At 32.6% G+C, this 144,179-nt stretch overlaps 8 protein-coding genes, 2 long non-coding RNA genes and 1 pseudogene across 16 annotated transcripts in view; 5 read left to right on the top strand and 6 right to left on the bottom strand.

The window, feature by feature from the left end:
* The first annotated feature begins 4,241 nt into the window (after nt 1-4,241).
* Nucleotides 4,242-5,828, top strand: LOC105637093 (large ribosomal subunit protein P2). The gene is made up of 4 exons (XM_012220495.4): nt 4,242-4,382; nt 4,493-4,582; nt 5,240-5,469; nt 5,582-5,828. Exons 2-4 carry the CDS (start codon nt 4,495-4,497, stop codon nt 5,606-5,608), a joined length of 345 nt encoding a protein of 114 aa, XP_012075885.1. The 5' UTR covers nt 4,242-4,382; nt 4,493-4,494; the 3' UTR covers nt 5,609-5,828.
* Nucleotides 5,829-27,245: 21,417 nt separating this feature from the next.
* LOC149498920 (uncharacterized) lies at nt 27,246-28,319 on the bottom strand (annotated as a pseudogene).
* Nucleotides 28,320-36,466: 8,147 nt separating this feature from the next.
* LOC105637092 (histidine-containing phosphotransfer protein 1) lies at nt 36,467-40,359 on the bottom strand. Of its 2 annotated transcripts, none has more exons than XM_012220494.4 (6): nt 40,176-40,359; nt 39,115-39,245; nt 38,943-39,011; nt 37,842-37,913; nt 36,881-36,953; nt 36,467-36,745 (listed from the first exon to the last, which is right to left on the bottom strand). In XM_012220494.4, exons 1-6 carry the CDS (start codon nt 40,233-40,235, stop codon nt 36,737-36,739), a joined length of 414 nt encoding a protein of 137 aa, XP_012075884.1. In that variant the 5' UTR covers nt 40,236-40,359; the 3' UTR covers nt 36,467-36,736. The 2 variants fall into 2 exon arrangements, with proteins under 2 accessions (XP_012075884.1, XP_012075883.1); XM_012220493.4 differs by having other exon boundaries at nt 36,467-36,720.
* Nucleotides 40,360-51,484: 11,125 nt separating this feature from the next.
* LOC149498919 (uncharacterized) lies at nt 51,485-53,982 on the bottom strand. Its single transcript, XR_016320906.1, has 3 exons — nt 53,310-53,982; nt 52,450-52,515; nt 51,485-51,737 (listed from the first exon to the last, which is right to left on the bottom strand). It is a non-coding gene; the product is annotated as an uncharacterized LOC149498919 (long non-coding RNA).
* Nucleotides 53,983-62,192: 8,210 nt separating this feature from the next.
* CYP71 (cyclophilin71) lies at nt 62,193-69,403 on the bottom strand. Of its 3 annotated transcripts, XM_012220490.3 has the most exons (14): nt 69,069-69,403; nt 68,587-68,672; nt 68,351-68,439; nt 67,742-67,981; nt 67,513-67,634; nt 66,613-66,688; nt 66,422-66,529; nt 66,156-66,332; nt 65,675-65,892; nt 64,854-64,986; nt 63,655-63,878; nt 63,026-63,179; nt 62,555-62,687; nt 62,193-62,428 (listed from the first exon to the last, which is right to left on the bottom strand). In XM_012220490.3, exons 1-13 carry the CDS (start codon nt 69,242-69,244, stop codon nt 62,604-62,606), a joined length of 1,887 nt encoding a protein of 628 aa, XP_012075880.1. In that variant the 5' UTR covers nt 69,245-69,403; the 3' UTR covers nt 62,193-62,428; nt 62,555-62,603. The 3 variants fall into 3 exon arrangements, with proteins under 3 accessions (XP_012075880.1, XP_012075879.1, XP_012075881.1); XM_012220489.4 differs by having other exon boundaries at nt 62,193-62,687; XM_012220491.4 differs by lacking the exon at nt 69,069-69,403 and having other exon boundaries at nt 62,193-62,687; nt 67,742-67,989; nt 68,587-68,627.
* A 15,361-nt stretch (nt 69,404-84,764) lies between these two features.
* LOC105637090 (Protein kinase superfamily protein) lies at nt 84,765-89,343 on the bottom strand. Its single transcript, XM_012220488.4, has 2 exons — nt 88,756-89,343; nt 84,765-85,619 (listed from the first exon to the last, which is right to left on the bottom strand). The coding sequence occupies exons 1-2, from the start codon at nt 89,289-89,291 to the stop codon at nt 84,824-84,826; spliced, it is 1,332 nt and encodes a 443-aa protein (XP_012075878.1). The 5' UTR covers nt 89,292-89,343; the 3' UTR covers nt 84,765-84,823.
* A 28,058-nt stretch (nt 89,344-117,401) lies between these two features.
* Nucleotides 117,402-119,496, top strand: LOC149498918 (uncharacterized). Its single transcript, XR_016318810.1, has 3 exons — nt 117,402-117,583; nt 117,714-117,798; nt 119,205-119,496. It is a non-coding gene; the product is annotated as an uncharacterized LOC149498918 (long non-coding RNA).
* A 1,455-nt stretch (nt 119,497-120,951) lies between these two features.
* Nucleotides 120,952-121,962, top strand: LOC149498917 (uncharacterized). The gene has a single exon (XM_089721301.1). It carries the CDS (start codon nt 120,952-120,954, stop codon nt 121,960-121,962), a length of 1,011 nt encoding a protein of 336 aa, XP_089577427.1.
* An 11,561-nt stretch (nt 121,963-133,523) lies between these two features.
* On the top strand, nt 133,524-138,201 carry LOC105637088 (serine/threonine-protein kinase D6PK). Of its 3 annotated transcripts, none has more exons than XM_012220487.4 (3): nt 133,524-133,879; nt 134,980-136,831; nt 137,164-138,201. In XM_012220487.4, exons 2-3 carry the CDS (start codon nt 135,159-135,161, stop codon nt 138,020-138,022), a joined length of 2,532 nt encoding a protein of 843 aa, XP_012075877.1. In that variant the 5' UTR covers nt 133,524-133,879; nt 134,980-135,158; the 3' UTR covers nt 138,023-138,201. The 3 variants fall into 3 exon arrangements, with proteins under 3 accessions (XP_012075877.1, XP_012075876.1, XP_012075875.1); XM_012220486.4 differs by having other exon boundaries at nt 134,973-136,831; XM_012220485.4 differs by having other exon boundaries at nt 134,950-136,831.
* A 180-nt stretch (nt 138,202-138,381) lies between these two features.
* On the top strand, nt 138,382-141,336 carry LOC105637087 (protein-tyrosine phosphatase). Of its 2 annotated transcripts, XM_037641129.2 has the most exons (5): nt 138,392-138,996; nt 139,430-139,565; nt 139,685-139,752; nt 139,843-139,929; nt 140,995-141,336. In XM_037641129.2, the coding sequence occupies exons 1-5, from the start codon at nt 138,595-138,597 to the stop codon at nt 141,073-141,075; spliced, it is 774 nt and encodes a 257-aa protein (XP_037497057.1). In that variant the 5' UTR covers nt 138,392-138,594; the 3' UTR covers nt 141,076-141,336. The 2 variants fall into 2 exon arrangements, with proteins under 2 accessions (XP_037497056.1, XP_037497057.1); XM_037641128.2 differs by having other exon boundaries at nt 138,382-138,996; nt 139,685-139,929.
* Nucleotides 141,337-141,976: 640 nt separating this feature from the next.
* Nucleotides 141,977-144,179, bottom strand: part of LOC105637086 (alkaline/neutral invertase E, chloroplastic) — a 5,367-nt gene continuing 3,164 nt past the window's right edge. Inside the window, exons 5-7 of the mRNA XM_012220483.4 lie at nt 143,280-143,773; nt 143,125-143,173; nt 141,977-142,567 (exon numbers count right to left, since the gene is read on the bottom strand). Of these exons, the coding sequence (XP_012075873.3) occupies nt 142,241-142,567; nt 143,125-143,173; nt 143,280-143,773 (870 nt within the window). The 3' untranslated portion in view covers nt 141,977-142,240. The remainder of the gene's footprint in view (nt 142,568-143,124; nt 143,174-143,279; nt 143,774-144,179) is intronic.

Here is a 144,179-nt window from a genome sequence, read left to right as displayed (position 1 = left end):
TTTTGATAGATATTCACTAATCAAGAGATCACTTTATTCATGATAGTATATAAAGTAAATGTCAAAATTATGCTTTCAATAATAAAATATTATAAAAGAATATAATCACAAAAAAATATAATAATTTTTAACGATAAATATCATTAAGGTAATTATACCATATGTATTGATATTTCTTTAATCCATATAGAAATCATGAATATATTTCTCGGGGTCTCGATTTGCTTGCTTCAAGCATTTTTTTTCAATATTTCATTGATATCATTATCCAATAATTTATATGGAGCTCCATATAATTTGATTGAATAAATTTCTTGAGAATTTAACTTTGTGTTTCAAGCAATTAAAATCCTTTAGGGATTTTCATATAGATATCTATATCGAGTTAGCATATAAATAGGCAGTCATTAATTCATTAGACGCATTTAAAGTTTTCATAAATTGTCAGACTAATCAAATATCAAATTATAATTGTATCCACCACATGAGGGTATTTATCGTTATAATCAAAGCTGGTTCTTTGCGAAAGAATGTGTGCAACAAATTTGCTTGATACCTCATTATCATATTTCAATTTTACACAAATACATATTTGTATTCTACTGGCTTGACATCTCTTTATGCCCATATTAAAATTTCAAAATTTACTTTTTAAGTAAATTTAAATGTCAGATGCGTTATTCTATTTTGGCTAATCAATTCTATGTCTATAGTCTCACTAGATTAGACTCAAGATCCTCATCTTTTTTCACAATTTCAAGCACCATATTGTATAAAAATTGTTGATTTTTTTTTATATCAGTTCCATATTTTTCTTGACATGGCATAATTTATAGAAATCTCATAATCGTTATTTATTTCAGATACCTGAGTTTCTTTGAGAAATTTATTAGTCATGTATAGGATTTCTGCTAGAATTTACTTTCTATAACTTGATCATCTTGAATATTTGCTCATTTTCTTTCATTTTATTTTTTTCTTTATCTTTGGAATCGATATTCCATGCTTCAAGCATGCCATAGATTCATTAGCATTGAGAGTTTGTCCTTCAGAGACTTCAACACTAATAGGAGCATTTGCAGCTACTATGTGAGATTGAGTTATCTCCTTTTGGATTAGTGAATATATCTGAAAACAAATTTGCAATATTTTACAAATAAATTATCCTTTAAACTCTTTTAACTCACACTGCCTTGAATAAGGATAAAAATATAATAATGATAATTCTTTTTCAATCAATTATTTTTTTAGCTGCTTGTTTTCTCTCCTAATGTCCATAACAATTAATAAATTTAGCATATATAAATTTCTTATTTGAAAGTTCTAAATATTTAATCATAAATCATACTTGATATATATTTTCAAACTCTTTTTGAGGACAAATCTTAGTGCACTGTGGTGGAGCAATTAGAACATATACCGCATATTTAAAATTTTCTTAATGGGTAATGTTTGGTTCCTGCTCCAAAAACCAATTATCAATGGGAGAACTTATAATAACTTATTAGCTTGATGCGAGTAAGTGCTATTAAATTTAATAGCATATCCCTCTGAAAAATAGGAAGATTCGTTCTCATAATAATTGTCTGGCAATTAATTGCAATAGTTTATAAATGATTCTACTAAATCATTTTTTAGCATAAATAAAAGCAACAACAGGTTGCCTAAATTATTTCAATTACCACATACCATAATCATTAAAGGCCGATGTGTAAATTCACCATCATTCTCAAGATAAATTATCTTAATAACATAATCTGAAAATTGTATTCTTAATCAAATTATTTGCGCAAATAATCATGCAAACTTCAGATTATATGTTAACAACAATCTTTGCAAACTTCAGGTTGCAAATCAATAATAATCATATAACTATATTTTGGATGCATTCATAAAATATCTAAATAATTCACATGATGGATTAATTGATCAATAATTTCACTTTATATATTTTAGAAAATGCAAGCAGTTCTTTTGAACTCTTCTTGGTGATTACTCAATAATTAATTTGCTTTGAGAATAAACTAAGCATAAAAAATTTATTAGCTAAAGAGACTTATAGTTTTTCAATAAATATCTATATAAGGATTTAAATTTTCTTCTCGCATCATTATTGATCGGGATGATCCGACTGATCATGCTAAATAATAAAGTACTTGGATTTGTAAACTTCTGGTTTTCAACTATATTTACTTCAATTATTATCGCTATATGATATCCATTTTAATAATATCTTTGGAATATTGTACTGTGCGTAAAATCCATTCCTCTAAGTAGTAATACTTGCTCTTCCGGAGTATTTAAAAATTCTTTTACTACCAAAGCTAAATTTATCTTTTAATATTTTGGCGTACAACAAGTACATAAGTAATATCTATATATGTTATATTATTTGTACCAATTCTGGTGGTAAAATTTATTCTTAATAATGTGGCCACCATAATTGCTAAGATCATTATTTCAATTGTGATCTTATTGATATTTTCAATGACAAGTATATTTTCGTCATTATTCATGCCCAATATCATATATTATTGCATATGTGGCCACTATAATTGCTAAGATCATTATTCCAATTAGATCTAATTCATTCCCTTAAATTGGGTGGATCTCATTATTTACATGTCCAGTATTATATGTTATTCTATTCACTTTATCAGGGAATGAAGCAAATCCAGTTGGGTGAGCTTCATGATATTTATTAAGAATTCTTTATTCTGCTCAATGATAAAAGGACATGAAATAAACTCAAAATATATCTTAAAATCTATTTTCTCGATATTGCTACTTCAAGAGCATATTCGAGGCATAAATATCATTAACAATTTTAGATTAACAGCTAACATAGGCTCCAAACATAATAACAATAATATTTTAATTATATTTAAAAGTAAATGAATCAATTCTCAAAATTTGTACCATATGGATAATATATGCCAATATATAATAATACTAAAATAAACCAGAAAACTAATATATATGCCATTATATAATAATATTATAATAAAATAATATCCTAAATACTTCAGGGATGCAAAAACATTAAACATTTGTGAATTTAAATATAGTTAAAAGCACAATCAGCTCATGTTCCCAATAATTACTTGGAATATTTTATATGCTCATACATTTTATAATTGAACTATTGTATAAGAAGGCTAAAAACTAAAAATTATCTTGCAAAAGTATATGAATACAGACGGAAAAATTAAATTAAATTAATTAATGGGTTCTTTTCTTAATAAGAGTATATTACATATTATAATCAAATAAAACAAAAAGTAACAATAAATATTAATATTATATATAAATAATTTGCGAAATATAATTATGCGTAGTAATAATAATAATAATAATATATCTTTTCTAAAAAAAAACAAAAATCCAAAATAACATATCAAATCATTTATGGCTAGATAATTTGGATTTTTACTTTCTAAATCCAAAATCAAAAAAATATTATAACGGCCTCCCTTAATTTAAAACAATAATAATATATGCACGTAAAAATCAAAATTTTTATTTTCTTCCGCCATAGATATATAAATTATTAATTAATTATAGTAATTGAATTTCAATCCGCCAATAAATTGTATGATTAAATAATTGTAGTTTTAAGAAAAGGATATATAGAGTTACCTTTTTAAACATGAATAAATTTGACTTATATTGATCTTTAACTTTGATCTCTGCAAACCATAAATTATCCATCCACTCTTTGCGATTGATAGAATAAAATCCAAGTGATAGAACAAATTCTTGTGATTTCATATTAACCCTGTTACTTTTTTCTTACTTTTTCTTACTTTTTAACAATACAATTTTTAAAATAGATGGAAGAACTATATAGTTTATCAGAGATAAATCTGGAGGATGACCTAAATATTTGACTAAACTAGTCGAAATATTAAATTAATTTTGTCAAACTTTAGTTACGGAATAGTAACTGTCCATAGGCTAAAAGTAAAAGAGGATATATGTAACCACACAATAAGCCTGTAACGTTTGGATTTTAGATGATCAGATCCATAAGGTCCAAATCAGACTTTGGGCTTATAGGGACCCATGATTGCAACACTATGGGCTTTCCTGATTAATTCGATGTCGTATTAGGTACATTAACCTATGACTAAAACTAGGCGATAAGATATCACCGCAACCAAACAAAAGCTCCTACAAAGCCAGGTCAGAATTGGAATAATAAAAATAAACGGACACGATTTGATCACGACTGCAAAAATCAAAACCAGAAACCCTAGCGATATATATTCCTTACATAGCTGGTCTTCAGTGTCTCTCTGGCATAAAACCCTAGCAGCAGCGTCGCTTGTTAACTCAAAAACAGCAGATCCTCCATTCTCTTTGCCGATCCATAATCAAAAGTATGCCTTTTCTCCTTCGATCGCTTGCTCTTTCACTCTCCTTTATCTGCATTTACATTGTATTATATAGTTATACTGATTTTGACTTGAATGATTTGTCGTTTTGGCAGCAATGAAGGTCATCGCTGCATATTTGCTCGCCGTTTTGGGAGGTAACACCTCACCCTCCGCCGAGGACCTGAAGGAAATCCTCGGATCCGGTATTGTGTTTTCTCCTTTCGATAGGTTTTTTTATCCGTTAGATTTATTAACTTTTGTAATTAAATTGATTAATCATGTTAATTTACGAGTGTAAGTGCCATATTCAAAATGAAATTACTTTCTGTTTGGCTTGTTGATATTAATTAGGACTTTGGCGTCTAACATAGTTTTACTGAAAACGGCATTAATGATGATATATATGTTATTTTAAATGGATTTTGTTGAAGTATGATGCTAAGCAATGGTTGTTATTTTGTCAGAATAATTTCTATAATGGTCTGTGTTCTTTTTGTGACCCTTATATGATATGATGGTTTTCAAATGTTTTTTTTTTCTTTTTGTACAGTTTCGAATTCCATGTTACTGCAATGTATGAATTCATGTATATTTTTAATTTCTTATAATTCATGCTGGTATTATTTATGGAAGGATTTTTGCATATACATGATACTAGATTTGGGTTATGGGTTTTTTGTTTGGTATGTTTAGTTTGTGAATTGAACCGAACAGTGCTTTATGAACTGGAAAAGAGTTCTCCTTTCCATGGTTTTAAAGTGGTTTTTTTTTTTTTACTCAAAGGGTAAAATGCATTTTGTTCTGTTATAATTTTCAGCACCAATTGAAAGTCCCATAACTTTTTCGTTTTGGAATTGCAGTTGGAGCTGATGCTGATGATGATAAGATTCAGTTATTGTTGTCCCAAGTTGAAGGAAAGGATATCACAGAATTGGTTGCAGCAGGAAGGGAGAAATTGGCATCTGTGCCTTCTGGTGGTGGTGTAGCTGTTGCTGCTGCTGCAGCACCTGCTGCTGGAGGTGGTGGTGCTGCTCCTGCTGCTGAGGCCAAAAAGGAGGAGAAGGTTGAGGAGAAAGAGGAGTCAGATGATGTAAGATTTTTTTAATTGTCAATTTGCTGTTATTTATTATATTTTGATACTTCTTTCTGTTATTATGTTTTATTGTTCATTTGGCGTTACTTGTACCTCAATTTTGCTGCAGGATATGGGTTTCAGCCTCTTCGACTAGGAGATCTATTTGCTGGTTCCATTTGTATCAAGGCTTTCTTTTATCTTCTAGTCTTTTAGTTAAAAAATTTACAAGTTTTTGGTCTGTAGTTGGTTATGATATTTAGAACTTGTTTGCGTTCTTGAATTTTGAGTTAGGTAATGGAGATTAAACCATTTCACATATAGTTGTTAATTTTGTGATTTGAGTTGTTGAATTGCTTATCCTTTTCTCTCGTGAATCTGGTTGCACATGTTACATCCTGTTACTAATGGATTTTTTTGCTTGATTATTCTGCTTTCATTATTTTTTACAATTTTGACTCGTGTTTGTTTAGAGAAAAATCTAGACAATCGCAGTGAAAGTAATTTAATCCAGTAGTTCTAAACACCCTTGAAATCTGAAATCTTCTTTGCTACAAAATATGGAAAAACTACGAAAATGTTTCCTTCTGATTTCAGAAGACGCTTGGGAATTATAGAACAGGCATATTTTTTATTATCTTTTTAGAAAAAGTTATACTTCGTACCCTTTTACAAAAAAAGAAACAAAAATTACTTCTCGTCTTTTTAAATTAGATGGTTAAAATTTTGTATTTTGAGTTAGTTATATTAGATTAGGTTAAATGTCATTGGATTACCTGATTTTACCTCCCAATTTCTAAGTCCTCATTCGAAACTTCCTCAAAATTCTGTTTATTTCAAATGTTTTGCGATTCCTTTCTCAAACTGATTGCTCCAAAAATTGCAAACGTAATTGATAAAAGAAAACAAGAACATTAAAATTGAAATCATTAAATTCTAAGTCTATGTTTGGATGTAATGCAATAAAAGATATAATGGAATGAAATTTAATTGACATTCTATTACTATATTTGGTAATGTATTTGAAAAATCTTATAGAATGTAATCGCCACTCCTCCACCATACCACCACAACCACCAACTGCCATTCTACCACCACCATCACCTATTGTTTACAGTTGCCTCACTTCACTACCATCTCAACTGCCATTCTACCACCAGCACCACCTATTGTTTACAAATGCCAAAAAATTCAAATAATTCACAAATATTATCAAACACAATCTAGTAATCAATGCACTATTCTCATACCTATAATGTCAAAATTATCAACACATCAAATATAACATATCAAATATTTGTTTGGGCACACTTAAGTTCGAGATGTCATTAAAAGAACCATCACTGGTAGATGAAGTCAAATATCTCTACTAAGTAATGCCTTCATAGATGCTTCTTTTTCTTCACTTGGAAATTGTCAAGAACATGTCGATTAGCTCACGATTGTACCTAATTTTCCGAGCAGCCTTATGTCTTTCAAACATACTGAGACCTGATAACTTTGTCAATGGACCATTGATGATTGATCTTTTTTCAGCATCTTCTAATGCTCGACTAAGCTTGTCAGTCGCTTTCTCGATCTCATTATCGATAATTGTTGCCGGGACAAAAAAGTTCAATAACAGATAAATATAAATAAAGTTTAGTCAATATAACTATATAATTTAAATAACTGCTAACTTTAAAAGTTATTTTTCTAATTCTGCGGGGAAGGAGACAAAGCTTTAACTGGGACAAAGAAGTATCTATTTCCTGAAAAGGTTAAACAAAAGAAATGTGAGTGTAATAATGAATAGTAATTATAGCATAACACAAACATTCATATGAAATACTTCCTAAAGTACTAAAATGAACATACAGCTGGTTAAGCATATGGCACAATGTCAGCATCCACAAGTAATTACACCTTCAGGTAATCAAGCAAGTGGAAATTGGTCAGTGGCATCACCGAAACTCCCGACAAGCCATCCTCACACATGGCCCATCCTCTCATGACATGTGCACCAGGGAGCTGATCCCCATACATGGCCGACCGGTCTAACCCTCACTTGACCAACTCTCTTATTTTTTTATACTCTCTTTTCTTTCCATACTAACAGGAGGCAACCTTGTGATTTTCCATATAATCCATATTATCAGATACACACGAGGGCGCCGATCTCCCCATACATGGCCGACGATCGAAGACCGCCCTCACAAACCCATGGTGAACCACTTCATCCTAATTCCACGCAAACAAGGCAAATATATGCACAACACAAATAATCGAACAATGCAATTAAATGCAAGCTTATTAAATAATTAAATACTATCATACAAGAGCGCAAATAGACATTCATATATCAACTCAACTGAATATAAGAGTATTAAATAATGATATAATATAATAGGTGTTAATTGAAAATAAATAAATAAATAAATAAAGACAAAGCTCTGTATAGTAATGAATTTATGTATCATGCCAATGGTAAATACTATTTATTATTATTTACTACACTAGATGGGAGAAGACTCAAGTTTCGATTCTAACTTTTCGAATCAGCTAACCAACTAGAGTGATTCTAATGAAATGAAATTGGAAGGAGAGGAAAGAATTAAATAAAGCATTCCCCTAAATAATAATAAAGGATTATCCTAAATAAATCTCATAACCTATTTACAAGTAAACTAATCTAGTTTCTGTCAAAATTTTGGCAGAACCTTCCCTAAAAATTGGATTAAACCACCTGCTTAAAACTACAATTCAATAATAAATTCTCAAAGCCCATCCATCGGGCAATTCACAATAACTAATCCCGTCCACCATAACCTTTATTCATTCATCTAAACATTTACTCAATTCATAATTAATACCAACTAACATCATATTCTTAGTTTATCAAAACGCTATATAATTACATTATCAAAATAAACAAACCACAAATAGTCCTTTTTCCTTTTATAATGAATAGCTTAGCTCATCCATATTTGAGCTACAAGTTAGTACATCTTTTACTAACAACTAAATTGTATTTTAATTAAGTACAGTAATTGCTTGTTCTTAGGTTTATAAATTATACTTGGAGGTATTAAGGTTCAAGGTTATATTTATATAGAACTAAAACTTTCTTAACTTTAACTCATGATAGTAATCAATTCTAGTTAAACGAAATTAACAATTATCTAATTAATTGCCCAAGTCTTTTTAAGGTCACGGTAACTGCTATTTCATCCATTTCTACAATTTTTCAGCTTAGAAGCCTATATACCAAATTTGTATTACTTCGCAATTTATTAACTATTCTTAGTTTATTAACTATGTTTCCACGTATATATAATTAAATAGCTAAACAATTCTACTTAGTTTTTGATTATTAGCTACCTTGTCACAGGTCAGTTAGGCAATACAAGAATAACTGAGTTCTGGACATTTTCGATTTTAAAAGTCTATACACAAAATATGTGCTAATGAACTATTTAATTATTAATCGAGGTCAGGTTGCAATTCTAATTGCATATTCAGAATCCACATGACAAATCCAACATTCTGCTTAACATTTCAAAGTCCTTCAATTGACTATTTATTCGAAATCAACTTAATCAACCAATAATTTTAAATTTGGAATTTATACCAAAAATAAGGAACTAGGTCTTAGAGCATACAAATAGAAAATCGGGCTACGATTCCACAATCCGCGCGAGAAGAAGATGATTCTGCCTCTAGGGCCTTGCCGGAGACTAGCCGGTCGGTCACCGGACCACCCCCGTGCTTGAAATTTCACGGGGAACTCTTCTCTGGTGTCGGTTTGTTGAGTTTGTAGCCCATTTGGTCGGAAGGAGCCCCAACAGCCGCTGCATCTCCATTGCTCATGGTGGTTTCATCGTCCCTGCTCCATCGTCGGAGTTAATAGAGGGAAATTGTTCAGTAGGCGGCTAGTTGTCGATTGAGACCATTCCCAGCACTTGAAGTCGACAGAATGATGAGATTTCACCGAAAAACTCCATCGCACGGTGACTTAACCTTCCAATCACGATCTCTCTCGATTAAGACCCTTATCATGTAAACTAAAGCCATAGAGAAGCTCGCTTTGATGAGGGGATCAAGATAGGGTGCTTGTTTACCGGATTCCGTGGCTGGTGGCTGGAAAATGAAAGAAAGGGAGGGGGAGGAGCTTTGGCCATCAGGGGGAAGGAGAATTGGGGTGGGATTTTTCTTTTTTGTATTTTTTGTAGGTTTTCTAGAATTTTCTCATTGGTTGATGGGGTTTGGGTCGATTCAAGTCTGGTTTGGCTGAAATCATGGTTTTAGCTTGGTTTTTCAATTGATTTATGGGTTTTTCAAAGGGTTTAGTTTTGTTTAGGATTTGGTTTAGCAAATATAGAATATATTTGCAATAAATTAGTTAAATAAATTCACAATACATTAATTTTATTATTTTTAAATTCAATAATGTCCTATAATATGATTGGTTAGAATTTATGATTAATTTTTAAATGAATAATTTTAAATTTATTATTTCAGTTGCATTAGAGTTTTTGTCACTAAACGAGACAATCTATGTGTGATATCAGACTGTCATATTGATATTAAAAAAGCAATGCAAAAAGATTGGTGGTTGCCTCCAGCAGCACATCATCACTACAACATACGCCATATTCTTAGCAGTTATAATATTAAATTCAAGAATTCTCAAATGAAAGAAGCTTTTGCAAAATGTTGGTAAGTTATTAAATTGGTGGTTTTGCACATATTTTTCTAATTTAACTCCTAGGTTTTTAAGTGCTCTTTCATTTTCTTTGTTCATTTATCTTGATGTTACCAGCCTATGAAAATCAAAAGAGAATGTTCTTCATTATAATGAAAGACATTCGTGAATTACATCGAGAGACAGCTGAATGGGCTGATAAGATTGAACAGGAGAAATGGACGCGTTCACACGATGGAGGGAAACGGTATGGCTCTATGACAACTAACACAATTTAGTCTGTGAATGGTATGCTTAAAGGTTTCAAGGCTCTACTTCTTGCAGCAATGGTGGATAAAATTTTCTACCAATGCATTCGGTATTTTGACACTAGACGTGTAACATCCCTTTCCGGTTCACCTGTAAACCCGAATGAACCGAACCGAGACGCTACAAGCTGGTTGAACCTATGTCCTTTCAGGTTGATATCCTTATGTATGCTGAATAATATATCATGCTGTTGCTTTTTACATTAGTAAAATATAGATATGTACTTAATATTTACAAGACATTATACTAGTTTCCAAAATGAATTGGGCCCAACCATGTGCACTGTACATGCCATGATAAGTATAGACAGAACCAAAATATCAAAATGAATAGCTACCCTGAAGACTGGGTCTTCCAAAGATGAACTGCAGCAGTTGTACGATGACTCTCTACGGTCCAGACCTAGAACCTGCGAGTTAAAACAAGTAACTCGCTGAGCAAATAAAGCTCAGTGGATATCTCAACTTAATAAGAAATAAATAAATAAACATGTAATCACACATATCAATATACTTTCATGATCTTCCCTGCTATTCATTATGCTGTATGAATTATGCACTTTTTTTTTAAACATCGTATAATTTAGAAATAACACAATTTTATAATTGTATGGCTCCATAAGGTTACAGTGAAACCTAAGTGATAAGAAGAACTGGATGAAACTGGGTGAATACTGTATGGCTGGGCTGCTATGACCCGTATATAAATCATATCCACTCAACGGCCTGTAGCCGGAGTACCAAACTGTATGGGGCGCAGATCTGTTATCCTATGTCGCGACATAGTCTTATCTACATGATTTCCACCTAACCTCAATAGAGCATATTATTTGTATTTCAATAATACAATAAACATATTAAATTATTCATAAAAGTCATAAACCAGACTGTTTACCTGTATGTTATCTTATTCTATATGTTTCTAACCTGTTTCATGCTTTTTTTTGTAGACAAATACAAGTACCAAACAATTGATAACTTGCATGTAAGGTAGAAACAATTGATAAATTGCCAGGGCAGCCTGTACATGTGTCACAAATTCTAGCATAACTCTTTCTAATTAAGTCCAATTCAGGTATTTATAAATTATATGGTTAGCTAACACATTAGGGTAAAAATATGTCTTCTATCACTTCCCTGAAATATGTGGGTAAAGGAGTCGAATATTGAGCTAAAGCAGCACCTTCCAGTCTACCCAGCTGTTGGTTTTCAGTTTGCACAATTTATACCATTTTGGTCATATCTCTCAATTTATAAGGCCAATTTAGGTGATTCTAAATTATATGGATAGATAACACATTAGGGTACAAATATGTCTTCTACCACCTCTCTGAAATACATTGGTAAAGTAGTCAAATATTGAGCTAAAACAGCACCTTCCAGTCTACCCAGCTGTTGGTTTTCAGTTTGCACAATTTATACCATTTTGGTCATATCTCTCAATTTATAAGGCCAATTTAGGTGATTCTAAATTATATGGTTAGCTAACACATTAGGGTACAAATATGTCTTCTACTACATCTCTGAAATATATTGCTAAAGTAGTCAAATATTGAGCTAAAGCAGCACCTTCCAGTCTACCCAGCTGTTGGTTTTCAGTTTGCACAGTTTATACCATTTTGGTCATATCTCTCAATTTATAAGGCCAATTTAGGTGATTACAAATTCTATGGTTAGCTAACACATTAGGGTACAAATATGACTTCCACCACATCTCTGAAATATATTGGTAAAGTAGTCAAATATTGAGCTAAAACAGCACCTTCCAGTCCGCCCAGATTTTGATTTCCAGCCTGCACAGTTTGTACTATTTTAGACATATCTTTCAATTTATAAGTCCATTTGAGGTGATTACAAAGCTCATAGACAGATAAAACATAAAGGAACAAATAACTCTTCTATACCACTTCCTAATTCCATCGGTACATAGGTTCAAATTTAGGTTGAAGTTACTGGTCAGTTTTCCAACAAACCTGTTTCAGCATGAATTCAATATCCAATGCATTTATTCAATGCATCCCATGCTTAATCAACATTTTCAAACCTATTACTCAACATTCAGCAACATATCTTATCACTATCATCATACTACACATATTCTCATGCAGAAAATTTGTTAAACTAAAAGATATATCAAACCTTCCACCAAAAGAGGTTTAACTCTTCTTCTTAGCTTCCTTTTGCTTCTACCTTTGAGTTCACCTCTCCTATACATAAGAACTCTTATGAATAATCTAAAATAGCACTAAAGTATGAAATTCAAGAAATTCTACTTACTTGGATAGAATAGAGGTTGACTTTAATGCTTGAATACCATTACAATTGATGAAGATAAAGATGAAGAAGGTGGAGAAAAGAAGATGAGTAAAGGAGATGCAGGAGATGAAGAAGGGAAAGTGAAATGGAAGTCTCGTGTAGGCTCCAAAAATATCATTGATTGTATATGTAAAATTACCAAATGGCACCTCAATTGTCAATAGGTTACAACTCAATACCTTAGCTTTATAGTTTAGTGCAAGTAAGTCCTAATCCTTATACTTTGATCTTTTTGTTTTATTCAAGTAAGTCCACTTTTTATCATTATTATAGTAAATCCCATACTACCCCACTCTGGACTCTAATGGCTCGAACAGGGTTTTGGTTTAGCTCGACTCAACTCAACTCTATGCAACGACTTGATATAGTAGGATGTCACAGTTCTCCCCTCCTAAATAAAAAAACTTCATCCCGAAGTTTACCTGTTTTGAACAAATGTGGATTCTGTTGTCGCATGGTTTCTTCAGATTCCCAAGTTGCTTCTTCTGTTTTATGATTCCTCCAAAGAACTTTTACCAATGCTATTTTCTTGTTTCGCAATTCTTTAATTTCTCTAGCTAGGATCTGAACTGGTTCTTCTTCATAAGTGAGATCTGGCTGAATCTCAATCTCTTCTACTGGTAACATGTGTGATGGGTCTGATCTATATTTCCTTAACATTGATACGTGAAAGACATTATGAATTCGATCTAAGGTTGAAGGTAATGCTAGGCGATAGCCTAATGGTCCTACACGTTCAACAATCTCGTATGGACCAATAAACCTAGGACTCAACTTACCCTTTCTTCCAAACCTGAGGATCTTTTTCCATGGTGAAACTTTTAGAAATACTTTATCACCGACCGTATATTCAATGTCCTTTCTCTTTAAATCAGCATAGGACTTTTGTCGATCACTTGCTTCTTTCAGTCGTTTTCTGATGATTTCCACTGTCTCTTTTGTTTCTCTAACCAATTCGGGACCCAAAATCTTCTTCTCTCTAAGTTCTGTCCAACACATAGGTGTCCTGCATTGTCTACCATACAACGCTTCATATGGTGCCATCTTAATGCTTGATTGATAGTTGTTATTGTAGGCAAATTCCATGAGATGTACATATCTGTCCCAGCTACCTTCAAATTCTATAACACATGATCTCATCATGTCTTCCAGGATTTGAATTACTCTTTCTGACTGGCCATTTGTCTGAGGATGAAATGCAGTGCTGAAATTCAGTTTTGTTCCTAATGCTTCCTGCAGTTTACCCTAGAACTTCGATGTAAACCTTGGATCGCGATCAGATATAATGGATGATGGAACTCCATGTAGTCGAACTATTTCTCTAACATAAATTTCTGCTAACTTGTCCAGAGAATAGTTCATCCTGACTGGTAGAAAGTGCACGAACTTGGTTAATCTGTCTACAATTACCCATACTGCATCATGCTTTTGCTGCGTTTGAGGTAATCCGGTAACAAAATTCATCGTGATCTGATCCCATTTCCATGTTGGCACTGTTATTGGATGAAGCAACCCAGCTGGCAATTGATGTTCTATTTTTACTTGTTGACATGTCAGACATCTTATTACAAAATTTCCAATGTCTTTCTTCATGCCCGGCCACCAATAACCTTTCTTCAAATCCTGATACATCTTAGTACTACTTAGATGCATTGTATATGGACTGTTGTGAGCTTCATGCAGAATCTTCTATCTGATCTCCCCTGTTTGTGGTACAACAACTCTGTCTTCATAAAACAATACTCCACTGCTATCCAATCTGAATTTCTTACCATGGTCTTCTTGTACTTGTTTAACCCATATTGCTATTTTCTTATCTTTCTTCTGTGCTTCTGCAACTTCCTGAACCCAAGATGGCTGTACTTGCATCTGTGCTAGAATAGCTCCATGCTGTTGCAACTTCATGCTGATTCTCATTGATCTCAAAGCATACACTGATTTTTGGCTAAGGGCATCAGCTACCACATTAGCTTTGCCCGGATGGTAATTAATGACATAATCATAATTAGCCAAAATTTGCATCCACTTCCGTTGTCTTGAATTCAAGTCTTTTTGTGTCAATAAATACTTTAAACTCTGATGATCTGTGTAAATGTAACACTTTTCACCGTACAGATAATGCCGCCATACTTTGAATGCTAGAACAATGGCTGCCAGTTCTAAATCATGGGTTGGATAATTCAATTCATGTGGCTTCAACTGTCTGGATACATAGGCCACCACTTTACTGTCTTGCATGAGTACACATCCTAACCCAGTATGAGAGGCATCACTGTAAATCTCAAATTCTTTACCTGACACTGGCTGGGTCAACACTGGTGCTTCAGTCAACTTTTTCTTCAAAGTGTCAAAACTCTGCTGACACCTATCATCCCATTGAAATATAACCTCTTTCTTCAACAATCTTGTTAATGATGATGCAATGATGGAGAATCCCTTTACAAACCTTCTGTAATAGCCGACTAAACCCAGAAAGCTTTGGACTTCTGTGACATTTCTGAGTGGTCTCCAATCAACAATAGCTTCAATCTTCTTAGGATCCACTCTGATATCCTCCTATGATATCACATGCCCTAAAAAAGAAACTTCTTCCAGCCAAAATTCACACTTACTGAGCTTAGCATACAGCTGTTTATCCCTCAGTGTCTGAAGTACAATCCGTAAATGTTTATCATGTTCAACCCTGTATCTGGAGTAGACCAAAATGTCGTCTATAAACACCACCATGAACTGATCCAAATAGGGATGAAACACGTGGTTCATGAGATCCATGAAAACTGCCGGTGCATTTGTGAGATCGAATGGCATTACTAAAAATTCATAATGACCATATCAGGTCCTGAAGGCAGTCTTGGCGATATCTTCTTCCTTTATCCGCAACTGATGGTATCCTGACCTGAGATCGATCTTAGAAAACACGCCTGCACCCTTTAGCTGATCAAACAAATCGTCGATTTGAGGCAATGGATACTTATTCTTGATTGTCAGCTTGTTCAGCTGTTTGTAGTCAATGCACAGTCTGAGTGATCCATCTTTCTTCTTTTCAAATAACACTGGTGCTCCCTAAGGTGATACACTAGGTCTGATGAAGCCTTTGTCCAATAATTCCTGTAGTTGAATCTTCAACTCTTTTAACTCTGCTGGTGCCCTTCTGTAAGGTGCAATTGATACTGGTGCTGCTCCAGGATAAACATCTATGGTAAACTCCACTTCTCTCCTTGGTGGTAACCCTGGTAACTCTTCTGGAAACACGTCTGGATAATCACACACTGTTGGTATGTCTTGTACTTTTGACTTTTCTTTCTCTGCTATCAGTGCACATACCAATTATGCTTCACAACCCTTCTGAATTAATCTCTTTGCTGGCATGGCTGATATCACATTACCCAGAAAATCGCGCCATTTCCCGACGACGGTAATCTCTTCCCCTACTGCTGTATATAATGTCACCCTTTTCTTTGCACAATCAACTATAGCCTAATGTCTGGATAGTCAATCCATACCCAGAATAACATCAAATTCTCTAAATGGTAATTCCATAAGGTCTCCTAGAAACTCCTTTCCATGAATAACAATTGGACATCCTTTGACCACTGTATGGGTTATTACTACATCTCCTAATGGATTAGTAACCAAAATACCCTGACTCACATGTTCAACTGCTAGCCCTTTAACCCATTGTTTCGGTATGCTGAGGTATGAATGTGATGATCCAGGATCAATTAAAGCATAAACTGTATGATCAAATAAAGAAACCTCACCAACTATGACATTTGGAGCTTCCTCATCTTCTTTAGCTCGCATGGCATAGACCCTGGCGGGAACTCTGGTATCAGGTCTGTCCACAGTCTCTGACTACTGTCTCTGCCCTCCGGAGATCTCACCCCTACCTCTGCCTACTATGAACAGTGTAGGAACTTTTGCCCTCTTAGGACAATCCTTCTTCTGATGGTCTGATGCTCCGCATATCCAGCATTTACCAGTCACCATCCAGCAATCTCCACCATGCCGTCTGCCACAATGCTCACAAGGTGGAAAAGTATAACTGGCTGACTCTGCACCTTTACCGGTGCCTCTACCAGCTCCTCTGCCTGAACCTCGACTACCACCGGCAGAATTAGCCACGACTGGTACCACTGGCGCATTAGCACCCCTAGCTGTGCCTTGGCTAAAAGGAGGCCTAGAACTAGTTGAAATACTAGCACCTCTGAATCGCTTGCTCTCTGACTAATATGTACTGGGTGCACTCTGAGTTTGGTCTCTCTTCTGCTGAGACCGCTGGCGTCTGATACGCTGACTGGCCTGAATTCGCTCTATCTCTTGAGCTGCCTCTACCAAAGCTGATAACTCTCTAAATCTGGAAGCTACCACTCCTATTTGAATCTCATCGTTCAGGCCTTCCTGAAACTTTTTACACCTCTCGGCCTCTGTAGCCACTATCTGGTCACCATACCTGCTAAGTCTGGTGAATTCTCTTTCATATTCTGCAACTGACATTCTGTTCTGCCTAATGTATAAGAATTCCTTTCTTCTAGCATCAAGGTAAGCCTCTGTGATGAACTTTTTCTTGAATTCATCCAAAAAGAATTGCCAGGTATGTGTTCTGTTGGTACTCTCTGCTGAACAATATGCCACCATGTGTATGCCTCATCTATCAGCAATGACGTAGCACAAATCAACTTATCCTCTGGTGTACACTGTAACTGCTCCAAGACTCTCAAAGTACCATCTAACCAATACTCAGCTATCTCTGGACTGTCATCCTTGCTAGCTCTGAATTCTTTTGCACCATATTTTCTAAGCTTCTCTAGTGGGGGCTTTCTTTCTCTGTCTACTACTACTGGTGCCTGAGGTATCACCCCTGCAATCTATCTAAAAGTATCTGCAAGTTGTCTTAACAGTACCTCCTGACCTGGTGCCACTGGAGCCTCACCCTCCACTGCCCTGGAGGCATGTGACTTGCTCTCACCTTCCTATGACATCCTCCTAAAAGAATAACAACTGCTTAGTTCATCAGGGTAGTCATGGCATGTACACGATAATGACATATGCATGTAAGCCTGAGGAAATCAACTATGCTCTGATACCAAAATTTGTAACATCCCTTCCCGGTTCACCCCGTAAACCCGAATGAACCGAACCGAGACGCTACAAACTGGTTGAACCTATGTCCTTTAAGGCTGATATCCTTATGTAAGCTGAATAATATATCATGCTGTTGCTTTTTACATTAGTAAAATATAGATATGTACTTAATATTTACAAGACATTATACTAGTTTCCAAAATGAAATGGGCCCAACCATGTGCCCTGTACATGCCATGATAAGTATAGACAGAACCAAAATATCAAAATGAATAGCTACCCTGAAGACTGAGTCTTCCAAAGATGAACTGCAGCAGTTGTACGATGACTCTCTACGGTCCAGACCTAGAACCTGCGAGTTAAAACAAGTAACTCGCTGAGCAAATAAAGCTCAGTGGATATCTCAACTTAATAAGAAATAAATAAATAAACATGTAATCACACATATCAATATACTTTCATGATCTTCCCTGCTATTCATTATGCTATATGAATTATGTACTTTTTTTTTAAACATCGTATAATTTAGAAATAACACAATTTCATAACTGTATGGCTCCATAAGGTTACAGTGAAACCTAAGTGATAAGAAGAACTGGATGAAACTGGGTGAATACTGTATGGCTGGGTTGCTATGACCCGTATATAAATCATATCCACTCAACGGCCTGTAACCGGAGTACCAAACTGTATGGGGCGCAGATCTGCTATCCTATGTCGTGACATAGTCTTATCTACGTGGTTTCCACCTAACCTCAGTGGAGCATATTATTTGTATTTCAATAATACAATAAACATATTAAATTATTCATAAAAGTCATAAACCAGACTGTTTACTTGTATGTTATCTTATTCTATATGTTTCTAACCTGTTTCATGCTTCTTTTTTTTTTTGTAGACAAATACAAGTACCAAACAATTGATAACTTGCATGTAAGGTAGAAACAATTGATAAATTGCCAGGGCAGCCTGTACATGTGTCACAAATTCTAGCATAACTCTTTCTACTTAAGTCCAATTTAGGTATTTCTAAATTCTTTGGTTAGCTAACACATTAGGATAAAAATATGTCTTCTATCACTTCCCTGAAATATGTGGGTAAAGGAGTCAAATATTGAGCTAAAGCAGCACCTTCCAATCTACCCAGCTGTTGGTTTTCAGTTTGCACAGTTTATACCATTTTGGTAATATCTCTCAATTTATAAGGCCAATTTAGGTGATTCAAATTCCATGGTTCGCTCACAAATTAGGGTACAAATATGTATTCTACCACCTCTCTGAAATATATTGGTAAAGTAGTCAAATATTGAGGTAAAGCAGTACCTTCCAGTCTACCCAGCTGTTGGTTTTCAGTTTGCACAGTTTATACCATTTTGGTCATATCTCTCAATTTATAAGGCCAACTTAGGTGATTCCAAATTCTATGGTTAGATAACACATTAGGGTACAAATATGTCTTCTACCACCTCTCTGAAATATATTAGTAAAGTAGTCAAATATTGAGCTAAAGCAGCACCTTCCAGTCCGCCTAGATTTTGATTTCCAGCCTGCACAGTTTGTACTAATTTGGGCATATCTTTCAATTTATAAGTCCAATTGAGGTGATTCCAAAGCTCATAGACAGATAAAACATAAAAGAACAAATAACGCTTCTATACCACTTCCTAATTCTATCGGCACACAGGTTCAAATTCAGGTTGAAGTTACTGGTCAGTTTTCCAACAAACCTGTTTCAGCATGAATTCAATATCCAATGCATTTATTCAATGCATCCCATGCTTAATCAACATCGTCAAACCTATTACTCAACATTCAGTAACATATCTTATCACTATCATCATACTACACATATTCTCATACAAGAAAATTTGTTAAACTAAAAGAGATATCAAACCTTCCACCAAAAGAGCTTTAACTCTTCTTCTTAGCTTCCTTTTGCTTCTACCTTTGAGTTCACCTCTCCTATACATAAGAACTCTTATGAATAATCTAAAATAGCACTAAAGTATGAAATTCAAGAAATTCTACTTACTTGGATAGAATAGAGGTTGACTTTAATGCTTGAATACCATTACAATTGATGAAGATAAAGATGAAGAAGGTGGAGAAAAGAAGATGAGTAAAGGAGATGAAGGAGATGAAGAAGGGAAAGTGAAATGGAAGTCTCGTGTAGGCTCCAAAAATATCATTGATTGTATGTGTAAAATTACCAAATGGCACCTCAATTGTCAATAGGTTACAACTCAATACCTAAGCTTTATTGTTTAGTGCAAGTAAGTCCTAATCCTTATACTTTGATCTTTTTGTTTTATTCAAATAAGTCCACTTTTTATCATTATTATAGTAAATCCCATACTACCCCACTCTGGACTCTAATGGCTCGAATCGGGTTTTGGTTTAGCCCGACTCAACTCGACTCTATGCAACGACTCGATATAGTAGGATGTCACAAGACGCTCTAATTTCATTCATCAACAGCAGAATGACTTTGTGTTCATCCATTATTGTGCAAAAATGCTAAAGAAAAATGGGATCACGTCAGGTGGCCATCGCGTTATTGCATTTAATAGCCATATAATGGAATTTGAAATTTGTACCAGAAAAAAGTAGGAAAGCAAGTCATTAAGCTTCAAGATGGGACATGTACGTGTGGCAAATTTTAAGAGATTAGGATTCCTAGTTCTCATGTAATAGCTGCATCCAACTCAAAAGCCATTGATTATACAGTTCGTGGATAAGTATTACACACTGGAGAATCTTTAAAATTCTATGAAGACATGTTTCATCCCCTCGAACATTTTGACTATTGGCCCGATGCAGATGGTAAGCCGCTTGTCCCGGACGTGTCACGAACACGGAACAAAGGTAGACCAAAATCATCTCGAATTCACAATGAGATGGATTGAAAAGTTACTAAGCTCAGTAGTACATCTAGAATCCATTAGATGTGGAAAATCTGGCCATAATAAACAAGCATGTTCAGATCTGATAGCCACTAATTGACTCTGATTTGGGTTGTCTTTTCGAGTCCAATATGTTATCTTTCTAATATCTAATATCTAATAGTAATGGAATGTGACTTTGATTTTACTTTTATGTATGTTTAATAAGAATATAAAATTTAAGAACCTAATAAAATATCATCATCAAACAGCATTTAAAAATGTCCATTAGTTATATATAATAAAGCATTGCCAAAGTACTTCAGATAGTGGTACACATATATAAAAAATATAAAGTCAATGGTGTCCCTCTTGTACCGCAAGTTGGATGCCTTCTTTGATTTTGTCTCCGTAATCGTGTAATCTGACCCCCCCAACTCCACGTTTGTGTTGTTCATGACCATGTGATTGAGGCTCAACAATTTATGGAGACTCATTTGTTGGAGCATGCGCATTAGATATGTCGATGTTCAAATTTGGAGTCTGATCTTGTGATTTAGATGATTGTAAAGATTCAGCATCTTGTTGTGTCGTAGTATGATCACTACTCTCACACTGTGTAAAAGGACTACGATCTGCTTGAATTTGGCCAAGGTCAGATTGATGTTGTGTAAAAACAAAGTCAAATGCACTTGATGCGAATGGAGCTTCATGTGTACTTGGATGATTCTGAGATTATATGCATGCAAATAGTGCAAAACTGACATTAATAGGAGTCTGTCACTGTGGCATGTTAGGCATATGTGTTGACCACGGGGCCTATTGACCTGAAAGAGTAGGCACAGAAATACCAGTCATATCAAATGAACTTGGATCGGAAAAGTGTTTGTTTGATTTTGGTTTGTATTCATTTGTTTTCTAGCAAATGATGATTGAAAAACATCATCAGTATATGTAGCAAAAGAATTAAATGCAACTGGGTGGGGAATGCGATCACATTCAATTGCATTTGGAATAGGACCCTCCTTTTGTTATGTAGCCCTAGAACATCGATGTCGCAGTCATGGCTGTGGTTCCTGAACTTCCCATTCATCCTGCATATCGCCTATTATCGGAGCAGGAGGTGCTGGTTGTGGTGGGGGCATCGTGGTGATCCGCCTTTCATCCTCTAATGCACAAAACATAGCATTTACTGAGTGTAGTACAGAAGTAATATTCTGCGGAGATAATGTCACAAATTTAATACGAGCATCATCTAATCCATTCTCTTGATAGTAGGCATACAAAAATAAATTCCAACAATTATCAAATCAATATTTTACTCATCAAGTACCTCTACAGTATAAAATTATATGTATTTGCATACTCACAACTGCTCCTAAGGTAGCTCCAGCATGCAAAATCCAACATCAGGCTACGCGATGATACCACTCCAAATAATGGGAATGATAGTGGATAATGCCACTCAACAATATGGAAACATAGTAGAGGGACTTGTGCTCTCCAAATACCACGACCATGTAGACAATATGCTGGGAGTGTTTCAAGAACTTCGTCAAAGTATGGTTCTCATCTTATCTGTAATTCAAAATAAGTATAAAATATTTTTTAATTACTAGTTTCAAGAATGGGACAATACATGACTTATAGTGAAAATAATGAGGTATCATACTGCTGAAATGATGTCCTATAAAATTGATATCTAATATGAATAAGCACGTGGGTAGTGACATCTATTATTTGACAAGCGTTGCTCCACCTGCTATAAAATAACAGAAGCAATATTTATATGACATTTTCATCTAAATAAAAGTTTCATTCAGTTTTAAATTACCTACTACCCAGCGAAGCATCAAGATCAGTGATAGTAGGAGCAATTGTTGTAAATCTCTCCCAGGCCCAAATTTGAAGAATAAATAAGGGATCGCTAATTACCGAGATTAAAGGATCAGTTGCATGACATAGCCCTATATAAATAGGCTAAGACTGCCCCACCTTAACTATAATTTTCTGCCCTGTCAAGATCGGCAAGTAAAGGCAAATAGATGAGGGAGACTCTTGTTGAAGTCTTATCACTTAATAAGGATCCACATATTAGTCTCATGATATATGCTCGTGCATGCCTCTAAAAAGTGATTAAGTCGGCATTGACAGGGACCTCATTGAATTGCTTCACTAGCCAAGACGTAGTAAGAAAAATACCCCTTAAATATTGACGTCTCGATTGCACTCCTAGTAATTCCTTGCACACATCTACCCACTCTAGGCGAGTATTAGCAATCACAGCATCACCATCAATAGGCAAACCTGTAAGTACGACAATATCTTGAAGTATGATGGTGCACTCTCCCTCAGGCATCATGAAGGTGTAAGTCTCTAGTCTCCATCTCTCGACAAGTGCAATGATCAGATGCTAATATAGTTGAAAGAAACTAAGTTGTGATACTCCATAAAATCCACTACAGTGCAAAATTGGAATTATGCATGCATCTACATCATTCGACAAGTGTAGAGTAGCCCCAAAACGTCTACACCGTAAAACTGGCAGATCAACATCTCCATACCATATAGCCTTAGATCTATGACGACGTTGGTGATGCAACAAACTAGTATCTTGTGGTCTAGGACTAATATAATCTCTTCTATAGTGTCCAGTTGCCATTATCTGCCCAAGTTGAAATAGAAATCGAACAGGCAATATATCAAATAAATATTGAAATGGAATTAACTTAATATAAATTCAAAATAATAATGAAAATAAATCGATTATTCTTTTAAGTTAATAATAAAAGTTATTATTATCTAATAGATATGCAACATACACCTAGTATATGTACATATATAGCATAATCTCAGTTTAACGTGATAAACAACAAGGTAAATACTTTTGGAATTCATCATCACTACTATCAAATGAAAAATCTAAAATATCCATTTCTTCAATTCTTTAGTTGAACTGCATCAAATACTTGGTTCTGAATGATATTCATCAAGTTGTGTTTGCATAATATTTATTTTAACTTTCAATTGTTCTTTCACCCTTGCAATCTTTGCTCTTGTAGGCTGGGGTAAAATAGCATAATGAACTTTTGAGATAGATATCTCATGGTACCGACAATATGCTTCTAGTTTACATTTAATTTTCCATAATCTACCCCATTCTGTTTCATCCGATATTGTACATGGGCCAAAGATTGCCTTATCGTTGCTATGAGGCCCACAAAAAATATGGTCTGCATTGGTTTGTATTATCCATGAATAATTTTTAACATTTGCGAATTCTCTTTTCCTTCCAAATCACATCATCTCATTTGGATCAACATATTTATCGATTGTCACAATTCTTGCTTGTCTTTCATTAGAGGTTTGTGCTATAGGATATTGTTCTACTATTGGATGAAAAAAATTCCCTGATTCAACTAAATTTATCAAGTTACAAATTTAGAAGTCCAACTTTTATTTAATATTTATTTATCTTCATCTTTATTAATTTAACAGTATGTACATTTATTATTTTAAAATATTATATTGTCTATAATACAAGCATATTAAATTGATATCAATTTAATAGAAATAAAATCAACATCTATTTAACAAATATTGTAAGTAAAGAATTGAGGTAATACTTTAAGTAGGTTTTTCTCAGCTTATACGATATTTACTCTGTGAAAGTGGTTCATTGCTGAAAATAATTAATATATTTTCATTTAGAACAATTATATTTTTAAATTGATAAATAGTAATAATAAGTTTATTAAAATTCATAAATCGATGTAAAATTCAAAACATTATAAAAATAAATTCTAAAATAAAAGTACTTAAACTATTAAATTTTAGTATGATTTTTTACATAACTAATAATAAGTTATATAACTGCCCACAAAATCTAATATACGTGATACCGTGCATGCCTTGCATTCTCACTTTTATAATAAGTGATTTGGGATATCGGTAAGTGTGCATAAACTTTTTGCCACAATTCATCATTATGTTCTTTTGTGCACTCATACAGAAACACAAATATAAATTTATCATATGTCTTCACATAGTCCCGATTTCAAATACTTTTGGCAAGTGAAAAGTACCACAAAGGGATTGTCATAATTATGGCATTCACTTTCTTCGCCTTGTTAATATCATAGCCGGTATTAATTATCTTTTGCAATATATCGTTAATGCTGATCACGTGCTCCTGCAAATTTCTAGATTTCGGATTTACTCTAAGTGCATATATTTTTTTAAATATTTCTTTGACTTTCTGCTTTGTATATTTTCCACTAAATACTCTCGGGTTGAGTATAGTTACAACCATATACCAACTATGCAAAATTAATGCTCAATATTAAATACTTATTTTTCTTATGTATATAATTGTTTTAGCAAAAAATTATATATAAAATACTCTTGTTATTCCAAAATAATATTGCACAGTACTATTTTATTTAAAAAATAAACAAGTCAAAAAGTTATAATGATTTTTAGTACATTTCATATAACAAATCAAATAAAATGTGAAATAATCAAAACAAATCATATTAAAATGTATATTTAACTGTATCAAGCATTACAACAAAGAAGTGAAGGCATTTAACTCTATGTCGTATTAAAGTAATAATCATATTAAAGTAATAAGCATAGATTTATTTTTTCAATTACCTCACTTTATGTCAAACTCAAATATTATGAATTGCCATTTTTAACAAGATTATGATGGGTAATTAATCCTTGAAAAAAAAATAAATACAACTTCCTCTTATACCTCCTCTTACACGTTTTTTAAATTAATACAAACTCCTCCAAAAAAATAAAAAATAAAATACTTTATTTATTTATTCATCAAAGTCATATTTTCACTTTTTTTATAAAATAATAGTCAACTAAGATGGGTAATTAATTCTCGAAAAAATAAAGCAAAATAACAAATTAAATTAAAATGAATTTGACATATAAATACAATTACTTATCTTCAAATAAGAGGATTACTTTTGCTTTTAATACTGAGTCTAAAATAAAATAAATACACAATATAATAAGAAAAAAAATTATATCTAAATATAATAAAATATTTACTCAACTAACAAATATGTAACAAAATATATTAACAAAAAAAAATTCAAACATTACCAAATCAAGAAGGAGAAGCACTTGCTTGACTATAAGCAAATGGGAGAAGCAATATTATTTCCTTTATATACACATATAACTACCACAAAGCTTCACGGACTCTAATAGCGGAATAGTAAGCATTCTCTTGCATTTATTACACATTTCTTTCTTTTAATACTTTACCCACAAACCTTCACGGATTCTAATAGTGAATAGTAAATATTCTCCTGCACTTCCTATACATTTCTTTCTTTTCATAATTTACTCTTACACCTATTACACCTAACACAAGAATATTTTCCTTTGCCGAAATAAACATCTCTTTCATATTGTTACACTAACAATGACACAATAGCAATTTTTTTTTTTTTTTGGCGTGAGAATCTCACCCATAAATTGTTACACTTATAGTGTAACAATTGAAACTTTGCATAAGAATCTTGTCAAAGAATATATTCCATTGTGACATTCAACTCAAAGAGAGAAGAAAGAGAATATTGGTCTGTAAAGCTGCTGGACAGAGTTAAAATAAATTAAAATTTATTGGTTTTGTAGCAAGCATAGTGTAACAATATATTTATTACAATATGACTGGAACACAAGCTTTTAAAATGTCAACAAAACACTATTCTGATATATATTTTTCACATAATACCATTTTTGGAATTAATTTTTTTCAGAACACCATTTTGGAAAAAATAAATATTGAAAGTTAATATGCTTTCAACACATGGTGTTTTTTATATCTTCACTGGCTTTCAAAGCGTTTGTAATTACGTATAAGGTGTTCAATGTTTGCAAAAATTAACTTTTGAGTTTTTTTTTTTTTTTTGAAAGTTCAGGTGAACTTATGCATTCGGGTATTTTATTGCTGCCGTTTTTGAATCAAGATCGATAATTAGCGCTAAAAGCCATTTAATTTCAGTTTGGGCTAAAATTTCGATAATTTGGTGAGCCTATGTACATTAGAGTTGGGCTTTCTCCAAAAAACTCCTTATTACAAAGGATACACGTAACCATCCAGTTCGAAATTCACAAAAGGAAAAAAAAAAAAAAAAAAAAGAGTGAGTTCATTTCTTTCATAAATTTTTTTATTATCAAGATTTAAAATTTGTAAACTCCTTTTTCTTTAAAATTTTTCGATATAAAGAGGAAAACGGAAAAAAAAAAAAAAAAAACTCTTTGACTATTTCAGATAGGGTAAAAAGTAGACTTTTATATGATGGACGTAGAAAGAGAATTTCAATAAACTCTATAAACTTTGGAAGTACCAAATTGTATGCGTGGGAAAGAAGCTACAAAATATTTCTCATAGATGTTTGATTATTGTTTTACATATAGAAAATGATACAATAAGTACTTGAGTTTCATGCAAAAAAAAAAAAAAAAAATTGTAAATCATTGTCTATATAAACATATACTTGCTTTATTACAAATAAAAACAGTGAAAACACTTCAGTAAAAATATAAGGAAGTAAGAAATTATTGTTATGCATCAAATTGATTCAATTATAAGCTTAATTACTAATGTTTTGGAGGTGGTGGGAATGTGTAATAATAGTATGGAGGGGGAGAGTGAGTTAGGGGTGGTGGAGATTTATAGTAATAGGGAGGAGGAGGTGAGGTTGGAGATGGAGACTTATAATAGTAAGGTGGTGGTGGTGGAGATGGTGGAGGTGGGGACTTATAATAGTATGGAGGAGGCGGGGAGTCCTTTGGAGGAGGAGGTGATGAGTAGTGATATGGAGGTGGTTGTGAAGGAAATGGTGAAAGTGGAGACTTATAATAGTAAGGAGGTGGTGGTGATGGGGATGGTGGAGGTGGGGACTTATAGTAGTAGGGAGGAGGTGAGAACGTTTTTGTAGGTGGAGGTGATGTATAGTGATATGGAGGTGGTGGAGAAGGAGATGGTGGAGGTGGAGACTTATAGTAGTAAGGAGGATGAGGGGACTGTTTTGGAGGTGGAGCTAATGTATAGTGATCTGGAGATAGTGGAGAGGGAGATGGAGACTTTTAGTAATATGGAGGAGGTGGGGACTTCTTTGGAGGAGGAGGTGGCGAATAATGATAAGGTGGTAGTGGAGGTCGGGACTTATAATAATATGGAGAAGGTGGAGACTTTTTTGGAGGAGGTGATGAGTAATGATACGTTGATGGTGGAGAAGGAGATGATGGAGGTGGAGACTTAAAATAGTAAGGAGGTGGCGGCGATGGAGATGGTGGAGGTGGGGACTTATAGTAGTATGCAGGAGGAGAAGACTTCTTTGGAGGGGGAGGTGAAGTATAATGATAAGGAGGTGGCGGTGAGAGTGATGGTAGAGTTGAAGGTGGTGACATGTAGTGATATGGAGATGGAGGAGATGAAGAAGGCGGTGGAGGAGAAGCATAAATATAAAACTTATCAGCCACCACACTGGTGGGTGCAAAGTAAAAACCTATTGCATGAATCATTAGAGACAAATGCCCCGGCCGTTTCCTGGTTCCCATCTTAACTAATAGTGTTTTTGTTTTACTTGGTGAAGTACATGATGGCAAAGCCCTTTATATAGTTGCTCTTCAATCATAATTGGTCATATCTATATTTGTTCTAGTGAGTATTACATCCTGGATTAGAGCATTAATTAAATCTAATTCCCAAATGTTTTTTTCGGAGTTATTATTGGTGGATTCCCACTATGTATCTCCATTTTCGTTTGTAAGAGAAAATGAAAATGTCAAGCTCTAGCTAGTTAGGTGGGAGATGCTCTTTCATGGTTTCTACTTCTATATTCAGTTTTCTAGCAGAGAAGATAAAAGATAAGTTATGTGAGAGAGAGAGAGATTTGAAGTCAAACACACAACATTGTCAATAATGGTTTGACATACCAATGAGCAATTTTAGAGAATTTCCAAGGATTGAATATATCTAAAGCCTATGATTTCTCCATACATATATAATGTTCTATGCAAAGAATATTAAATTATCTTATTTCTTTTCCATTTGAATTATAATATAGAAAACTTGAAATCATACAAGGGAGAAATAATCTTTTTTTTTTATCTAAATACTGAATAATCTATTGAATAAAAGCTGTACTCTAATTTTTATAATTTAATTATATTTCAATTTTTATCATATAATTATTCCTTGAAAAAAAATTAAATTAAACCGAACTATTTATAAAACTGAATCAAAATATCAAATTAAATCAATTTGATTCACTCAATTTTTCAGTTTTGATTTACTTTTTAAAATAAATCAATTTGATTTTTAAAGTGTTTTATTTTTTTGATTTTATATAATAAAAACCAAATTGAATATAAAAAAAAAATTCCTTTTTTCTGTTGAAAAGAAAATCAAACGGAATTTTTAAAGAGTGAATTTCAAAATTTAGCTATCACCGATAACAATTTCTTGTTTCCAATACTAAATATTAAAATATTTAAGAACAAGTAACAATCCCGTTGATTTATAAAATTAAAAACATGATTTTCAACTATCTATTTATTATATATAGAACAAAGATATAGCTCAAGTCAACAAAACATTTTGTTAAATGTTTTAGTTAGGAACAACTAAAATTTATTACATATCAATGATAAAAACCTTCAAACAAACCGAAAAAGAATTTTCAAACAGCTTTTTCCTCCCCTATTTTTTTGGTTTAAACTAACCTTTAAATTCTTGAAAATTCTTGATTTATTTTCTTGTTCGACCATTTAATTTACAAGTACAATAAAATCATAGCAATCTTTTTTTTTTAAAGCAAATAAGAGCATATATTTATATTAATTCTCAGAAATAAGAGTTGCAATACAATGGGGAGTCGAGTCCCATAGACGGAAACAAGGATGTAAACATGCCACACGAGCAAGAGCATGTGCAGGCTTGTTACCTTGCCTCCTAACCCAAACCAATTCACTAAATGGTATTTGAGACAGCAATTGTTTAATCTCTGCTAGCACTGGTGCCCAGTCGGAATAATAATCAAACCTGGTAGTTACAGCTTGAAACAGGCGCAAACAATCTGTTTCCACTAGAACCCTACTAATAGATCTCGTGAGCAACCAAGATAAAACCTCCCTAAGGCCGATGGCTTCAGCGATGTGAGGTTTTAATACTCCCGTAAAATGACCCGTGCAAGCTACCAAGAACTGTCCAGCTTCATTTCGGACAAGGCCAGCATACGATGAACGACCCTCAGTCATATGGACAGCTGCATCAACGTTACATTTGACAATCCCAGTCGGAGGAGGAGCCCATGTCGGAACTGAAGCCGACGATACAGAGGGATTGCTTCGTTCAATCTGCGCGTTCTGCCATTCTCTGAGAAAGCTGATAGCAGCCGTGACAATGTTGTAAGGAGCAATATTAGTTTGTTGCCATACTCGCCGATTTCTATCAAACCAGAGAAAGTAGCACAAGACACCGAATAACAAGCATTGGTCGTTACTGCGCCGATCAATAAACCCCAGTAAAGTATCATTAAAACTAGTGGTTGATCCATCCAACGGAATCCCTGTTAACGTCCAACACAGTCGAGCTTTCTCACAGTGGAATAGCACGTGCATTGTTGTCTCGATTTCACCGCAAAAAGGGCAATGATCATCGTCTGTAATCCGCTTGCCAAATAGTATAGATTTCGTTGGTAGAATATTTCGGCACGCTCGCCACAGCCAGTGCTTAACCTTCGGTGGGGAATCTAATTGCCATAATTTAGCCCAAATTGGTGAAGTTGCAGTTGCTTCAGGTTCCACAAAATTAGGCAGGACAAGCTTGTAGCCTGATTTAACAAGATATTCCCCTGAAGTAGAGAAGTTCCATATTAGTGTATCTGCCTGGGTAGCCCGAGTAAACGGGATAGATAGAACCTGTGACACCTCCTCTGGAAGGAACAGTCTGGCAATTAAATCCTCATTCCAACCATTAAGCATCCTTAGATTTCCAACTGACAGGTGCTCAGAGCCAGGGACAACAGGGCTACGTGGGTAGAAATCAGTATCATTTGGTAACCACGGGTCATGCCAAATGTTAACACTTGAACCGTTGCCAATTCTCCATCTATTCCCTTGTTTGAGAAGTGACTTAGCCGAGACCATGCTCCTCCATATAAGGCTGGGATTATGCCCTAGGGGCGCATCCAAAACATTCCCCCCCGGAAAATATTTTGCTTTGAGAACAGAACATAGAAGAGTATTTGGTTCGCAGACAAGTCGCCAAATCTGTTTGCCAACTAGGGCAATGTTAAAGGAATAGAGATGTCGGAAGCCAAGGCCGCCCATAGTCTTTCCCACGCACATTCGGTCCCAACAGAGCCAATTAATTCCTTTACCGCTCGGACCTTGTGTACCCCACCAAAAAGAGTTCATAATTCTTTGTAGTTCGTCACAGAGAGAAGTAAGGAGAAGGAAGGTACTCATGCAGTAGGATGGAATCGCCTGAGCTACAGTTTTAATCATTACTTCCTTTCCCGCCTTAGAGAGGAATCTGTGGCTCCATCGAGAAATGGTCTTTCTCAATCTATCTCGAAGAAAGGAGAAGACTGCCTTCTTGTTTCGTCCAACTAGGGAAGGAAGTCCTAGGTATCTGCCATGGTTTAAGGGTTGAGAAACTTGCAAAATATTGATAATCTGCTCTCTAACCGAGACTTCCACATTAGAACTGAAAAAAACCCCTGATTTTTGTAAGTTCACACCCTGTCCTGATGCTGCTTCATACTGTTTTAAGATATGTGCAACCGCTGTAGCTTCTTCTGCCTTAGCTTTAAAGAAGAACAGACTATCGTCAGCAAATAAAAGATGAGACAACCTCGGAGCAGCTCGACAAATACGACCCCCATGGAGTGATCCTACTGCCTCTGCATGCATAAGTAAAGTTGAAAGCCCCTCAGAACAAAGTAGGAACAAGTACGGGGATAGAGGGCACCCTTGTCTCAACCCACGAGATGGAGTAATAGGACCAACACTTTCACCATTAACAAGAACGTGATACCTGACCGACGTAACACACATCATAATCAGCTGAACGAATTCAGAACAAAACCCAAGTCTTGTCATTATAGCTTTTAAATAAGACCAGTCAACTCGATCATATGCCTTACTAATATCAATCTTGAGGGTTGCTGTTTGTTCTTGACTCCTCCCACGGCTTTTCATAGAATGTATTGTTTCAAAGGCAAGAATTACATTGTCTGTAATTAGCCTCCCAGGTACAAAAGCAGACTGAGATGGGGAGACAATTTTCTGCAGGACATGCTTCATCCGATTAGCTAATACCTTTGCCACAATCTTGTACAAGACATTACATAAGGAAATTGGCCGCAGCTCTTTCACAAATTCAGGTTTATCAGTTTTAGGAATTAGCACTATGGTGGTCTCATTCACCAGATTAGGAAAAGAGCCGTTTGCAATCCACCGTTTACAGCTAGTAATAACATCTGAACCCACAACTGACCAAAATTTCTGAAAGAAACACGGATTGAACCCATCAGGGCCAGGACTTTTGTCCGGGTGCATTTGAAATACCGCCGATCGAAACTCCTCATCAAGGAAAGGGGCCACAAGATTATCATTATCAGTTTCAGTGACCCGAGAATTAACATGCTCAAGAACAGGACTACACTGGATAGGTGTGGCCGTAAATAGTGTAGTAAAGTAGTCTAGGAACACAGTATGCATATCCCTCGGTTCTTCCTTCCAGTCACCTCTCGAGTCTCGGATACCTGGAAGATAGTTTAATTTTTTACGGGAGGAAGCAGAAGAGTGGAAGTACCTGGTATTTTTATCCCCATGAGCAAGCCAGAATATTTTTGATCGCTGTTTCCAGTACTGCTCTTCTTTAAGAAGCAAATCACCAAGCTGCTTTTGTATTAGAAGGTACTCCTCTGAGTTGTCACTCTGTTGGTGGATTCGAAAGCCATTAAGTTGGGTTTTAAGCATTTTAATATCTTTAAGGAACCTACTGCGTACGTCACGACCCCAAATTCGCAACCCAGCTCTGCAAGCTTGGAGTTTACCCATCACATCACCGTGGGCTCCTCGGGTCCAATTATGAATAACAGTCTCGTCAAGGTTAGGCTCCCCAATCCATGCATTTTCAAACCTGAAGCTAATTTTTCTTTTAGTCCTTAGGGCAGTGCCCAATAAAAGCAATAATGGAGAATGGTCCGATGTGCCACTAATCAAGTTGTGAACCGACGCATTTGGGAAAAAATAAGACCATGTATCTGAAGCCACCATACGGTCCAATCTTTCCTCAATTTTGTTACGTCCCCTACCAGATCGCCATGTAAACGGATACCCTATCATACCAAGATCGGAAACCCGACACACCTCCAGCGCTTCTCGAAATCCCTCAAGATTACGTAGCTCATAAGGGTGGCCCCCTATCTTCTCATCATCCGCAAGTAGATTATTAAAGTCACCCATAAGAAGCCAAGGAAGGTTGTGTTGGTTAGCTAGAGTTTTAAGGAGAGTCCAAGTGTCTGGCTTCCTATGATGTTCAGGGAACCCATATACACATGTCATTCGCCAAGTATGTGGTCCATAAGTTATTTGCATATCAATGTGATTTGGGGAGTAAGAATAAAAATCAACATTCAAATTATTATTCCAGAAGACAGCTAAACCACCACTTCGACCAAGACAATCAACTAAAAAAGAAGAGGAAAAACCACACTGCAAACTTAATTTTTTAACATAAGAGGAAGCTACTTTTGTCTCCATAAGGAAGCAGAACATGGGCTTATTTGCACGAACAAGATCCTTTAGAGCACTCACTGCCCGAGGGTTGCCCATCCCTCGGCAGTTCCAACATAGGAACGTCATGGCTCTCGGCGGCCCTGAGTACTAGGGCTCGCCGCTTTAACTGAGGTGCTAACTAAAGATGCTCCATCACTGCTGTGTATGTTTGGATCAATTTGCATGGCTGAAGTAGAAGGTGGTGAGGAATCAATACCGTTTTGGGTTTGAGTAGTTAGGGTTACCATGTGAAGAGTATCTGCATGTCTGGCCCGCTTGTTTCCTTCCACAGTATTTGAAATAGCATCTTCAAGAGCATTGGGATCCAACTCAGTTCTACTCAGATCCACCAATACAGCTTTGCCATGATCTTGTGTTCCTGTCATGTCTGAAGTCTTTGCTTGAGCCGTAGGTCTCGAATCCAGGAGATTTCCATGCTGGTCACGCAGCCACCGATTGTCATCGGAGCCCCATCCCAACTGTCTCATCGGAGCTCGTAGCCATGGCCCCCAACCACGCACAATCTCCTCCTCTGGTGTAGAAAAAAGGGACTCACACACCATTTCTGAATGCCCAAGATGGCCACAAATAAAGCATAGAGTTGTCAGCTTCTCATACATGAATTCAACCTGAAAGACATTCCCATCTTTATTCCTGAACTTCTTCCACCTCTTGAGGGGCTGACGAACATCCACTGTAGTCCTGATTCTCATATACCTCCGAGGCCCAACTGTATTGTTTGATTGGTCGTAGGATACATACCGGCCAATGAAGTTCCCAATCTGCATCCCAAAGTTCTCAGACACCATCCCAGTTGGGATCTTGTGAGCTTGCACCCAAAAGTCCACATGGTGCAATTCAACTGAACCTGGGTCCTGGCCTTGATCTACCTTTGCTATAAGTAGCAGGTTATTGTTGAACGTCCAGGGGCCCCCATTCAAAACTCTATTATAATCAATTTTATGAAAGAATTGGAATAGGAAGATCTTGGTATCAATCTCTGAGATGTTAACACCTCGGCCAGGCTGCCATATGCTAGCCAGAGTTGATTTCATGGCAGGAAAGTTGATCCGTCGGTCGGTAAGGAACCTCCCAACCAATGCCAATGGCGCATCAATCTGCGTAGCTTCAACTCGAGGAGCATCCTCGATGAAGTCTTCATCATCCACAAGAGAGAGATTTGCGAGACTGTGTGTGGTAGAAGAGAGAGTGTTGAGTGACATAATTGCGCTCATGCAAATGCAAGAAGATTAACATGCATAGCGCAAGAGTGTTTTAGAGGGGTATATTTATTTGAATTGAGTCAAAGGGACAAGTACAGTGCTCTCATCATTCAGTTTTTCTTTATGTATTTTAATTGACCGACACAAAAGAAGACGATTCTCAAAATGGGTCCACAAGAAAGACTAGTCATTACGGCCTGGACATAGTGCGTTGAAGCTTCTTCATCATTCCTTATTACACTTTTTTTTTTTTAATGATTGACAAAAAAAGAAGAGAGGAAAATCTCAATCTGGTCCCACCATGAAACTAGTCGTTGGGGCTCTCCATCATTCCTTGTATTTTTTTTTTTATTTTATTGAATGACAAAAACAAAAAAAGAAAAAAGAAGAGAGTAAAACCTCAGTCTGGTCCCACCATGAAACTAGTCGTTGGAGCGGAGCCCTATCCGGCGTTAATCGCGCTTCCTTATCATCGACCCCGGCGGCCTTCCGTTCCGGTTGGAGCTTGTCAGGAGGCGGCGTGAATGTGCACTTTCATAGTTTTTACTGTCTACACTAATGCAACTGCTAGACTCGGGCATATGTTGCTAATGTTAGTTACGTATTAACATTCAAACAACCAGCACAGGGGAGTTAAAAGACAATGAATTTAGTTTAAGAGAGTTGTGAGGTATAATGTCTGCTAAGAGAATGTCAAAAGCTGCAAGACGCATTAATAGAAAGGCAACAAGGTCATGTGAAGAAGAAGAAAGAAAGAAAGAGAAAGCTAAAAAAAGATTTGAATAAGCAAATATAAATCATAGCAATCTTATAAAAGCATTTAACCTAGATAACTCTATACACACTTTGCACAGGATGTGAGATCTCGAAATAACAGCCCTACCGAACACAGAAGATTTCCAAAACCCCGCGCTACGTGTTGTGGGGTCCCTCCAACACGTGGGATCCACATACATTTGAAAAAATAAAACACACGTTTTCTTTTGGAAGGAATCAAAGTTGGCAGTGAAAGTTATTCAAAGGTTGGCAATCAACCATGACATAAATGAAGAGCCGTATGTGACTCACACACTGCTCTCACATTACCTCTCCTATAAATAGGAGAGGATTTGCTTCATTTGATACACACACCAGAAATGAGAGAAACAAAATGTAGAGAGAGAGAGAGAGGTTATCTAGTTTTAAGAAGGATTTCCTAAAACTAGGGAGAGAAAAATAGTGAGGAAATTATTATGGGGTGTTTTTTGGAAAACACTTTGAGTGCCACTATTTTTGTATTGCTCTCTTTGTGTACCTACTATTTTTTTTAATAGTGAAAGAATGATTCGGAGTTTGTCCCGTGAACGTAGCCCTAAACAGTTGAGGGTGAATTACGTAAATTTTTGTGTGTCTCATTTCTACTTTTCCGCTGCGTTAATTTTCTCTTAATTGGTTGAAAGGGTCCAACACTACGTACCCCGAGGACCCAAAAGGAAGTTTTTCTACAACATATGATTTAGAACATATACACGTCTTTACAAAACATTCCTTCATAAAAACATAATAGTTTATGTGAAAACGCGCTAACTTATATAATATACACACACCTTAGAAAAACCAAATTATTAAACTTTATTGAAAAAAATAAAACATTAATGTATGCAAACAATGAGTCATTAACTGATTAACCAAGCCAGACCAACACCAAATCAATAATATAAAGCATAACTTATATTGAAAGTTCCAAACAGAAAACAGGAAACTGAAGCAGTCTTAAGACACAACACTAGCACCATGAGTTCTAGTGAACTCTTATTACAAGATAATAGCATGTTATTTTAACCAGGCTCAGATTTTCCATCGAAGCACCTGAACAGGCCGGAGCTAAACTAGCTACCTTATGATGCGAGGCCAGGGAAACTCCGGGATGCAATCCTGCTGTCATTAGCAAAGATGGCTGTCTCTATCTGCCCAGTCAAATGGTCACAAACACTAGAAGGATAATAAAACATGAGAAACTGAGAAAAAATTTTGTTTTCTTCAGTTGAGCTTGATCCTATTGGGGTTTTGGGCGATTGGTAATATTTTTTATTGGTCTAAAAAGCAAAATGATTAAAAATTAATTACCTCAACGATGTAGTTGAAGTTGTTCTTCAAAAGCTCATAGTGATCTTTCAGGCCGTAAAAGGCTTCAAGGCATCTAAAACAGCAACACAACACATAAAGGCAAATGTCATGGGAAATGAAAAAAGGGTACACTATTGTAAAAAATATATGAACATTTATTTCCATAAATCTAGATAAACTCAATAAACCTAATCTTAAACAACCAAATACTAACATATCAAAAATGGACATTGAAGGTTCTCTCTTACCTAAATATTTTCTCCTTTTAAGATTGTCAATCGAATTCGTGTTGTGACTCTATATAAGTCTAATATTGGCTACATATAATTATAATTCCAACTTGAAATTTCTTAGTATTGTCAATGCCTATTATAGAATGTATATTTTCACAATTTATGATATTAATATAGGTACTTTCCTATAAGCATAACATGCAATTACCCATTGACCAAGAATAAATTGAACGAGGTGAATGTACAGAAAAGTTTCCACTATGACTTGGACACACAACACCCAGATGGTCATAAAAATTGATATGCAGTCAAAGTTGCTATACATATCTTCAAACACATTCATGAAAACTAGATCGAAGAAGACGAGTATATTATTTAGTATTAACTGCAATTTATGCATTTAATAGATATAGCAAATTTGCAAACTACCCATCATACTAAGACTGATGAGAGATGACCATACTAATTAATCATTTAAGTCTTTTTGTGCACGGAAATTGAATCAAATTAGCTGAGACTACATCTAATTTATTTATGCATTCCAGTTCAATTTGAATAATGCTATAGCTATGAGTAATAACCTAGCTCTTAAGACTCCAGTAAAAATTTAGAATTCATATAATTTGCAACAAGTGAGAGAAGGAAGCATATAACTCCATTAAATATTATCCAAATACATTTGACTGCAGTCTCAATGAACAAACAAGAAAAAGAAGAACACTTCTTACCTGTCTTTATCTTTATCATCAGCAGCACATAGAAGTGCCTGACAAGCGAGGGACATCCCACTACCACCAATTCTGCAATTCCAATTGCAGACATTACTTTTAGGACCATTTTATAATTATTGAAATACCAAAATAGGGTAGGGAAGCATAAAAATGCCAGTTGCATATCATTCTTCATGCTGATATAAGAACATGGCCATCTCATAAAAATGCCAATGGCATAGTAGCCAGGGAGAGATTGTGGCCATTAGGAATATATCTTGGAGTTTATAATTAAGTTTTCCCTTCTTATTAAACCTATATGCTTTTATTGTTTTACTTTTAAGATCAATTGTAAATATGCTGATCTCTTTTAGCTTCTATTGGGAAGACATATTGGAGAACATAGCAATTAAGCACATTAAAAGTGTCTTCCATGGTAACAGTATATTTTGATGTATGCATAATGATTTCAACTAATCATCTAATTTAGGAAAACATCAAATTATTACGAGGAATGTTCAACTCATGTTGGGTACACCATAAATAAGAACACAAAAAAGATTCATTCGATAAATAAGAATAGATATGATTGCTATCCAAATATATACAGATGACGTTCCTAGCTCAAAACATTTATATCTAAATAAGGAATACTTAAAAAAAATGATCAATTTTCCATAGCTTCTAGCATAGCTTACGCGCCATAAGTAGTGTGAATATAAGTGTGCCCGTCTCTCTATAGTTTTCACTAATCTGAGCACGCGCCAAATGACTCGCGCGTAATTTATAACTATAAAATTCTTAAAAATGATCATTGTTTTCTAGTGTTTTAAACAATTACTTTGAACATCATTAATTCCATCCGATCATCTTGGATCGAACATGCGACAAAAAAAAGTAATTTTTTAGCCCTTTTTTTTTCCTAATGCTTTGATATTACATATAGCACATTGCCACATGCCACTCAAAAGAAATACCATCTAAAATGGATATTCTTTATATAGTAGATGCATTCAAGATTGTGAACATGCAGATCAAACTCATGCTTCTAAACATCTAAAATGGAAATTGCTTAATTAAGTTCAAGTAAACAGAATATTGGGGGAGTAAAGGGGTTACCTAGCGCTACTGCCAGTAAGATGGTGAGCAAAGCTACAGACTTGAGCATAGTCAATATCAGGTTGGCTCCTGATGAACATGGAAATTAGTCCACTTGATTTAACAATGGGAAACCAATAACATAAACTAAACAAGAAACTATAAAGATAAGGCATTAATAGTGAGTAATTACAATTGTCGGTCCAACTCTCCTATGAAGGATTCACTTTCATGCTGGAAAATGTATATCACTTGCACAATGAACCGTGGGTTTTCTCTGGTTCTTAAATCAAGGAGAAAATCGAAATTATTGCCTAGAATTCCCTGCAATGAGAGTACAAAATATATACATATATATAAGCACTCTCTTCTAACTGAACAAGATCAATGAGATTGCAAAAAAAAAAAAAAAAATTCCCACATGCAGAAAAAATTGAAAAACCTCTTACAATTTACATTTAGAAACAAAGGCAAAATGCAAGTATATATAAAGGGTTTTTTGCCCCTTCTGTTTGGATTCTTTTAGGGAATTATTATTATTATTATTATATTTTGGTCAATAAAGGTATGAGATGAACCAAAGCTCACTCTTATAGATACCATTTCTTTTGCTTTTAGGAAAAACTTCCAAGAACGGAACATAAAAAAATAAAAATAAAAATAAAAACTCAAAATTTATTACAGTAGGCAGAAACTAATTGAACTCTATTCAAAACTATGTTTTAAATTTTCCTTTTCTTTATCAAACAGTTCTTTACCCAAAAAAAAAAAAAAAAAAAAGTCTCCTAATTTCCCACCACCATCACAACATAAACAGAAGCTACAATATCAAATATCAGTAATGAATACACCGCATGATTGAAAAACCTTGCTTTGCAAAAAAAAAAGAGGGGGGGGGGGGGGGGGGGTGGGGGGTGAAGAAAATAATAAATAAAGAAAGAAAAAAAGTTATCAATTTTACATAGCTGAAAAACACCACATGAGATGAACAATAAATATATACACAATCACCAAGAAAGAAAGAAAAAGAAACAGAAAAATAATGAACATAAAGAAAAAAAAAAAAAAAAAAGCACGCAGATACAAGAAAGAAAACCAAGAGACCTGCATTTCAAAGAAACATCAATATACTTAAAAATTATGAACATCAAAAAGGATAAAACACGGACAGACCCACACACACACACACAAAAAAAAAAAAAAAAAAAACCCTATAAAAAAGAAAGGTGATTGTATTTATATTTGTCTGATCACCTTCTGTTTCAAGCTCGTTATAAGAATCTTCAGTTCTTGCCTGAGATCAAGACCCACCATTTTGTTCCTGAAAAGCAAGAAAGAGTGCGAGCTTTCGCCTCTATTCTAACACTCTCTCCTGCCAAACACTACCTCTATCTCTCTCTCTCTCTCTCTCTGTCTTCCTTGCAGTGTACATGTACATCTGAGATGGGAATATATATAGGAAAATTTTATGGGTTTCGTGTCTGAGACAGACAAGAAAGTGAAGAAACAGTTCGTCCTAAAATCATATCTGAACTGGCCGTGTCTGCTTGCTTTGGCAGTGAAATCTGCACTGACCTATACGTGGATATCTGTTTATTAGAGGAGTTACATTACACTTAAGAACAGGTATGAAACAGCAATTAATACTCGCCTTTAATTCACGCGCTTCTCCACGCTCCTTCCTTTTCTGCAAAATGTTCATTAACGGTTGGATTCATTCAGTGCATGCTTATCCTAAATGACTAGTATGGACATTAACTAATAGAGATAGAATTTCTAATTGGGACATACGAGTCGATCTACAGGAAATTATTTGCCTAGACTCAGTTTGTAGCCACATTTTATAGACTAAATTAATTACAATAAGAATTTTTAAAAGAGTGTTCTGTTTTTTTTTTTTTTTTAGTGTATAGTCAAAAATATTCTAAAAAAGCATCTCAAATTCGTATAATATAAAATAAAATTAATGAAGATTTTAGAAAAAAAAAAAAATAAATTAACAATTTGTAAATAACAAAAATTCATATAAATAAATTAAGAGAATTTTAAAAAAATAAAAATTAAATCATCTTAATTTAATAAATAAATCATCTTAACAATCTCCGTAAATGAATTAAAATTTCATCACAAAAATGTCAAATACATAAATATATAATTTAATTGTATAATTTTAATTTAATGCCATAACTTTATAACTTTAATCTAGTTGCACGTCAAATCGATATAAAGAGAATAATAATTTTAAAACCAAATCAAAATTATTGAAATAATTTATTATCTTAAATTAAAGAAAAAGAATATTTTTTTTTATATAAGATGGGAAATTCTGTAAGTGCACAAAATCATAATGAGTAAATAAAGAGTGAGTAAGATATGATTCCAAGTACCAAATTGTGATATCCTATAATTATTAAAATAACAATTAATAGAGTTGTTTGAAAAAATAAAAGAGTCCGTCTGGAACAAATGAATTCCATAAAATTTTGTGGAATTCATTTGGAAATTCAAAATATTGTGTTTGGAATAAAAAAATACATATTTAAATTCTACGAACTGAATTCCATGGAATTGGGTATGCCTAACTCATATTCTAATAAAATTGATGGAATTTGTAAATGAATTCCACAAAATTGACTATTAAAATATTTATTGACAAAATTACCCTCTACTATAAACTTAACTATTTTTACTTTTTTTTCCTTTTTGTTTATTTTCTTTGGAAAAATCCAAACTATAATAACGTTTTTTTTTTAACCCAATAACGATGTTAGTTTATATTTTTGTTTTATTTACTTTTTTTTTTTGGAAAATTTCAAACCAGTGACGTTTTTTTTTTTTTTTTTGAAGTCTAGTAATAAATTAATTATTATTACTATGAAACTATAAAAATTGAGTATCAACAATTATTTTCAAATGCAATTAAAAACAATAATGTTGATGTTTTTTCATCTTTTCTGGGCTTGAATACTAGGGTTCTTGAAGAATTGTGTGTGCTTGCTTGGAATATATGAAATGCTCGTAATGCATATGTTGGGAATAATGGGCATAGATCTATTTACACTATTTTGTCTTTTACTCGACATTATTTGCGGGATTGGTGCATTGCAACTACCTCTATTTCCAGGCCTTCTACTGCTCTTTTACCCGTTGCTGTGATTTCTAATGCTAGATGGCTGCCTCCGATAGCTGGTGTTTTGAAAGGTAATATTGATGCTGCGATTCGTGGTAATCGCTTCTCGTTTGCTTGTTGTATTTAGGGATAGCCGTGGTCAGTTTTTCAGAGTTATTTCTAATTGTCTTCTTGGTGTTGTTGTTTCACCAGCTATGGCAGAGGCTTTTGTTGTACGATGTGTGCTTCAATGGCTATCTTCTAATAACTTGGGCCCTGTTTTCCGTAAGACTGATTCCTTGCTGGTGGCTCATGCAATCAACAGTGATATGATTAATGTTTCAAACTGGAGAAGAGTTATTTCAGATATTTAATAGTTTCAAGGTCATATGGGAATTGGTAATATTCCTTGGATTTGAAGGCAAATAAACATGGCTGCTCATAGCTTAGCTAAAGAAGCTTGTAATCAAGCTGACTTTCACATTTGGGATACTATTCCTTCATGTATTGGGAGTTCTATCCTCTCAGATGCTATTCTTGCTTAATAAATTATCCATTTTCATGTAAAAAAAAATAATAATAATATTCTTAATATTTTTTTAGTTTTCAAATTAATTACTTAAATCAATAAAATTTTTATATCAATTAAAAATATTTATCATGATGAATGTTACTGCTTATATAATTAATTAATTAGCATAGAATATTAGTATACTTATTTATATGAAATTTATTATTTATATTTTAATAAAAATGACAAGTTATTATATCGTACATAATAAATATAATTTGTGTTTATTATTTATTTTTGTTAAATTATTATGTCAAGGGTATTATAAGAAATAAAGACAAACGAATTTCATTGAAGAATTTATTCCAAACATAATTTTGTGGATTTTAATTGAATTTCTTATTTTAAATTGTAGTATACCAAATATGACAAATTCATTTGCAAATGAATTCTACTTGGAATTCATTTACAAATGAATTCTGCAACCACGATTCATTTGTTCCAAACAGGTTGAAAATAAAATTACACTTAAAGAAATCAAATAAAGAAATTATAGAAAAAATTCAATGGAAATGCTAGTAGGGAATTTGACTTCACTTATTTCTATTTAAGATATTTCATTAATTCAATAATCAATTTTAATTGTTCAACATTAACTCTAAAGTACTAATATAGTCTTTCTCGAGAATTTATTAATTATATTAACTCAATTATCTATCTCAATAGTTATAATCAAATATGAATTAAATTATGAAGCTCTATGGTTATTTAAGAAAACCCACATAAGTCAAACCCTAGCTCTCACTTTAAGTTATTATTCTCATGAAATTTATTATCTTTTTCATGTCAATAATTCTTCTCTTGATAGTAATTATTAAAATAAATTAATTCAAAGGAGAAACTCTGTTTGAAGACATTAAATACTATAATAAATCAAATCTAATACCATAAATTGAAAATTGAATACAAGCTATATCAAATACCTAGCATAGAAAATTGGTTCAAAATAGCAGATAAATTAACTAAAATAAATTTATAAATATTCCTAATAATATGATGAAAATTGATAATAAAACAAGTAGATGCTTGACTTAAAGTGCTTTCTTGAATTTTGAAGTCTTTTGTGAGAAATGATGTAGAGAATAAAAATGTAGAGAATAGAATTGTACAATAGAACGTATTCTTGTGATATAATTTCCTTTATATAGAGTTCATAACTCTATGGCTTTTATTAGATTTAATTAGGAAAACCATTTAACTTGTAAAGGAAGAAATCTAATTACAATAGATTAAGTCTTCAATTTCTTCCAAAATAGGAGTTCAAAGTGATGAAATATGATAGAACTCAAATTAGGCAATTATTTGTATGGTTCTGTCTTTCCTTGTTTGATGTTTGGCAACTTCCTAATTAAATTCCTACAAAAACCTTCCAAAGCAAGATCAAGATACAAGGAAGCATAATTAAGAATTAAATAAAACTATTAAAAATGTAACGTCCCATTTTTCTATTGAATCGAGTCGTTGCTTAGAGTCGAGTCGGGCTGATCCAAAACTCGGTTCGAGCCATTAGAGTCTAGAGTGGGCTAGAATGAAATAAGGAGAAGAAGTGGACTTACTTGAAGGAAACAAAAAGATCAAAGTATAAGGATTAGGACTTGCTTGCACTAAAAAATAAAGTTGAGGTAGGAAGTTGTACCATTTTGACACTTGAGGTACCATTTGGTAATTTTCACATAAAAATCCATGATATTCTAGAGACTACCCGTGAGTTCCATTTCATTTTCATTTCTTCATCCTTATCTTCATCTTCTTCCTCTACTTTCCTCTTCCACTTTCCTTTCTCCATCACTTTTAATGGTAGTGAAGATGTTAATGGGATTCAAACATTAATTCAACTTCTATTCTATCCAAGTAAGTAAACCTTCTTGAATTTCATACTTGAATCATTTGGTGATATTTTTAGATGATTCATAAGAATTCTCATGTATAGGAGAGGTGAGCTCAAAGGTAGAAGAAAAAGGAAGCTAAGAAGAAGATTCCAAGCTTGTTAAGTGAAGGTGTGATATCTCTTTTCATTTACCATTTTCTTTGCATGAGAAATTGTGTGGTGTGTTGCTAATGAGACAATATTGCTTCATGTTGAGTGGGAGGACTGGTAATGGTGAGAAAACAGGGGAGGTATTGAATAAATGAAGTAAATAGTGAGTTTATGCTGAAACAGGGGAGTTACTGGTACTGGAAATTTTACCAGTAACTTCATCTTGATTTTGACCCCATTTAATGATGGAATTAGGAAGTGTCATAGAAGAGTTATTTGTTCCTCTATGTGTTAGCTTTACATGGGTTTTTGAATCATTCAAATCGGAGTTGTATATTGAGAGATATGATCAAAAGAGTACAGATAGTGCAGGATGGAAAACGCGACGCCCGCGCGTGCGAATTGCATGAAGAGCTCGCGACTTGTGCCTGAAACTCACTGACTCTCATTTTGCACTGTACGCGCTCGCGACTTTCATTTGCGCGCTCGCGACTTTCACCTGAAACTCTCTGCCTCTCATTTGGCACTTCTCGCACTCGCGACTTTTAAGTACGCGCTCGCGACTTGGCCCTTGGCCTGTAAGCACTCGCGACCTTCATCGCGCGCTCGCGAATTTGGCCTGGGAACTCACTGTCTCTCATTTTGCACTCTACGCGCTCGCGACTTTCAAGTGCGCACTCGCGACTTGTGCCCGATAACTCACTGTCTCTCATTTGGTGCTTTACGCGCTCGCGACCTTGCAAGGCGCGCTCGCGACTTGTGTTTTCATGCACTTTTGGACTTCTTTTTCTATGCAATTGGATTCCTTTGCTCACTTTGTATGCCTCCAATCATTTTACAACAAAAATACAACATTAAATCATGTATCAAAACAAAATGCAAGCATGCAAATGATGTGAAATGAGGTAAACACAACTTGTAATTGTATTCTATGCAATTGTGAAATGATGTGAAATGGTGTATGAAGTTATGAATTCTATGCAATTGTATTCCTTTCTCAACTTGTATGTCTTCAACCATTTTAAAACAAAAAGACAACATGAACACATGTATAAACACAAAATGCAAGCATGCAAATGGTGTGAAAATAACATGACACAAGCATGCAACTTATGACACAGTTACTTTGCTTTTGTTTTATCTATTGTCATTCCATTAATATGCTCCATTGAGGTTAGGTAGAAACCATGTAGATAAGGCTATGTCGCGACATAGAATAGCAGATCTGCGCCCCATACAGTTTGGTACTCCGGCTACAGGCCGTTGAGTGGATATGATTATACAGGCCATAGCAGCCAAGCATACAGTTTCATCCAGTTTCATACAGTTTTTCTTATCACTTCGGTTTCACTATAACCTTATGGAGCTATACAGTTATATCGACTACAAATTGCATAATCATACAGTATACTAAACAGCAAGAAAGATCATTAAGGGACAATGAAAGTATCATGATATGTGTGCTTACATTCCATATGTGAGTAAATGTTTATTTCTACATATGTATGTGCTTATATGTTTCTTCATTCATTGTGATATTCACTGAGTTTAATCAAAGTTGCAGAGTTCATACAGCATAAAGAACATCAGGTAAGATCATGAAAGTATCATGTTATATATGCTTACAAGTTTATTTATTTAATTCTTAAGGAGCCATACAGTCATGAGATGTTATTAATCATAACTTATATGATGTGACTAAAAGTGCATAAGTCATACAGCATAATGAATAGCAAGTAAGACAATGAACATATACTGTTATGTAATCTTACATGTTTATTGATTTCATTCATACAACACAATGAACAGCAGGTAAGATCATGATAGTATCATAAGGTGTGATTTAAGGTTCATGTAAAGGAGTTATGAGATAATTAGAACTAAATTATTGATGTTTATGAATTAGAAGTTTATTCGTTGCTATAAAGAGACATTTATGTTGAAATTTACCGATTCTATGAGTATCAATGCTTTATGAAATTTGTATTTTAAGTTAGTTGCCATCGCACTTTGTTTAGTATGTGATTTATGAGCACCACTGAGTTTTATACTCAGCGCGTCGATTTTTATCACGCGTAGGTTGAAGATCGTGGTTGGTACTTGAAGACTTGAGGAGTACGTTCAAAGCAGAAGTGACTAACTTGGTCATAGTAGATTGAGAGTTGTAATATTAAGAATTATGGCATGTATTAAGATTTATGGCATGTATAATTATTACATTTGTTAGAAGCTTATGTGATTGGAAATATAATTGAAGCATGTAATTATTGTGGTGTAAGTATTTGGAGGAAATGATTGAAATATTTTACTATAGTTGGTATGATTAGGTCATGAAGACTTGATATAGATCATGAATGCAATTAATTGCTGGGTTTTCAATGCTATTGAGGATTTATACAGTTATGACTCTATATATAAAGTGTTGTTGTGTTATGATGATTAGTTGGAGATATTGAAAGTTTGAAGTTTAATTGGGAGTGTTTTATATTCATATTTAGCATACAGGATGATATCAGCATGACAGGATATAAGTTCAACCAGATTGTAGCGTCTCGGCTCGGTTCATTCGGGTTAACGGGTGGACCGGAAAGGGATGTTACAAAAAATTCTAATAAAAATTATATTAAAATAACTATAAAAATAAACCTACCATAAAGCAAAAAAATAAAAAAAAACATTTTCCTTTGTCAACTTTCAAAGCAAAAACTAATTTGGCAAGAATTAATAGTATTAATCTGAAAGATTCTTTTAAATCAAAAGTAAATATTAAGACCTTGTTTAGTAAAATTAGTTTTTAATAGTTAGCATCCATTAACCATTTTACTAGTGTTTTGTCAAAGGGCGTGTTTGGCAGTAGTATTTAGAGCAGCGTTTAGTGTTTTGAACTAGTCAAAATACTATTTCTATAAATTACTGTGTTCAGTAACTTGATGTATAGAGTAGCTTTCAAAAGTTTATGAAGTGTTTTATAAAACGTTATCTTACTTAACGTTTAGCGTTTTACTCTTTTCATTAATTTTTTTTTTTACAATCTTATCCTTATCTTTATCCTTAATTAATATAAAATTCTTGTGTTATCACATTACGTTTGTTATTATCTTTATGTTTGGCTTATTTATATTTGATAGTTAAAGGGAAAAAAAAACATTATTTATATATTTGTATTTAAACTCAAACCAAGATTAAAAATAAAAAATGTTGATTCCCTAAAATATTAAAAATTTCCCATTTTATTTTAAAATAATGAACTTTTCAATTTTTGATCCATTAAAATTTGAAAATTTAGATAGAGTGAAATTATTTTTTTTATAATGAATTTAATTGAAAATTCTAGGTGAATATTTCAATGTTCTTTTTTGTCATTTTAAATTTATTGTCAATCAAACGGCTACTTTTATTAAATACTTTCGCTTTCTACCACTATTTAAATAGCTAACAGCTAGCCGCTAATATCTACCAGCTAATAGCTACTAAAATAACTAACAACTATTAAAACAGCTAATAATTACTAGAATAGCTAGTATTACCGTACAGACCCAAAAAATAACGTTTCATAATACGCTCGCTCAACCTTTAAGCACCAATATAATTGCTAAACCACCCAATACTCTAAAGTCCAAATAACAGAACTAATATTTTAATTAAACGCTAATTTTGTTGTTGCCGAATATAAGATGTTGATAAAAGTTTTTTTAGATAACTTTTGAAAAGGATAATTCTAATTTGGAGCATATAAAAACAATTGTGCTAATTTAAGTAATAAAATAAAATTATTCCTATAAAAAATCCATATATATATAAAATCGTGAAGAAAAAAATAATCCAAAAGCTAAGTTGGCTCTCTACTTTTTAAGTATTTCTATTTTTCTTTTTACTATTTTTTTCTTTATTTCTATAGTTTGATTGGCCACTAAAGTAATAAAATATCTTTGTTTGAAAATTGAATTTAAAAAATTTAATCATATTTTCTATGTATCTTTTTATTTGAAAGCTTTTCAATTTCTCCTTTTTTTAATCTCTCTCTAACCATGTATCCACTTATATATTGTTTGTATTTATTATTCTTTTTGTTTTGTTACTGCAGGATTAGTTGAACTTTTTGTTTTTTTTTTGCTTTTTTTCTTGAATTGAGTTTTTATTTTGTTGCTATTTTTCTTCGATTGGTTTTTTTTTTTTTAATTTTTTTGCTATTTTGTTGCCTTTATACTTTTTGATTACAGGCCACTTTGATTATTTTGACTGCAATTTTCAATTATAAGTTGTTTAGGCATTAAAAAAATATTGCAGGTGATTCACTAAAATGCAGATTAAAGATGAGTTTGATTCTCGTTAAATACAAAATTTTGCATTTTTTATCATCTTTCTTGCCTTTCTATTTGTCTCTCTAAATGATAACTATGAATTTAGAAAAGAGTTAAAGAGTTAGAAAATATTAGCTTAAAAAATATAAAGCCATGGTTCTGACTTGTGAAATTATAACATTTTGTTATTTATGCTATTTAAAAGTTTACTCTACTATTTGCCTGTTTTCTTTTTAAGCTCCCCATTTTCCTATGTAACCCAGACTGGACCACTGTTCGGTTCCCAGTTAAAGTGGTCGAACCAGTCGGTCCGGTCTTAAGAACCATGTTTGAAGTATATATTTATTATTATTATTATTATTTTGATATCAGACGAAGGACTTTTAGCTCCTTTATTGTTAATTATAAATAGTCGTCCACCCATGCATTACGTTATTAATCACTTATAATAAAATTGTAATACTAAAATGAAACAATTTAATAGTTAAAATTATAAAAATCTTAAATTTGAAATTTAAAGTATGAAATATTTTTTTACTTTGGATCAGTATAATAAAATTTATGAAAAATGTCATGTTATTGTTGCAGTTAAAATTTCTATTTATGATGTGAAATTAAACAAACTCGTAGAATTTTAGATAATTTATAAATATTAAATAATTGAAAACACGTCAAAACTGAACTTGAACTAACTTGTATATGTAAATATATTTTCCATACCTAAAAAGCTTCTTGCAAGCTTAATACAAATTAAAAAAAAAATTCTCTCATGTGTAACTTGACATGTTATTTAAAAACCTAATCTCTACTTTTAAAGGCAAATAATCTACAATACTGCAATAGTTTTTAATGATGTAATAATTAAATATATGAGATAATGTTGAAAGTAAAAACTATAGAAATTTCTTAATTGATATATTATGCATGTGTTTAATAACGCAAAAGGTAAATAATTTCAGAAATTTTTAAAATCAAATTGCATTGAAAATACATTAAAGAAACAAATAACTTGTGGTAAATCTTAAATGAAAAAAAAAATTAAAATGCATAATGTTATCTAATATACATTTAATAATGCAAAAGGCAAATAAACTTTAGAAATTTATTTGCTCAAATTGCATTTAATATGCAACAAAAATTAAATAAGTTGTAGCCAAAAAATATAAATTAAAATGCAAAAATCTAATACTAATATATATTTGTTAATGCAAAAAGCAAATAGCATTCGAATTTTCTCAAGTCAAATAGCTTTTAGTATGTAGTAGAAATAAATAATTCGTGGAAAAATTTTAAATTAAAAAATCAATTAAAATATAAAAATAGAAATAATGTCGATTCAACATTAATAATTCTCTAATATTATGCAAAGTTAGCTTCTATGCTTCATAAATTATATAAGTTTATTCAAAGAAAAATATATAAAAATTTTATAACAGTAAAAAAAAAAAAGAAATGAAGAGAATGAATATTTTTTTATATTTATAGATATTAATTATATTGTTAATCATTAAAAAAAAGATAAAATTTTTCAAAATGTTAATAATATATTTTTAATTTATTTTTTTATTTAAAAACTGAAAAATATCGATCTGTACAAATTCATAAGAGTAAAAAATAGAGAAATATTAATGACATATTTATATGGACATAAATATTAATGGAAAACTGTAAATTATTACAAAAAATAAAGTCCAAGGTTTTCAAAAATTTTAATGATATTAATTCAAGTTCTTTATAAATTATGTTAAAAAATAATTCTCTTAAAATAAAAAAAATCAATTTCAACTTAGTAGTTATTTTAGTATTGTGTCATTTGAGCACCCTAGTATCCTAAAATTGTGCTACATAAGCTTTGAAGGTTCAGCTTTTATATATTTACTGGTGTTATAACCCATGCGATGAGCAGAGTAATATTAAAAAATGAAATAATCTTTTATAATATTATTTTAAAATAGTAAAATTATATGATAAAATGATAAATTGTATCTCATTGAGATATGCTGAAAAGTTATATTGCTAAGATCTTCTTAAGTATCCTGCAAAGCCTTTCATAAAAAATGCAATAACAAAAGTCATGCATGGTATGACCTATATTAAAATATGCATACATACTATTAATACATTTTTCAATAGTGATAATAATTTTGAAAATTTGACTAATTATATTGAAATAAAAAATTAAGTATTTTTTTTATTTTATGTTTATGATTTATTATAAATGATTGTTTATTTATTTGAAATATTAATGTATTACTTATTTAGTATAGTGTGTCATAAGAGTGTGGATGTCCTACTTTTTAAAAATTATCGTATTATGTACATTCTTGTATCTTGTGTACCGTGTCCGTTCAACCTAACTCTTGGTATGTGAGACTACTACATACACTAAGCTAATCAACCAAGATTTTTTTATTACTGTCACGACCCGTTTCCATGGGCCGGACCGGCACTAGGGCCCAGGTAAGCTTAAGGCCCCCGAGGCCCGTAGTAAGCCTAAATTATCCAATATGTCTACCTATCTTTTCCAATTTCATCAAAACAGTAAACCCATATACAAACATCTGGCCCAAACTCAAATAACACATAATGTATAACCAGGGCCTATTCACAATAAATTATAATCACGTTATGGGCTTACTGGTTCACCTGCAGCTAATTACCTAACATTTAATTTATAGTGTAGTGCTAACAATAAGTCCAATATTAATACACAACCCTATAACTGCGGAGTCCAAGAATAATCTGATAACAGAATAATTTATACATCCAAAATTAAATAACAGGAATATAAAGTTTACATTTATAACTCTGCGGAGAAGATTGCAGAGCTCCAGTCGAATCAGCTGCTTCCTAGTACCTGGGAGGTTTGTTGGGGGGGTGAGTTTTGCAACTCAGTGAATAATAATAAATAATACACACCACATACAGTCAAGCAAAATGCACCCTAGTATACTGAATGAACACACAACAGTCAATCATATGACATTACATCAGCACCCACAAACAATATCACCTTCAAATAATCACATCACGTGGAAATTAGTCAGTGGCGTCACCTAAACCCCCGACGAGCCGTCCTCTCAAACAGCCCATCCTCTCAAACATGTGCACCCGGGGAGCCAATCCCCCATATCTGGCCGACCGGTCTAATCCTCACTTGACCAGTCCTCTCAATATTTTATTTTACATTCTCTCTTTTCTTTTCCATCTCATCAACATCATTTCATCAATTCATCAGGTGCACACGGGGGCGCCGATCTCCCATTTACCCGGCCGACGGTCCAATTTCATCAATTCATCAGGATCCATATTTATCGACCGTCCTCACAAACCCAGGGTGACCCACTTCATCCTAACTCCACACAAACAGAGCACAGTATATACACAGCACAAATAATCAAACAATTCATTTATCATAATACACCAATTTCATCCAAATGCACAATTATGCATAAGTATAATTATAGTGATCATAACATAATATATTTGAGAAAATACAATATGTAAATATATAAAAATGTAATGTTATGCAAATGCAGTGTTGACATGCATTATTTATTATTACTCACAGTGATGGAGAGCGAAGTTCTAGCTTTGATTCTGTCCTGGAGGAGCACTAGATGGACCCGGGCGATCTAAGAAAAAGAAGGACACAGCAGAAAATAATTCTATCAGACAAAATATTTCTTTACCACTCTAAAATTTTTATTTTATATTCTAACTCTTCTACGTAATTTAATCTCGAGATTTAATTTATTTTCTATAATAAATTTATTTTTCTACCGAACACTATTTTCTTTATTTTCTTTTGACTTCTATTTTATTTCCTACCGAAATTTATTTTATTTATTTATTTATTTATTTATTATTTTTTTTTATTTTTTTTTATACCGAATTTATTTTATTTTTCTACCGAAATTTCGGCAGCATCTCCCCTAAAAATTGGACTATCTACCTGTTAAAATATCAACAATTTCACAAATATTCAATCCATACGGCCCATCCGTCGGGCAATTAATCAAACAACAGTTTCCCATCCTCCTTAATCTCAACATCACCACACAATCCAATTTATACATTACAATAACATTATATCTAAGCTACCTTAATTAAATCAACAATAAAATTATAAAGCTATTAACTACTCACATTTACCAAATTGAATTAACTACAAATAATAAGATTAATTTCATTATCTAACATTTCTAACATTAACTTAGCTAGATTAATTAATTACAAATAATAAAATTAATTTCATTATCTAATATTAATATCTAATACTAATTTAATTAACTAATATTTCATTATCTAAATAACATTAACATTAACACAATTAATGTTAATTAATTAACTACTAATAACATTAACTAAATAACATTAACTAAATTAACGTTAATTAATTAATTATTGCTAGATCGAAAATTCTTACGCGTGTCGGGTTAAAAAGCAGTAACTGCCGGTGGTCGAACTCGACTGGCAGTGGCGGAGAGAGGTGGAGACGACCGATCGGCGTGCTGGAAAGACGGCAGAGCTGCTGTGACGCCGGCGGAGGCCCGATCTGTAGTGGCAGCGACGGCTTGACAAGGCTGTGCTGCTGCTGTAGGCGCGACAGAGGAACAACAACGCGATCTGGCCGAGGAGACGAGGAGCTGCTGCGTTGCCGAGCTGCAGTAGGGGCGGTGGCCGAGTGGCAGTGGCGCGCGGCTCTGCTGCGTTGCCTCTGTCTCGCCAAGAACGCAGGCACAAGGAAAGAAAAAGAAAGAAAAAGGAAGAAAGGAAAGAAGAAGAAGGAGAAGAAGAAGAAGAAGGAGAAGAAAAAGAAGAAGAAGAGGGAGGAGTGGTGGTGGCGCTGTGGTGACAGTGGCGATGGAGTGGAGGTGCGCTGGTGAGGGGGAGTGAGTTTAGCGTTGGAGATAAAAGAAAAAGAGAATTTTCTAGATGGTTTGGGTCGAACCGGTTCGATTCGGTTCGATTCGGCCCAAATCATCGATTTTTAACTGGTTTTCAAATTTTTCAATCGGTTTTTGGTTCGGTTTCTCATAGTAGTTGCACTAAAATATTAATATTAATTTCCAGGCTGTCGGTTCATTAAATTTAATTGGAAAAATTTTGAAAATAAAAATTCGGGTTATTTCAATTACCAATAAAAAATAGAGTTTTTTTTTAATTTTTTTTGTCATTGAAATAAGAAAGTAAGTTTTTTTTATTTATTTTATGTTTATAATTTATTATAAATGATTGTTTATTTATTTGAAATATTAATGTTTTACTTATTTAGTGTATTGTATCTGTAAGTTTCCATATCTTGTGTCATGTATTCGTACAACCTAGCTCCTGCTATATGAGACTACTCCATACACTAAGCTAATCAACCGAAGTTTTTTTTTATTACTAATAAAAATGAAGTGTTTTTTTTTTAATTTATTTTTATTTTATTGAAATAAGAAATTTAGTATTTTTTTATTTTTTATTTATGATTTATTATAAATGATTGTTTATTTATTTAAAATATTAATATAATACTTATTTAGTGTACTATGCCCTAAGCATATGGATGTCCTACCTTTTTTAAAAATTATCATATCTTGTAACGTATCTCGTATCTCATGTCCGTGCAAGCTAACTCCTAGTATATGAGACTACTCAATACACCAAGCTAATCAACCAAGATTTTTTTATTACCAATAAAAAATGACGTGTTTTTTTTATTTGTTTTTGTTTGTGTTATTGAAATAAAAAAAATAAGTTTTTTATTTTATATTTATAGTTTTTAATATATGATTGTTTATTTATTTAAAATATTAATGTATTACTTATTTAGTGTTGTGTGTAAATGTCCTACTTTTTCAAAAATTATTGTCTCTCATACGTTCCAATTTATATTTTTTAAATTATTTATATTTTACTTATTTAATAGTAATATATTATTTATTCACACTTTTTTAAGCGTATGGATTACTTATTAATTATTTAGAAGAAGAAATAAATGTATATTAATATATTATTAAATGCTAGAGATAATTTTTTTTATAGATATTATCTTAATAATGGATTATATGAGAGTATAAAATAATTAATCTTCTTACATATTTACAATTGTGCTAAATTCTGTTAGAATTCTAACATTTATTGTTTTATAATCCAAAAAATACTGTCAAGTGGTAAATTGTGTTAAAATAACACTTGTCATTTTATAATCCAAAATAATGCCAAGTGATAAAATATACTACTTACACTTAGTTTCCATATAAAATAAACTACCCTACTTTTAAAATTTAAGGTCAAGTTCAGAGTTAAATTATATACCCGTTATAGATAATACTTATAGTATTTAATAATTTTGCAATCTATCAAGAAAATTCACTATTAGAGTTCAAATTCATATATGTCACGTGTACGAATCGCTTTTTAATTCGGAAGAACAAGAAATTATAACTGAGAGAATGTAATACATGATTAAATATAAATATGTAATTAAGTCTATAGTTGACTCCTCCTAAGCAAAAAAGTGCAAGTTGTTTACTCTTTAATCGGATTTTTCTCTCATAAATTCATAATGGTACGAGAATTGCAGCAGTTGATTAGCGCTGAATTTAGCATGCAGTAAGTACCTATCTAAATTCAGTGAATTTAACAGTTTTAGATTACTAGTTTCTATTTCAAAATTTTTTGAAAATAGGCCGAAATATGAATTAATTTGATTTCATTCAAATCCATCGAACCTATCGTTTTTTAATTAATTTCTATTTGGGAATTAATTTGAATTCATTAAATAAGCATTTCATATTATTTGAATCGATTTGATACCATTGGAATTAGATTTGAAATTCTCAAACCAATTTTAATTTTTACTTTTTCCAATTTAAATCAGACTCTCCAAACTAGAATCAATGTCTTTTTAATTGATGAATTATGGGTTTTAAACTAAGTTACACAAACACTTCAAAAGGTTCAACGTACTCATGTCTGACATAAACAGTTTAAGAATATTTTTGGACATGTGTTGGATACTTTAATTTGTCTTATTATTTATTTTATTTTATTTTATTAATTTTAGATACTTTAGGGACACCTTTGAGACACTTAAAAAAACAATTTCAGGACATTTATTAGACACTGTAAAAGCACATTTAAAAATTCTGAGGCTTTTAGATACATTCATTAATAAAAATATTTAAAACTTGTGAATTGTTAATGCTTAAAATACAAATTTAAACGTTATATAAAGGAAAAAATATATATTATAATTTATAATTTGTATTCTATTATATAAATATTATTATTAAATTAAAGAACTAATTCACAATGTTTTGATTTGATAACAGTAATGCAAAAGCTTTTTATAAAAAAAGAGTCGATAATATTATATTAAACGAAATAAAACAGAGATTAATATGATCACTTTTAAAGATGTTGAAATTCTTGAAAATTGTTAGATTATCTCTACATAAGTTAAAGATGCTATGATTTCAATTGATGATGATAATTTTGAAAATTTAACTAATTATGTTGAAATAAAAAATTAAATATTTTTCAATTTTATATTTATGACTTATTATAAATTATTGTTATTTGTTTAAATTATTAATAAATTACATTTTACAACATGTTTAAGCATGTCGATATCCTATATTTTAAAAAATTATTGTGACCCATATCCGTATCATGTCATGTCATATGTCTTGTGTTTATGTCTATGCAACTAGGAATTAATTTCATCAGTGGTTCCTATACTTAATAGATACGCACTTTATTGTGCATGTACTTCAATTTATCACTTAAAAATATATAATCTATTAAAAGTACAATGCTGAAATACCTTTTGCCAATTTTTATGAATTCCGATCTTGTGGTTGATGAACGTTCAAGGTGGATTATTGCAAGGTTGCTAAGGAAGGTTGACAAGTTGGAGATGAAAAATGAAAAAAGAAAGGGAAAAATGCAGTTGTTTTGGGCAATGGTTATGATCTATTTTGTGATTGTTTTTGGGTTTTGCCTTAAATGCAGTAATTGTAGGTGTGATCTGTAGCTTAAATTATAATTGGGTATTGATTTGAAGTTGGATTGTGGGACTGAATTGGGGGTGCAATTTTGGATTTTAGGTAGACATAAGTGATTTGTAGCTTAGAAAGGGAAAATACTGTAGCTCAAGTATGTAACTCCATCTCTAATGTAATTAATAAAATTTAAAATTTATCGTCATGCATGCAACAATCTGTCTTATCTATTCAATTTTTATAGTTCTTAACTAAAATCAATTATCATAATAGACGTGAGAGAAACTTATAATTGAGCATAAATAAAAAAGAAGGCATATATTTAAAAAAAAAAAAAAAAACATTCACATTATCAGTATAATGAATTTTTACCAACAAAAGCTAGTATGGACATAATTTAATTAACCAAAAAGTTGCTTGTTACATGATTCAATAGTGAAACATATCATTTCCAATATCTGTTTCACTAATGAAACATTAAAAATATCATTTTCAATAAACAAATTCAACAAATAAAAGATAATAAAAAGAAATCAAATAAGCAATTTTTGATTAAAAGAAATCAATGATTAAAAACTGCTAGGGATTTTGACTTCACTTAATTCTATTCAATTTATTTTATTAGTTCATTAGTCAATTTTAATTGTTCAAGTAGGGGAAACAACCTTAAATTCACTAACAAACTCTCCCGATGTATTATTAGCTATTTAAAGCCGGTCTAATTACTTATCTTCCAATAGTGCAATCAAACATGAATTAAATCATTAAGTCTTATGGTTTGTTATGAATTAATAACCTAAGGTTATTAACTTATGAAAACCTCCCATGAGTCAAACCATATAGCTTCTGCATCAAGTTATTATTTTCATGTAATTTATTATCTTTTTCATATCAAAAACCCTTCTCCTGATATTGATTAATGAAATAAATCAATCCAGGGGAGAAACTCTGCCTGGAAAAACATTAAGTTCAATAATAAATTATATGTTGAATAAAAAAAATAAATTTAATATTATAAATTAGAAAAGAAATTAAGCTACATCAAATCCCTAGTATGAGAGTTTAGTTCGACATAGTAATTAAATAAAACTCAATTAAACTTGATAATAATTCCATAATCAATGTGAATAATGAAAAGTAAAAACAATATTAAGAGTTTAGAGATAAAAACTAGTCAAATAATGTGGATGGCTTCCTTGAATCTTAACACAATTCTTGATCACTTGAAGTCTTAAAGAGAGAAAAATAATAGAACAAAAGATTATAGAACCAGAGATATCCTGTACAATGAATGAGTTCTCTCTTTATATAGACTTTTTGGGAGAAAATCTGACTTCATTTAGGAAACAGAATCTTCATTAAGTAAGAAACTTTTTGGAAATAAGAAATTGTTTAGGCTTTGAATTTCTTTTCAATTAGGACTCTTCCATGCACCTAGATAGGATTAGAAGTTGATCTGGCACGTTAGAAAATCATCTTATGTGAGCCCATGTAAGTAGTAGGGACTGGCTGGCGTTCGCAACCCAAAATAAAACTTTTCACAGCACGGGCGTTTGTGTGGCAGGGTCAGGGCGTGTCGGAACCCGAGTTCTAAGGATAGTTCAGCACGGGCTGTGCTCAGGGGAACGTCTAGAGAGGAACCTGTGGCACGGGCATGCCACATAGCACGGCTAGGACGTGCTAGGCTCTGAGTCTCCATGATGGGCACGAACCGTGCTCACGTAAGCACGCCTTTGGATTGATGGCCTCTTGCGGCACGGGTGTGCCAGATAGCCGGCTTGGGCGTGCTAGTGCCTGAGTCTCCATACTGATTTTCCTTGATTCTAGCACGGACGTGCTGAGTTGCACGGCCTGGGCGTGCTAAAGCCTGAATGTTCTGCTTTATTTTGCTCTTTTCTGTGCCAAAATCCTACAAATTTCTTTAAGATCAAGCAAATTATGTTTCAAGGAAGCTTTCATGAAAAATATAAATAAAACTAAATAAAAGCTAACTAGAGTAATTAAAACTACTAAAAATCCTAATAAAAATTATATTAAAAATACTACAAAAATAACAGTTATCAAAATTCCCCAAACTTAAACCGTTTCTTGTCCTCAAGCAACAAAACAAAACTAAAAACTAAAACACAAGCTAAATAAACTAACAAAGCTAGTTTTAATATGGTTGGGGATAATTATTCACAATTCCAAAAGTATCAAAAATCATTAACATGAGAATAAATCAAGTGTTTCTTATGCTAATTATATTTCAGCAAAAATTCAATTTTTCAATAAAACACATTTCTTGATTTAAACATGAGTTAATAAGATCTTCAACACCAATTATTATTCAACCTATGACAAATAGAATATGAATTTTCATAAGAAATTATTTAACCTTTTAAAGATGTTTTAATATAAGTTCAACATTCTCATAGGCAAAATTAGTCATCCATTCTCCACAATTGAAATGCATACAATTTAGAAAGATCAACAGATCTTTATTTCGGTTGTAATGGGGTTTTAGAGGTACAATTTTTAGCTAAACAAAGAAAAAGAATAAAAAGATAGACAAAAAGCACAGAGAATGCATAATATTAAGATTTTCATTTATATCTACACAAATTTTATTTGTAAAGGGAGATCAATCTTGAAGTTTCTTCACTAGCTCAAAATTAGAGATACTTTGGCACGGTCTTTTCATAATGCTTTCAAAATTTCTTCCTTGCTTTAATTTCCCCAAACTTAAATTTTGGATTGATTACTTCTTTTAGAGGGTGTTTCTCTTTGAGTTTTTCTACTTGCTTCACTTGCTAATATTAATGAAATTTTCTCCCTTTTATTGCTATGTTTTGATAAAAATTAAATCCTTTAATTATACATTCTTGCACTTAGGGTAGGAAATTAAGTTGGTTTAATAGCTAGGTTTAATAAAGGTGATCAATGAAATTTGGATATAGGTTTCAAATTGGATGCAAAAGTTATATTTTAACTTAGGTGGCCTAGGCTAAATATGAAATTCAACAAGAAATACCTAAATCATTTCTTTCTAAATGTAAGCATTTAAAATTTTGCCTCAAAGAAAATTCTAATTTGTTCTAAGAATGTCAAGGTTAATTAAATTTTTAGTGAAACATATCTATAAATCATAAAATTCATAAAAATTAGTGTTCATAATCTTAAAAGCAAATGGTTAAATCAATGAACTATGTTATGTTAAAAATTAAAATTTAAGCTAAATAGCAACTAGCTTCAAAGAACAACTAAATTCATCGCAGTTTAATGAATTATGATAATTTTCAAGCTTGCTTACAATTAATCCAACCATATTAAACTAATGAAACATAAGAAAACTAAAATTTTAACTAAAATTTCCGTTCTCCCAACTTAATTTAGCACATTGTCCCTAATGAGCTTAAAAATTAATTCTCCAAACTTATCATATTATCAATTATGTAATAAAAGAATATAAGAGTGTAGAAACCATTACCATCATTGTATTGAAAAATACAATAAGATTGAAGGAAAAATACGATAAGAACCGAGTGCTGGAAATTATCAAAGTTATGAAAAAGCAAACACTAGAAACAAGAAAATATAATAACCCTAAGTACTAATTGCAATCATGGACTCCATTGCATTAAGATGGGCATCAAACATGTCCATTCTAGACATCACACGTGCAAGAACTTCATCGTTGGACAAGTTAGATGCTCCTTGAAAAGAAGGACCAGCTCCAGAAGTACCTGCACCAGAAGAAGTACCAAAATCAGGGAAAAGATTCGGATTACCCTCCTCAAAACACCAGAAGAAGTACCAAAATCAAGGATGATAATCCGTCATTTTTTTAATTTTGATCTATCGCTTTATTTTGTTAATTCAGTGATTCAGTTTATTGACAAATTGTCATCCGAACGGATTATCATCCGAATAATAAAGATAAGAGTGTGTTTTAAATATTTAATAAATATAATTTTAATATTTATAAAGCTTAACGGTCCAATTTAAAATATATGATTAAGTTTTACTTACTAAGTTCAAACATCAATTAATGTATTGATTTCAGTTCAAATCGGCAAAAATAATGTTTTCTCGCATAATCTAGATTTTTTCTTTCTTTTTTTGAAATAGCACAACATAAATTTCAAACGTACATGATGCGAAATTTCTAAATAGCTAGATGAAATAAAATTTTTACATCTTTGATTTGATAAATAAATTAAAAAAAGGTATAGCTTTGAAGAGGAAGTGGTGTGAAACGATAATGATTTTGAGAAAGTGATGATCGGAAGTTACAGATGCAGTGGTGTTAGATTGTCTTCGGGATAGAGTTTTCATTGGACCTGGTTAGGATTTTAAAAGTGGGTTGCTTATGTAATTAGTATTAAACGTATTTGATATAATTCGCAATTCATGTGTTTTTTGATACAATAAATATTTCACCATTTTAAATAATAAGGAATATAATTAGAATCCTCATTATATTACAGTGTAAAAAAAAAAAATAAATAAATAATCCAAACGTCATACTTATTCTCATAATATAATAATAACTGACTTAATCTCATAATATAATAATAATAATTGATTACATCAAATCAAATATAGCTTTACGTCCGCCACACTTTAAACCAATTGAGACGAAGGCAGTATCCCCTTGCATCCCAATACTTCTGAAAATTAAGTATATTATTTTCTAGTGCATGAAATTTTTGAAATTGGAGTATAAGTTTCTTCCGACACAATTTAGCCATAGGGTTTATTTTGTTAATTTTTAAAAAATTAGAACAGAAGTATTGAAGGAGACAATCCAGTTTCAAAAATCTAATTATAAAAGGTTAACATGAAGGTGCATCCTTGAATTAAATTCATCGGAAAAAAAGAATTCAATCTTGATTAATATGCAAGTTGATACCAAGCTCCAGACCACTCGAACTAAAATAAAGAAAATAAAAATGAACCATCAATTTAATACTAAAATAAAGAAAATAAAAATGAACCATCAATTTAATTCATACAAGGGTAGTTCAATGCATTTAATTTTATAAAAAAATTGGAGACTTCAAACTAATAACATATTCTGTCAACAAAATATTGATTAAGATGGTAAGAAATCTCAATTCCCATAAGGGTGAGAACACCGGTTCAATTCCTAGAAAGTGCACTTTGCTTGAAGAGCCAGAAACTTTATACTCAAGAAGCTTACACCTTTTCATTACACCAAAAAAAAAATAATAATAATAATAATAACATATGCCAATATAGGTGGTGTTAAAGGATATCAATGAACTAGTATGATCTAGGATTAGGAACAACACACTATACGACCACAAACATTGGTGAAAGGTGATTCAATTCAGAGCAATGAAATGTGTGAAAATACCACAAAGAAGCACGTGCCTGTAAAATTGACCACAATTCATAAAGGACTGCATTTAACTACTCATACATCATTACAACCTGGTAACTGTAACAATCCCAAGAACCGCAAAACCTCTTGGAAGGCACAATGTCAGACTATGGAAAGAATATGGCAATCTTCCTTTCTGTTCATCTAACATGGCAGTGTAAACTGCTTGGCAAAACCATATGATAATTGTTATTAAGCTAGCAGCTAAAGGCAGCAGAAGAAGAAAGAAACTCTAGACAGATTTGCCAACAAGGCAGGACTTGATTGACAAATAGTTCTTTCTCTTACCTCTGACAATATCAAGACAGATTCACCAACGGAAGGGTTTCTTTCTCTTCTAAGACTTGGGGACAGTCACATTCAGGATTTTTACATCTTGGTATGGCTTGTCTGCCCTGTCCGTCTTCACCTTCTCAATTGCCTGTTAATAATGTATATGAATTCCACATGGAGAATAATATATTTAATGGGTACAAGGAAAACATGCCCTATGTATGATAACATATCATCCAAAGACAAGCTTGTTTCATTCTTTTACCAGGCTCTGTAATGCATGGCATAGCTGAAAGTCAGTTGAAAAGGTTGCAATTTTTAAGACATGCACTATAGTCTAAGGGTGGTAGTCACACCACACAGTGCCATGCACTTGAAATCACTTCGTATCACATCTCTCTCTCTCACAAACACACACAGACACACATGCAAGAGCAGATAAGAAAGGTAAATTGTAGCTAGAATATACAGCAGATTCAACATTACCTGGACAACATCCATTCCCTTGACAACTCTACCGAAAACAGTATGCTTATTGTCCAGCCATGGTGTAGCAACTGTAGTGATAAAGAACTGAGAGCCATTTGTGTTTGGGCCTGCATTTGCCATTGACACTGTGAAGGGCCTGTCATGCCGCAAACTGAATAGACAAACATTTAACCAGTTAGCTGTACATACATGGAAGGTATTTACAACAATGTTAGAAAATACATAGCAAACTAAGAAATGGCAAAGCATTAACTTGCCAGGTACATTCTAATTTCACAAACAATCACGAATTGAAATATCGTATCAATTATCCTTGTTTAAGCTATAAACAGCCATCCAAGTAATAAAACTTCTTGCCACCATGTTTGCTGCCACCATGAAAGGCATTCAACCAATGGGAAGGAAGAAAACAAACATTATTGAAGTACATTTTATATGAATGAACATCCTTTTCCCAAGTGATGAGAGAGATCATTACATGAAAATTATAACCAAATAAAGGTTAGGGCAGTACATTAATCTCTTCATTAACTTGATCTGAACAAATCAGTCACAAGGATAAGCTTCTCCAAAATGTTGACTGAAATACAACATAGAAAGCTAAGAAGTAGCAACTAAAAAATTACCTTTTATGAAACTCATCCTCAAACTCCCTTCCCCAAATAGACTGCCCACCAGTGCCATCCCCCAAAGGATCTCCAGTCTGTATCATGAAACCTTTGATGACACGATGAAAGATAAGATTATCATAATAGCCATTTCGGCAGTGTGTTGTAAAATTCTCTACAGTTTTTGGACATTCTTCGGGGTACAGTCTCATGTGAATGTCTCCCATTGTGGTATGTAGAATCTGGCAAGAATGACAGATTAGAAAAATATGACAGAACAAGAGCACGTTGTGTAGTAGAAGCATGTGCATTAAGGAACAAGCTAAAACAAAATGCAATTACAGCTGTTCCCATAAAGAAAAGCAAAAGCAATACAGATTTCAAAGAAAATAACTTTAGGGAAATCAAATCCTACAAAAGGGGAGAATATGATCCGCAACATAGGAACTCTCATGGTCAGAAACTGATACATCAAATATTCAAAATTCTCTAAAATTAGAAATTAAAAAAAAAAAAAAAAAAAAATCTAAAATGATAGATCAAAAGAAACAATGAAACTAAGAAATAAAGAAAAATGGTGATGAAGAATGTCACACTATATGAAGTGAAGAAAAAGGTAATAGTATAAGTTCAAGGCCCAATTTCCATTTTGGCCTTCTAACTTATAATCATATAATATTGTTTTCCTTTCAATTTTTGACCTAATGTAGAATTCCAACTTTTATCTTTCCATTCAATGAGAATGGAAGATAAGGTAACAGGTACGCGAACTAAATAACAGGATCTTTTGGATAAAACCAATAAAAGGAGTTTTTTCACTAAATTTTACCTTCAAGATTTTCCATGAGAAAACCAATAATTTTTGTTGGATGTTTCTGCTGACACATTCTATGAATAAAGTTACAAGCAGGGATAGTGATTCTAAAAACCTAGAACAAGTTCCAACTTTCAATGTGTCCTATAATCTCTTCCATTATTTCTAAAATGTTAAACCAAACAAAATAGCTTTCAAAAAGAAATTTCACTACTGGACATAAAACACCAATAGAAATCACATATGTGCATGCACAATCACATAAACATACATACAAATATATTTTATATCTAATAAAGAATGCATAAGAATTCACTCAATTTGGTAGCTCAGAAATAGCTAGAAAGCCTAGAAGGTAGTGTAAATCAAACTCCACATAGGGCAAATAGTTAAGAGAACTCACCACATTGTCGGGAAGAGATGTGGTGACTGCTTTTCCTATATCTGACACAGCCAAAAGTTCATCTGGTGGAGGTTTTTCATTGAACACATCCCTTCCCTTAGTTGCATCCTCAGGTTCCTCTGGTTCTCTCCGGCTAATTTGACCATAACAATAGTCAGCAAAGTCAGTGCCACATTTAAAAATAAAACAAAATCTAGAAATTAGAGGCCATTCTAAATGTGTAACAACAATATTTATATCATTGACAGACAGATATATAAGTTGATGTAACCTAACATTTGATATTTGCCACAAAGTCAACATATATTCTATTCCTAAAACTTACTGTTAACAAGTAACCAATAAGTTCACTTAATATCATAGAAGATTGAACCCCTTTTCCTTTTTATTCAACAATTTTTTTCAGGACATTCGTGTTGCTAATACTGTATCTCCTCAATATATTTATTTTTTTGTAACTATTGATGATAGAAGAGTTAGTGAACTGTTTATATATATATTATGTATATATGAGTGCGAGGCGTTTCTCTTTTCATAGCAAAGATATAAGTGCAAAAGTACTTAATATCTCTTGGGAAAGAACTTTTCAAAAAAGGCTCTTTTTCAGCAATAAAATGGTATATTTTATGTTTTTATCATGTACCACTTGTTTGTACTCGTCCCCTTGGGTCTAAAATGCTTTTCGCACTACAACGAATTTGCAATTTGATAATGACTAGAGTAGAAAACCATATAATGGTTTTAATAGAGAACAGAATACTGTTACAAATAACACAAAGTTAGATGATGTTTTACATAATGAGTGATAATTATACTGGTACCTGAATAAATAAATCCTATGTTTCTTGAAAGCACAACACAAGAGAGTGGGATCTATTAAAGGCTCTTTACTCTCATTAACATTGACCGCGGCAGCAGGAATTTTTCTAACTTTCTTACTGCTCCGATCACCTTGATACAACGCAATCTGCAAGAATCTATCATTGTTCTCCACCTTCCCAAGAATTCGGGCGACTTTATTTGTATGTAAATTTACTACCTAAGTACAAAGGAAACCCAAAAAAGGGAGAGATAATGAATAACATGTTAGGAAGTAGAAAATCATCACACAACCAGTGTTAGTAGAAATGAAACTCAAGCACCAAAAGTTAGCACTCTAAATAAAGAAGAATAACTTGTCAGGAAGTAATGGGGCATAAAACAAAACCCAAGTGTATCCTTATTGCAGGTTATATAAATGTGGGGCAATCTAATATTATGTATGTGGTTAGTTTGTTGTAAAATCCAACGGCAGTAGCTTACTTTTATCCCAAGGAGAGTTGCATATATCAAAAAATTAGAACTTTCATCAAAAACAGCATTTGGTTGCGGTGCACTTTCTGTTTTCTCAATTTCTTTCTCAACAGCCATTCTTCGCCCAAAATCAATAGCTTCCAACCGGTACAAGGGGGCATCACTTCTCTGAAGATCTTGTGCCACCTGCCAACAGAGGATGCTTGTTCCTGTAAGAGACTATGACTCTAGAAGAAAATAACTTCTAAATGGAAGTCCAGTAAAATTTATCATACCTCAAGAGATTCATCATAAACCCGTCTCAGTTTACCAGTTCTAAACCAAAATATACGTATCCTACGATCAGGTGATGTAATAGAAAACTGCTTACCATCTGGGCTCACCTGATAGCCAACATAGATTAAGCAATCAGGAAACAATATTGCTAATGATGCACCCACCTCAAGCTTATCCAATAAGTAATTACCTCCATAGTGGAAACACTTGTCTTGCATTTCAGAATTTCAAATAGATTTGTATCACTTTTCAGTCTAAAATTCACCCTACACATACCAAAAGAAAAATGAAAGTATTGTTAGGCATCTGTGAAAATGAGAGGAAACTGAAAAACATATGCACTAAGAAATAAATGTCTCAACATGAAAAAATAACCAACACTAGCAAGGTGTTAGCTACGTAGGGGTCACAAAACAGACATAAAGAAGAACATGAAAGAATAAAGCTAGCACCATTGCGTCGCGCTCGCAATGTACAACATTTCCCTAGCTACTGAGTTTATTACAACAACAATAACAACTATGCCTTAATATTAAACTAGTTAGAATGAGCTATATGAATCTTTTGTTTCCATTCCAGTCAATTTATAACTAGGTCTGCACTAATATCAAGAAGTAGTTGATCCTTTGACACAACTTCTCTCCATGCAGTTCTAGGCCTATCTCTTCTCCTTTAGCACCCTCCACCATTTATATATTTACATACTGGAACACATGGAGGTCGATGTAAGATATAACCACATCATCTCAAACGTCTTTCTTTTTTCCCAACTTGTGCTACTTGCACCTTTTTGTTAGACATGGTCATTTCTAATCTTGTCCCATCTTGTGCAACCAGACATCTATCTTAAATAAACAATATATATTTCAAAATACACAGAAAAATATCGAGTGAAGCAGATCTTCCACATTCATTTTAGTTAAGAAAAGTAGAAACAATAGTTTGAGCCATCAAGATGAAACCAAAATGCCCATGTTTTTTGCACAAGAACATGAAAATAAACTGAAGCATTACCCCTTAGACTTTTAGAGATCCATTGCATGATAGGGTGTAGGCAATTAATTATATAAACAAGTAGTTAAGCACATACTCGCTCTCTGGGAACTGAAGTGTAGAAGGATTCCAGTATTCAATGATTCCCTTTGTATCAGCAGATATCACAGTGTCAAATACAGGGTTGTATTTCATAACTTTAATTGGGGCCAAGTGTATCTACAAAAAGATGAGTTGAGAAAAGAAATGTAAATATCTTTATAATGAAAAGAGAAAGAAACAGGGTAAAGCTTGAAAATCATGCAACTATTGAAGCAGCTTTTTACCTCTCTTGAGATTATTGGTTCATTTGTCCCCGCTTTTGCATCATATATGTATACATATGATGAGTTTCGATCACTAACAGCAAGCTTAGCTTTGACATCCCCCTGTTTGTATACCCACTCAACACTACCCGCGATAAATGGTAGTCGAATCATGACCATCATGTCATAATTGACAACATCATATACCTTGACGGACTGATCGCTTGAAATTGTGCAACAAAGTTGGCCATCCCCACTAACCTGCATGGCTGAACAAAGTCATGGTTGATGACTGCACTAACAAGCTACAAAAGAGAATCAACAGAAGAAAAAAGGCTATAGAGCCAATAGATATGAGCCACTTAGCAATCTATAAACCAAAGGCAGGTCAACATCAAAACTACACTGCAAAACAGTGATTGAAAATGATACCGTTTCCATTAAAAACTAAGGAGAATAAAAAGTATGTGACTCAGACAAAAATGAATAACTAGAACATAGTTATTATTCAAATGTATTCAAACAATTATTAAAAAAAAAAAAAAAAAAAAAAAGAGAGAGAGACAAGGATCAATTCAAAATTATGTTACATATAATATACATTTAATCAAGCAAGGAGGGAAAGCTCACCGCCAAACCTTCTATGGGACCAAGATGGGATCTAAAATGTTTGGCAAACTCAATCCCAACAGCTTTTTTCTTCCAAAATTTCAAATGCCCTGATTAAGAATAACAAAATTAAAATAACCAATAATAAGTCATCAGCAAATAATATAAAATTATCATATCCCCGATCAAGGACCTCAACTTCATGAAAAAGCATAACAGGAATTGAAAACACATGCAACAGTAGAACAATATGATACCATCGAGACTTCCAGTTATGAAAAATTCTGCTGGTGACACAGCAACATGGGTAACCATATCTCGATGCATATAACTTTTCTCATACCTGAAAAAGTAAATTGTGGATAAGAAACTTTGTTCTACATTTTCAACTTCTTATCCATTTATCAGCAACTTTTTCCAAAAAGAACTAAAACTTCCAACCAATCCAAACAATTCACTCTTAAGTGAAAGATAAAAAATTGCTTGAACAAAAAGAACTGTGCTTTCAACAAAATCTTATTCTTAAGAATTTTTTTAAACAAACTAGAACTAACAACAGGTGGATTTTAGATATTAGCACTAGTAAACAGACATTATCTTAATTTTGAAGCACCGTTAACAATATGCACCAAAATTCTAACTATAACTTAGGTTAATGAAAGTCTGCAATTAAAAACCGTACAGAAACACGAAAATGAATATAACCCCAAAAGAGACATAATAAAGTGAGATTACACACATATTTGCAGAAGGAAGGGAGTCGAGGTAAGCTTGTTCGAACTGAAGAGGACGCTTGGGGCGAGCTTTGGGAGCTGGACCAGGTCCAATAGTCGGCTCCTGCTCGCTGTCTGGTGGTGCCGAGTTTGCATTCGCATCCATATTCGCGCTGTCGTTGCCGTTTTGAGGTTCCTCCATTCTCGCTGATTTCTAGGGTTCGAATAGAGAGAGAGAGAGAGAGAGAGAGAGAGAGAGGGAGAGAGGTATTGGGAATTTTTGGTTCTCTGCAAGCGCTTAGGGTGTTTTGAGTAGGTGCTATTCTACTGTGGAGGGGCGATGGCCGATGACGGTCGGCTCGTTTTTTTTTTTAAAATATATAAAATTTGGAAAAATTTTAAAATAATTTCTGTAGTATTTAACTGGGTTGCGGTTCATTACTCCTGTCATAATTACTCTTTTTTTTTTTAATTATAAATTATAAATTTGGTGTTAGAACTTTTTAAAATATTTTATTTTTGTGTTTGAATAGAAAATTTTCAATTAAGTGTTATATGCTTACATGGCATGCCGGGCCGAATCCATAAATTTATCCTTAAATTTTATGACATTAATCTTTTGGCATCCTCAGTTTTTACTTTGATCTATTGAATACTTCAACTTATAAAATTATAATACCCATTAAATTTACATAATTATTTTATTAAACACTTTAACTTGTAAAATTATATCAATTAGACACTTATTATATATTTGAAAAATATGAATTCTAAAAGTTATGCTAACTATATATCAAATCAATATTTTACATATAAAAATCAAAAATCCTAAAAATTATTGCTATTAGTATGGAAAAGTATGCAATATTATCAAAATTTGTAAATTTAAATACTCGATAGATCATTCGCAAAATTCAAGGTGCTACAAGATTAAAATTGCAAAGTTAAAATTGAATTTAGTTATTTAGTCTGCCGGAATTACAAGTAAGAGATGTGATATTTTGCTATGTGGAAAGATTGCTAACAAATGCATAAATTCACCGTTGAACTTTACAAAAACAAAAAACAAAAAAAAAAAAAGTGTGACACACCGTACTTTGCAAGAGACCTATTGTCCCTTTTCAAATTGTAAGCTAACATTATACACTTCTCTGCTAAGACAACTAACTAACCATGTTACACACGCACACAATTAATATTTTTTTTTTTTTTTTGTAAAATTTAACTAAAAGTAAAAACAAAATCGCATTTCTTTCTCTTTTTTGTTCCTTCGATCTTTCCAATATAACAAAATTGAATATATATCATTGAAATCCCTTCGGTTGAAATTCTAATGTTCCAGTATACAAATTCAAAAAATTAGAATAGCTCTCTTATGATTCTTAACTCTCTCTCTCTCTCTCTCTCTCTCTCTCTTTCTCTTCTGATTCTTCAACAGCAATTCTGATGCTAAAACTCTAATCAGAAAATCATGCTTTTACATAACAAAACTAGCCAAGCAAGTTGAATGTTATGTAGAGATGGTTCAATTCATACAAAAGTTTGTATTTTCCTTAACTCCTGACCTTGAGCTTAAAGTCGACGAGTGAAGGAATGGAATTTCAGTGGCTTATAAGAATATAATAAACTCTTTTTGCAACGTTTATTGATCAATAGAAGGATAAGAATGTGTGATTTAGATTTGAACTCCTAAGCCAAGCAAAGTAAGAAAATTTTTTGTTTTCAATAATGATAAGAAGTGAAAATACCAGAAATCTCCCTATCTTTATCATTTGTATTTTTATATTTTGTAGTTTTGTGCTTTTAGTAGCTGAAATTTAAGAAATTGTTTATATATTTGACCAAACTTCATATCTGATAGGTGTTTGAAATTTAAGATATTTGGATATGTTTTATATGGATTTCTAATCACTTTTTAATTTTTTTTATTTCTAAAATTTTTTTCTCCTATTTTATTTTTTATCTCCACGTTTTGAACGGTTTAATCTCCTACAGTTTGAGTTTTTTTTAACTCTTGAACTTTTTAGTTATTATTTTATTAAATTATATATATATATATATATTGTAATTCACTTGCCTTGGACGGATTTGAAATCCACGCTCTTCATTCTCATGGTTAGATATGCATAATATTTGCAAATTTTACAACTTGAGAAACACAATAGGTCTTTCGCAAAGTTTAGAGTGCCACAAAATTTTTTTCAAAAAGTTCAAAGGGTAAAATATATATTTGGCCATAAAAGAATGATGATGTGTCCATCGATGACTTGACAATCTTAGTGGACATGAACATGGAATTTATTAATATATCCTTTTTATTTTGATGCCTCTTGTATACATTGTCTTCTCTTTCTATTAGGTTCAATGCTTTCCGAAAATTAAAGGAGGGGAATAAAGAAGAGAACTTGTTTTCATTGGAGATAGAGGCTGGCGTAGCTGCAGTTTATAATCGGAGAAAGGATCGTGGTTGTTTTATCACTAGGTTGGTGGGGAAACCATACGAAGGGGGGGACGACCTATCGAATTCACATCAAAAAATGTGGACACCATGCATTTGTCCGAACTTCATGGACCAATTTGAACCTAGGAAGGAGATTTATGTCTTGTGAGACAAGAGTTGTAAGTTTTATCATTTCTATTAATAAATAATGAATAATTTAATGAATTTGGATTTGAAAGATAAATACCATATTGAGAAGTGATTTTTTAAGGATGGACCCAGGGGGTCTGGGAAGGACTATGCCCCCCCCCCTCCCCAAATTAAAAATTTTTTAAAATTTTTACAGTGAAAATTTTGAAAAAAATATTTTGTAATTTTACTCCCTATAATTAGTAAATTTATTTTTTGGCTCCCTCATCTATTTAGACTGGTTCTATTATTGAATGTTTTGTAAGTGAGGCAAAGTGGTGGCAATGAGTTCTTTAATCGGGTGGACCATGTGATTTGCAATAGGTCAAAGCAAATTATTTCTAATTGTTTATTAAGAAAAATTAACATTATGGAAGCTCAATTGAAGAGGCGAGAGAGAAGGGAGAAGTTGTGAGTTTGGATAGTTATATATGTCATTGTAATCTTCTTGAAATAGAATGAACTTGCTTTATCTTGTAGGATTTGGTTTAAATCTAGGATTTGCTTCACATTTTTTTTTTCTTTTGCTTTTTATGTTTAGTAATATAAGTATTGAAATATAGGATGTTCATACATCTAGAATTGAAATATAGGAAAGTTTTGTAGCCATGTTAGGCAGTTGTTTGATGAAATGCCTCAATGAAATTTAGCTGATTTTTATTAAATTCTATTCTCGTAAGCTATTGTATATGAATATTGAGGATTTTTTTTGGCAATCTGATACTCAATAATGAGGAATTGCAATGGTTATACTTGCACTTAATTTTCAGAAAGTTAAAGCAAAGCTAACAGTAACTTAATCTAACTGCTTTTTTAAGATATTCATTTATTAATATTTAACATCTATTCAATATAAGTTAACATCAACCTAGAAAAATCATAAACATATTGAAATATCACATAAATTCTTAATAATTAAATTGATCCCAAACAAAGAATATTATTTGTACACCATCGTACGTAAATATTGAAATTGATAGACCAATGAAATACATTTAATAAATTGCATGCATTCAAGTTCCTAAAATGGCAAATTTGGTAGCAAGTTTACCCAACTAGCAAAAAAGATCATCACACAATTAGCTTAATAAAAAAAAAAAACTAAATTCCTAATGATTATGCTTCTTGCTTCAATTTAGGTGTCTTCTTGTTGATTCCGAAGTTCTCAGACCTACATTATGAATTTCCTATTCTTCAGCAGCTCCTCCATTTCCTTTTCCCTTGCTTCTAGTGATGACCGCAACTGGCTTTGACATCGTACCAACTCTAAGCTTCCTCTTTTGCGTTTTAGCCTATAATTACTATCAATCAAACACCATATTAAAATCAATGGAGTTTATCTTGCAAATACCATATTAAAATCAATAGAATTTATCTTGCAAATACCATATTCAAATCAATCAAATATATCTTACAAATACCACATTCAAATTAATCAAATTAAAGCCTTGCACATACCATATACCTGTAACTAATTTTCAATAATGTAGTGGTTACCACATTTCTTAAAATCCTCAATTTTCTCAGATATGAAACTTGGCTCATGAGGCTTCCTCTCCCTTATTTTTCTAGTAGCATTCAAAGGCCTTTTACTTGAAGTTCTAGACTGATTTATGAGAATACATTGTAAGCATACAACTATTAGATTGATATCAATATAAAAGTGGAAATTTCTCATTTTTCATAAGAAACTCACATTGGTAGTCACATTGCCTCCTCTATTAATGTATGCACCAAATCTAATGACTATTTTGGCACATGATATCTTCCTTAATTTGAAGTAGAATATGTTATTAATATAAAGCTCTTTTTATTAAAATATCACCGATTAATTTAGAAAAGACAACTACCAAAATGGGCTACCAAAATGGGCTACCACAATAAGTTAAATACTTAGCAAGCTTCAAGCCCAAAGGTGGAATCCCTAAGCCCAAAGATGGATGTCCCAAGCCCACATGGTGTGTAAGTACCTAGGACATTCTAAAATATTCCCACCCACACGATACTTTAATGAAATATCTCACCTACTTTAGAATGCTCCATGTAATCTCCACCGTACATTTTTGTAAGTAAATCATAGCCGTACATTGAGGAGGTGGAAATGCCTATAAATACCACCCCTCACCTCATTTGTAATAAATAAAAAAACCAAGTAAAAACCAAGTCCAAAAGAAGCAAGTAAGTAATTCTTTCCTTAAACTTTGTGAAAGTTTGCTTCTTATCAATATAATTTTATTTGGTGTTTTGTGTTAGTATTATTTTGATTGCCTTTCCCATTATTATTTTTGGTGTTATAAATTATTAATCAATCTTGGAGTTTATCACTGCACTGATATCTAACAAGTGGTATCAAAGCGTGGTTTTTGTGGTAGTTGTTGTAACCGTGGTATTTTGTGGTGTTCATTTACAAGTGTAGGCTATCATTGCTCTCCTGGAATTAACAATCGGGGACTCTTGTTGAAGCAACAAGATTCATAAGCAAGGATTATGATCGTGATTAGTCAAGGAACGTCATGCATTGGTTAGTGTCAGGAACACCGTTACCTTATGGCAGATTTTTCTGGAGTTGCTAATAGCATCGAGAAGCTAAATAGCAATAATTACGAGAACTGGAGTACCCGTATGAGATATTATCTCATAGGTCAAGACTTATGGGATATCGTCAAAGGAGATAATACTACACCACCAGTTAGGGATGCAAAAGCTCTGAAAGAGTGGGAGACAAAATGCGAGAAGGTGATGTATATGCTGATGGTTGCAGTAGAAGATGAGCAGATGCAACGGATCAAGTCGGCTAAAACACCAAAGGAAGCGTGGGACATCCTCAAGTCTGCTTTCCCCAAGAAGAACGAAGCACAACTGCAACGGCTCAAAAATGAGTTGTTCTCAATCTTGCAACAGAACGTCACTGTAAGTTAATACTTTTCTAAAGTAAAATCTTTATGTGAGGAGATTTCAAAATTAGATCCAAACAACGAGATCAACAAGACAAGGATGAGGAGGATCATCATCCATGGTCTAAGACTTGAATTTAAAGGTCTTATGACTGCTACTCGTGGTTGGGCTACACAACCAACCTTAGACGAGTTAGAGAATATCTTGTCCAATGAAGAGACTTTGGATGAAAAAATGTCTAAAGTAGCTTTGAAGGATGATGAGAAAGCTCTCTTTACTAAAAAGAGGGGATTTCAAAACATTGCGAGAGTAGATGGTGGAAAAGAAAGGAGTAATCAACAAGGATGGAGAAAGCAAAAGTGGAAACCATCACAGCAAGGGAGAGCAAGGCCAGGACAAAGGAAAGACGACTGGCGAGAAAGTGATCGTTGCTATAAGTGAAACAAAAGAGGACATTTAGCCCAAGAATGTCGAAGTAGACGAGTATGAGGAAACACAACATTAACCCAGAACGAGCAACAAAGTGAAGAGGAATGGGATACTCATAATTTCTTTGTTCAGGAGGAAGAATATTCGCCACAGAAGCTAGTAGAGATGATGATGAAAGGACCCGAGCAGGAGTCATCATTAATATCTGTAAGTGATAGAGTCAACTACGATAATGATTGGATACTTGATTCTGGAAGTTCTAATTACATGACAGGAAACAATGAGAAATTATCGGATGTATCCGATTATGATGGAGGTCGTGTTGTAGTCACTGTAAGGAGAAAATGGACTTACAAATGGTTTACCATGTGCCAAGGATGAAAAAAAACTTGCTCTCTGTATCACAAATAGCAAGTGCAGGTAATTATGTGGTGTTCGGTCCTGATAATATGAAGGTTCATCATAACCTTAAATTAATCGGAGATCCAGTCATGGAAGGACAGCGAGTAGAATCAATCTACGTCATGTCAGCACAAGAAGCCTATGTTGACAGAATAAGGAAGAGTGAGACAACTCACTTATGGCATGCTCGTCTGGGACATGTTAGTTATCACAAGCTTAAGGTGATAATGAAGAAGTCCATGCTTAAATGTCTTCCTCAGTTGGAATGCCGAGAAGACACTATATGTGCTGGATGCCAATATGGAAAAGCTCACCAACTTCTCTTTGAAGAGTCAAAACATAGAGCCAAGGTACCATTGGAGTTAATACATTCAGATGTTCTTGGACGGATCAAGCAACCTACAAATAGTAATATGAGGTACATGATTACTTTCATCGATGACTACTCGAGATATGTTTTGGTAGATTTCATGGTAGAGAAGTCGAAAGTTTTTGAAAAATTCAAAGCTTTTAAGAAGAAAGTTGAAAAAGAAGTCAGAAATAAAATAAAATTAGATGCCTTCGCACCGACAATGGTGGAGAGTACACATCTGATGAATTCACTAAATATTGCCAAGAGCAAGGCATTCGAAGGCAATTCACAAGTCCAAGAACACCGTAGCATAATGGAGTTGCTGAGAGAAAGAATCGACACCTGGTGGAGATTTCCAAGAGTTTGCTCCATGCGAAGAATGTGCCAGCTAGATTTTGGGCAGAGTGCATGAAGACAGTTGTGTACGTCACCAAAAGACTACTTCAAGCAAGACTGGAGTTTACATCCCCATTCCAGAAACTGTGGAACATTAAACCAACTGTAAATCATTTTCGCATTTTTGGATGCGTGTGTTATGTCTTCGTTCCGGATGAACTTCGAAGCAAGTTTAACAAAAAGGCACTTCGCTGCATATTCGTTGGTTATGATGAGCAAAGAAAAGGTTGGAGATGTTTTGATCCTATAACTAACAAGTGCCATATTTCACAAAATGTGGTCTTTGATGAGGCATCATCTTGGTGGTCATCTCAAGCACCCCTGTTACCAGACTCAAAAGAAATTCAAGAAAAAGTTGAAAAGAAGATAGGAAAGGGAGAGTTCATCCCAGAGAAAGGTCAAGCAGAGCCATTCAGAGTTCAAGAGAAATCGAAGAGCCCATGGAAGATAGGTGCATACGAACAACAGCAGCCAAGTCAAGAAGAATAAGATCCAGATTATCCTCTACTTCAGTGATCGGGTCGAGAAAGAAGGCCTAATCCAAAATATGCAAATGCTGTTACAGTAGAGATAAAGGAGCCAACAACTTATGAATAAGCATCAAAGAAGATGGAGTTGACTAATGCAATGGAAGAAGAAATTGCTGCTTTGGAGCAAAATCAAACATGGGAATTAGTGCCAAAACCAAGAGATATGAAACCCATCTCTTGCAAATGGGTCTACAAAATCAAAGCTCGCTCGAATGGATCAATTGAGCGATACAAAGCAAGATTGATTACTCGTGGATTTTTTCAGCAGTATGGCTTGGACTATGATGAGACATTTAGTCCAGTTTCCAAGATCACTACTATGCGTGTATTACTAGCTTTAGTAGCTAGTAAGTCATGGGCTTTGTGGCAGATGGATGTGAAGAATGCATTCTTACACCTAGTAAGTCATGGCCTTTGTGGCATATGGATGTGAAAAACGCATTCTTACATGGTGAAGTTGATCGTGAAATCTACATGGAGCAACCTCCAGGGTTCAGAAGTCGTGAGAATCCTAACTATGTGTGCAAGCTAAGGAAAGCTCTTTATGGTCTAAAACAAGCACCGAGGGCTTGGTATGGCAAGATTGCAGAATTCCTTGTCAATAGCGGATATGTTATGGCACTAGCAGACTCCAGTTTGCTTGTGATAGATCGTGAAGGAAGACTAGCTATAGTGCTAGTATACATTGATGATTTAATAATCACTGGCGATAACATCGAAGAGATTCAACTCATCCGAGAGAATTTGGCTACTTGTTTCAAGATGAAAGAGCTAGGAAAGCTCAGGCATTTCCTTGGATTAGAGATAAAGGAAGCCAAAGAAGGTTTGTACCTCGGACAACAGAAGTATGCAAGAGATCTGCTGAAGAGGTTTGGAATGATGGAATGCAAGCCGATATCTACTCCAATGGATGCTAATGTCAAGCTGTGTGCTCATGAAGGGAATGATCTCGAAGATGCTACTATGTATAGACAACTAGTGGGAAGCCTAATCTATCTCACTATGACACGGCCGGACATTTTCTTTATAGTTGGAGTAGTCAGCCAATTTATGCAGAAGCCTAAGAAACCTCACTTGGAAGCAGTTCAAAGAATATTGAGATATGTCAAAAATATAATCAATTATAGGATCTTATACAAGAGAGGTGAAATTATCAAGTTGGAAGGATATTGCGATGCTGATTATGCAGGAGATCACGACACTCGGCGCTCAACAACAGGCTATGCATTTAGTCTTGGTTCAGGAGTAATCTCTTGGTGCAGCAAGAGACAACCTACAGTGCACTTCCACAACAGAAGCTGAGTATCGGGCAGCAGCAACAGCAGCTTAGGAAAGTGTTTGGTTGTCACAGCTTATGAACGATCTGCATCAACCCTTCGACTATCCGATTCCGTTCAATTGTGATAGTCATTCGGCTTTACAAATGGCTGAGAATCCGGTGTTTCATGCGAGAACAAAACACGTGGAGGTTCACTATCACTTTATCAGAGAGAAGGTTCTACAAGGAGAGATTAAAATGAAATATATCAAGACGGAGGATCAACCAACTAATATCTTTACAAAGAGTTTAAATGCAAATAAATTGAAGATTTTCGCCAACAGTTGGGAATGATGAAGAAAGAGAAATTAATCATTGAGGGAGAGTATTAAAATATCACCGATTAATTTAGAAAAGACAACCACCAATATGGGCTACCATAATAAGTTAAATACTTGGCAAGCTTCAAGCCCAAAGGTGGAAACCCTAAGCCCAAAGATGGATGTCCCAAGCCCACATGGTGTATAAATACCTAGGACATTCTAGAATACTCCCACCCACAAGATACTTTAATGAAATATCTCACCTACTCTAGAATGCTCCATGTAATCTCTATTGTACATTTTTGTAAGTAAATCATAGCCGTACATTGAGGAGGTGGAAATGCCTATAAATACCACCCCTCACCTCATTTGTAACTAAAAAAAAAAAAAAACCAAGCAAAAACCAAGTCCAAAAGAAGCAAGTAAGTAATTCTTTCTTTAAGCTTTGTGAAAGTTTACTTCTTATTAATACGATTTTATTTGGTGTTTTGTATTAGTATTATTTTGGTTGTCTTTCCTGTTACTATTTTTGGTGTTATAAATTATTAATCAATCTTGAAGTTTATCACTGCACCGATATTTAACACTTTTCTAGTGCTTTAGGCTAGTTGCTTCCTCTCTCTTGTGCTTGAGACTGCTGGCTAGGTCTTGACTAGCTATTGGCTCCTTTTCCTCCCCTCACCTACTAATCAAAGGTTAGATTTAGGTGGATAGATGTTTAAGGAAAAATATGAAAAATTTGAAATGGCATTGAATAAATTACAACCTGATTATTTAAAGGTCTATGAGATTATCTTGATGCAGACTTCTTGGATCAAGTAAATATTGCTTTAATAATTCTAACTAAATTAATAAGATTAAATTCGTAATAAGATTACAAGGTTATTAACATATCTTGAAATTTAATCTAATGTTTGGTTTGATATTGGATTATAATTTATATAATGAACCAATCGATTAAGTTATTAGTATAAATTTATATTTGTGGCTTGTAATTGATAGAGATATATTATTAACCATGCATATGTAATGGTATGTTTTTGGTTTTATTTCTTTGTACAATTATTTCGATGTATTTAATTGGAGATTTGCATTAAATGAATAAAATTTTCAGCATATTTTATAATAATGGTGTTAGTGCATTTTGTATGTATCTTACTGGACCAAGTAGAGAATGATTGTTTTATACTGACTATTAAAATATATTCTCTAGGACATTAGAAATAAGATTTATGTTCTTAATATTAATTTAATTAATATGAGCAAATATACATTGCTTTGTGCTTTAGTTCATTAAAGAGTGAGTTTCATTTATCGGGACAATAATTCTTGGTGAATTGGGCAAATGCAATTTGTATTTGCGAAATAAAAATTAATGATAGAATCCATATCTCGGTTTAGAAAATAGTGATGCACTTTAAGTAAGCTTATAAGGTTTCATTGTTTAAACCCTGCAGGTGGATTTTTAATCCGACACATGAAATAAGTTGAGCAACAATCTTAAAGATTTTATTATTTCAATAAATTGTCAGTGATTTATTTTATTTGACAAGCATCTGTAATCTTTACATGAGGAATATAAATTATTATATTATGGAAAGTTAAATCAATAAAGAGTTCAATTGTGAATTTTCAATGGAATAATTTATAATTAATTATAATAAGAACATACTGATCCAGCATGGATTCTTATTATAATTTGTTGCCTTATTAATTTATTCCTATGGTCCCTACTTTGCGTTAATTATTTGGACCGTACGTGGGTTATGTATTTTAAATAATTAATAAATTAATTTTTTAATTAAAATTTTATTTATTAATTTTTAATTAAAAAAAGGGATAATTTATTTTATTTAAAATATCAACCACGTTGGTAACAAAATATTTTAGTCTTATCGCTTGCTTCCCACGTGGATAAGAGAGGTTATTTGGCTTTTTTTTTTTTTTTTGAATACACGTTAGAGATAACAGAGTATTCATAAAAAAGAAAACACTGTAATCTCTCTGAAAAAAAAAACATGCTATGTTTTTCTGCCCACTCAGAAAAGTAGGATTTATAGAACCAATTAAGGTCACACAGCAGAAAACTGCAGGTTGACTTGAAGATATCTGGAAAGGACACCCGTGAGCGAATCTGCAGCTACAACAAGTTAGTTCTTATGTGATTTGTGTGTGGTTTGCTTTCGTACTTGTTTCGATCCTGGGCTATTTCTGCTGCTTAATTCCTGGCTCCCATCCGTAATTACTAATTGTGTTTGGATTATTTTAGACATACCAAAAGTTATATGTCATAAGTTATAAATTACTCGATTTTAATGTGTCAATTAGACTCGTTTGTTTTTAAAAAATAACTTGCTAAAAAATAATTTGCATGAAAGTATTTTGCATGAAAAATATTTTACAGGAAAACAGATTATTTTCCGATGTTTGGCTTTACATAAAACATTCTTGAAAAATATTTTTCAACATTTGATATAAAAATTTAATTTTCCATCATATAAATAATGCATTTACACCTATTATATTATTCATAAGCAATCTATATTAAAGATAAATTTAATAATTATATTTTCTATTTAAAATGTGTTCTCATAGTATAAATACTATAATGATGATTAATTTAGTCTAATAATATGATTTAATTTTTAACAATACAGTGTATGTCATGTTAAGATAATTTAACAATATATAAGTACTATAATTACTTTAAAATATATATTTTAAATGGTATGAGGTTTAACATATTTTAATAAATATATTGTTAAAATAATCATGTTGCAAAAAGTATCATGTAAAATCTATTTTAAATGTATAGACTATTAATAAATTATTTTAAACATTCCTTATGAAAAAAAATCCTTGACACATTTTTGGCACTTCTAAAGAAACTGCGGGTCCACAATTGCAACTCTTCAACAGGTGGTGTATTCCTTGGTGGACCAAAAAGACTAGTTTTGGATTATGAAATAAATTAGGAAAATGTTTTCCCATGTAAATAAGGGTAAGTCATTTTTCTTAATTGCTAACTTGTTTTCTATTGACCAACAACTTATTTTTCCTTAACTTATTTTCTTTTAATGTTCTAAACAATGAAAAATTATGAAAAATATTTTTCTGTAAATTATTTTGCAGAAACAATAGAGCATTAGTTAAATAATTTTTAACACTTATTTTAATACTTTTGATACCTTGATATACACTTTTCATCTTAAAATAATTAGTTGAGTTTTAGTAGAGATATAAATGTTGAGAGATGAAAATGACATATTATTGACTCACGGTTTTTTTTTTTTCTTCACTTCTTCTTAGTTTTCTTTTTTTTTTTTCCATATTTCTTATTTTGTTATTTGTTATTAAGGAAAGAAAAATCTACAAATATAAGTGGGATGGGCAAAATTCGATAATTACTGATTTATCGAACCAAACCAAGATTATTCAGTAAAAATGGGTATGTAAAATAGTAAATGGAAAACGGTCTGTAAATTATTTAAATAAAATTCGGTAAATAGTATCAGCAATGTATTCAACAAATTTAGAATTCTCGATTTATCAATTTACTCAAAATAGTATCATTTTAAAATTTTTCTTAAAAAAAATACTCAACCCTTTTATGGTAAATTAATCACTTCAATAAATCGATCGGTAAATGGTAAAAACTTCATCGATAAATATATAAATCGATTGGTGAATGGTAAATACTCAATCGGGGATCGGTAAATGCAAATTTAGTAAATGGTTAACTGAGCCGACTAAATGTCCACCCTAAATATATGTTGATGTATTCTTCAAAAAATATAATGAAGAGATAAAATCTATATTAAGTGTTGCAAGTTATAAATTAAAAAAAAAAAATTGAAATAGTTTCAATTTTATGAACAAATTCTAAATTCTTTTCTTGTTGTTTCTTGTATTTGGCTTGAAGTTTGGGCAAATTGAAGATCAAGTCAACTTCATCTGGAGAGAAGGAAACTTGATCTTTTGAAGTTTGGATAGACCTATCAGAGGTACTACAAATAAAGTGCTAAAAGCCTTGAAGGAAAAGTTGTATTTCCTAAATGATATATTTTTATATACATATCCTAAATGATATTAGATATTTTAGATGCAATATATTGGGTATTAAATTAAATTATAATTAACTCTGGAATAAAATTTTTGAGATATTTTGCTGTAATTTTTCTATGCATTTTTATGCTTTTGATGACCCAATGAGTATATTATATGGTGAAACTACAAGAAAGACAATTAACTTTCTTTATTGGTACAGAAATTATTTTGTACCATTAGATTTTAGTTGTTCAATAACACCCATTGGATCAAACTTTAAAGTGGTAAATAATTAATTGCTAAACAAGTTAACTATTTTATTTTTACTTCATCATTTAAAATTATAAAATATAGTTGGAAACTTTCTCCTAAATTCTCATATGAAGTTGTATTTTTACATTTCCTCAAAACATAAAATAACTTTTGCAGTAACAACCTCATAGAAAGAATAAGAACTATTTGAAAATGATTGGGTTTGTAAGGTGTGATAATAGTTAAACTCCAAGGAGGAAACACAAATTTTGATACGCGAACAACTAAAGAATTAATTATAAAAAATATACTCTTACATAGAAATAAAAAGAAAAAAAAAAAAGAAGAAAAACTAAAATGACCATCTTAAGCAAATCAACACCAACAAATAACCTAAAAATTGTACAAGCTGCAATGAGATATCTAAAGAACCATAAAAAACAGCTCTGGTTGCATAAAAATATAATTTTACTCCTCATCCTCAAAAAGAAAAAAAAAAAAAAAAAAACTCAAAAGAAATTACTAAAGTTATAATAATTTGACGATCCATCATCGTCATCTTAAAGGGGAAGAATAAGAAGGATGGGTTTATGAAGTGTCGTATTAATGCAGCTTTGGATGTGAATGATAATCAAACTTAATAAAGAAAATCTCACACAAAAATTGAAAAACAAAAAAGAAGCTTGAAAGGGACATTCTAACGAATATCTACAATGCAAGTTATAATACACAAAAAAAGCAAATAATTAAAAAGGATAAATTCAATCTTCAATCAATGGATTCTCAATGCTTGATATTATTGACAGAAGGAAAACAAAATACTAAAAATTGTAATTTGCTCAAGGAATGACTGGTATTAACTTTACTTCTTTTGACTAGAATTGCTTTAGACATAATAGTGAAAGTTTTTGATATCCCGTCATCTAAGCTTCTATCACAAGTCATTAAGGTGACGTTTGGTTGGGGTTAACAAAAGAGGGAGGTTGTAGTTACCGAAAAATAAAGATTTTGGGCTTGTTTATTTTTGATTTTTACAATCTCTGTTTCCCACACTTATAATCTCTGTATGCCTTAAATATGGTTGTTGAGTGATCTCTTATCAAAAAATGGTTATACATATATATATATATATATATATATGTTTTATTCAATTGCAAATTATTATTTTTGAGTGAACTATTTTCAATTATTATATTTATAAATATTATAGGGATATTTTTTATCATTGCTGACGTCTCATTTAATTAATACAATTTTATTTTTCGAAAATTCAATATATGGCCAAACACAATTACATTATACTTTCTAAAAAGCAAATTTCTCGAAATTCTACTTCCTATAAAGTGAACTTTCCAGGAAGTAGTTTAGAAATAAACCAAATGAGGCATAAGTCACTTATCACCTGTTATCCAGTCCGATACTTACCGGCATTTGACTAAACAAGCCACATGAGGGTGGGGGCTGGCACTTCGCAAGCAAACACACACAAAGAATCAGCAACTCCCTCATGGTATGCCCATGCTCCTCCCTCCTAAGGGCCCCCGCGATCGGTGGACACTGGACAGCCGACAGCCCATCACGCGGCGCCACCGGCTTTCTCGTCCCAAGTCAATATCTTTCTTTTATGTTCACATTGTCGGGATCCAATGTTTCCGACACCGGCATTGACTATCAAATTAATTTATAGCAAAAACTCCGCAGTTCACAAAAATAAAAAAATAATATATCTTCACGTGAAATAATTGCAAACTTCCTACGCTAATAGACAAATTGCAAACTTCATACGCTAATAGACAAAAGATTGGAGCTTCCATTCTCCACCACAAATATTATTGAAATTTACTTAATTAATTCTTCGACTAGCTTTAAATTGCTAATAAATTTAATTTTAAGATTTATTCATTAACCAAGGTCTACGTTATATAATTTTTCTTTTTTTTTTTACATATTTTTTCACGGTCAAACTAAGAGTAATATTGCAGATAAAATTTATTTTAAAATGCAGTTATTTTTTATTAATCCAACAGTCTTTTGATAAAATGCTTCAAGCAAAATTAAATCTAAGTAATAAAAAGTAAAAATTTTACATCTTTATCAACTGGATTAATTTTAATGAGTATTATACATTATTTTATTAAACACAGATTTCGGAGCATGAAATCAAATTTAAAAAAAAAAAATTAAAGGAGAATATATATCAATTGATAAATTGTATTCGAGTATAATGAGGCAGCTTTATTAATTATGTTTATAAACTTTACTAATCAATTAATAATATTCAACCGGTGTCTCAGGACAACTTTCATCTGATACAACTTCTCTAGTAAATGGAGAAGGAACATAAGGTGGAGGTGTACATCTTAACAATGCCCAATTGACTCCTTGGAAGAAGGGATGGTGCTTAATAGCTGAAGCACCCATTGTAGAACCCAATCTCCTAGCAGGGTCCTTAGCCAATAGTTGCGAAATCAAGTCTTTTGCCGTAGCTGGCACGGCAGGTTCTTTAGGAAATTCGAGAGCTCTAGCTACAATATTAGCTAGGGTTAACTCATGGTCCACACCTCTAAATGGTGTGACCCCATAAAATAATTCAAACATAAATATCCCTAATGTCCACCAATCCACAGGACTACCATGACCTTCACCGGACACAATCTCCGGCGCCAAGTACTCATGGGTCCCGACGAATGACATGGACCGGACATCAATGGGCTCAGCCACGAACTCAGGCCCACCGTGGTGGCCTGTCTTCTTTTTTCTCTTGCGTTTTGGATGGAAGCATGAGACAGCTGGAACCATACAGTTTGGGATAATACAAGAAGATGAAGTGTAAGGAGGTTGATCAGAAGGGTAGCCATTTTTGGGAGCTAAAGTAGGTGGATTTTTGTTAGTGATGATTTGAGGGGTTGATGTAGAATCATCACATTTTAACGAAAGATCAAAATCTGTAAGCATTATATGACCGTCTGATCGTACTAATACATTTTCTGGCTTAAGGTCACGATAAACAATTCCCATCATGTGAAGATACTCCAAAGCTACTACTACTTCTGATGCATAGAACCTGTAATTAACATATATAATCACAACATTAAATATAAAAACCTCAAAACAATAAATAATTTTTTTAATATTTTTTTCCCATCACATAAAATAACACTCCTTTCCGCAAACTAGTTCATTATTCATGCCAAACAGAGTCCAAGCTTAAGTTCATTGGTTGGTGATGCGTTGAATATTTAGGTGCAAATGTAATAATTATGCATCTAAGCAGAAAAATAATTGAGATGCTGCAAGAGTGCTAAAAATGGGGCTAAGGGACCTACTACTAAATACTAATAGATATTTGTTTATTGGCAACCTGGATTTGTATGTACATATATATGTATATATTGTTTTTTCTAATCATGACGATTAATTAAACTAAGACAATTAATTTTTTTATAGCTCTAATATTGCAACAAACAGAAAAAATATAACAAGTTGAAGAAAAAGGAGAATAAGGCATAGAAAGAAGATATATTGACAGGAGAGGTGGAGAAATAAAGCAAATAAAGCTCCTGATCTTGTGTCCTCTGTATGTACCACATTCTTTTTTTTTTTTTTTTTTTTTTTTTTTGTACTATACATGTAGACTTTTTCTTTATACCTAGTATTTTAGGTTCAAACTCATGTGAGAAGTTGGAAAATAATTATTGTATTAACTATATATATTGGAACTAATTGGATTTGTGGTCAACTTTTGATTTCAAAATTTTTCACTAGTCTCTCTGTCTTCTCTGCTTTATGCTGACAAAGAAAAAGAGGCAAAAGAACCATAAAATGACTAAGAGGATAAGGATAGCATGTCTCAATCTGTTTCTTAATTGGAAAAGAGTATGAGAGAAACTGATGGTGTATGTTAACAAGGCCAAAAAAAGAATCAATGAAATGAATTTGGGGCCACAATTCACCAACCTAAGGTACAGTCTGAAAAAGAACTCCCTGAATTTCACTTCATGGTGCAACCAAAAAAAAAAGAAGATTTTGGATTTCCATGGCCCAGGAGATATTTTGACTGAATTACTAGGGAATAATAACTCAGTAAGCAATAACAAATTATACCACATTTTTTACAAGGAAACCCTAGCAGAAGATTTGAGATTTGCATAAAGAGATTTCATGTTGAAATTCTAAATAGAGCAGAAGAGATTATGATGAATGAGAAAGCTACCACTATTATGCAGCTTATTTGAATTCCAATATGTTAAAAAAAAACAACATATTATAAGGGCCTCACTAAAACTATAAAAGAAATTAAAATATTTTGGGACCTCATAGTTTTGAATGAATTATTTAATCCATTCGATACAATAAGTACAAATTCATAATTTATATATATATATATATATATATTTCTGAATTTTAATTGAGTATTATGTGAATCATTAATAAGAATGAAGCTATCACTTAATTAATATTTTATACAAGTCTTTTTTTTTTTTTTTTCAGTATAAAGAAAGAAGAATAGTACATATGCTTGTTATTTATATAATTTTTTAAAAAATATTTTTTTCATGCATCAAAAGGAAATTTAGGATTAAGAACAATGGGATATTTATACCCAACGAGCACCTTCAAGAATGAATATTAAACATCTTGAAATTGAAATTAGCTTCATAAACATAATCACCTGTTCTCTAAGTAAGGAATAAAAATGGACAAGTGGGTTTTCTTGCTTGTAAAAGCACAATTGGCCCCATTACTCAATAGACAATGACTACCCACCATAACCCAATTAAGATTTTCGTCATGCAAGTATTAGGTGAAATATCCATGCATATTTCTTAATGGGTAACACAACTGGTATCTTATCAGTGTTATAAACAAATTAATTAACATGGTTGGTGTCCATTACTATAAATTTCACAACCACCAATAGTGGTAACATTTACCTCTCCTTAATTTTCCATCAATTGTAAATGACAGTGGATACTGTTTGAATTAGAACCCAACGACCACACCAACAATATTAATAAAAAAAGTGGCAAGACAAAATATCAGCAAATAGAACCCATTTACATTTTTTATTTCTTAGTTTATTTACCTATTTTTGGACTTCTAACTTATAATATTTTCATAGTACTGAAATTGATTTAACTTAATAACTCTAAGGAAAATTTAATAATTATATCACCCTCACAAACTAGTTTGTATTATATCTACTGTTCATTCACTTATAAATTTCTTAATTATTTTATTATTAATCACTATGGAAGTCACATCATCAACCTTTAATTCCAGAAAATTTTGTGAAATTCATATAAAATTTTTTGTATGAATCGAATTCAATTCTGTCAGAATTTGAACGTAACAAAATCAAATTCTATAAAAAAAGGTAGAATTTCCAAAAATATTTTCGAACGAAACGAGTTCAATTCTATAAATTTGAATATAACAAAATCAAAGCTTACCAAAAAATTTTAAAATTTCTAAATGATTCCAAAAATTTAAACAATCCAAAACTTTATTACAAATCTACCTATCCTCCTATTGCAAGATACTTTAGAAAATTTATTTACAAATTAATCTTATTTAGAATGCATCTGTACATTTTGAATTTATTTATTCAATTAATAAATGTAAAGTAAAATTAAGAATAAATATAATTTTTAAATTAAATTTTAATTAAAATTCCAACTCATAATGTCGTAATCCAGAACTTAGGCCATTTCTATAATGCCCACATGATTCCATTCCTGCTACATGATTGATAATTTACTTTGCTCTGCTAGTAAAACATGATCGACTCCTTTAAAAAATTTAAAGAGTAAAAGAAGTCAAACCTTAACTACGTGGACAACACCACACGTGATCATTCTCTTCTCCCTACCGAAATCGGGAACGATCCAGTGTACGTTTAACGCATCATAAATTCCATTCACTCGGAGAGTAACTAATAGAAACGAGAAAGTACCAACGACGGTGACCAATCCCGTGGGCCCACATCTGACAGCAACCGTGCCCTCTCCAGGTGGTGGGCCCATCGCCTGATCCATCACTCTCGTCGTCGGTCTTTACTCCTTAGTGTTCAACGTTACTTACGCACACATATAGAATAATTACCCGAAAATTATTTATAAAAAAAAACAATTACCGTTAAGAAAAAGGAAACTCCATATTTTTTTTAAAATAAAGTGGAAAATAGCTAACGTGCGCACCTGACGGCGGTTTCCTCGAATCGTTTAAGAGGCTGACGTTGGCGGAGGACGTGAAGGTCACCGCCGGGACAGAACTCAGTCAACAAACAAAGCCATCTCTGCGAGTCTATACTCGCATAAAGCGTAGGCAAGAAAGGATGATCCAACATTTCCAATATTTCTCTTTCAGTCTTCGCCCTACCTTCTTTGCTTCTACTGGCCAACTCCTTCTTATCCATTACCTTCGCCGCAAAAATCGGGGAATCCGTCCCGCCGGAATCATGTTTCTTCAGCTCCGCTAGATAAACAGAGCCTATATCACCAGAGCCAAGACGGACAGAGAAGCGGAGATCGGTGAGGGAGAGAGACTGGTGGTGTTTTCCGGATTTGGAGGAGAAGGATGTGTGAGTTGAAGGTGCAGGAGTGAGTGTGGCACAGGACGAGCCAGAGCTTGTACTACGCTGGAGAGTGGTGGTGGTTATAGTGGTTGTGGCAGTGGAAGCGAAACTCAGGCTTTGAAGGTCTTCGGCTAAATCGTCCTCCAGCCATGGTTCCATTGGAGAGAGAGAGAGAGAGAGAGAGAGAGAGGCAAAGAAGGGAGGGGTGAAAGGTTTAATTTAATTTTTGAAGGGAGAGTGAAGTGGATAGTGGGCCGGGTATGGGCCGAAAAATGGGCGATAAGGTGTTTGAATGGTTAAAATGGTGGGCCGTGGTTGTTGTGGAGACAGATTGCCCCTAATTATATGCCGATCATGGTATCTAATCAAGGGGATTATGTCTATATTTGATTCTTGTTGCTTAGTTTCTTTTAACAAGACATAGATTAGAGTGATGACAAATTTTTTTTTTTCCCTTTTTTCCATGTGCCTATAAGCTGTAACTCATAATCAGGATTGGATGAGAAATTATTTATTATATTATTATTTTTACCCTATTAAGATGAAATTATGAGGTTTGAAAATTTTTATTTCCATCCCATCTTTTTTCTTCATAAATAGAAATAATTTGAAGATTTTGATTATTCTCTAGTCTCGACTTTAATTTTGGGAACACTATATATTCTAAAACATTGGTATTCTAAGATTTCTTGGATTTTGTTGGTTCCCATTGTAATATTTCCTTATATATATAAGATAGAAGAAAGCTAGAGCTTAAATATTATAGATATGAGAGGTTGGAGTATCTTCTCTAATTATTATTTAACAAACAAGCAAAAGAGTCATTTAAATATCTAAAAGTTTAATAATCCTAAATATCCTAAATGTAGAATCTAGGTATTTGATTTCACATTCCACAGATTTTATCATTAATAAAAAAACGATAATAAAAAATTATACACCAAAACATAGCTCAGTAAAAGTGTATATACGATCTGACGATATGTTTTGGTTCAAATTTTCTCTTTCCCGATACTCAAAAAAAAAAAAATCTAAAACAATGGAATTCATTAATTCTATGGTTTATTGTCTATTTTTTCTCAATTAAAATAAAGAATTTCAATTAAAAATTTGGTAACATTTCCAATTATGTCCAATATTTTATTAACCATGTGTCCACATATTAAGATAAGTGTGAATTACAGCTAGGCTTGAAAAAATTAGTGCAAAGTTCATCAAACTTACAAAACCAAAATAACAATTACTGGCATTGTATAAATCATTTTTAGAAAGAGTAAAAAAGTAATTAATTTTTCTAAATTATAATAAAATCAAAAATAATTTGTGAAGATATTTATTCTATCTAATACAAATAAGAGTAATATTAAAAAAAATATCACTTATTACTCTTTATAATATTCAAAACGATTTATATTTTAAGACAAAATAACTATTATAAAACGACTTATATTTTAAAATATATAGAGCAGTAAATTGCACTAAAAATGAATTAGTAATTTGCAACCATCCCCATCAAGTGGTGCAAAATGTATTAATTACAAATATTAAGGACAAAAGAAAATTGTGGATTAAAAAGCATGGTTGGTCCATGTCAAATAAAGAAATTTAATTTCATTGTCCAGCTATAAATCTGCAGGTCTTTCTCATGCATGGTGATAGAGTCAGCTTAGCTACTTGGCTGGTTTTTATACCATCAAAAACATTAGCAAAAGACATAATTCCCTGTCCCCTCTTCTTATCTCTTTATTAGTTTAACTTCAATTGAAAATGACCCACAACATAACAACCCACAAAATATAACTTTATATATTTATATATATTATCAAAAATTTTTATAAATTTTAAATTTATTATCAATAAGAAGAAATTTTCTTTCAATTCCATACATAAATCGACAAATATGGCATCTTGAAAGGCTTCATAGACTTTATTATTCTGCTCCAAACTGTCTTTTACAAAATAATAATAATAATAATTTTGTTTAAATAAAACTTCATTCTGAATTCTACACTTTTAATTCTATGAAAATTGTAATACTTTGATCAAATTCTATTAAAATTAATAAAACTTACGAATAAACTTTAAAGAAAAAGGAGTAAAATTTTAAATATAAATTATTAAAATTATACATTTATAATAATTTTTATAATCGATCACAATATGAAAACGAAACATTAATAGTTGCAAACGGTATAAGAATGCGAAACTTTTTGACTCTTCTAATCTGACGATAGTATATATTTTATGTTGATATTCTCGAGCAAACTTTTGTTTTTAGAGAAAATTATTATTACGTCCTTATACAATGGTCAAATACACTAGTCAGGACCTATTTTTTTCTAAAATACATAACTACGTCTTTAACTTTTATTATCGTCCTAACATTTAGTCCTTCCTATCATTTTAAGTGATTTCACTTTTAAGGAGTTCACTTTTGTATTTTCCATTCTAGTTCGATTCATTTTGAACTAAATCAACTGTTTGCTTACTCTACATTTAGTCTCAGTTCGGTGTCTTAATAGTAGGTTCTAAATTAATGGAGAGAGAGTGAAATTTATTTTTGTATTAAAAAAGCTAAGAGATACTAAAAATCCAATCCTTAAAAATTTTTATTGTTTAAGCAGGTGGTATTGATGCTCCTAAAGGTAATATCCGGATTTTAAGCCTCTGATAGAGAAACATTCTATTTCCACTTATCTAATTAACTATCAATCCTTTGAAAGTTAATCTTATTAACTTAATTTTGTTTTCATTTAAGAAAATTTTCTTTTTTTTTTTTATTTTTATTCAATTGGTCCAAAGACTGATTATAGGAAGCCACATGCACGTTGAGTAAACCCCGCAACATATTTTTAGTAGGTAGAAACAAAGATTCTATTGAATGATTAGAATGGTTTTATTTCAATTAAATTTTTAAAATTATTTTAAAATTTAATAATATAAAATATTGACTCTTTGAGTAAAGTCCCTGCAATTTCGCAATTTTATTCCTAACTAGATTGAAATTTCACCTCCACACCCAAAACATTTCTTACAAATACGTCTATACATTTTTATATCTATCACTTTCAAATTGTATTTAGTCACCGTGAGATTGCTTTAAATTGCTATCATTTTCTTCTATTAAATATGGTTTGAAATTTTGAAACTCTGAAATTTCGTGCCTTATAAATAAATAAAAATTTTCAAAATTAATAGTTAGTTATTTTATTTATCTAATTTATTTTATGATTTTTTTTTATATTTCATCTACCACTCTCCTTTGTTTTTTTTTTTTTTTAAAGGAAAAGATGTTCTAATTATTATTAGCATCTGAAAGAAGAACATCACAGAGAATAGATGGAGGGGTTAAAATCCACTCCATGGGATGACACATAAAATTAGTAGCCCGAGCTAATTGGTTAGCCACTTGATTCGCTGATCTCTTAACAAAAGAAATACAAACTGAAGTAAAATCTCTTAGAAGAGACGTACAATCATTCATAACAGATACAAAATATGAGAAATTTGCAGAAGGCTTTGTCAAAGCTTGAATAACAACCAAGCAATCACCTTCAAGCTGTAACCTTTCCTGTGGGTATCTATCCTTCAGCCAGCTCAAAACCTCCCTCATTCCCGTTGCTTCTGCCATTAACACATCTTGAGCAACACCCAGCACCTTCATTTTCCCAGCAACACATTGGCCAAGGTGGTTTCGTAGATCCAATCCACACCTGCTCTTCTCGAAGTAGGATTGAAACTGGCATCCACATTACACTTCAAACCATGAGGAGGGGGTTGCCACTTAGCTGTAACTTGTGAAGACCGAACAGCAAGAGGAGAACCCCTAGATAGTCTTGCTGCTTGCCAAGAGTTAAGATGGACTTGTGCTTTCCTTACAATTGTTAACGCTTGTGAGGTCTGATGATTCCACACAAAAGCATTTCGCGCACGCCAGATTTTCCGTGCCACCACAGCAGCCTCACAAAGTAAAGCTCGACTATTTCTACTAGAGATTATTTGAAACCAACTTTGAAAAGAATCAACACTATACCACCAGCCCACATTTGAAGCAATCCAGCATTCCTTAGCATAAACGCACTGTACGAGACAATGGAGAATCGTCTCAACTTCTTGATGGCATAACGAACACTGCAGCCCAACCTGCGCATGTTTAGAAGCGAGTAAGCTGTTAACAGGTAATACATTTGATAGAGCACGCCATTAAAAATTTGAAACCTTGGCTGAAATTTCAGGACCCCACACTTTCTTCTAAATCTCAGGTGATAACAATGGCTGGATATTTTGTTGGGTATAAAGCTGACAATATGCACTCTTTACATTATAAATCCCCTTGCAATCCCACTTCCAAAACCACCTATCAGCTCCTACACTTCTACTCAAAGGTATCTGCTGAATTAGCTGGACCTCATGATCATAAAAAAGTTCCTGCAATAACTCATTATCCTAGAAACGAGTGTGCTGCAACATTAAATCGGCAACATGTAAATCATCAAAACCAAGGCTGTTATGTGATTGAATATAAGGTGATACCATATCAGGCAGCCAAGGAGAATTATATACTGAAATCGTTAAACCATCCCTGATATGTCTAGATAAACCCGACTTTAATAAACCTTGGCTAGCAATCAAAGAACTCTAGATATAGCTTGGATTTCTCCCTATTTCAGCTTGCAAAAAATCATGAAAAATACCTCGCCTTATGTAATCTGCTAACAAGAGACTCAGGTTTATTGAGGAAATGCCAACCATATTTAGCTAATAAAGCCACATTAAAATGTCGCAAGGATCGAAAAACAACACCACCATCAAGCTTATGTCAACACTGATGGAGATATACTATTAACCATGCATATGTAATAGTATAGCTATGAATGATTTTCTATTGACAATTATTTCTTTGTATTTAATTGGAAATTTGCATTAAATAAATGTTATTAGCATATGAACAATAATTGTGATTAGTACATTTTGTATGTATTTAATTGGACCAAGTAGAGAATGGATGTTTAGTACTGACTGTTAAACATATTCTCTAGGACATTAGAAATAATGTTTATTGTTCTTAATCTTGATTTATTTTAATATGAGCAAACATTGATCGTCTTGTGCTTTGATTCATTAAAGGGTGAGTTTCATTATTGGAATAATATTCTCGGTGAATTGGGCAAAGATATTTTGTGTTTGTGAAATATTAATTAATAATAGAATCCATGTCTCGGTTTAGAGATTAATGATGCACTTTAAGTAAGCTTATAAGGTTTCATAGTGTAAACCCTGCAGGTGGATATTGAATCCGACACATGAAATAAGTTGAGCGACAATCTTAAAGTCATATTGTGATTTAAATAAATTGTCAGTAAGTTATTTAAATGACAGCATCTGTAATCTTAACGTGGGGAACATTATTTTATTATGTTGTGGAATTGTAAAATAAATAAGGAGTTCAGTCATGAGTTTTTAGTGGAATAATTCATGATTAATTATAATAAGAATATGTTGGTCTACATAGGTTCTTATTATAATTAGTAGCCTGATTTATTTTATTCCTGCGGTCCCTGTAGTGCCCTAATTATTTGGAAAGTTAAGGGTGTATTAAATAATAGATAAATTATTTAGTTTTAAAATAATTGATAATTATTTTAATTAAATAATTTTTTATTTAATTTATTTTATATTAAAAAAATATCTTCCTATCGAAGAGAGGTTTTTTTAATATAAGATTGGAAAACCCTAAGAATAAAGAGATGCACGTTATTCTATTCTCTACCACTCAGAGAGTTCCAAAAGAGAGATAGTTAGGGATTACTGCAGAAGATCGTGGGTGACTTCAAGATCTCTGGAAAGAAGACCGGTGAGCGATTCTGCGCTTCAAGAGGTCAGTTTATTGTTTTGTTCGATAATGTTTTTAGTTTGCCTCATATGGTTTCGTTAAGGGTTGTTTCCGCTTTATACCCGCTCCCATCAATTGGTATCAGAGCCATACGAAACTGTATGATGGTGGCTATTTTGTCATGTTTCAATCGTGTATCTATAATCTGTTTTGATTGTTTGATTGGTACATGGTTAAGAGAGCTTTAAGAGTTTTTGAAGGACAGTAGCACAAAAGTGCAGTAACTGATACAAACTTTTTTTTGAAACTGTGGTTTTTAATGGGCATTAATATAAAATATATATATATATATATATATATATATATATATATATATATATATATATTGGGTTTTGTTTCGATGAACAGGAGAGGGGCAAGAAAAAACAAAATTTGGTTTTTGTTTTGAAGATCAGTAGAGGGGCAACAAAAAAAAAAAAAAAAAAAGGGCAGCGGCGTTAATGGAGGTTGAAAGGAAAAGGGGCGGCGGCTAGGGCTTCTTCGTGAAGAAGAAGCTGCTGCTTGCCAAAATTCCCATCTGGTCCCTCAATGTTTTAAATTTTATATTTTGACCCCTGATCTTTAAGTTTTTATTTTTTTGACCTTGGATCTTCTGTTTATTATATTTTAACCTCTGAACTTTAATTTTTTATATTTTGACCCAGAAAGTATCAGTTATTCCGTTTTGGCCCCCTGAAGTTATTTAAATTATAAAGTGACCCTGATTGTTTCTGTTTTTATTAAAATTGCCTAGACTATTTTCGGTTTTTGCAATTTTGGCCCAATAGTTTCTGTTTTATGCAAAATAGTCCAAACAAGTTCTGAAACTTGCGAAATGGCCCAGAATTTTTCTGTTTTTGCAAGATAAACCCAGAATGTTTTATTTTTTTTGCATAAATAGACCAGAACACTAAATTTTTAACATTTTCAACCAAAAATGTTAATTTTATTTGCAAAATTGTCTTAAAAATATATTATTTTGCAATTTTGATTATAATTAATTTATTTTAATTATATGAATTAATTTGTGAGTGGTTTTTTATTACTTTCTAGTTTTAATTATTTGCATTTCTTCCCCATCGGAAGATGTCATGTTTTAATATAATTACTGAGCTAGTCTAATTTGTCTGTATTGATTTAACTCTCCATCTGAGTAAATTAATTAGTGACATGAATCAGATGTAATATTTTCTCACACATTAATGTTAATTTAAGAGGCATGTTATCTCCCATCGAGTAGTATGTGCCGGTCTTATCTAATTATAATATGCAAACATGTGATTGGTTGAATTCTCCCATCGAGGTTGCTATTCATGAATGTTGTGAATGTGTATTTTTTTTGAATTGTGATATCAATGTTGTATATTTGCAATTTTGATTTATTCAATGTTTATTATTGATATGCTATTTTTGTTTAATGCATGATATAGAAATGGCATCATTCAGTCCCCTTGCAAACATCTTAACCCAAAACAAACTTGAGGGTCCAAACTATGTTGACTGGAAGAGGAATTTGGACATTTTGCTTACTGCTGAGGAGTATAAGTTTGTGCTTACTGAAGTTTGTCCTGAAAAACCCGGTGAGGGTGCCTCTGAGGAGGTCACCAGAGCTTACCAGAAATGGGTTAAAGCTGATGAGATGGCGCGATGTTACATTTTGGCTTCTGTGTTAAATGTTTTGCAACATCAGCATCAGAAGATGGACACAGCTTTTGACATGCTCGAAAATCTCAAGGAGATGTTTGGAGATCAAACTAGTGCAGCAAGGCAAAACGCACTGAGGGAGATTCTTACTTCCAAAATGGAGGAGGGAACTCCAGTTAGAACTCATGTCTTGAAGATGATGAGTCTTCTGAATGACATGGAGGTTCTTGGTGCTGAGGTTGACAATGCTACACAGATAGAAATGATCTTGAACACTTTGCCAACCAGTTTTCAGCAGTTTCGTTTGAACTATAACATGAATAAGATGGATTTCACTCTGTCTAAGTTGCTGAATGAGCTGGTGGCTGCTGAGACTATCATTAAGCAAGGAGCTGCACCTGTTGTGCTTAATGTTGAGCGAGGTTCTTCTTCTGCCCTGAACAAGGGTAAGAAGAAGAAAAATGCTCACAAGGCTAAGCCTAAAACAAGTGCTGCATCTACTAGTGCAAGTGTTGCTGTGAAAAAGCCTAAGGGTAAGTGTTTTCACTGCAAGCAACCTGGGCACTGGAAGTCACAATGTCCAACATGGTTAGCCAAGAAGAAGCAAGGTATGTCTCTGTTTTATATGCTGATAGTTGAAACTTGTTTAGCGGTGTTGACTACACTCCAATGGTGTGTAGATTCTGGAGCCACTAATCATGTCTGCAATTCATTGCAGCAGTTTCAGGTAACTCGTCAGCTAAATAAAGGAGATGTAAGCATTTTTCTGGGAGATGGCACAAAAGTTGCAGTTCTAGCTATAGGAAATGTTTCTTTGAATTTTGAGAATAATAGAACATTGTTTTTGAAGGATGTTTTATATGTACCTTCAATTAGAAGGAATTTAATTTCAGTTTCTAGTTTGAGCAAGAATGGATATTCGGTTTGTTTTAATGAATTTTATGATGATTCTGTCGTTATTAAATTTAGAAAACAAATGATATGTTCTGGCTCAATGATTGATGATCTTTTTATTCTCAAAGTTTCACCTGAACTGCAAATTTCTAATTCTGAAGTTAATAACTTTGATGTCATTGTTCCATTGAAAAGAAAACATCCTATTGAATTTAGTCATACCTATTTGTGGCATTTAAGGCTTGGTCATATTAATTTAGATAGGATTTCTAGGTTGGTCAAGGATGGACCATTGAGTTCATTGAAAGTGGAGGCACTACCAACCTGTGAATCTTGTTTAGAAGGTAAAATGACTAAGAGGCCTTTTCCTATAAAGGGTAATAGAACTAATGATGTACTTGAATTAATTCATTCTGATTTGTGTGGTCCAATGAGTGTCCAAGCTAGGGGTGGTTTTGAGTATTTTGTGACTTTCACAGATGATTACTCAAGATATGGATACATTTACCTGTTGCGCCGTAAGTCTGAATGCTTTGAGAAATTCAAAGAGTTCAAGGCAGAAACGGAGAAACGACATGGAAAATATATCAAGTCGTTACGGTCTGACTGTGGTGGCGAATACCTCTCTAGGGAATTCATTACTTATTTATCAGAACAAGGAATTACTTCACAGTTGTCTGCACCTGGTATGCCACAACAGAATGGTGTAGCAGAAAGAAGAAATAGGACGCTTATGGAAATGGTTAGATCAATGATGAGTTATTCAGATTTGCCCATTTCGTTTTGGGGGTATGCCATAGAAACGGCAGCATATATTCTGAATTTGGTTCCATCTAAGTCAGTAACTAAAACTCCTACAGAACTGTGGACTGGGCGAAAGCCAAGTCTAAGACATATTCGGATGTGGGTTGTCCAGCCCATGTGCTGAAAGGGAAAGCAGATAAGTTGGAATCAAAAACAGACTTATGCTTCTTTATTGGATATCCTAGAGGAACGAAAGGTGGTTTATTTTATAGTTCTCAAGATAAAACGGTCATTGTTAGCACCAATGCACATTATCTTGAGGAAGACTATATTAAAAACCATATTCCCAAAAGTAGATTAGCCTTGTATGAATTGAGAGGAGAAAATATACCAACTAGAACCTTTCCATTAGAACAACAACCTAAACCATCAATGGTTGGAGCTGACATTCCATTGCCTAGTCGTAGTGGAAGAAATGTTAGTCGACTAGTAAATCAACATCAGCCTGAATATTCAATACCTAACATTTCACTACCACCTGAAAGTAGTGGGAGTTATGTAGAAACTGAAGTGGCAGCTGTTGATCCAAATATACAGGAGCACAATGTTGGGGCTTCTAACATTTCATTGCCTCCTGGTGATGACAGACATGTTGAAGTTCCAGAACATGATCAAGATGTAGTCCCACCAGTCATGGACTTGCCGGCTTTACAGCCACAGCAAAATGAAGGTGTGATTGCAGAACCTGTAGTACTTCGTCGTAGTGGGAGAATTAGATGACCACTGGTTCGATATACACTTTTGGGAGAAGCTTTTGATAGAATCCCTGAAGAAGTGACTATTGAACCTGTCTGTTACGATGAAGCACTACAAGATAAAGATGTTGATAAGTGGCTTGTAGCTATGAAATCTGAGATGGAGTCCATGTACTCTAATCAAGTCTGGGAACTTGTAGAACCACCTAAAGGGGTTAAACCCATCGGATGCAAGTGGATCTATAAGAAAAAGAGGGGTATAGACGGTAAAGTGCAAACTTATAAGGCAAGGCTTGTTGCGAAAGGGTTTACTCAGAAAGAAGGGATCGATTATGAGGAAACTTTTTCGCCGGTAGCCATGCTAAAGTCTATTAGAACTCTTCTATCCATTGCAGCTCATTATGATTATGAGATTTGGCAAATGGATGTCAAGACAGCTTTCCTAAATGGAAGTCTTGATGAATGCATCTATATGAAGCAACCTGAAGGTTTCATAAACAATGGACAAGAAAATTTGCTTTGCAAATTGAATAGGTCCATTTATGGGCTTAAACAAGCATCTAGGTCATGGAATACTTGTTTTGACCCAGCGATTAAAAGTTTTGGCTTTGATCAGTGTCATGATGAGTCTTGTGTGTATAAGAAATGGAATGGTAGTAAGGTTGTTTTTTTGGTATTATATGTGGATGATATTCTGCTTATAGGGAATTGTGTAGGTATGTTGAATTCTGTCAAAGATTGGCTATCCCAACGTTTTGATATGAAGGATTTGGGAGAGGCTGCTCATATTCTTGGGATTAAGCTTATGCGAGATCGCAAGAAAAGGATGATTGGCTTATCTCAAGCACTTTATATTGATACCATTCTTGCTCGTTTCAGCATGCAGGATTCCAAGAAGGGTTTTCTTCCCTTCAGACATGGAATCACTCTATCTAAGGACCAATGTCCTAAGACACCTGAGGAGATAGAGAACATGAAGGCAGTTCCATATGCTTCTACAGTTGGAAGCCTTATGTATGCAATGTTGTGTACCAGACCTGATATCTGTTTTGCTGTTGGCATGGTTAGCAGATTTCAATCTAATCCTGGGCGAGAACACTGGACTGCAGTCAAGCATATAATCAAGTACTTGAAAAGGACTAGGGATTATATGTTAGTTTATCAATCTGACGATCTTGTACCCATTGGGTATACAGATTCGGATTTTCAGACTGATAAGGACTCTCGGAAGTCAACCTCTGGTAATGTTTTTGTCTTGGGAGGTGGAGCCATAAGTTGGAGGAGTATTAAGCAAACTTGTGTTGCTGACTCCACCATGGAAGCTGAATATGTGGCAGCTTCTGAAGCTGCAAAGGAAGCTGTATGGCTTAGGAACTTCCTTATGGATCTAGGCGTAGTTTCTTCAGTGCAATTGCCTATTACACTTTATTGTGATAATAGTGGGGCAGTTGCAAACTCGAAGGAGCCACGGAGCCATAAAAGGGCAAAACACATTGAGAGGAAGTATCATTTGATACGAGACATAGTTCAAAGGGGAGATGTGGTAGTGACAAAGATTGCATCGGAAAACAACCTGGCAGATCCTTTTACAAAAAGCTTACCAGCAAAGACTTTTGACAGTCATGTAGAAGGAATGGGAGTTAAAATTATAGATGCATGGTTATAAGTCTAAGTGGGAGATTGATAGAGATATACTATTAACCATGCATATGTAATAGTATAGCTATGAATGATTTTCTATTGACAATTATTTCTTTGTATTTAATTGGAAATTTGCATTAAATAAATGTTATTAGCATATGAACAATAATTGTGATTAGTACATTTTGTATGTATTTAATTGGACCAAGTAGAGAATGGATGTTTAGTACTGACTGTTAAACATATTCTCTAGGACATTAGAAATAATGTTTATTGTTCTTAATCTTGATTTATTTTAATATGAGCAAACATTGATTGTCTTGTGCTTTGATTCATTAAAGGGTGAGTTTCATTATTGGAATAATATTCTCGGTAAATTGGGCAAAGATATTTTGTGTTTGTGAAATATTAATTAATGATAGAATCCATGTCTCGGTTTAGAGATTGATGATGCACTTTAAGTAAGCTTATAAGGTTTCATAGTGTAAACCCTGCAGGTGGATATTGAATCCGACACATGAAATAAGTTGAGCGACAATCTTAAAGTTATATTGTGATTTAAATAAATTGTCAGTAAGTTATTTAAATGACAGCATCTGTAATCTTAACGTGGGGAACATTATTTTATTATGTTGTGGAATTGTAAAATAAATAAGGAGTTCAGTCATGAGTTTTTAGAGGAATAATTCATGATTAATTATAATAAGAATATGTTGGTCTACATAGGTTCTTATTATAATTAGTAGCCTGATTTATTTTATTCCTGCGGTCCCTGTAGTGCCCTAATTATTTGGAAAGTTAAAGGTGTATTAAATAATAGATAAATTATTTAGTTTTAAAATAATTGATAATTATTTTAATTAAATAATTTTTTATTTAATTTATTTTATATTAAAAAAATATCTTCCTATCGAAGAGAGGTTTTTTTAATATAAGATTGGAAAACCCTAAGAATAAAGAGACGCACCTTATTCTATTCTCTACCACTCAGAGAGTTCCAAAAGAGAGATAGTTAGGGATTACTGCAGAAGATCGTGGGTGACTCCAAGATCTCTGGAAAGAAGACCGGTGAGCGATTCTGCGCTTCAAGAGGTCAATTTATTGTTTTGTTCGATAATGTTTTTAGTTTGCCTCGTATGGTTTCGTTAAGGGTTGTTTCCGCTTTATACCCGCTCTCATCAAACACAACTTTTGCCACGAAAACCAGTGAATTCTACCACCACCCGCACCATCGTTTCTCCACCAGAATCTGTTCATAGCATTCTCAATAGTAGTACAATATTCGTTGGTAATAAAAACACAGTCATTAAATAATTCGGAATAGCTTGTACTGCTGTTTTAAGCAACACCTCCTTTCCAGCTCGTTATAGAAGCTTAGGTTTCCAGCCCTGTAATTTTTTCCAAACCTTATCCAGCACATAATTAAAAACCTCCTGCTTATTTCGGCCAATAACAGACGGTAAACCCATACTTTCTTGGTATGGACACTGTAGAAACTCCCAATAAATCAAAAATTAATTGTTGCATAGAAAAAGCAGTGTTACGACTATAAGAAATTTCTGATTTATTAAAATTAACTTGTTTCCCTAACGCTTGCTGGTATAGTTGAAGACAGTGTTTGATAATAAAAGCTTCTGCCACCTCTACCCGAAAAAAAATATAACCCATCATCAGAAAAAAATAGATGCAACATGAAAGGCGCACCCCTGGCTTCGAATATTCCATGAAGCTGACCACGGTTCTCAAAAGACTTAAGCAAAACAGATAATCCTTCAGCCACTATTAAAAATAAATATGGTGATAGCGGGTCGGCCTAGCGAAGTACCCGGGAAGGAATTATTGGTCCAAACCGTCTACCAGCATGAGTAATATGATAACTCACTGTGGTAACCATGCGCATTATCTTTGCAATAAACTCCTGACAGAAACACAGTCGTAGCATCATAGCTTGCAGGAAACCTCATTCAACCCCGTATAAGCTTTGCCCATATCTGTTTTCAACGCCACATACCCATCTCTCCCTTTAGTTTTGCAATAAAGCCAATGATTTAGCTCAAAAGCAATCATTACGCTGTCGGTAATTAGTTGTCCTAGGATAAAATCACTTTGAATATCTGAAATCACAGAGCTAAGACATACCTTCAATCTATTTGCTAAAACTTTATGTCATCCAATAAAACATGAGAAATATGAAGTTTCAAATAAATTTCAGAGAATTTTATAAAAATGATTCATCAAAAAATGTCTTGTGAAACCAATATGTTAGACTTGTGAAAGAAATGAAGGAATATGATAATAGACATTAATACCCTACCAGACTCGTTGTTTCTGGGATGTAGCTGGACACAATTTCGAAAAAACTGGTCCAATCGAATAGGTTTGTTTCAATTAGATTTTGGATTATTTAGAAAAAACAAAAGAAAAATTTCAGTTCGGCTTTATTTTTATTAATCTTAAAAAATTAAGAGAACACTAAAAAATTGAATTGAACCAAAAAAAAAATCAAACCGGTTGATTCTAGATAACTTTTCGATTTGGTACAGATGACTGAATCAGTTCCATTTAAACCGAACCAACTGAATAACTATTCCTAATTGCTTGTCTTGCTTGTATTTGCATGTACAGCCGTAAAAGCCATCATGTAATGAGCCCAATAATAAAAACGTTGTCTCAGCCACAGCCTCATTTAAGCAGTACAAATAGAAATGGGCCCAAATTAAAGGTACACTGCTCTTGGGCTTTTAGACTTTAATTGGAAACTCTCAAATTATGTTCCTTTCAAAGGTTAACTAAGAGGCTTTTACTAGTGTATAGATATTGCAATAATTCTACATTGGTATAGAATATTCTATAATCGACACGTGTCTAGAGAAATTTGTTGTAATAAATTACTTAACTTGTGACTCTTAACTCTGTTTTTATCTATATATTTTTTAATTTTATCTTTTCATTTATCTTATTTATCTTTTATCTTCTATCTTCTAACATATTATAAAAAAAATATTCTTTTAAAAAAATATATATTATAAAAAAATATAAAATATTTTAATATAAACGTATGGCAATTATGTATGTACACACAATTCATTAATATTAAATTATTTTGTGATAATGGATTGTATGAAGGACAAAAAATATATAATATATTATTTTAAAGTAAAACTTAATTACAATCTCGAAGTTTATAAATTAAACAAAAAAATAATGGACATGAATAATATAAGATTTATTATAAGTACAAAATATAAATTCCAATTTACAAGTTAAAGGTCGTAAAATTTATGCCATTTGAATCTTTTATGTTACATGAACTCTAAAATTAAATAAATTTTATTTAAAATAAATTATGAGTATATAAAATTATATTTGATTTATATAATTATAACTTCCTTAATTTAAAAATATTTTTAAAAATAATGAGATGTCATGTATATATAATATAATTTCAATTACATAAATAGATCATAAATGTTTAACAATAACTCAATAAGACAAGTTAAAACTTTATTATTATTTTATAATTTTAAATAGTTTATTTATCAGATAATTATTTACTTTTGAAATTTTTATTTTTTTATAGTTGTATTAAAAAGAGTTTTTTTTTTTAATTTACACTATTAAATAGTAACTTATATATTTAATAGAAAAAGAAATATTCTATTTTTTGATAACCTATTTTACAGTTAATAAGTCATTTGATTAATTTTATATCTAACAGTATATTTCATTAGTTTAAATCATCTAACGGTGGGAAGAAATCTATATTGGTACAAAAAATTTCAATTCTGTAGCCTAGTTTCACCCTAACTAAGGTTAATGGTCTATACCTTATAATAATGAAAAAATTATAATACGGTCCATATAGTTTGAGAAATATAATTAATAGACTATTATTTTTTTATATTTTGCTTCGGTTATACTACTAGGTCCTTATTGTATAATTTTTGCATCTTTTATTAAATGATGAAAATATCTCTTTTATATTTTCTCACTTTGGTATATTTTTAAAAATATAGGGACAGATTAGTTGTAAATCTTAAACTACAGGGATCATATTATAATTTTTTTCGGTATTAAAATTTTAATATCTCTCATTTGACCTCTATTTTTCTTATTGACTTAATGGACAAGATACAAAATGAATAAAATGACCTAGTAATATAAGGGAAGCAACACGTATATTTTTAATAATGCAGGAACACTTAGTATTTGACAAAACATAGACATGGTATAATAATTAACTAGTAAATATGCCCAAAAGAAAAAAGAGCATGACAACTGACACTACTTAATATTTTTAAAGTCAGAGCAGCCAATTAATTATAATATTTTAAAAAATTTTTTAATCATTTTCAATAATAAATCAGGTATAGTTTGGTGATGTTTTTACCAATATGAAGGGTCGAAAGTCTCAAATTTAACTTATTGACCACAAGAGTTTTTACCAATTTGGTAAATTAAGGAAGTACTATCTCAAGTTATATAATCTATAACGTTATTCCAATCATTTCAATCTCTCAATGAAAAAATTAATTTTAATAAATTTCAAATTAAAAATATAAGTATAAAGTAAGTTACATAAACATATTGAATTCAACCAAATCATTTTTTGCAATGTGTTTAATTGATATGTGTTTCAAAACATTATACTTTTTTTTTTTTTTTTTATGTATGGTTATGAAATGTAATATAATATAACTGTAAATATTAAACTGAAGATGCATTGAATTTTTTGATTTATTTGGAGATCCGATGGGTCGAAATAACATTATGAGCTACATAATAGGAGATAGCCCTCTTTTGGATTCACCAAATTAGTGAAACTATTTGTAGTTAAAATGACTCGAACTTGAGACTTTCCTCTCCTAATATAAATGAGAAAACCAATCAGATCATACCCGATTGATATAAAATACATTTAATTATGTTATTATAATGCATGAAACGAAAGGTTAATACATTCAAGAATTTAAAAAAACTCATTGAGAGAGAGAGAGAGAGTGAGTGGGGTATCACATTAGCCCTAATACTACTCATAATGATGGTTAAAACAAAAAGGATCTCCACCAACCATAAAAAGAAGACTCTTTAGTGTCTTTGGTTTGAATATTTTTTGTGTTGTTATGATTATTAGAGGATAAAAATCAGTATCCCTTTTTCTTTCTAAGATATGATGAGTTCAATGGGTGTTAATATGGCCAAATGTGGCAAGAAAAGGAGACAAATTTGTGCTAATTTCTCGTGTTCTTAAACCCTTTTCCTCACATGCCATTTGCCTTTTTGAGTCAACTTTTTGTTTACATTTATGGGTCTCCAACTTTTTGAGCGGGAAATATGAAGTTGGTCCTCTTCGTTCTTCTTCTATCATGTGCCACAAAAAGAAACCCATACCTTTTTTTTTTTTTTTTAATTATCGGTATCTAGATTTTATTATCTGAGTCCGTCTAATTTAGCTCGAGACTTAATTACAGTTAAGGTTCTTTACTTTTCTCTACATGTGTGTTTAGCGGGAATTGAATTCAAGAGTTCTTCTTACATGCTCAGTCTACGTTGCCAACTAAGCTACAACCCGTAGGTATCCATTACTTTGAAATACTTTTGAAATAATAAAACTTAATTAAACAAACGTAAAGATATATTGAATTTATTTAATTTCACTTGTTGTTTCCCACGTTTTAAAGTATTTTATTTTAAGAGTTGGCTAATGGTTGAATGTGTTATAGCAGCATGAACATGATTCTAGAACCCTCAATTCCAATTATAAGAAGACTGTAATCGCAATCAAATCGCTTTTAGGTATTGTTTTAATTGGAATTGTCATTCCTTTCCATTTCAGTTTTAGTTTAGGATCAAAATTAAATAAGTCTTTTCAATTTTTTATTTTATTTTTCAGTTTTGTGGTTTGAATAAATAATAATAAATAGTGTTATTAAAAAAGACTAAATCCATATATATTGTGAAATCTTCAAAAATATTAATGGGTAAAAGGATTGGAGTTAGGTGAATGTAAACAATATTGTGGGTTTCTTTGAGAATGGCGAAAGAAGAATCAGAGAGTTGCTCTTAGATCAAAGCTTCATCAATGCTTGGCTTAAAGAAAGGAAAGTGTCGTTTAGGAAGAGAAAGAAAGAAATGGTTACGTTTATTCTTTATATATTTTCTTTTCTTTTCTTTTTTTTTTAAATTGATTTCATTTGATCTATAGCAAATAGATGAACTGGTTCTTGTTTGCTTTGATTTGCAGTGGGTTTTAGCTCCTCCGATTTGACAATCTAATTCGAACTGCATTATAATTTGATTTCCAATTAAACCGGCTAAATCAGCGAGTTTGATCTTTAAAATCACGTCGATCACATATTTAATTAATAATTTGCATATAAAAAATAAAGATCTTAAAATTACTGTGGATAGGGTACAAAGTAACGCAATGTTACCAATTATTGTAGGAGACAAAATAGGTTACCATAAAAGTTTAGAATAAGTTAAAGTTGTACTGTAAGAAGCATATTTCTGCATTTGGCTTATACTAATGTGAAGTTCAATAATATAATTTCAACATTATTTATTTTATAAATAGATTATATATTATTTTAGTTTTCCTTTTACACGAAGAGTTATATTTCTACTTACATCATATATGTATATATGCATGTATGTGAATAGAAAATGAATAATTTGCTAATTTAAATTGCTAGCCATGCTTAATTATTTTTCATAGCTTAATTATTTGATATAAATGAATTTATAAAAAATTTTGAGAAAATAAAATTTTATAAAATTTTATTCTCAAATCAAATTCTATTACAATAGCGATGAAATTTGTTAGTAAATTTGAAATTTAACAAGGATATAAACGATTAATTATAATGATACTAAATTTTATTAATGATCTATTAATAATGCTCTTAAAATTAGACTTTTTCTATAATACAGAATAAAGAAATCCTGTATTGGTGGAGAACTCTAATATAATGATACTTGTACACATATAGCTTATATAGCAAATTATGATTACTGATTTCTTTTTTTTCATTTTTTAATTATATATATACATATTATTTATAATATCATGTTATGGTAAGAGATTGAATTATAGATATAGAAAATTTATGAAATTAAAAAAAATACTTTAAATTTTAAGTATAAATGACTCAGAATTTTAAAATTTATAAATTGAATAATAAAAGTAATTATTATAATATATACACGTGATATTATATTTCACTTAGAAAATTTGTAAAAATATATTGATAACAATAATTAGATTCCAATTTATAAACTTTATATTTTGAAATTTATAATATATAGACTTTTGCATAATATAATATAATTTCAAAATAAAGTTTAGAAAATTCAAAATTAAATAAATTTTATTTAAAAAGTTTCTATAAGTAAATAATATAAAATTATATTTATAAAAATTATTGGAAAGAATCTAGAATTGACATGATTAATTGTAGTTCACATTAAAATTTAATTAATTCAAAGATTACTTATATTTATCTACCTATCTCTATTATATATAAAAGTGTGAATGAGAGGGGAATAATGAGATTTTCAATATTGTCCTTGTAAAATTTAAGATATTTTAAAAATAACCTCAGTCAATTAAAAAATTTTAACATAAATATATATATAATATTTCTATAATTTGATTGGATGCTTTTTTAACTTTTTTTTTAATAGATAAATACATAGATAATTAAGTATTTCAAAATTTAAAACTTCACAATTATTATCTTATTATGTCTAATTATATTTGAACATTCAATTATAAAATAACTAGGTAAAGACTCGCGCATTGCTCGGGTTCCTTTTTTATTGTATATTATACTTTTAGTTTCTAATTTATTTATAATTTATAATTTGTTCAGTATATATGATTTTATAGTCTATATAGACTTTTCAAAACTTAAAAAATTAAAAATGGTGATTTGAAAAAATATAAGTTGACATATATACTTGAGAAAAAAGAAAAAAGAAAAATTTAAAAATTCATATATATATATATATTGAATTTCACTTTTTCCTATCTTAATTAATCAAATCATAAAATAAAAGGATAATCTAATCATAAAATGAAAGGATAAAATAAAAAATTCAAAAATTAAGTAGATAAATAATTATTTTAAATAAATATTAATTTTTAAAATAAAATTATTGATGGCTTGTGATTGATTTCTAATAATTTAGATAACAACATTAAAATTTTAAATTATTAGGCATTTAATTTCAACGTGATTAAATAAAATTTTTACATATAAATACAAGTTAAACTCATAAAGAATAGATTTTATAAAGATATGCATTTGATTTTAAATTGGAACTCCTAATGATTCTAGAAGATTTGACAGAGATTTGAAATTATGAAATTATTTAAATTTTATTAAATTATTTTTCAATGTAAATTTGAAAATTATTAAACATCCCTTAATTAGTTATAGGTATTTAACCTATTTCTAACTAAAATACTTAATTATGAGTATGGTATGACTTTACGTAAAAGTTTTTTCAAATTCATTTAGTTTATATTTGAATAATTAATTAGTATAGTAAGTTTATATAAATAAAACGCTTCAAAAAATTAGACCACCAAAACGTATTAAGTGAAAATATTATCATAAGACGAAATTATATACAGTAATTCCACACTCTTTATTTTAGCACGTAATTCTTCAGATAACGGTTCAATTCAATTCCCCTGCATTCTGATATTAAACAAATTGTCAAGCTTATCTTCGTAAAAATCTCTCAGATAAGATTCCACATTATATATATATGTTAATCCAATCTCTTCCAGTAAAACTTTTTTAAAGTTCAAATACTAAAATCATATCAAATCTGAAGTTGTATTCAATATATTAATTCAGCAATAAAAAAATCTCCAAAAATATATATTAATATTACTATAATGATAACTACATGAATTAAAATTCAAAAACTAAAAAAACTACATGAATTAAAATATCAAAAATATAACAACGAATAGAAAATTTTTTTATTCGTAAAATTTTTATTCGCCAACATATACATTTTCTAACTCCACTACTGCATTAAGAGAATAAACTAAGGCAGAGATTGTAGGCTTATAGCTAACAATTAGTAGACATCCTTGAAAATTAGATTGATTTTTTTTTTTTTTCATTTGCAGGATTTCTAATATTGATAGTCGACAATATCTTGTGCGGCTTTAGAGCTGTAAATGTGAGAATATAATGATAAATTAATTTTTTTGTTAAAAAGAAATGAATTGTATTTTATATATATATATATATATATATATATATATATATATATATATCAACATAAAAGAAAAAATTTTAAAGAAAATCATTGTGTTCAATTATTAGTTACCCGTTAAAACATCAAACAATCACAAAAATATGGTTGAAACAAAAGAGAAAAAAATAACTTGTTCATGGTTCCTGTTGGAGATTCCGTTTGAGGAATAGAAGGCTGAAACTTAATAACATATTTCATATTTAAATTGCTAATTTAAAGGGAGAAATAAATATATCATTTTTTTTAATGAGATATTACCGTGCAAGACATATAACTAAAAGAAATATTTACTATATATATAAACTGTAATAATTTAACCACTGTATTTATTGTAATCTAAATAAGAATTTATACTTTAATATTACAAATAAAAAAATTAAACGAGTATAAAGAATGATCATAGTCAACGTGAATCACTCGTCATAAAAAGAACTAGTATAATTAAATAAAAAATAAAATAAATATGTTTATCTAAATATATAATATGAGTTATTTTAAAAAATATACATGAATCTAAGATAAAAATTAAGATTAATTAAACTACAAATTGGAAGTACAAAATATTAAATTTTAGTCGCTAATCTAGAATTTTATTAAAAGATAATTATTTCGAGTAGAGTTAATCAAATAAAGAATTGTTTATATTTATATATAAAAAAGATTTTATTTGTTTGATGACTGGTTAATGAAGTAAATTATATTAAGATGAAGTAGAAATATATGAGGATGTACTGAGATCGAATTGAAGATTATTTTAATTTATAAGTTAAGAGTTGAATATAAAACTGCTATTTATGGTGATTGAATATTTGAATTGTTAATTGCTCAATGGATGAGTTGTGTGAGTAATAATTGATAAGTTTATTAAATTGTTAATATTTGAACAAGTGAGTACTATTTTAGGGGAAATGCTGTTAGAAATTTTGATAGAATTTAGATTAATTATAGCAGTTAAATATCTAAGCGATAGATTAATTCTTTAATTTCTTATTTAAGAAAAATCATCTATCTAATGCAGTCTTTCCTTCATATTTGTATTTTATCTAGATCGTCTAAATTTATCTATCGCTTTGCTAGTCAAAATTCAAATTTAAGCTTCCTCTTTCTTCTATTACTGTGAGTAATAATAAATAGTACAACCATCATCTACGTACATGCATCAATCATGTTATACTATATAAATACATACATAATACTCGGTCTTTATTCTTTGTATTAATATCATCTTTGAAATATAACTACTCATATTATTATCCACCTTATAATTTTAATATTATATTATACGTCTATTAAATAATTATATACATCACAGTACCATTATTCATGAGTATTATATATTATTATACCATAATGATATACATATGTTACATATTAATTATCGATGTGATATAGTATATTGAATAAATTGTTTAGATTACTTGTAACGTGAGTAGTTATATTTCATGAGTGTTATACGACTATTACACCATAATGATATTCATATTTTACATATTAATTATAGATGTGATATATTATATTGAATAAATTGTTTAGATTAGTTGTGATGTGATAATATTGTGCCTTGTTTTCATGTGAAATTGAAATGAAGTGCGTTACCATGGGATTGTAAGGGTGGTCTCATATATCATTGGCCGTGTATGGTGAGATCAGTGCCCCGTGTGCATGTGATGAGCATAATATGGATGATATAACTATAGGGTGGCCTCTTGTTGGTACCGAGAAAGAAAAGAGAGAATGGAAAAACAATGAAAGGACCGGTCAAGTGAAGATTAGACTGGTTGGCCATATATGGGGATTGACTCCCTGGTGTACACATATGAGACGACAGGCCATGAGTGAGGATGGCTTATCGGGGATTTTGGTGACGCCAGTAACTAATCTCCATTTGATATGATTATGTGAATGTGACATTGTTTGTGGATATTGATATCATGACATGTGCTTGATTAGCCATGTGTTCATTATACAAATTTGGAAAGCGTTCTGCGTGTTTGTTTGGGCTATGCATTATTTATTATTATTCACTGAGTTGTAAAATTCACTCCTTTCTTCTAATTTTTTCCAAGAGGTAGACATTTTGATGATTCGGATGAGCATTGCATCTTTCTCCGTAAAGTTATACTAGTAATTTCTAGTTTTTGATAATATTTAAATACACAATATTAATGTCATCTATTTACTGAGGTTTTAGGGAGTTTTGATAAATTTGTGGATTTTCTAATTGTTTGTCTAAAAGTATGAATGAACCAGTTTGCCCGTATTATGAATAACGTGAATTGTGTATAAAATACGGGCCAGAGCTATGAATTATTTGAAATATTGAAGTTGGGCCAAATATATAAATTGATTGTATGACTTAATAATATCGTAATATGAGCTTATTGTTCCTAGAATCGGCTTAAAGAAATGAATTCATGTGCGTGGGACTTATTACGAGTCTCGGGGGCCTTAAACTTACTTAAACCCTAGTGCCAGTCCAAACCACGATTTGGGATCATGACAGTATGTAACAAGTTCTTTAGTTAAATTTTAATCTAGTGACTTATATTTAAATATTTTAAATTTAAGGGTTAAAAAAGAGTTCTCTACCAATAAAGAAACTTTAAATTCTGCACCATAGTTTTATCCTTAAAATTAAAAATTTTGATAATGTTGTGCACCTCTCCATACTAGTAACAATATTTTTTTTGTATTTTGGCTTTAAATGCAAAATATTGATTTGATATATGGTCATTACAATCTTTAAAATAATAATTTTTATAGTTTTCAACTATGAACTAAATTTCGAAGTGGAAGTGTTTAACAAAAAAATTTTTACAAATTAAAGTGTTCAATAGGTGTAACTTTATAAGTTGAAGCATTCAAAGAGTCAAATAAAAATTAAGAGTGACACAAAATTTTTTTATATAAAGTAAATGGGTGAATTTATGCATTTACCCTTTTAGAAATTTAGAAACAATAACATCAACCTAATTTCATGTCCTTCAACCTAATTTCATGTCTTTCAAAGTTGATACACCTACCTAGACAAATACCTCTCGTTTAACTTTATTTTCTTTTGCTTCCTTCGCGCAAGAGTTATTGACAGTAATATTGATTAAAATGTTTTTTTTTTTCTTAATTAGGAGCCCTCATTAATACGGTGGACTATAAAATAAGGGGTAGTTCTCTCTTGACTCACTTTATTCACTGGAGACTTCTCATTTCTCATATTTGTGAGAAAATTTGGTAACCTCTTATTCCTCATTAATCAACTAGATCACACGTAGTTGGTACATTGATTGCAGACTTTTGAGAATACAAAAAAATTGTTGAAACATGTAAATTAACAGTGTCTTCTTAATTCTTATCCAGGGGAGTGCCATCACCCCCTCAAGTTTTTTAAAATTTAATTTTTTTCCCACATAATTTTTATATATACTTTAAAAATATCCATATTTATCTCCTAAAATTTTTCAAAAGTAAAAAATTTCCCCATTAACTTAATATATTTTTCCAAAATATCTATATTGACCCTTAATTTTGCCTTCCATTTTTTTCTTTTTTATAATTTTGGCTCGCAAATAGTTGAAGTCTAGTTTCGGCTCTATTCTCCTCATTTGATTTAATGCAGAAAAACTGACATATAAAAGGTTAATAATCATAGAAATTGCATATGATTCCCTAATAATGGTACGCGTAATGCCCTATGATTAGCAGCGGAGCTAGAAATTTTTTTTAATAGGGTCATTTTTTTAATTTAAGTTTTAGAGATCAATTAGATTAAAAACTCTAAATTTTTCACTTAATATATATATATATATATATATATATATATATATATATATATTAATTTTTTCTATCAATTTAATCCTATTTTATAAATGTTTTATAAATTGAGTAGGATTAATTTATGTATAATGTGGCGCCACCCCTGCCTTGGATTAAGGTGTCCCGAGTTCAACTCGTCCAATTTTTCTTTACGGGCTGCTTTCAATGGACTTAGACTTGTTTGTAATTGTGTTGAATATAAAATATGCTTATATTGTCGCAACAATACTACCTCTATTCTATAATATTTGTCACATTTGAAATTTTACGTCCTTTAAAAAATTATTAAATTTGTCAAAGTTACAATAAATTGTTGAGTAAATTGACTATATTACTTTAATTCAATACTAATTCTATAAGAAAACCATTAAATTGAAATAATAATTATTGGTCATATAAAAAGGATAAATATGGAAAAAAAATATTTATCACTCCTTGAAACTATAAAAATGACAAATATTTTGAAAGAAACTATTTTTTCAAATGTGATAAGTATTATGTAACAGATGTGAAGATAGTATAGAAACTTGTACCACAGTATGAAAAGGTCTAGCTACATAGGTACCCGAGGTCAAGGACAATCGCAATTGATTTGTGGTCACTATTTGGCTGTTGAGGAGTTAAATCTAAAAGCAAAAAGAAATTAAATAGGATAGCAGTTTACACAATTATTCTGTAAATAAAAGTTTCAAAACATGCAATCATTTAATTATGAAAAAAAGAAGTTTTAGGTTCCTTTGATTAAAATGTAAACATGACAGATATGTTTTAACGTTTTCTTGTTGCCATTTCAGTTCTATTGGAAGTTTCCAACAATTACTTTCCTTCCTTATACTCCATCTGTTCCTTTTTTTTTTTTTTTTTTTTATAGATTTAACAGTTTTTAATTTTACACAATAATTACAATAATTAAAAAAAAAATCAATCCACCTCAATTTTAGAAAAAAGAAGGGTAATTAGCTAAGATACCCTTTAATTAATTCTAAATTAATTGAGATAAAATTTAATGTAAATATTTAGATAAGAGTAAAATTAAAATAAAATAATTAATACCACCTTGATTTTTTAAAGTGTCATCTAAATATAAGAAGAAAAAAAGTAAAAAACTATCAAATTTAACGGAATGAAAATGTTTTTGGTTTTTAACGTTCTTTTGGACTGCTGTTAATAGTGATATTAATAGGGTCTATTTATCCCTTTTTAATCCTAATTTAAATGCTTCTGGTCACAACTACACCAACATAGTTTTAATTCTCAAAGAGAGAACTTCTGAGATGGTGGCAGACTTAAAGGTCAATTTCTCTCTATCAAGTTATTAATCGTATTGTTTGTAAGGCCCTTGCTAATCGTTTGAAGTTTTATTTAGATTCTGTTATTTCAGATCATGTAGTACTTTTATCTCAGGACGGCTTATCACTGAGCTCAATCATTTTATCAAAAAGAAAACCCATGGAAAGGTAGCCTTTGCATAACTGACAATAGACATAAGCAAAGCTTATGACAAAGTCGAATGGGGTTTCTTGCAGGCTATGATGATGAAATTAGACTTTTTGGAGTTATGGGTTCAGAAAAAATTATGCGGATGATCACTTATATCATATTTTATAACGCATGGAGGTAGACAAATTGGTCCTATAATCCCACCTTGGGGACTAATGCAAGGATATCCGTTATCTCCCTATTTATTTCTAATTGTTGCAGAGAGTTTGACTGCTTTGATTCAGAGTTTTAAAAATAGGGGACAATTTCATGGAGTACAAGTTATTAGAGGGGCACCATTGATATCTCACTTGTTTTTTGTTGACGACGCTTTCTATTTTTTTCATGCTGCTGCATCTGAAATATTTATTATTAAATATTGTCTCTCTCTTTACGAACTAGCTTTGGGACAACAAGTTAATTTCAATAACTTTGAAATTTTCTTTAACAAAAATGCAAGTTAGGATATTAGGGAGACCATATGTGGTTTGTTGGGTGTGAGAAGTGTGTCTTTGCCAAGCAAATATCTAAGAGTGTTAAAACAGGTAGGCGTGTTGGGTTCAATATGGATTTGCCTAACACGCGACATGATTAAGGCCAACACGAAGACGATCCATTTAATAATCGCGTCAAATTTATCAACACGAACACGATATGAAAATTAGGTAGGTGACACGAACACAACACGTGTAACTTACCTAATATCATAAGCAGGTTAAATGGGTCATTTTGACCCGTATACAAACCATGTAACTCGCTTAATATTATAAATAGGTTAAGTGAATCGTGTTAACCTGTATATGATGCACATAACCTACTTATGATATTTTTAAAGTTTAACATATTTAACTGAAATTATATTTAAAAATTTTCATACGTAAATTACATAAATGCTTCAAGATTCATAACTAAAAAAAAATTAATGCAATAATAAAGTTTAAATAAGGTTTTAGTTGAAGTATTTATATCTGACACTAAAATTACCTTTTTACTCTTAAATAAACGGGTCATTCATCTAACACGCATGTCAACTTATGACACAGTACGTTTATATTCGTGACACGAATATGTTTAACCTCAACCCTAACTTGTTTATTTCGCGTGTTAGGCGAATCAAGTTCGCGTATTATGATCCATTTGACACGCCTATAAATATCTCGGGATACTTCCAATTGTTGGTCGAAGTAAGCAAGATGTTTTTCGATACGTCGTGGACAAAGTTTGGGCTCCACTAAATGGTTGGAAAAAAAGTTGCTATCAAGTGCTGATAAGAAAATCTTATTAAAAACAGTCATTCAATCAATTCCAACTTATTTGATGACTGTGTTCTTCTTGCCTTCTAATTTTTGTGGTACTCTAGACAATGCAATGAACCATTTTTTGTGGCAAAATGAGTATAATAGTAATGGTATGCATTGGCTTTTATGGAGATCGATGTGTCATAAAAAGGAGGAAGGAGGAATTAGGTTTTGTTGCCTGCAACATTTTAATATTCCTATGTTAGCCAAAACAGGATGGAGGTTGTTAATGATACCTAATATTATTGTTAGTCAATTATATAAAGCTTGATATTACCCTGCAGCTGAATTCTTGCATGCTAGCTTGGGACAAAATCCTAGTTATATTTGGCATTCCATTCTTAAGGGACAACATTCATTGAAGAGGGGTCGTATGAAAAGGATTGGAAATTGTAACGCCCCATTTTTTTCTGTGTTTAATAGTAGTTTACCGGTCTGTGAATAGTACCACCGGTCCGGAAGTTGGTATTATTTTTGGTCCGAAAAATTACTATTTATGTTTTATATTTTATTTAACATTTTTGGAGCATGTATGCATGGTTTTTATGGGTAGAAAGTAAGTAAGGAATATTTTTGGAGAATTTAGATAATTAGTGAATAGTGAATTATGGTATTATATTAAGTAAGGAAATTTGAGCAAATTATTTTTATGGAGGAAATTTGAGGAATTATTTTTATGGAATAAATTAGAGAGTTTTGTGGAGATAAATAATATTTTGAAGGAATTTAATTGGAGAATATTTGGAGAAAAGACCAAAACACCCTCCAATTTGGAGAAAAGACCAAAATACCCTTAGTTGCTTTATTAAAGGCAACCATCAATTGTTGACCACCAAATTTTGCCATCTTCTTCTACATCCACGTTTTTCTTCCTCCTCCTTCTTCTTCTTCTTATTCTTCATTTTCTTCAATTCCTACTTAGTAAACACCCATCCAACTTGATTTAAGTACTAAATATTAGAGAGTGAAGCTAAAGAAGTCATTTTTGGTGACTAATTTCAAGGAATTTGGTGATTTTCCTACTTGGGTCAAGTAAGTGATTTTATGATAATCTCATTATTTTTGGGTTTAGAGTTGTCTTTTATCATATACATGCTTAATCATGCTCCAATTACTTCTTTTATTTGTTTTCTTTGTTTGATTTTGAGTTTCTTACATGTAGAGGGTGGAGAGCCTTCTAACAAAGATAAGGGCAAGACCAAAGCTTGAGAAGCTTTGATTAAAACTTGTTAAAGCTTGTTTTGAAGGTTAGTGTTCATAAACACACTTACCTTACTCAAATTTTGATTTTGTGCCTTTATGCTATTATGTGTATATTTTGAGATTTTGTATGAAATGATTGGTTTGTTGAATTTTGGTTGCCATTACATGCTGTTGGATGATGTTTGATGAGTATTTATGTTGTGGTAGACATTGCTACCTTGTATCTTTGTGGTTCATGTTCCTTTCATGGCTAAAGTAAACTGAATTTGGGAAAAACGTGATTTTGAGTGAGATTGAGGACCATTTTTCAATCCTTTCTAATTTCCATCTATGTCTGAGTCCTTCATAAAAGTTGTAGGTATATCTCTTAGCTTTCCAACCCATCCTCTTGTGTCCAATTTGGAGATATATAACTCAACGTATGGCTGAAACACCCAAACTGACTCTGTTTGTGTCGGGCCACATGCATCATTGAATTGAGTGCCCAGTTTGACCACTATAATGACAAGATTAGGTTTTGAGTTCTTCATAAAAGTTGTTGCCCTGTGTCTTGAGAATTCTCTCGTTCTAGATTGGTTTAATTTGAGTGTGGGGTTTAGTAGGAATTCAAGAAACAATGGACTTGGTTCTGCTGAATCAGGTCTGGTCTGTCAGTCTGTGTTCCTAGCTTTGTTTTGTTATCTTCCATATTGATCTGGATTGTGATCCCTTCATAACATTTGTATAATTTTGTCTTATCTTTCTAATTACTCTAATTTCATTTAATTTGGAGACCTATAGCTCCGGTTATGTTTTAAAAACACAGCAAAGGTCCATGTTATTTTTATGCTGGAAATTTTCTATGTTAAGTCATTTTGTTTAAGTATGAGAATTTTTATGAATTACTTAAGTTTAAATTAAGTTTTTATTATGAGAAGACTAAAGAAAATGAATTTTATGAGAAATGTTTTTGGGCTCGAATATACTTGGTGTGAATTTGATGCATGATTTGATTTTATTATGTATGATGAGCATGCTCGGCATTTGATGCCATTATGATAAGAAGCTATGATCATATGCTAGGCACGTGGGTGTCTTATGTTAGGGCGGACGCGTTCTATATGTTATGAAAAGGTTGGCGACCTAAGGCCATTATGAATAAGCTATGAAAACTTATCTGCTTCTTTTTCTCCTAAGTGTATGTGAGCCCTTATACAATATTTTTAAGGAAGTGAAATAAATGAGATCACATTATGTTAATAACTCTTAATTTACCACAACTTATTTATGATATCAAATGAATTTCTAAAGCATGATGTGTTGGTGTACATATGTACTGCATGTTCAAATTTAATGATTTTATATATATAAATGATTGTTTTTAAGTATGTTGTCATCACAACATTGGTTTGTTGTGTTTTATGAGCACCACTGAGTTTTATACTCAGCGCGTTGATTTTATCACGCGCAGGTTGGAGATTGTGCTTGCTGCTTAAAGACCTGAAGAGTAGCATCAGAGCTGAAGAGATATTTTGGTAGTTACTTAGTATTTTTTTTGTACCTAAGAATTATGGCATGTATAAGTATTACATTTTTGGAGACTGTATTATTTCATTTATAACTTAAGCATGTTATTGTAAATTATTTTGGTGTATATATATTGGGAGATAAACTTGGACTTATTTAATGGTTAGAACATTAGAAGTTGATATATTTAAATGAATGTATTGAAGTGATGAATATTATAATGTTATTGAGGAACTATGGAGTTATGAAATTATAGAAGTGCTATTGTGTTGTTATTGGAGTTTGATGGGGTTTGGAGTTTGAATTTGGGAGTGCTTTGTATTCATATGTTTGGCAACTTCTATTTTTAGGGAAAACTCTTGCAGTTTTTCTGTAGGATTCTCCCAAATCATTTTCAAAATAAAATATTATTACTTGCTAAACTTATGAATACTAAGTCACTTCTAATTCATAATATGATTTTATGATTTATATGTAGGTTAGGACGGTGCCTCCGGCACCGAATGTGGCATCCACCGTCGGGTCTTTCGGGATCGGGCGGCAGGTGTTACAGAAATGGGGTAGGACAACATTTGTTGAAGAGGGGTAGTATGAAAAGGATTAGAAATGGGGTGGAAACTTTGGTGTGTAAGGACCCATGGATCCTGGATTTTGATAATCCTTATATTCGTTCTTTAAATATAACTGGAAGAGACTACAGCAGAACTTCTTATTAGTCATTATACATGGAATCATGACTTTATTTTTGATTTATTTTTTGTGGACGAGGTTCAACTGATGATGCAAATTTCTTTAAGTCTTAATGCAAGCATGGATTCATGGAATTAGAAGTGGGAGCCAAAAGGGGTATATACAATTAAAAGTGGTTGTGAAGTGCTTCATTCACAGTTGAATTATGAATCCCATATTTCATTAGAAGTGTGGAAATATTTCTGGAAATTGAGGGTGCCTGTGAAGATGTTAAATTTTATGTGGCGAGCTCTCTCAAATATTTTACCAACCCGTATCGTTTTGCACACGTAAACGAGTTAAGGTCCTTGTTTTTGTTGAAGTGCTGGCATTTTGTTTCATCAAATATTTTCTGTTTTATCAGTTTTCAATAACACTGTTGGAGTTCCTAATTTCAAGCCTTAGAATCTCAGTTTATTATTTTGTGTTATTTGGATTCAATTATTTGAGGAGAATCTGTTATTTCAACTTGTATAAATTTTCAATTACATTGAAGTAAAATATATCTTCTTCCTCTCATATTTTTTAATCTTTTAAATTTGTTTCTGCTGAAACTTTCATTAATTTAGCAGATACATTGTTTCAACAGTGGTATCAGAGCCACATGGTCTTTCGGGACCTGCCTTTTAAACATTTAAACCTTTTAAACCAATTTTTTTAACCTTCTCTCAACCTTTTAAAACCAAAACCGGCCACACAAAAATATGGCCTCCAGTAGCCTTTCTATCAACCCTCCTGAAATTTTCATAGGTGAAAACTACCAAATTTGGTCAGTAAAGATGCAATGCTATTTGGAAGCCTTTGATCTTTGGTAAATCGTTACTGAAGACAAACCAATTCCTCCTTTACCCAGAGATCCAACTATAACTCAAATTAAGCACAATTCAGATGAAAAAGCCAAGCGATCGAAGGCGAAAACACTTATCCAAAATTCTATTGGTGAAGCAATTTTTTACAGAATTATGGCTTGTAAAACTGCAAAAGAAGCTTGGGATAGAATTTCTTTGATTGTCAACAATATTAGGCTAATTGGTGAAGATTTCCCCGACAGTCGAATTGTCGAAAAGGTACTTGTGACCCTTCCTGAGAGGTCTGAGTCAAAAATCTCTTCTCTAGAAGAGTCCAAGGATCTTAATAACATTTCATTGGCTAAATTGATGAGTGCTCTTCAAGCACAGGAGCAGCGAAGACTTTTAAGGCAAGACAACACCATAGAAGGGGCATTTTCTATGCATAAACAACATGCTGAAAAAAGCAAGAAGAGTTCTAACCAAAAGAACAAAGGCAATAAAGAAGGGTCCAAACAGGAAAAATATCAACCTTGTTCTCATTGTAAAAAAACTACTCATGTTGAAAAATTCTGTTGGTGGAGACCAGATGTAGTATGTGGCAAATGCAAACAACTTGGACATGTTGCCAAGGTCTGCAAATCAAAGAAAGATGTTCAAACCCAACAAGCACAAGTGGCGGATGATGTAGATGTGCAGGAGGAGCAAGCTTTTATGGCTTTCTGTCTTTCCAACGATGAACCGGAGGTACATGAAGAGCGAGCTGTTGTTGCTTTTTGTTTTTCTATTGATGGTGCAAGTGATTTGTGGCTTATTAATAGTGGGTGCACTCATCATATGTGCAAAGATGATTCTGTATTCAGCACTCTTGATGAAACTTATAAATCTAAAGTGAAGGTAGGTAACAGCCAATATATTAAAGTAGAAGGCAGTGGTTCAGTTACTATCCAAACTCAATCAGGTATAAAAACAATTTCTGATGTTTTATATATACCTAAAATCAGCCAAAATCTCTTGAGTATTGGACAGATGTTGGAAAAAGATTATGCTTTTGAATTTAGAAAGCGGAAGTGCACAGTTTTTAATCCTGCAGGAGAAAAAATGTTCTCTGTAACAATGAAAACAGGAGTTTCTTTATCAATTGGGAGGAAACTAATGAGCATGCATTTACTGGCACCACCTTGAGTAAATCAGACTTGTGGCACAAAAGGTTTGGGCATTTCAATAAGAGAAGTTTGTGGACATGAAAAAAAAAGATTTAATTCTGAAGCAACCAGAATTATGTGTGATAATATCTTTGCTGTTTCGATGGCAAAGAATCCTGTTTTTCATGGGCGAACCAAGCACATCAAGATTAAGTTTCATTTTATTAGAGAAGTTCAACAATCTAATGAAGTGTTACTTGTTACCTGCTCATCTGACGAACAATTATCTGACATTTTCACAAAATCCTTACCAAAAGAAAGATTTGAAGCTCTGAGGAAAAATATTGGTGTTTGTCATCAAAATGCCATGGAGGAGTGTTGAAGTGCTGGCATTTTGTTTCATCAAATATTTTCTGTTTTATCAGTTTTCAATAACATTGCTGGAGTTCCTAATTTCCAGCCTTAGAATCTCAGTTTATTATTTTGTGTTATTTGGATTCCATTATTTGAGGAGAATCTATTATTTCAACTTGTATAAATTTTGAATTACATTGAAGTAAAATATATCTTCTTCCTCTCATATTTTTTAATCTTTTAAATTTATTTTTGCTGAAACTCTCATTAATTTAGCAGATACATTATTTCAACAGTTTTCTACCCTGTCTGTAACGCCGAGGAGGAGACTATTTTCCATTGCCTTGTGGATTGCTAATTTGCATAGAAATGTTGGTTCATGTCAGATGTGGCTGGTGGGTTACAACTTCCAATTTAATTGATTGGTTTCAACAACTTATTAATGATGTCATGTGGATGTTATTTGTGAAGCAGCTCATAATAATATTATTTGGAAAAGCAAGGCCTCGGATGCTCAGTTCGTGGTGAGACAGGCTAAGTTCTTTCTACTTGCATGGCAGGCAACACACTAATCTAAATTGTAAAGACAAGCACATCCCTCGCCTTTTAGGGTAAAATGAGCTCCACTGGTGCTGCATTGCTTGAATATTGATGCTTCTTTTGATCTTCAATCTAAAATGGCAGTGCGAGTTGGATTATATGGAACCATGAAGGGCAAGGTTTGAGTGGGAAAATGATGAACTTGGGTATGGTCTCTAACTCTCTCTTGGCTAAGGTTTTAAGCATTCGGGAACTCCTAAGTTGGTTAAAAGAGAAAGCATATTAGGTGCCAATTCAAGTAGAAAGTGATTGCTTAATTGGCTATTCAAGCTTTACAAAAGGTGGACATTGATTGTTTTTATTTTGGATCTACGATTTCTGATTGTCAAACTCTAGTAAAAGAGTTTTCTTCCTTATCTTTTGATTTTGTTAAGAAATCAACAAACGAGGCGGCTCACTTGTTAACTAGAGCATCTAGTTCTATGTTTTCTCTGGAGCGGTCTTCTAGCCCTCCAACTTTTATTTCTAATATAATGGTTTTTATCTTAATAATATATAAAGCATTGCTATTTGTTTTTTCAAAAAAAAAAAAAAAAGATAAGGCCATAATTTATGGTATTTATAAATTCAATCATTATTTTGATTGTTTTAAATGAGAGAAAAATCTCACTACGATTTCATTACTCCATTTGTCCTATTCTAAGTGTCACATCTTATTTTTACACAAGATTTAAGAAAATGATTAGAAATCTTTGATTTTCAAAAAATACATGCTAAAATGACTAAATTTTCCCTTCTTAAAAATTAAAAACTCTCTATTTACACACAATAGAAAATTTTTTTTATTAATAATAGAATTTAAACTACTTAATTTTATTTTAAAAATACTCTTTAAATCTATAATTTTTTTCCCAATCAAACAATAACATATGAAATTCACGGATTGTATAATCTATAAATTTTATATTCCATAGATTTGATAACATTCCATCAATCTAAACCACGGGTAAATTTTCAAATGTGGAGAATCCTTAATTACTTATCATATATCAATAATTAAAGAAAGACAAACATGCTTTATGTTAGAAACATAATGGGGACAACCATCATGAAAAATCACTCGAGGCTTCAACTAATGTTTCTGTATTATACAACAATTGGGAAAATTTAAGATGGAAAGAATCTGCTTTTTAGTTTATAAAAAAAATTAATTATTTTTATCAAAAAAATTGTGATAAAAAAATAAAAAGAGAAGCCATTTAAAATATTGGATGATCATCTTCCAAAATCCAATAACAGTTATTTATTTGTTGTTAACAAAATACTTTTATTCCAAAGAAAATAAATATCTTATCAAAAATATTACTCCCTCGATCCATAAATAAGTGTCTCATTTGCAAAAATTCTATGTTCACAAATAAGTGTCACTTTTGTGGAATTTAGAAATAATTAATTTTTGCTCATTTTTACCCATTGTAATCATGAACATTAATTGCCATAATTCCCAAAAGTCTTTCTGTTTATTATAAATAATGATATATAGTCAATTTACTTAATAATTTATTACAAATTAGACAAATTAAATGACTTTCTATGTCCCAAAATATAAGTCGTTTAAAGTTTTTATATAAGGATTAAAAAGACAATTAATTCTCATAGATTATAAAAAAAACCAATAGTAATTTGACTAAATTATACTTTATCTTAAAACCGATAGTAACTTGTGAAAGTATTTATTATATGTAGTGTAGATAAAGATAACATTGAAAAAATATCATTTATTTCTCGTTAAAATACTCAAAATGTGCTATATTTTGGAACAAAATAATCACCAAAAAACGACTTATATTTTGAAACAGAGGGAGTAGTACTTATTTGTGGACGGAGGAATCATTATTTCGAGAAAATGCCACTTTTGCCAAATTTTTTTATACCATTTCAGTAACTTAATACAATCTTTTTTTTTTCTTCATTTTATTTTTTGGTTATATTTTATTTTCTCTTCACTGAGTTGTTAGAATATAGAATTAATGTTTAAAGAACATAAACACACACTCTCCATCTCTCTATTTTTCTTTTTATACAAGTTGTGTATCCTTGTTTGAAAGTGAATAATATCTAAAATTTACTATTTTGTACTTATTTAATACACTTTTTTGTCAACAAATACAATAGACAAACTACTACATTACTTAATCTCTCTCTCTCAAAAACCTGTAAGCCCCTCTTTTCTTCTTCCATGAGCAGTCACCGGTGAATTTTCATTGATGTCACCTTTTGTCATTCTTTATGTTATTTTTTGAATAATCCTCGAATTTGTGTCTTTTGACATAGACCTGAGTTATTGTCTATTACTCACATCTCTCACTGGTTTTTGATTATTGTTGTCACCATTATGATTATTTTATTTATGGTATTCTTTTATTTGGGTAGTTATGTAGAAAAAAGAGCAAATCTCCTCCCTAATAGAAAGAAAAAAATTTGAAAGTGTTCAAATTGAACTTGTATAAAAAGATCATAGACGCAAATAATAGTCATGAATAGCCCCCAAGTGAAGCGAGCAATCATCAATGACACACGTATTATGCTCTTCAACTCGATCAGAAACTTCAACTTAAGATTGTATTTTTTTTATTCTTTGTATAAGTGGTTTATTATTAAACTTCCTCTACAAGAATATATGACGCAGGACGGTTATGTGAATGGGAATAGACAATTATACTCCGTCAGGAGTTGTGATCAATGACATTTGATCTGAGGAATAAAATAGAGAAATAATCTCTCAAGGAGGTTTATTGATATGAATAATGATCAAAGATAATGAATGATGTCAATAATACAAAATAACCAATTTATAGGTTTATGTTAAAAGTTATAAAACCCTAAAAAATAATGCGAAATCCGTAAAACCCTAGTGAGGGAGGCGGCACGGGTGTGCTGGACATGGCAAGGGGCGTGCCGAGGACTCTCAAAGGCTAGCCCGGGGGGCATGCTGAGGACTCTCAGAGGCTAGCACAGGGCTTGCTTGGTATGACAAGGGCATGCCGATACTCGAATCTTCATGGTCTCGTTAGCACGGGCGTGTTTGACATGGCACGGGCATGCTAGAATTGGCACGGCTGTGCCCCTTCTTCTTGGATTTGCAGCGATCCAAGTCTTCCATATATTTAATTGCTAGTTGCTCCACATTAATCCCTTCCACTTCAAAAGAACTCGACCTCGAGTGATCATCATTGGAATAGAAAGGAAACAAATCAGCAACATTAAAAGTCCTGGAAATCTTCATGTTTATGGGCATGTCAAGTACATAGGCATTATCATTAATCTTCTTGAGTATTTGAAATGGGCCAATCTTTTTCGAATCAAGCTTTTTCTATCCTTTGCCACGCTCCTTGTGAAGATAAACCATGATCCAATCACCCACAGTAAAAGATTTGTAATGCCGGTGTCTATCAGCTACAACTTTATATTTTTCATTGGCAGCAGTGATGAATTGCTGCACTTGCTTGAATACCTCCATGTGCTCGGTAGGTAAGTTATTAGTTGCAATGATCTTTTCTACACCTGCTAGAAGGGAAAGAAGATCAAGAGTATTGGCTGGTACCTTCTAGTAGACAATTGCAAATGGTGACATCTTGGTGGAGCTATAGATAGCACTCTTGTAGGTAAATTCTGCTTGTGCAAAAGCAAGATCCCACATCTTCTTTTTCTCGCTGTAAATGCACCTAAGGAGATTACCAAGAGTCTGGTTCACCACTTCAATTTGTCCATCAGTTTGGGGGTGAGCGGTGCTGCTATAGTGAAGTTGAATGTTGAATCTCTTCCACAAAGTTGTCCAAAAGTGAGTTAGAAACTTTGTGTCTCGGTCAGACGTGGTGGTTTTGGGAATGCCATGCAAATGAACAATCTCCTGGAAAAATAACTTTGCTATGTGTGAGACATCATTAGTTTGCTTACGGGGGATGAAGTGTGCCATCTTAGAGAATCTGTATACAACAACAAAAATAGAGTGAGCTCCATGTTGAGTTTGAGGTAAACCCAACTCAAAATCCATGGATAAATCCTCCCAAGGTTGTTCTAGTACTGCCAATGGAGTGTAAAGACCAGTGTTTTGAGAATGGCCCTCTTGTGTCTGGCAAACAGAACATTTTTGTACTAGCTTTCTTGCTTCCTTCTTCAACTGTGGCCAATAGAAATGAGCCTCCAAGCCTACAATAGTTTTATCACGGCCCAAGTGTCCATTTAATCCTCCACCATGGGCTTCTCTAATTAACTTTTCCCGGAGGGAAGACCGAGGGATGCATAGCCTATTTTCTTTGAAAAGATACCCGTCATGAACCAAAGAACCATTAGTAGGCTGTTTAGCTTCAATCCTAGCCCATATGTCAGCAAAGTCTTGATCTGAAGCATAAAGATCTTTAAGAAATTCAAACCCCACAATCTCTTGCCTAATTGTAATCAACAATGCTGTTCTCCTACTCAAAGCATCTGCTACTGTGTTGCATGTACCTGATTTGTGTTTGATGATATAATGGAAAGCACCAAAATAAGTTGCCCAACGTGCATGCATCTTGCTCACTTTCTTCTGAGTTTGAAAATCAGTTAAGGCTTGATGATTAGTGTAAATAATGAACTCACTCCCTAACAAATAATGTTCCCAAGTTTTGAAGGCTCGGAAAGCTGCATACAATTCTTGCTCATAAGTAGACCATTTTTGCCTAGCTTCATTCAATTTTTCACTAAAAAAGCTATAGGCTTTCGGGATTGTGACAACACACCACCAATTCCAATCCCACAAGCATCACAATCAACCTCAAACAACTTATCAAAATCAGATAAAGTAAGAATAGGGGCAGAAGTAAGGTTACTTTGATCTCTTCAAAGCTTTTGTTTGCAGCTTCAGTCCACACAAATTGACGAACTTTCTCCTTCTTCAAATAGTCTGTGATAGGCGTGACGATGCTGCTAAAATTCCTGATGAATCGCCTATAGAAAGTAGCAAGACCATGAAAACTACGAACTTCAGTGATGTTCTTGGGAAAAGGCCAATTTCAAATGGCCTCAATCGTTCTGTCATCAACATGAATTCCTTTCGAGCTAATAATATAGCCAAGAAATAGAATCTGCTCCGTCATAAAGCTTCACTTCTTAAGGTTGATGTACAATTCATTTTTCTACAAAGCATCCAACAACCGTCGAAGGTGCTAAAGGTGTTCTTTCTCGCTGCGACTGAAAATCAAGATGTCATCAACTTGAACAACCACAAATTTGTGAAAGAAAGGATGCAAAACCTGAGTCATAAGTCGCATGAGTGTGCTTGGTGCATTAGTCAACCCAAATGGCATAACCAACCACTCATATAATCCTTCATTGGTCTTGAAGGCAGTCTTCCATTCATCTCCCTCCTTGATTCGAATTTGATGATACCCGCTGTGAAGATCTATTTTAGAGAACACTATAGATCCTTACAATTGGTCCAACATGTCCTCCAAACGAGGAATAGGGAATCGATACTGCACCGTGATCTTGTTGATTGCTCGGCTATCAACACACATCCTCCAAGTCCCATCTTTTTTTGTACTAATAAGGCAGGAACCCCACAAGGACTAATGCTCTCTCAGATGTAACCCTTCTTCAATAATTCTTCTACATGTTCTTGAAGGATCTGGCTCTCCTTTGGATTCATCTTATAATGGGGCAGGTTTGGTATCCTCAACCCAGGGATGAAATCAATCTAATGTTGAATGTCCCGCAAAGGTGGAAGTGTAGATGGTTCTTCAACTACGGCATGAAACTCATCTAGCAACTCTTTGACTAGTGGTGGTACTAGTGCCCCTTCATTCGAGCCTGTTTCTAGTTTGATAAGCAATGCCAACGCACCTTCGGACTTCTTAATTGCACCAGATAATTCCTGCACATTGGAAGAAACGGCTACTATGGATTTCCCCTCCACTTTAGAAGCTTTGGTAGAAGATCCAGAAGGTAGGACAATGATTTTCTTATTTTTCCAATTGAATATGTATGAATTCTCTCTACCCTTGTGCAATGCATCTACATCAAACTGCCATGGACGTCCCAATAATACTCAATAGGCATCCATATCCACAACATCACAATTAACATAATCTGAGTACGACTTTCCTATTGAGATAGGAACTTTGCAAACCTGCATTACTTCAATTGTTGGACCCTCTTTAATCCACCCTACCTTGTACGGCGAAGGATGTGGTTCTATGGGTAAATTTAGCTTTTCAACCAACTACTTGGCTATCAAATTTTCACAACTGCAACTGTCGATAATGAGTCGACACACCGCTTCACCAACCCGACATTTAGCTTGAAAAATTTTTCTTCGTTGAGTGTCGCTTTCTTGTTTTAGAGAGCACAAAATTTTCTGTACAACGAACGTGACCTCACCTTCTTCTGAACCAACCATGGACCCTTCATCTTCGTCTTCTACCTTTTCAACCTCAGTCACCTCATCAACTACATTAACCTGTCGACGCCCTTCCTTAGCCCCCTTGCGCTCCTGACACATGTTATATGTATGCCCCAGTTTTCTGCATCAATAACAATAGTCTTTGATTGGCTTCTGATACGGATTCGACTTATTGTTTCTGTCTGCCATGTTTGCCTTTCCCCGGGATTCTTTCTTTTCTTCTGTTGAGGGCTGCTATGAACTCTGGTTATTAACAGGAGTTACTACTCTTGAATTCTTTCCACCAAAATTTCTATTGAACTGTTGATTTCTGGATGAATAGGGTTGTCTAAAATTCTAATTACGATTAGACGGTTGTCGAGGCTTCCAGTTAATTCTATTTTCTGCACGTTTGGCCATCTCAATTGCATCTGCCAATGTGAAAATTGCAGCTACACTCATCATACACATTATAGCATGGTTCAGTCCCCTCCAATAATGAGCCACTTATTGGGATTCAGTTTCACAATTGTCGCATAGCACCTGCAATCTTAAGAACTCTTCCATGTACCCATCAACCTTTCGGTTTCCCTGGAAATAGTCATGGTACCTATTACACAGGATTTGAGAGTGATCACTGGGAAGAAAAGATTATTCAATCAACTGTTTCATTAAAACCCAATCTCGCACAGGCTCAGTCCTTCGACGATGGCGTTCGTTTTGAATAGAATGCCACCATGTTACTGCATCGCCCTTTAGTTTATATGCCACAATGAAAACTTTACATTCATCCTTGATATTCATGATCTCAAGGAATAGTTCGACCTCCACTAGCCAATCAAGATTGCTTTCAATATCTAACGATCCCGAGTCTACCTTTATTTTGTATCCCTCATGAAAATTTTCTCCATTGTTTCTGTAATCTCGGCCTCCATCATAACAATTTTGGCATCTTGCAAAATCTGGTTATTGCTGATTCGATCCTACTGTTGCAACTGCACGTTGTAGGTTACCTTGTTGAATGGCAAGAGTCAACTGTCTCATCTGTTCGGTTAACTTTTTGAACTTCCCCTCAATGGCTGTGAGTCGTGTTTCATGATGGTCGGCCATGGAGATACTTCGCCTTTCGGCTTTGATACCAACTGACGCAGGACAGTTACGTGAATGGGAATAGATGATTATACTCCGTCAGGAGTTGTGATCAATGACATTTGATCTGACGAATAAAATAGAGAACTAAGCTCTCAAGGAGGTTTATTGATATGAATAATGATCAAAGATAATGAATGATGTCAATAATACAAAATAACATATTTATAGGTTTAGGTTAAAAGTTATAAAACCCTAAAAAATAACACGAAATCCATAAAACCCTAGTGAGGGAGGCGGCACGGGCGTACTAGAAATGGCAAGGGACATGCCGAGGACTCTCAGAGGCGAGCACGGGGGGCGTGTCGAGAACTCTCAGAGGCTAGCATGGGGCATGCTTGGTATGACAAGGGCGTGCCGGTACTCGAATCTTCATGGTCTCGTCAGCACTGGTGTGCTTGACATGGCAGGAGCGTGCTTAGACTCTCAGAGGCTAGCACAAGCTAGCTGCCTTGACATGGCACGGGCGTGCTTGGACTCTTAGAGGCTGGCACGAACGTGATAGAATTGGCACGGCCGTGCCCTTTCTTCTTGGATTTGCAACGATCCAAGTCTTCCATATATTTAAGTGCCAGTTGCTCCACATCAATATAGAAACATATTGATTTTCATATTGTATACGGTACTTTCCTCTTCATAAAATTTTCAACTTTAATTTCTTTTAGAAAAAAAACTATTATATTATCGTTAATTAAATCTTGATATAAATAAAATTAAAATATTAATCTTTAATCTTTCAAGAAAACTCTATTTAATCAAACATTTAGTTATTGTTTAATTAATTTCAAGAAAGAACTACTATGGATCACTTAATTTTAATAGATATTGACATAAGGGCATATTAGGAAAAAATAAAGCAAAAATTATAGTTTGACTATATTAACTAAATTTTATTAATTTGTATGCAAGTCAAATTAGGACAAAAATTATGAGGTAGAATGAGTACTTATAAGATTAATTTTGTTTTAGGCTTTGTATTTGTCTCTCTCCATGAGCATTTTTCTAGAAATAGAACCATTAACCTTCCAAATGGGGTTCGCTAAACATAAATGTAAGTGCTGCTTGAAACATAAGTGTAGTGCTGCTTGAAACATAAGGGTAGTGCTGCTTGAAATTGAATGACTCTTTAACTCTTTTAATGGTGTAAAAAGAGACAGAATATGAGACAATACAAGTAAATTATTCTTATACATTCAAAATAAATTAGTTGGGCTATAAATAATCTCAAAAATTGACCCGTTTGACAAGTAATTTAAGTTATTTAACTACGTATAATTTTATTAAAAAGATATTTAGTGTTTTTTCTTTATTTTCTTATAATCATAATATTTTCAGATGAATTTATATATTTTACCATGAAATTACTCGATTTAAAAGTTCAATATAGCAGTCATATGGAAACATTATATACAATTTAATATAGTTTATATTTAGAAAGAGTTCAATGAACAATCAATCAGATGTAATTTGGGTGAGTTATTTTTCTTATGTAGCCTGCAGTGTTAATGAAGTCTTGTCCCTCCATGTTTGGTTTTTGATCTCTTAGCTATTATTTGGTTTATGATGTCTTAGCTTTTAGTTAAAAAAAGGTTTTGATATCATAGAAATTACTCGTCTTTTTTCAGTTTCTTTGACAAATTTAAAATTGCTTTCACCATATTTTATCTATATATTTAGAATTAGTTATGAGATTTGAGGTTTATTTATGCTTTTTTTTTTCAAAACCTAAGTTGTATGGACTCGGACAGGAGACACAGAATAGGGTAATTTTCAAAAAAAAAAAAAAAGGACACGACACGCTCAGGATAAGTTATACTAAATGATATAATTTATTAAGAAATTAAAATATATAAATTACCATCCAAAATAAATCATAAACATATAATAAAAAATAATTAATTTTCTACTTTAACATCATTAATTAAATCCTCAATAATAATATCATCATTGAAGATCATCACCTTCATCTGCTCATCTAGAGATAATTGACAATTTCAAGAATTTTAACATCTTTAAAAAAGTCAAATTAATCTCCTGCAATATCCTATATTTTTATTTGTTCAATATAATATTGTGAGTTTCTTTTTGATAGAAGTCGAAATTACAATTAATAAAATCAAATCTTCAACATGTTTTGGAGTTAATTTATTAATTCTTATAAACTTGATAAATGAATACGTACTCCAATTCCTTTTATATCATGGTGAAGAAAATGGTTGACCAAGCAATTTGATGGCTATTTTTTGAAGTAGAGGTGCATTTGCACCATGAATTGCCTACCAACATTTTATTTTCATGGTAGACCTATCCTAAAGTGTCCCTCAAGTATCAAAGAAGTATTTTTGAAGTGTCCTAAAAGTGTCCCAATTAATAAAATTTAAAAATAATTGGACACGTTTTTTAAATATTCAATATGTGCCCGCGAGTGCCGATATCGACATGGGTATAGCACTGGGTTGCAAACCTTTTAAACGCCCCGAATAATCGACCCGTTTGTCAAGCATAGTCTCACGAAATCTTCCTTCTTTGCCTTCAATTACATCCGAAAACAACTTGTAAATCTTATTATGACCGTCCTTCATAGGTTGTCCGCGGATTCGATTATCAAGAAGCTGTGGATTAGGTTGTCCGCGGATTCCATTATCAAGAAGTGCATCCACAGCTTCTTGTACCAATTTTTCCTGAAGTGTTTGTGCAATCGATTAAAAATTAATCCTCATTTGCACACGTAAATATAAGGTGCTCGAGAATTTCAATTTATAGTAATAAATAATTCAGTTTATGTTTGAGAATTTCTAAAGAGTATATAATTTTATCTTGTATCATTAAATTAAATTAAATTATTTAAATTAAATTAATATAATATGACTATCATAAATTTTCTGAAAAATTATTCCCTTTAAATCTTTAAAAATATAAAATTATAGAATTCGCTGACAGCGTAGTTACATAACTAGCTAATTAATATGCCGGAGTATAATCTGAAGATTAAATAGTAATTTATTTTGATTGATCCACGTTCGGATCCTCTCCTAATTAAAAAAAAAAACCACTTAATTTAAAAAATAAATAAATAAATAAAAATGAATGTGTTGAGATAGGAACGATGCAGAAAATCGCAGCCCGCGAACATTGTGTACCATTTTAGAAGAAAATACAAAAAGAAAAATGACAGGGGAATACAGAATACAGGAAACTCTCCTAAATTTTCCGCCATTACAGAGAAAGGAACAGTAGCTGTAAGAGAAAGAGAGAGTGACACTTCTCGTGATTTGCATTTCTAACTTTTCTCTTTCCTCATTCACTCTCCCACCTCTCTCTCTCGTGCCCTAACCCTAACACCACGCCCACCTCTCCCTCTCTTTCTCCCTAAATTATTTCTATCTTCAAACACCGCGCCTTCTCTTTCTCTCTCTCCCTCACTCTCTCTCAACCTCTCAGGCAGCCGGTAATTTTCTCCGTTTCCGTATGATGCATGGCTCTGATCGCGTTTCAGGTAGGCAGAAATATTTCCGGACCCAATTTTTGGCCTTTTGTTCTGTTTATCTGTTTGTAATTATTGCCATTTCCTTCTTTTGATTTCTTCTTTATAATATTTTATTTCTCTTTTTAAATAATTTAGAGTTTAAAATATTAAATTTAAATATGTGTTGCTTATTTTTAATTGCTCCTGTGACTTATTTTTTCGTTGTTGGTGGAATTCTGGCGTTCCTATGTTTGAATTTTATATGGCAAAAAATTTACATTTTTTTAAATTATTTGTCTAATATTTATTTATTTATTTATAGTAATGAAAATAGTATAATCATCTCAGGCACAGAACATGCTTGTTATCAGACTAGGTTGCTTGATTTAACATCACAACATGCTTTGCCAGTTTGAATTTTGACATAACGGTCCATGTTGATGTTGTCGTATTGTTGTTATATGTTTTCCTTCTAGTATTGTTTTCTAAACCGCAAAGATCTAAGAATATTGTACTCGTATAGTTTATCAGTCAATTTCCCTTGTCGCAACCAATGAGAAGACATGTGATTACCCATTTACCCTATTGGGTATCTTGTAATTTTTGTAACTAGGTTGTTGCATATTTTCAGATTAGTTTTCGAAATGACACTGAATCATGTTGCAAGTTGCTGATTTATCGAAATTGAAGTTTGAACTTCTGTAGTTATATAGGCGTCCAAATGTTGGACGAGTCACATAGTAGATATGTGATTAGGATTAGGAGGACAAATGATAGAAAGTTTCATGAAACATGAGATCAATGGGGTAGGTATGTGTAAATTCTTTTTGAATCAAGCTTGCTGTCTTTAAAACCTTGAAACTTTTCACTAGCAGCAAAAAAGTTGTTATTTTTAGTTGAATCCTTAAACAAGGTTTGGCCTTTCAAGCCCCATTGGAACAGAATTTCCAAAGCCAGGTCATGTAAAACTTGAAAAAGTTACGTATAAAATTTTGTTCGGATAACAAGTGTGATATGTTATTGCTTTATGTTTTGATGGTTGAATAGCTTTTTCCATGACATGTTGCTTGTGTTTATCCAAAATATATTACTTGTGGCAGGATTTGAATGCATGATTTTGAAGCTTGTAGGAGGTTTTAATAGGCTATTTGACAGTGGGAATCAGTATGATTGAAAAGAACTTCAAAGGAGACGTATTTTTTCTGATTTCTGTGCTACCTTACCTTCGAATTGCTGCTTCAGGAATGGGCTAATGTGACCTTGGAAAGAGATATCAGTTCTCTGTAGCATTATAGTGAATCTCATAGTGATGGATACTTTGCCTAGTACTTCTGAAATTGTTGAATCAACTGAAGAATTATACTTTGATTCTAAAATGGATGAGAAAGCTGGAAAGCATTCTGTTCCAAATTCAGCAAATAGGTATTCAATAGAGGATGACATTAATCGTCTTTTTGAAGCAATTGACATTAGAACTTCAGCTAAGGGTTTTGGTCTATCAAATGAAGGCAGTAAAGACAGTTTACGGAAGAAAGCAATGAAGAGGCCGATCAGAATTGGTTCACCACAAATGTCAGGAATAGGAATTTCTGAGCCAGTGAGTTTGAAGCAGGCACTCAGGGGATTATGCATTTCTCAGGCATCAGAAATGGCTGCTATGAAGCGGTTATCGCGACCACAAGTTTCATCAGGCGCCTCAGAATCGGGAACAATCAAAAGGTTGTATAAGGCAGTTGTAGTTGAGGCGAATGGATCTGTTCTCCCCCTGAATCAAGGTAATGGTAATTTGGTGGAAGTGTCCCTTGTACCAGAAAGAATCACGCAAAGTTCTGCTGAGAAGATGTGTGAATCCTCCTCACAAATGGAGAAGGCAGAGCTGTCATATCAGAATGCTTCAGATCAAGTTGTTCCTTTGAATACACTGTCTAATAGTGAAATGTTGAAAACAGAAGTTAAAAGACTTAAATCTACAGATTCTTCATCTGTGAATCGTGCTGGTGAGAAACTTCCAGAGTTGGATGAAAAAGCTTCAGCCTCAGTTGAAGTTTCAGCCAAAATTCCACTGCCAGAGAGGCACAAAAACCATTTACATACCGTATCTTTGCTGTCTTCAAGTAGTGTGGTGAATAGTCCTGTATGTAGTAGTCCTCGGTTTATGAAACCAATCTTCAGGAACAAAAGCTTTGTTAAGAAGAAAGTAAAGCAGGATTCAGCTCCTGTCCCCAGCATTTCCAATCCTTCTAGTGGAAAAGTCAACCGTGATCTGGATCCTAGTTCTAGTAACTCAGACACTTGTGACTTTACTCCAGAAACTGGAAGGGAAGAAAGTGTAAAAGCTTCTTCAGCATCTATTGCTGTGAATCATAGTACTGAATGCAATTCAGGCATTGAGGAGTTGAATTCAAGCAAATTGGGTCCGAGTAATTCTGGTATCAGAACTAAATCTATATTAAGTAAAGTTGATGAAAGATCAAGATCAAGAGAAAAGGGAGAGTTCTCTCAAAGCTCAAAAAGTAGCATCGGTGATTATAGTAGCAGCACTAGTGTTAGTGAAGATAGCAATCTCAGTGGGTCTAGCCGATGTGGTAATAGGCCTCATATGTCTAAGGACTTGAGGTGGGAAGCCATTCGTCAGGTTCAAAGGCAGCATGGAAGCCTAGGTTTGAAGCACTTCAAGCTGATCAAGAAGCTTGGCTGTGGAGATATCGGGTCTGTTTATCTTGCTGAGCTAACTGGTACAAATTGTCTATTTGCACTGAAAGTTATGGACAATGAATTTTTGGCGAGCAGGAAGAAGATGTCTAGGGCTGAAACTGAAAGAGAGATTTTGCAGATGCTCGATCATCCTTTTCTCCCCACATTATTTGCCCATTTTGTGTCTGATAGATTCTCATGCTTGGTTATGGAGTATTGTCCAGGTGGCGATCTACATGTGTTGCGGCAAAAGCAACCTGGAAGAAGTTTCCCTGAACAAGCAGCAAGGTACCTGTCTATTTTGAGGTGTTATTTTTTGCCCAGATTATTCTTTGTACTAAGACCTGATTCTCATGAACTTGTTTTTTTGCTTCCCTTAAGCATTGTTATATTCTTTCTCCCAATGCTGTCTCTTTGACTGGGATAGGTTGCTATACGCATGTATAATTTTTCTATGCAAACTATGCTTGTAATATCTCTATGAGAACTGTCAAAAGGTGGAGTCGGTGGAAGAGAAAACCCTTTTGAATAATATATAAGAAGAGTTTTCCTTTGTCATTGATCTTAAGTAATTTATATTTACTTTGTCATTTTTTTCTTTGATGTCATCATATCTGCAGATTTTATGTTGCTGAAGTCCTCCTTGCGTTAGAGTACTTGCACATGCTTGGAGTTGTTTACCGTGATTTAAAACCTGAAAATATCCTGGTCCGAGAAGATGGGCACATAATGCTCTCAGATTTTGATTTGTCATTGCGATGTGCTGTCAATCCAATTCTGGTTCAGTCATCTTCACCGGTAGCAGAGCCTGCAAAAAAGATGTCAAGTCCTTGCTCTGAAGCTAGCTGCATTGACCCTTTCTGCCTTCACCCAGCTTGGCAGGTTTCTTGTTTCACTCCTCGACTTCTATCAGTTGCTGCAAAATCTCGGAAGTTAAAGTCTGACCTAGCTGCTCAAGTCAGTCCTCTCCCGCAGCTGGTAGTGGAGCCAACTAATGCTCGATCTAATTCCTTTGTGGGAACTCATGAATACCTCGCTCCAGAGATTATCAAAGGCGAAGGTCATGGTAGTGCTGTTGATTGGTGGACATTTGGAATCTTCTTGTTTGAGCTATTATATGGCAGGACACCCTTCAAGGGTTCAGGAAATGAAGAAACATTATCTAACGTTGTATCACGTAGCCTCAAGTTTCCAGGTAGCCCAATAGTTAGTTTTCATGCACGTGATTTGATTCGAGGTTTGTTGATAAAGGAACCCGAAAATCGATTAGGATCTACAAAAGGGGCTGCAGAGATCAAACAGCACCCTTTCTTTGAAGGTCTTAATTGGGCTCTGATACGGTGTGCAATCCCGCCTGAGATGCCCAAATCTTGTGATATCGGAATCGGCATGCCTACCACATTTTCTCAGAACAAAGAAAATACGAAATGTAAGGAAGCTAAGAGTACAGATGAGTATACAGAGTTTGAGATGTTTTAGAGTGGGAAAGGAAGATGTTTTGTTTCCTTTTTTTAAAAAAATGAGATTTCTCATCCTTGTTGTAACTGATATGTATCTATAGCATATAGTGTAAATGTAATTCTAAAAATTGGCGGCAACTTATTGAGTATGAGATATACTATATGTATACTATTATAAAGCTAGTTTAGAGTTGGAAATCTTGAATAGGGGAATTAGTAATCTCTTCTTGGAAAATCACCTGCAGAGGTATACCTGACATGACTTCCTCTGGTGTCTTTTATGAAACTATGCTACTTCTGCCATAGATTTAATCAAGTAATTGTAATTCCGTACGTGTCGTTCATAAATTATTACCCAAGGGACCTTAATATCCAAAATTGATGGAAAAAGAGGAGGTTGAGGTTGGTATCTTTAGGATCTCAAATTCCCAATCACACCGAAGAGACCCAACCCCTTTGCCACCCTATCCATTTGTTTTCTCTCCCAAATGAAAAAGTTCGTTCTTTATCAAACACAACTGCACAAGCCCAAGCTCCCATTTTTTTTATAGCAGCAATTATCATCTCAGAGCCTCCGAACTCTCAGGAGAGATGATGACGAGGGCAACATCATCATCCTTGTACAGTCTTAACACCAGATTCCCGATTCCATCTCTAAATTTACAATTTTGCCACAACACCTCCACCAAACTCATCACTTTAAGACCCACATTTCTTAGGTACCCATTTGTCCAAGAATACTCTCTAAATTCCCATCGTCACAAAAACTTATACATAAAGAGATTGGCTTTCTCTTACCCTTTGAGGATCAAAGCCTCATCCATGGCCTCTTCAACTGAGACAGAGGCCAAACCTTTCTCTGTCCTTTTTGTATGCTTAGGTAACATATGTAGAAGCCCAGCTGCTGAGGGTGTCTTCACTGACATTGTCAAGAAGAAAGGCCTGGACTCCAAGTTCAAGATTGACTCTGCTGGCACCATTAATTATCACGAGGTATATTTATCTATCTATTTCTGTTTGTTGCTTATGTAATATTGGATAAATTTTCTGGGAAATCAAATCTATTGTTGGCTGCTGAGAAAATTGACGGAAAAGAAAAGGGCAGTTAAGGAGCTTTATTATCAAGAATTCTTTTGATTAATTATTTTCTTCTTTTTAGAAAAAATTTCTTGGTAGACAATACGTACCGTTGACACCATTGTTTATGTGTCTTGGAAAAATCAACCGTATTGTTCAACTGCTGAGAAAATTAAAGGAAAAGCGCCATGGGTAGTGAAGGACCTGTTCATCAAGATTTATTTCCTGTAAAAGGATTCTTTATAATAATAAGTGGTCATAGCGTATCATACAATAACGTGGACTGTGGATTATGAGAAGAATGCTTTTTGATTGATTTTTTTTTTAAAATATTTTAATGTTGAAAAAGGGAAACCCAGCGGACCCAAGAATGAGGGCAGCCGCAAAGAGGCGTGGGATTGAGATAACATCCATGTCAAGACCAATTCGGCCGTCTGATTTTAGGGATTTTGATATCATCCTTGCAATGGACAAGCAAAATAGAGGTAGGAAAGCATGCACAGAATACTCAAGAATTGTTGGTTTGATATAGTTGCTTCTTTTTCCTTAATAAAAGTATGCAAGAAATATACTGACTTTCTAAATGTATGTATCTTATGTGCAGAGGATATACTAGAAGCTTTTAATAAATGGAAATTTAGAGAGAAATTACCTGATAATGCTCACAAGAAGGTTAGGAAATGTTTTAGAGCTGTATGTCATGAATTCAGTGTGGTTTTGTTTTGTCAAGTCTTTACTATTATGTTTGTTTTGTTTCTGCAGGTTAAATTAATGTGCTCCTTTTGTAAGAAACACAATGAGACTGAAGTTCCAGATCCTTATTATGGTGGACCTCAGGGTTTTGAAAAGGTAATGTATAAATATCTCAAGTAGAAGCTTACATTGATAACCTTTTACCCTTAATTTCTTTGGTGTCCTTGGGGCTTCATGAGTTAGATGCAATAAATATTATCTTTTATAAGGTTTATAAAAATTGAGGCTTCATGGTTTTACTGGAGTACTTCTTGCTAGATTCACGATGGACTAATCTCATATGGGATGGCTTTCACTTTACGGACGAGTCTCAATTCATGTAAGAGTGGTCCACATAGATTTGGTCTTGGTAGGAAAGTTCTTCATAGGAGTGATTCCTTAACCTTGTTGACCAATATCTGATCTTGGGGGCCATAACCTAGGAGGTGTACATTGGCCAAGTGTTGGGATGCGTCCTTAGACTGGTCTAGATATGTGATTTATTGTCAGTAAAGGCACAAGTTAGCTCAGATAGTGCAACACATTTGTTTGATTATATCAATGTATTCTGACAAATGAACTGAGATTACTTCAACCTATCTAAACTAGGCAGTGCAGCCATTGGGAGACACCGAGATACTTTCGGAATTTAGGTATTTAGGTTTTCACTTGCCAAATAATTTCTTTAACTTTTGTAGTCGTTTTTCCAAATAAGAAGTCACGTCTGATTTAAACTTAGTTTTTCTAGGACATGCATAGATTGTGCATTTATTTACTCATACCTCTGACTTCTATAAGTTTTGGCCTGTCTGAATCCTCTTTCGCAACTTCCTTCAAGCTGTGACTGGTCTCAATGCCGATCAAACTGCTTTTTAATGTATTTTTGGTCTCTATTTGAACTTGCCTTCTTAAACTTTATCGTGTAGGAGCACAAGAGCACTGATCATTCTATAACCTCCTTTTGCATCCTGTATGGTGGAACTTGAGAATTGAGATACATTATTGCTAGGATTAATACTTGATTGATTGCTATTTATACGAGACCTGATCAACCCTTCTAAGTTCCAATTTAGCAAGTGCTTTGATATATGTTATAACTTATTTTAAAAAATTAAATATATATAAAAAAGTAGTTTTCCCCCGTTATGTTTATACTCATGTAATGCTATATTGTAATCACAGGTTTTGGATATACTTGAAGATGCCTGTGACTCATTATTGGATAGCATCTTGACAGAGACCAGCGGCATTCAAAGTTCATAATTCGTGCTTGAATTCTATTTAATCCAAACTTGTATTAATTTAATGAACAGATTACAAATAATCTATAGTGTAGATCATGTCTAGTTATTGATTTTCTCATTATAAACCTTTAGCCATCCTCCGTTTTGCCCATGTTATGCTTTTAAACTATGTTTTGGATGATAAAATTGTTTGTCCATATGGAAAAACAAATCAATGTATCTAACTGTATGATAACTAAAGTTGAAGCAACAACAAGCGAATCGGATATTTACTCCAGCAGTTGATATAAGTGTGCTTTTCATGTAATTGACTAGTGATTCATTTTTCAGGGTAGACTTAGGTGGTGTTTGGCATCAACTTTCAATTTTTTAAGTAACTGGTTAAAATACTAAATGTTATCAAAAACAGCTAACAGTTAAAATAATTAGTGTTGCTGAACATATTCAATAAAGTTACGAATGAGTAAAGTTGCCAGCTTGTTTAATCAACAGAAAGGGACAATTTTTTTAACTATTTAGTTCAATAATATCTTTACCGAGTACAATGAGATTGAATTTAACATTACTCGATTCACTTTGATTCGTTTATAGCACTGGCTGGACTATAAAGGATGTGTGTTCTTTTTACTTGTGCAAAATTCTCAATTGTTAGATTTTGTATTGTTCTTCTACATATAAGTTAAGCAACTTTTTGAAGATATCTGCTACATAATAAATGGAAACTTGCGGGGTGCATCCATGTAGTCATTTTGAACACTAATGAATCCTTCATTAATTTGTGCTTCTGTTATAACTCTGTGAGTGATTTAAGAGCCATTTTCTATTATAGGGAACAAAAATATCCTTCTCATTTCAATATAAAAATACAGGGAAGAAAGGAGATTTCACCATGTATTTTATTTCTACACAATGCACCTGAATTTAAATAAGACTTTATCGATTAACTCAAATTTTTCATCAGGATACACATTTTTTATCAACAAAACTAAAACCATTCACCAAAAACTCACAAAATGTGCCAGCTAAAGGCTAGTCTATCTATATTTCCGCAGAGATATCATGTCTACTGAAGAAGTGTACCTAATTGCAGCTGTATGGAACATATTAGTACATTCATGTTGGCCTAACCATAACCTTAGAGAACGTACATGAGTAAATCCTCCCCTGAGCTTCATATGATGCCATCAAACTACGAATGGCTGCTTAAATCCGGGCCTACTGCGCTTCCTTCTAGGGTTTGCATTCATCATGTAAGAAAAGGTAGTTAGAAGCTCTGAGTCCTCTTCATTAACTACGATCTTTGCTGCGCTTGGGTTTTCAAGAATGAGCTTTGCCACAAGATAACCTGCAATAGACCAGGTTTGAAATAGTCGAGCCTGTTTCCCAATAAATCTTGCCTTTTTAGTATCATAATATTCTGGCCAATTGTCTCTAGATATTCGCCTCTCTGCAATTTTGACAGCTTTTTCTGCAATCTCTGGTCTATTCATCTTTACACATGCCACAGTGAGCTGCACGAAGCCCAGGAAAAAAAATTATTAGAATAGTTAATCACACAATATATGCTCTTGCATGAATAACCTCGTAATACAAATTTCAAAATGGCTAAAGAACCTTATATGTGTGCATGCAATTATAAGCACAGGAAACAGACATTTAATATTAGGTCAAGAGGGGTAATATAATGGGAACGCCCTCTCAGTGACATTTTCCTTGTAAAATGACTAACCTTTCACATTTTCAATGTTGAGGATTATACACAACTACAATGGATATTCTTATGTTAGTCGAAATGAGCATACATGAAAAGAACATAGCTTATGATACGGAAATTTGAGCACAAATATGTTCTACTTAGAATGCACAGAAACGTCACTGATATCAAGTGCATCATGTTATGTGCAGTAGCACAGCTTTTTTATTGATTGCAGTTCTTAATACTTATTTGTATTAAGATCAGAAGCTTAAAATGATCCGTAACTACTTATATTTGCCAAATGAAATATGGAGGTAAAATAAGCTGATGGCACTAAAACTTTTAATTGATATACAGTAACATTAAACTAACCTGCCAGAGCAAAGTTGGCCAAGAACCCCCATTGTGATACGACCAAGGACTGCAGCAAAATATAAGTTTTAAGATTGGTGACACAAAGCTAGCAATAACCTAAAAACAATAACAAAATAACAGTAGCATCAGAAGGATCAAGGTTAAGAATTTACGTGTTCTTGGGGTCACTGCCTGTAATAATTCGCCACTCCTGGCCTTCAAGTGCAGGATAGCATATTTTTAATGGCATCTCTGCCACTAATTCTGGCCATTTTGCTTCAATAAGATCCAATATGGCATGTGATTGATCCACTGTTGCAAGACTACTTATAATTGACCACAAGTTTCCAAGAGAAAAGAAACGGAAATCCATATGAGCTGGCTGCAGGTTCCCAATCAAATACCCTCCTCTGTTCGGCATAAATTCCACCAACCAGGGGGGAATCTGATCTGGGTAAATGTTAAACTTATTAACTGCATCATATGAGTATTCCTCAGTCTTGTAACGGTAGATTTCATTAAGCTTTCTCCTGTCAATCCAATAGTATTCTCTAATGTGGAAGGATAAAGCAACTAGCCGATTGTTAAGAGCTCTAATGAGGTCAGCTGATCCATCCTCAGGAGCAAGCATTTCCCGTGCACAAAGCAATGCCGAATAAAAGAGTGCCTGCAAGATCATGCAATATTAGGTTGTAATTATGCCATAAGAATAATGCTCATATTCAAGGGTAAAAAATTTTTCCGCTAACAGATGCCAATATAAAAGGTCTTGAGCCCAATTTCATCATTGTTTTAGAATATACACAAGGCCCTCTAAGAATATCACATGAATTTAGTTTCCTTTCCAGATAATGAAATGATCTGAGCAATCATCATATTTCAAAATTGATACGACAGCGCTATTTTAACTTTCCAGCTAATGTTCTTTCTGGACCACCATTAGATGATAAATGTAGGAAATGCCATTTTTCAGTTGGGAAGAAACCCAGGCATAATAACTCTGACTAAAACTTTCCACAGCAAACTTCTATTAGGTGATCAGCACACCATCCACTATTACTACAATAATGCAT

The sequence above is a fragment of the Jatropha curcas genome, chromosome 1, assembly GCF_041381405.1.
Source record: "Jatropha curcas cultivar XTBG-Jc1 chromosome 1, XTBG_Jcur_1.0, whole genome shotgun sequence".
Classification (NCBI taxonomy): domain Eukaryota; kingdom Viridiplantae; phylum Streptophyta; class Magnoliopsida; order Malpighiales; family Euphorbiaceae; genus Jatropha; species Jatropha curcas.
The sequence above is the reverse complement of the archived record's forward strand: the minus strand, read 5'-3'. Positions and strand labels throughout refer to the sequence as shown.

Coding starts and splice junctions, on each gene's coding strand:
- LOC105637090 (XM_012220488.4), bottom strand. CDS start 89,291: ATGGAACCATGGCTGGAGGACGATTTAGCCGAAGACCTTCAAAGCCTG. Junction 85,620..88,755: donor TTCGAGGAAACCGCCGTCAG/GTGCGCACGTTA, acceptor TGTTAATTACAG/GTTCTATGCATCAGAAGTAG.
- CYP71 (XM_012220489.4), bottom strand. CDS start 69,244: ATGGAGGAACCTCAAAACGGCAACGACAGCGCGAATATGGATGCGAAT. Junction 67,982..68,350: donor GTCCCATAGAAGGTTTGGCG/GTGAGCTTTCCC, acceptor TCAGCCATGCAG/GTTAGTGGGGATGGCCAACT. Junction 63,879..64,853: donor CATCTCTTCCCGACAATGTG/GTGAGTTCTCTT, acceptor CATTCTTGCCAG/ATTCTACATACCACAATGGG.
- LOC105637088 (XM_012220487.4), top strand. CDS start 135,159: ATGGATACTTTGCCTAGTACTTCTGAAATTGTTGAATCAACTGAAGAA. Junction 136,832..137,163: donor TTCCCTGAACAAGCAGCAAG/GTACCTGTCTAT, acceptor TCATATCTGCAG/ATTTTATGTTGCTGAAGTCC.
- LOC105637093 (XM_012220495.4), top strand. CDS start 4,495: ATGAAGGTCATCGCTGCATATTTGCTCGCCGTTTTGGGAGGTAACACC. Junction 4,583..5,239: donor GAAGGAAATCCTCGGATCCG/GTATTGTGTTTT, acceptor TTGGAATTGCAG/TTGGAGCTGATGCTGATGAT. Junction 5,470..5,581: donor AGAAAGAGGAGTCAGATGAT/GTAAGATTTTTT, acceptor ATTTTGCTGCAG/GATATGGGTTTCAGCCTCTT.
- LOC105637092 (XM_012220493.4), bottom strand. CDS start 40,235: ATGGTGGGTCTTGATCTCAGGCAAGAACTGAAGATTCTTATAACGAGC. Junction 37,914..38,942: donor CTTACTGGCAGTAGCGCTAG/GTAACCCCTTTA, acceptor TTGGAATTGCAG/AATTGGTGGTAGTGGGATGT. Junction 36,954..37,841: donor GATGATAAAGATAAAGACAG/GTAAGAAGTGTT, acceptor TTGCTGTTTTAG/ATGCCTTGAAGCCTTTTACG.
- LOC105637087 (XM_037641128.2), top strand. CDS start 138,595: ATGATGACGAGGGCAACATCATCATCCTTGTACAGTCTTAACACCAGA. Junction 138,997..139,429: donor GCACCATTAATTATCACGAG/GTATATTTATCT, acceptor ATGTTGAAAAAG/GGAAACCCAGCGGACCCAAG. Junction 139,930..140,994: donor GACCTCAGGGTTTTGAAAAG/GTAATGTATAAA, acceptor TTGTAATCACAG/GTTTTGGATATACTTGAAGA.
- LOC149498917 (XM_089721301.1), top strand. CDS start 120,952: ATGGCTTGTAAAACTGCAAAAGAAGCTTGGGATAGAATTTCTTTGATT.